The 144,179-nt window shown below is 42.6% G+C and overlaps 1 protein-coding gene across 4 annotated transcripts; it reads right to left on the bottom strand.

The window, feature by feature from the left end:
• Positions 1–26,115: 26,115 nt before the first annotated feature.
• ZNF644 (zinc finger protein 644) lies at positions 26,116–107,479 on the bottom strand. Of its 4 annotated transcripts, none has more exons than XM_054037290.1 (7): positions 107,445–107,479; positions 75,519–75,568; positions 42,030–45,073; positions 41,220–41,825; positions 38,583–38,705; positions 28,485–28,587; positions 26,116–27,876 (listed from the first exon to the last, which is right to left on the bottom strand). In XM_054037290.1, the coding sequence occupies exons 3-7, from the start codon at positions 45,040–45,042 to the stop codon at positions 27,684–27,686; spliced, it is 4,038 nt and encodes a 1,345-aa protein (XP_053893265.1). In that variant the 5' UTR covers positions 45,043–45,073; positions 75,519–75,568; positions 107,445–107,479; the 3' UTR covers positions 26,116–27,683. The 4 variants fall into 4 exon arrangements, with proteins under 4 accessions (XP_053893265.1, XP_053893266.1, XP_053893268.1 ...); XM_054037291.1 differs by lacking the exon at positions 107,445–107,479 and adding an exon at positions 106,873–107,118; XM_054037293.1 differs by lacking the exons at positions 75,519–75,568; positions 107,445–107,479 and adding an exon at positions 74,885–74,959 and having other exon boundaries at positions 42,030–42,585; positions 43,027–45,073.
• Between the last annotated feature and the right edge of the window lie 36,700 nt (positions 107,480–144,179).

Raw genomic sequence — 144,179 nt, 5'->3', positions numbered from 1 at the left:
GGCAGGCACGTGGGAAAGCAGCTTCCCGTGTTCAGTAGGACCCCAGCCCCACTCCCTTGCCGTGCCTCGCTGGTGCAGAGCTGGAGAACAGGGCACATCCCGCGGATCTCCCAAGTCTAAGCCAGGCGGCGGCGGTGCAGACACGGAGGCAGAGGCCTTCTCAGCCCAGTGTGGCTCACCGGAGGTGGAATTTAGCTTCTTAATGGACTTCAAATTACCAGCATCGCTAAACTCTCCCCTAATAGACTCGTAAAGATCCTCGCGCTACCTTTCCCCTTGCATCTGGAATTCGTAATCAAGAGCCCAATTTTGTCATTTGGAAATACTAATTATCTAATCACGCCACGCGACAGAACGCACTTGTCTGCCCAATTAGCTAGGACAATTATTAAAATTCGGAGGCCTAATTATGTCTCAATTTAATGCTGGCAAACTCGTGTATGGAGCAGTAATTAAAATCCGCTCTTTGCCTCTGCCTTTAGGGCAGTGGCTGATTAGGACCTGTCAGAGGCTGTACTGAACCAAACCAGTCAAGCGTATTGTGCAACATGACCCTGCATTGTTAAGTGTGTCAACATATTAACCTGAATTCCCTTCAGCCCCCATAATCACATTTGGTAAGAGGAAGAAAGGAGGCTACAACATGAAGCATTTTATTAAAAACACATACATTCTTTTTAATTAATGCTACAAGAGATCTGACGCGTTTTGAGCTACCAAGTGCTGCAAGTCATAAGACCGGTTCTTCTAATTACCAGTAAAGGAGGGTTTATTCTTTTCCCTTCCAAACGCCTCCCTTCTGGTCTCGTTTAAAGAAAATGATCGGTCTGGTGGATAGTGTATTTTTTTAAACCCAGCTAGTTGGCTCGCAGTGATAAAGTTGATTGCCAGTTTTTCTGTTTGATGAGGGGAACGCAAGTGACTCTGGGCTTCTGCGCGAATCAAACGGAGGGCTGGAGGCACAAAGAAAGAGGCCAGCGTTTAAGACTTGAAAGTAGTTAATGGAGGTTGGAAATTAAAAATCCTAATATTGGGTTAATTGCTAGCTACTGATTTTCGTTCTGCTTCCCAGTTCGGTGTCTGACCGGAATTCCGCCGGAACCCACCCCGAGACCGGCAAGAGCTGGGCTGAGCCCAGAGGCAGGCCAGGGACTCGCTCCGCTGGCGTGGCTGGGGTTACACTGCGGCCGCGCTCCGGCAGGGAATCCGCATTGACAGGTTGGGAGCGCGGCTGCGCTCCACGGCGCCAGTGGCGGGGGAAGGCCCTGCAATAGCGAGGCACCCTCTGATCCAGGAAGTTGTCCTTCATCTCCGGGCTATGTCTGTGCGCACAGGGCCCTGAACGTCCAAGGCCGCCCTGCTGAGGGAGCGGGGGCAGGGCCCAGCACTGCTTTGCCATGGCGTTTGCCCTACATCTGGGAACAGGCCTTCCTTCGACCCTCTCTGGACGGCAAGCCGAAGTGCAAAGCTGTGTTTCGACTTGTTCTAGTGGCTGTCAGCATGTTTGCCTCTTGTCAGCAGCAATTGACTGGTCAGGTTCACCCTTGCACAGCAATTGTCACAGCTCATTGACAGACCAGTGACCCAGCCGCACCCGATAATGGAAAACTATTGATTTTTGTGGGCTCCACGAATCTAAAGCGAACAAGCCCTGTAAACTCATCAATTGCCTTGGATCCTGGTAAAGAGACAAAGTTCCAAAGATCTGCTGCGCATCCTGACAATTCGCTTGTAAAAATCAGTGAATACAACAATGAAGTGGACCTTTATCAGCTTGTTTCCCAAATAAACAATGATCAACCAATCCCTCTTTAAACCCTAAGGCTGCACTAGTACATGCGCCTGTAGGCCAGCTGCAGTGGGGATTCCAGCTACCTTTTAACTGAAGAGATCTGTGTCTGTCTCTTCTGCTGTTAACACTTGCAAAGGAAAGGAAGAACAAGCATAAGGAGAATGATAATAAAAACCGCACCAACCCACTCTAGAACAGAGACCAAGTAATGCCAGGGGAATGAACAAAGACAGCACAGTATCACCTCTGTAGCCAATACTATCAACTTATAGTTGAAATCAAGCAGAAAGCTAGAATAACCAGACCCAGCTGTGCAGACCACATCTCCTAGCTATGGAGTCTGGTAAGGCAACGTGAAACTTTTACTACTAATTAGGAAATTGGTTCAAATGTGACCCCCTCAATTGCCACCAGCCAGGTAAGGCTTGGTTTTCAGAAGAGATGAGCACCCACAAGTCCACCTGAAGTCAATGGGCTATGTCTACACAGGGATAAAAGACCCTGACAAAGCCGCTGGCCAGAGTTTGCCTTGGGAGTGTTTTCTGACAATTAGGCCCTCGCTGTCCAGCTGCTCTTTAATGAATTCTTGCTCTCACTCCCTACTGGACAAATACAGACAATACAAAACCCAGGAGCAGAGCTGACAGAAGTGAACAGTCAGGAACAAATTGCGGGGGTCTGGCAAAATTGTGCTAGCACATAGAACATTGTGTGATTACATTATATCTTGCAGAGGTGGGGAAGTGGAAGACATAGACCTATGAAAAGTCTGGGGGGAGGCAACTGCACCCCCATCCCATAACAAATGGCATCTCTGCTTGTAGCCAGTCTCAGCAGAGAAGTCAAGGATTGACTGGGCATGGCAAATAAGCTCTTCTCTCATTTGTTCGGGGGTCCAGCCCTCTTCCAGGTGACAGGAGAGACACCAACAGGGAAGCTCACACTACTGTGGGACTGGAGCTTTGCTTTGACTGCTAGGTTCCATCCTGTAAGGCATTGACTAAATCAGTGGTCTCCAAACTTTTTTGATCGTGTACCCCATCAGTAAAAAAATTTTGAGCACACACCCCCTGCCGTGCTGCAAGGCCGGCTCTACCATTTTTGCTGCCCCAAGCAAAAAAAAAAAAAAAAGCTGCCCGAACTGCCAAAGCGGCGTTGCTTCGGCGGCCCTCCTCCTGCCGCGCACCCCACTGTGGAGACCACTGGACTAAATGACAGTTAAGGGTACTCAGCAGCTCGCAGAATTAAGCCATTAGGATCTGATCCTGCAAAACCGTACTCATGTGAGTGCTCCTCCCTCAGAGGCAGGGAATATGTCTCACTCCTGCAAGCACTTAAGAACAGGTGTAACTTTACTCATGTGAGTAGCCCTATTGAGTAAATTAAGTGCTTCCTTAAGGGAATAGTGTCATATATAGCTATTAATAACAAAGGATTTCATTCATCAGTATTGTCTATCTACATCTTTCCTAAGAAATCATTATTTGGGGAAAAACTGATAGTTGAACAATTATCTGGTTTAAGATTACCTTATTTTAAAATCACAGAAATTATAGCCTATTCCTTTATAAACATTGAGTAAATCATTCCTTTTATGAAGAAATATAGAGTAATGAATCACCTTTAGGTTCTTGTAGGCAATTGGCTGAACACGGATCTTGCATACACTTGCATAAATCAGGAGTAAGTTAGTGGAGTTACAACAGGGTAATAGATAGGGGAGATCGGAATCAGGCAGGTTCTGGCTGGGGGCTACCAAGTACATTTTTGCAGAAAGTGTTTAAAAGGCTCTTGAAAGGGCCATGGAGATAGCCAGAACTTTACTTGTTTCTGCTAAATGAAGCTTCCTTTAAAGAGAGAGAGAAGGAAACAAATATTTATCTTGCAGATGACATGATAAACTTAATTCAACACCTAATAACAGTTGAGACTTAAATAGCTTTGTAATCCTGGTAAAATGTTAAATTATCTTTGCAGGAAGAAAGTTTATTTTACATCTTAACCATTGACCAGCCCCTATCACCAAAACACAAATCCATTCTGCAATAATTTTTCACTCATCTACTGTAATTTTTCCTTGCTGGCCTCTCACTCTCCTGCCTTTTTTCCATCCATGTGAAGGCTGCTCCCAATATCACCTTTATCTCCCACCTTTGTGACAATGGGCCTAACCCAGCAATCTGCTAAGGACTGTCAGTCAAGCAGAGTAATTCAGCATCTTGCAGGAAGCACTCAGCCCCTCACAAGATAATGACTGTCTTGCCCCACTTTTGAATTCTTTCTTATCTTCTTTATATATTATTAAAACTTCTTCTCACCTTCAGGCAACTCCATAACACCGGTTCTGCCAACACCTGAGCCCTGACTTCCCCCTTCATCTCCATCCTCTCCCTACATTCCTCTCAACCCTCTCTCCTTAGTGTTCCCTTTTGGGCCTTATACTGTGAGGTTAGGTCTGCAGCACCTGAGAACTGCCAAGTGCTATCAACTCCCAATAAAGTCATTGAGAGTAGAGGGCATCCAGCCCCGCACATAAAGGTGCTCAGAGCCACACCTTTTGTCATAGTCTCTTACTATGAATTCTGTCATACTGGCCCCCTAATCTTGCAACACCTCCCAATTAAATATCCAATGCCTCTTCCTTCTCCTCACTTCTATTAAGCCAACCAGGGATCACATCTATTCACTGCTCTCTGTTTGACTGCAGTGTACCCACACAGGCCTTCAGATAGTAAGCTTGCGGGCCATGAATATTGCTCATTATTACTGTTGTCATATTTTCCCTGCTGTAATGTTTAATGTACAATTATGATGTCTCAAAAATATAATAGACATGTTGGAACACACATGGAAGCAGAAGAGAAAAATAAAAGCGGAGCAACTATCTAGGTTTGTTATCTAAAACTATGATGGCTCTGATGACATGTTGCCAACCACCAGATCTGAAAAAGAAATGAACTACAATTCTGAACATTTTAAAATACAGCAAACTAAAAGGAGCCCAGGCCATGATTCACCTTCACTTAAATGGTGCATTCATTATGGTCTTCAGTAGTTCTTTGTCCCCGGCTTTTGATCATCTCCTCCCTCAAAACACTTTTTCCTCATTCAAATGATTAAGTTTAATTTAGGCAGTAGTTTTACTGCCACGTGACAAATCCAGCAACAATGAAAGCAACTAACCACAGTAATTATAAGAAGGAAAACATTGTGTATTCTTGTGTCCCTTGTCTGTTCTTGTAGCATTTGACTTTTCCACGATGAAGCAAATCTTAACTCAAACGGTCATCTAGTCATCTTTTTTCTAGTCACCTCACACACACTTCGGAGATAGAGAGAGGGAATTTAAAACGGCTCAGTTCAGAAACTGGCTGTAGCTGTCCCTCTGCAAACACATGCTAAAATTAACCAGTAAAAGGTTTGCTTCAAATCACCAGAACTTCTAAAGGCAAATCTGACTTGCAACTAAATCCCTCTCTGCAAAAGTTTTCAGTAAGAAATCAGTCGCCTCCATCTTTTCCATAAGAAAGAAATTAATATAATACAGTCATTCATTTGGTTTTAAATGAGTTTAAATAGATACCATACAGAATCCAGTGTCTTGGGCAGTGGCTTGTTAAATCCAACATGACCTACACATTTAATAGACGTAGGTCCCCATCCTGCAACTTCTTCCACACAGGAAGACTCCTGTGCCCATGGAGAGCCCTACTGGAGTCAATGGGGATCCTTCCATTGGATGCAATTGCAGGACTGAGGCCTAATTTGGGCTGTGATTTTTGTAGGGATCTTACAAAGCCTAGAATTTTTCTTTGCAAGTGGCTACGAATGCTACAAACCCAAATCCCACCCTATCTTTATAAGCACATTTTGCTGTTAATCTCAGTTACTCCTCTGACTAGTTGTTGTCTATCTAAACTTCCCAGAACTTTTAGTAGAATTTCCTAATGCTTAATAATTACTTTATCTTTTCTATAACTTTTAACTATGATATGCTACAAAAGACTAATTTACTTCATGACCAATTTATGTTAGATTTGGGAATAACCTATTAATCTTAAATTATACAGTGTTAAATATTAAGATAATATGATCTAATTCTATACTTTCTTTTTCAGTGGAAGGTAAACATGGTTTTCATTCCTGAATAGTAGAAGATCCAGAGGAAGGCCAGCTCATGTAGTTTGGACTTCATAAATAGCTCTCTATGCCTATAAAAGCTCATAGATGTAAACACAGATTTAACAAAATCAGGTTTATTCAGGTTTCTGTGAATCCAAATGCACAGGTTTAGTTTACACAAAGGCACTGTGGTCAGAGAGGTTACGTGATTTATACACAGTCATCACAACTCAGTGGAACAGCAAGAACCAAACCTAGAGAGACCCAAACATCCCAACACTATGGCTTTTTTTGCGCTACTCAGGCTGTGCAAAGCCCCATAAAGCTGGCTAAATCAGCCCCTTCAAGATTCCTCTTGAGCAAGGAGAAAACCCACATGATGAACAATCATTGTAGCAGCTCTGTACCAACACCCTTCTCAGTCCCTGGCATAGGTAGCATCGCTGGTGTGCCCCTGTCCTTTGGTAATTTCCAATTGCACAGCCCTTTGGTGCTGTTGGGCTCTGGACATAATTTAAAATAGCCTTGAGGCTGGTTTAAGTTGCACCAGAGAACAAGCCTGGATGGGAAGGAAAGAGAAGGGTGTAAAACTGACTTATTTTCCCCACCCAGAAACGTTCTGAATGCAGCTCTGGCATGGCTCAGGATCAGGGTCTAGGAGTCTAACTTCAAAACATGCCACAATGAGTTAGTGTGATCCGACTGGCATCCTTCTTTGAAGTGAAGTATAAAATATAAAAGCTTTCATTGGTTAGTTCAAATCCCTGCTAAGAACTCTCCTATTTCTGACCCCATATGGAGCACTCTTAATTTAGTCTCACTGGGAGCACCAGATGCTCTAATTACATCATCCTTGTCTTTTAGAAGTTCTATTAGACAACAAATGGGAACATTTTAAATTTAACATTGACAAATATTTTTTAATCAGATCAGCAACATTTTTTATATCACAGCTCAAGAATCCTCTTCAGCGGGACTATTTTATGTTTTAACACTACCCAAGAGCGTTAGTGAGGCATTCTTAGGATGCACACGCTTGTATCTGTATTGAAAAGACTCAGGCACATAAGGCCATGAATATATCTTGCCCATCTGCTCCATAAATTTTTCTGTAAGGCTTATTCGTAGAACATGGTAAATGAGTTATACTTGGTCAGCTGTTGCTTTCCATTTTTGTTGCAGTCTCTTAATATGTTGCAGATAAAGCCCATTTCTGCACCAGCCTGTTTGATTTCATTTAAATCTAAATTAAATGGTTAGATGGGGCATCTGAATTACTGTTATCTGTATCATCTCTTAATTATTCATTCATTTTAGTAATATTAACAGCTGCATGGAAAGGACCCATGAAGCCTTTACATGTTATTTTCCTATAACATTATACAAAAGTGAAGTTTTCCCCCTAATCAGATGTCTCAAATATAGTATGGCAAACTTAAAAATCACAAGCAGTGTTGAATGATCATTGCATTCTTAGCCAGAGTTTTCATCACTTATTGAAGCTGCCCTTCTTTTGTCTTCATGATTGAAAGATGTTCCTTTTCTATTCCCTTCTACAGCCTCTGAAGGTATGTGAGCAACTTTTGAAAGTTAGTCTTAAATAAGGATTTGGAGTAAGTGCCATCAGGAATAGCAGACAACAGGGTGCATGGCTGTAGTGATATAAGCATACATCTTAGGTGTGTGCTGAAGTGTAAGACTGAATGCCATGGGCCTTCAGCATCTGAGAAGTGCAGTTTTCTCACAACCATTTCAAATCCTGGAATGTGTTTTTTTAGGTATGTAAAGGAATAAGTGGGGGGAAAAAAGTGCTAAGCCCTAGTTCCAAGAAGAGCGGCTGTTGTCCCATATCATGTGGGCTAAGAGCTTAGCTAGCCAACCTAATCTCTCTCTTGCTCCTGCCCATTTTATAGTGTTCATTATGCTAAGTTAGAACACCCTTCCTATTATAGCATGGTAAGGATAGAAGAGGATCCCCTAGTACTCTCTTCCCCCACTAATTCATTTGCACAGCAGACGCTCTAGCTCTTACTGTATTTCTCTCAGACTTTCTGCTAGAGATTTTTTTTGGTTAATTTAAATGATTAATTTACTCTGAGTATCTTGCTCTGACCATCACTTGTAACCAGCGCTCACCATTGTCATCAGGAAATTCATATGGTAAATCCTTTGCCTAACTGGGATCAGAAACATCTCTTTGTGCTAGGAGTAAGTGAAGGAAAACTCTTATGTTAAAAAATACTTGGCTTGTGCAAGCACTCTGAATTTTGGCTAGTATACAGGGGGAAGGATCATGTAAGTCTACTCTGTTGTCATGTTTTGGCATTTATCTTTCTGTTTAATTATTTCTGAAATGTTGATTTTCTATAACTCACTTGTTTTACTCTTCTTAAATTCTCCTTTCACTTCACTCCTGCAACAATGGTCAATCAGTGCGATCTTCCTTATTGAAAACAAGGCCGCCAGAATCTAGCTATTTCTTTAATAATTTTCAAAAAATATGTAGGGTTAAAGGGTCCAATTATTCACAGAATGGCTTTGTTTACAGCATTTTGCAACTACTAAAAATGGTATGACAAAATGACTAATGAAAAGAAGTCCAGATCCTGGGAGACTGGAGTTCAAGTCCCGGTTTTGCCACAGATATTCTACGTCAATGATTCTCAATCAGTATGTGTACCCCTAGGGGTATACAGAGGTCTTCCAGGGAGTACATCAACTCATCTAGATATTTGCCTAGTTTTACAACAGGCGGCAGAAAGAGCACTAGCAAAGTCAGTGTGAACTAAAATTTTAGACTGGTCTATATACTATACACTGAAATATAAGTACAATATTTATATTTCAATTGATTTATTTTATAATTATATGGTAAATATGAGAAAGTAAATCAATTTTTCAGTACTATTGTGCTGTGACACTTTTGTATTTTTATGTCTGATTTTGTAAGCAAGTTTTTAAGTGATGTGAAACTTGGGGGTACGCAAGACAAATCAGACTCCTGAAAGAGTTACTATAGTCTGGAAAGGTTGAGTCACTGTCCTATGTTACCTTGAATACGTCATTTAGTCTCTCTATGCCTTAGTTCCCCATCTGTAAAATGGGGATGTTTCCTTACCTCACAGGGGTGATGTGAGGATAAATACATTAAAGATTGTGAAGCATTCAGATACTACAGTAATGGGGCCAGATTAGGATCTTAGAAAGATACCAAGAAAAGAATGTGTCAACTACAGGCTTGATCCAGACAACTGTGCACACTCACTTTCTTGGAATTAAGCATTGGTAGTTGGGGTGAGATTTCTGAGAGAGGACATTGCTGTTTGGGACCATCTCTGTTCAAGGACCGGTGTATAGTATGTAAATAAACCCATTGTACACACACACACAAAATACCCAGACTCCCCATTTGAAAGGCATTCAGATGGATGGTGGGTGAGGTTAAGATTGAACATAACTAAAACACCTCTGCAATCCATTAATTAATTAATAGTTTGGGTAGTGGGGATGGTCAGAACCTGAGGAATTACCCTTAATTTGATTTTATTCAAGATGTGGAGTATAGGGAAATCTTGAGTTTATGAAGCTATTGATATCTTTTAAAAAACCTAGACTGGAAGTTACCTTTCTAAAAGAAATCAGTGCAGAAATAGAACATTTGATCTATGCACTCTTTCTGTATTTAAGCCCTATGAAGCCTGAATTCATAAACATACCTTTACCAACTTCCTCATAAAGGTGAAACCCTTTTATGCAATCTACATAATCTAGTAAATGTGATGTTCTCAATTATACCTGTAAACGAGTGCGTGCAATGAAAGGAAGTTTTAAAAAGCATGCATCCAAGATACTTTCTGACTTTTGTTTTTATTCTTTTTTTCTTGACGTACTCCCACATAATATAAAATTAGGGCCATATTCAAGCTTTTGTTATGAGAAGATGATGAGCCTATGTTTAAGCAAATTTGGTACATCCCCTTGGGTTATGTGTCATTCACCGAGCTGTGCTTACAGTCTGAGCCAGATGGCTGATGCAGAAGTCTTTTGGAAGAACACATCTTTACAGAGGATGATGTCGCACTGTACGTGGTGGCCAGGCTGTCACTGAATGCAACTCCGTCACGGTATTTAAATCACATTAAAGCTTTCTTTTATTTATGTACCCCCTTGTGATTTTGTCTGGCTACATTCTAATTGCTAGCCTCACTGCAGTGCACTGATGTGCCACAACTAGCTATCTCTTTTTATTCTAGGGAATATGACCTCCAGCTCCTGCATAGAGTGTTCACAATCCTGTTGAAAATACTGTGATGAAGTAACTCACTCTTTTCTTATTTTCCATTTGAGAGCTGCCTTGATATTTACTCTGCATTGTTTAGGTGCTGGAGATAGACCTGCTAAAGCTGGGGCAGGTTTCAGAAAGTACTATTTTATTACTTTGTTGTGTTTCAAATTTATTGATAGATAAAAATAATTCAGTAACTGAGGTTCTGTAGAGAGGTCAAGGAAGTCCGTTTCTATTGCTTTCAAAAACATAGAAATATGCATATTATGGTTTAAATGATCTATTCCCCCTCAGCAATGGAAAATATAATGTATTAACTAGAAGAATTGTTGAAAATAAGATGTGTTTCACTGACTTCTGATGACTGATATTATAAGAAAAGAAGTCCAGCAAAAGTTAAAGGTGATAAGTAGCATAGTGCTATTCCATCTATTACCCACTCGCCTGCAGTCTGGACAGGGAAGGGCTCACTGAAGTTTAAAAGGAAAGTGGAGAATGCAATGATCAGGAAAGCAAAGGATGTGAATCAGTAGTCCAGTCCTTCATACATCTCTGCCATTGCTCTTCAATCATAGCCTGGAACAACTCTTGCCATTCCAGTCTCGGCTCTCTCTCGAGTAATACGTCAACCATACTAAACTGTGTGTCAGTTCCATAATCTGTCCACCATTCCATAGCTGCCTATTCGAATGATAGCCAAACTCATTTGGACTGGTAACCAAAGCAAAACTCCAGTGTAGTGAAAGGTCAAGTGTGTACTTACTTTCTCCCGGGTTTCCCCCCTAAGAATCAAATTGTGGACAATGAGAATGAACCACAGCATGGGGCAATTTCAGTCTAGAAAGTGAAAAGTTCAGACCTACTTAGAGAAAAAGAGGAACACATGTAGATTTCAGCTACACAGTTGTATCTGCACCAAACCTAGACCTTTCATGAGAACCATCTCCATTAAAATCCACACAACTAATAGTTTCATAGTGGTGGCAAATTGAGATCTTTGTGAGATTGTAAGCAATACAAGGCATTGACTGTAAACAGACAGCACATGCCAGTGTTCCCAGGCAGCTGCCATATGGAACAGTTGAAGCTCTGAATACACCTGCTTTAATGTTCACTTAGTACACAAATTCACTTTGATTCTGGGGAGCTCAAACTATTCGATCTATGCATAGTAATAACAGTAACATCACTGGAGGTTTGTAAAATTAGGCCAAATTATTCAGATGTTGGGAGTCTGAAATGAGACACCTAAATAAGTTGCCTGATTTTCAGAGATGCTGAGCCCTCACAGGCCATTAACAGGTTTCTGAGAAATCAGAACACTTTTGAGGTGGCTAACATCAGACATCCAAGTTTGAAAATTTTGGTCCAAGAATTTGTGTAGAAGTAAAATAAGTTGTAGATAAACTTGTGAAATCTGAGACAGCAATGTAAGAAAACTTACTGCTTCAAATTGAAACAAGTAAAGAATCTGCCTGTTGTAGGCATAGCTGCTGTGGCAGTAGATACTCTGTACATTTATCTAGAGATATAAATACCCTTCCTTCACAATATGCTAACTACTTTACATTTCTAAGGCAACACAAAGTGCATTTCCTTCACATCTTATCTCACCATTCATAAACCAATCCAATGCCCAACACATGTTACAGCAAGTGTAGACTTCAAGCCAGTGCCCCCCCACACCCTTTATTAAATTATGTGCCAGCTGTTATGTACTGCAAAGAAATTATGTTAAACTGCAGGTTGCTGATTTTGTTTGCTGCTAGCAGTGGGGGGTTCGGGTACTTCTGGCATATTTCCAGATAAAATCTGAAATCACAGTTTAATTTTGTCTGGAGATTTTCATGACATCTATTGTATTCATTTTTAATAGGTATACGTGCCATGATTCAGGCACTTCAATATATTTGTACGCAACATATTTTCATTTAAATCTCCCTGTGAAGTTATCAGTACTACCTTGCTTAAAAAGCTAGCCAGCTGCTTGCTCACAAAAAATCATTCAAGTCAAATACTTCATTTCCCAGTTTTCCCCATTTTAAATTCAACTTGTCAGCAAAGCATTTTGCTGTTACATTAGGAAACCAGAAACATGGCACAGGGAAAAGAGAGTATTCCATTCATGTGGACTCAGCTCATTCTATGTAACATAATTCAGCAGAAAAGATATTTCAATCACAAAACCAAATAGAAACACAAGTGCATTTTGACCATCAAGATTTGGGAGGAATTGTTACAGCTCTGGCCTTACTATTCCTAGTTTCTCTCATCTGCTCAATAACATATTTAAACATTAGCAAAGACACCTAGGGTCTATTTATAAGGGAGACACCAACAAAAGACAGTTACCTTTTCCGTAACCAGTGTTCTTCGAGATGTGTTGCTCATGTCTATTCCACAATAGGTGTGCATGCTCGCCATGTGCACCAGTGCCAGAAGTTTTTCCCCTAGCGCAGGGGTTCTCAAACTGGGGGTTGGGACCCCTCGGGGGGTCACAAGGTTATTACATGGGGGGTTGTGAGCTGTCAACCTCCACCCCAAATCCTGCTTTGCCTCCAGCATTTATAATGGTGTTAAATATATAAAAAAGTATTTTTAATTTATAAGGGGGGGGGTCACACTCAAAGGCTTACTATGTGAAAGGAGTCACCAGTAAAAAAGTTTGAGAGCCACTGCCCTAGCAGTACCCGTAGGGGGGAGCGCCCCCCGCAACTCCTGGAGTGGCGCCTCCATGGCATGGTATAAGGGGAGCTACACGCTCCCCCCACCCTCAGTTCCTTCTTGCCAGACAACTCCGACAGAGGGGAAGGAGGGTGGGATATGGAATAGACATGAGGAACATCTCGAAAAACACCAGTTATGGAAAAGGTAACTCTTTTCTTCTTTGAGTGATTGCTCATGTGTATTCCACAGTAGGTGATTCCAAACTATATCTGCTGGAGGTGGGAAAGAGTTCACAAACTCTCAGGACGGAGAATGGCCCTGCCGAACCCGGTGTCTTCCCTGGTCTGAGAGACAATCGCATAATGCATAGTGAACGTATGAACTGAAGACCACGTGGCAGCCCTACAAATGTCCTGAATGGGGACATGGGCCAAAAAGGCAGCCGATGAGGCCTGCGCCCTAGTCGAGTGTGCCTTCACAATAGGTGGTGGAGGGATTCCCACCAGGTCATAACAGGTACGGATGCACAAGGTGATCTAGTTGGAAAGCTGCTGAGTGGAGATTGGCTGACCTTTCACACACTCGCCCAAGGCAATGAACAGTTGCGAGGACTTTCTGAATGGCTTAGTCCGCTCCAGGTAAAAAGCCAGAGCCCATCTTACATCCAGCTCCTCACTGGACACATGGGGCTTGGGGCAGAGGACCGTCAGAAAAATGTCCTGACCCATGCGATAGGTGGAGACCACCTTCGGGAGGAACAAAGGGTATGGGTGGAGCTGGACCTAATCTTTATGAAACACCGTGTACGGGGGCTCGGAGGTTAGGGCCCTGAGTTCCGAGACCTGCCTAGCTGACATGATCGCAACCAGGAAGGCCACCTTCCACGAGAGGTGTGACCAGATGCACATGGCTAGTGGCTCAAACGGGGGCCCCGTGAGACGGGTCAACACCAGGTTTAGGTCAACACCACTGAGGGACTGTGGGCCTAACATACGGGAAGAGACGATCCAACCCCTTAAGGAATCAGCCAGTCATAGCATGGGAGAATATCGTGTGGCCCTGCATCAGCAGATGGAAGGCCGATATGGCCGCCAGGTGCACCTTGACTGACAAGGGCGCCAGGCCCTGGGCTCTAAGGTGAAGGAGGTAGTCCAGAATGAACTGGATCGGGGCAGAAACACCCCGCTCGTCTGCCCATCTGGAAAACCGAGACCACTTTGCCAAGTAGGCTCAGTGTGTGGAGGGCCATCTGCTTTCTAAGAGGATGTGCTGAACCCCTTCTGAGCACGTCCTTTCCTCTCTACCTAACCATTGAGCAGCCATGCTGTGAGGTGGAGTGCCGCCGGGTTGGGGTGGAGGAGGTGGCCCTGGTCCTGGGGGAGCAGGTCTGGGCGGAACAGCAACGGCCGGGCGACCGCCAGGCCTGTGAGGGTCCTGTACTAATGCTGCCAGGGCCATGCCGGGGCAATCAGGACCCGGGCTTTGTCGGTCTTTATCTTTTCCAAGACCTTGCCAATCAGCAGGAATGGGGGAAAGGCATAGATAAACTGGCTTGACCAGGATAGGAGGAAGGCATCGGAGATAGTGCCCCATCCCAGCCCCCCCCCCCCCCCCGGAACAGAACTGGGTACAGCGACTGTCCTGCTGAGTCGCGAACAGGTCCACCTGGGGAGTTCCCCACACTTGGAAAAGTCTATGCACCACCTCTGGGTGGAGAGACCACTCGTGCTGAGAGGAGAAGTCCCTGCTCAAGCGATCTGCCCGTGTGTTCCGGGCGCCCAGCAGATGGAAGGCCTGTAGGCAGATGTCATGTGCTATACAGAAGTCCCACAGCCTGAGGGCTTTGCGGCAGAGGATTGGGCCCTGCCTTGCCTGTTGATGTAGAACATCGAGGCCATGTTGTCCGTGAAGACCCTGATCACCCAGCCCCCCCAGCTGCGAGCAGAAGGCCATGCATGCCAACTGTACCACCCTGAGCTCCTTGACGTTTATGTGGAGGGTCAGATCCTTGGGTCTGAACATTTCCCACGTGGGCCTCCCATCCCAGGTATGACGCGTCAGACACCAGTTCCAGTGACGGGGCCCTGCCCCTGAACGGGACCCCTTGGAGCATGTTTCTCGGGGAGGACCACCACCATAGGGAGGTGATCACTGGCTCGGGCACTGTGAGGACTTTGTCCATCCTGTCCCTGGCCTGGGAGAACTCTGAGGCCAACCAGAGCTGGAGGGGCCTCATTCTGAGTCTGGCGTGATGGACCACATACGTGCACACCGACATGTGACCCAAGAGCTGGAGGCACACTCTGGTTGTTGTCACCGGAAACCTTGTGACTGTTGATGAGTCTGTTCAGGGTCTTGAACCTGTCCAGTGGGAGGGAGGCTCTGGCTGATGAGGCATCCAGGACCACCCCGATAAACTCTATGGATTGTACCAGGACTAATGTGGACTTGGTGTTGTTTACCAACAGGCCCAAAGTGGTGCACGTGGACAGGAGCGCCACATGATCCTGCACCTGCGACCAGGAGCTGCCCTTGACCAACCAGTCATCCAGATAGGGGAAGATCTGGACCCCACGGTGCCTGAGGTAGGCCGCCACCACTGACATACATTTTGTGAATAGCCTGGGGATAGTGGACAGGCCAAACGGGAGGACTGTAAATTGGTAGAGTTCCTGCCCCACCGTGAAATGGAGGAAGCGTCTGTGCCCCTCGAATATATGAATGTGAAAGTACACGTCCTGCAGATCGAGGGTGGTGTACCAGTCCCCGGGATCCAGGAAGGGGATGATGGAGACCAGGGAGACCATGCGGAACTTGAGCTTCACCATGTACTGGTTCAGGCCTCACAGGTCCAAGATGGGCCTGAGCCCCCCTTTGGCCTTCGGGATAAGGAAATAGCGGGAGTAGTACCCCTTGCTTTTGAACTCCCCCGGTACCGCTTCCACCACTCCTAGGCCCAGGAGCCATCCCACCTCCTTCTCGAGCAGAGCCTCATGCGAGGGGTCCCCCAGGAGGTACAGGGCCAGGGGATGGTTAGGCGGGGAGGAAGTAAACTGGAGGGTGTAGCCCTGGGAGATCAGTCCGAGGTCAGCCGCGACCACTCTGGGAGGAAAGCACACAACCAATTGGAGAAGGGAAGCTTTATTGAGGGTGGATCCCTGATGAGAACTGGCAGGGCGCCCCTGGGCATCCCGTCAAAACCACCTTCTCCCCGCTTGCTTGCCCTTGGAGGACCCAGGCTGGGGAGCAGGCCGAGACTGCCTCTGTGGGCGCCTCTTATAGTTCCGCAACTTCTTATAAGTGGTCTCATATTTTGAATGGGTGGCCTGAGCGGGAGTCTGCTATGGCTTGAACTTAGGTTTAGCCAGAGCCAGAACATAGAGACCCAGAGTCTGGAGAGTCATGCAGGAGACTTTCAAGCCATGCATCTTTGTATCCATTTGTTCCGCAAACAGAGCTTTTGAGCGGTCCTGCAGGGAGGTCTTAGAGGAGGGGGCCAATAAGGCCAGGGTTTGCCACAGGGCATTTGAAATTTTCGTCACTATTTCGTGGAGAGGCAAGGCCACCCTGCCCGGTGCCAAGGAGGACAGTACATTAAACAGGGAGTCCGAGGGCTCCTCCATCTCCTTTGCTTGGAGGTGGAGGCTTGATGCTCCCTTTATAAAAGAGTTCTTGGTGGGCCCTAAAGTCCACCTGCGGGATGGAGGGGTTGTAATTGCCTCATCCGGGGAGGGTGCGGAGGCCGGTGCAGTACTTTGTATGTCCACTGGCACCAGAGGGTCCACCACCTGGTTGGTTTCTGGGCACGATGCCAAGGATGCATGTCCGACTGATTTCTTCCTTGGAGGTCTGGAGAGAGAGGCTGATGGTCCTTCTGAGGCTCCGGCCACCGAGCAAGCCCCCACTGGGGGCTGCATCACGGGCCTCAGTGCCCACTGGTACCATTGGGCTGGCCACGGGGCCCGGTGCCGCTGCATCTGCTGTGGCACTGGCAGAGCCGGCTGTTCAGCCTGGCTGGCCTGGCCCATTGATAGATGACTACGAAGGGAGGCCGGGCTGACATACGACCTGCTGCTGTCCTTGGACCGGGAGGAGCAGCAGCGCCGGGAGCAATGCCGACATGGAGGACTGGTACCATCGGTAACAGCTGCTCTGTGATCTGCTCTGTGATCGGCTCCGGCAGGCGGACCCACGGCAGTGATTGATGCCCGGGGCTGCAGAGGCGGTGCCGTGGCAGGATCCTGGAGCGGGACGACGAACGGGAACGACGTCAATGTTCATGCCATGACCAGCTGCGATAGCCCTGCCAAGTCGAGGACCTTTTACGTTGACTGCCTTGGTCCCGTCGGTGTTCGCTCCTAGAGGCAGAGTGGTGCTGAGAGTCTTGTTCAGACAGAACCCAACCAGACAGCCTGGTGGGCGTTGAGGGCAATCCACGTGGACTTTGCCCTGAACAGTCTCTGGATGGCGAATGGCGTCAGGAATGTTCCCTCAACTGAGACTGGTACTGAGCCGGGGGTGACTGCGGAGATCCCACCGGTGGCTTGCCTCTGGAGTGCGGGGTCGACATCGGCGATGTTCCTGGTACCGGCATGGACATAACATCCCGGGCTGCCTACAGGGCCTCTGGTGTGGAGGGCACCCGGACACACAGGGAGGCCTGCTCCGAATGGGCCGGGCTACTCTGCTCGACTTGAGTCAGAGGCCTAGCGGTTGGTGGGGATCGAGGACCGCCCAACATGGGTCTAGACTCTGTCCCGGGATTACTCCGGTGCCGCGGCGAAGAAGGCCTCTTCCTAGTCTTCTTGGAGTGCTCTGTGGATGGGGAGCTGTGCCAAGTAGTCAATGGTGCCGAAGGGTCGCCGCGCACCGACACTGCGGTGCCAACTCGGAGCAGTGCGCCGGAGCCGGGGTCAGCGCCGACTCCATCAGAATAGCCCGGAGCCTAATGTCCCTTTCTCTCTTGGTCCAAGGTTTAAACAACTTGTAAATCTTGCAGTGATCGCTGAGATGGGTTTCCCCTAAACAGTCTGCATGCGAATCACTCACTGGCATAAATCGTCTACAAGTGTCGCATGGCTTAAAACCCAGGGTACGGGGCATGCCCTGGCCAGGGCGTTCTAGCTAAACTAAACTAACTAACTACAGGTACCATACAAAACGAACAAGCAGTTTTGGGGATGAGCTACAGCAAAGCTGGAGCAGAGCAGTTCCGAAGCACCTTCACTGGCGGCAAGAAGGAACGGAGGTGGGGAGTGCAGACAGCGCCCCTTATACCGCACCATGGAGGCACCACTCCAGAGGTCGCTAGGGCGCTTCCCCACGGGTACTGCTAGGGGGAAAACTTCTGGCACCGGTGCACATGGCGAGCATGCACACCTACTGTGGAATACACATGAGCAAGCACTCAAAGAACTTTGGCTTTTAGCAACAAAGCACAGACCATGAGATAGTGAAAATAGGTACTTACTATTAAGTTACAGGTGTTCACAGTACATATATCCTGTCAGCCCTTTTCAATACAATTAGGAAGCAAACCTTTAGCTCTGAGGTGGCAGAGGCAAAACAAGACACAACAGGACAGGAAGAGACAAGCACCCCCACTAACCCCCCAGGCCTCTCTGGACCCAGAGCCATCCCATCGGGGCAGCCGTCCCGGGCCCCATGCTTTGTGGGTCCCCACACTTCAGGGGGATGTGGGGTCCAGGGCAGCCTGGGGGAGTAGCAGGGGGGCCTGGCGCTGGCAGCGAGGGACCTGGCCCCCAGCGTGCCCCTGCTCCGCCCCCTCCCTGCCCCCATTCCACCCCCTCCCCCAAGCCCCTTCCCCGTCTCTTTCTGGCTTCCAGTCCCTCCACCAAGCGACCCCGGGGCAGGGCAAAGAGGGGCAGGCTGGGGCCGGGTCGCTCGCTGCTGCTGGCACCAGACCCCCCTCTAGCTCCCTAGGCCACCCGGGACCCTACGTCCCACCGAAGCACAAGAAGCTGAAACATTGGTGCAGCCAGGCCCACGTTCCTAAATATTGGTGGAGCACGGGCATCATGGGCCCATATAACTTGGTGGAGCACGGGCATCATGGGCCCATATAACTATACCACCTTGCCTTTTGTAGAGAGGACTGCTTCCTACCATTTCAGTTGGAGAAAAAGACACAAAATGGCAGATGTGTAAGAGAGAGACCTTTAAGAAAGAAAACATACACCCAATAGGAAGAGGAGTTGGAAAGTTATCAGTAACAGGTTTGTGATTTAGGCTAAATACTGTGAAGAGCTCACATTCATTTGTTATGTGACTAATCATTCATGTCTGCAGATTGAACCATCATTTTAAAAAATTTACAGTAAAATTAATTCAGGTGGCAAAGTGGAACAATAGCTTTTCATCTATGGTAATTTGGATTCAAAGCCCGTATTTGTTCCTGGCACAAGCCTGTTTCCTTTATATATTTTAACTGGACAATCAGACAGGGGCCACATTAGTGATCCTTGCCCTGTAAAGGCACTTGGAGAAGATTTGAAGAGTCTGGGAAGTTCAGCAATCAGATTTCATGGAACATAACAAAATAAGCAGCAACTTTAGACTAACTTTATCTTCTGCTGTTTCTCTCTCAGAAGCTGGGGAAAACCTAACAAAAATTGTCTATGTCCAAATAAGGACATTAAGTTATTTTACATTCTGTAATTGGCTTTTTTAGAAAAGAGGTAGATGAAAGTCTTATTTCTAGTAAGCAGGGTTTCTACATGGTTGACATGCATTTCCTCATTCAGTTAAAATGTAGCTTAAGCTTGTTAACTCACACTCTCTTTGTCAGTCATATCTCTTACACTGAACAAGTGCAAGAAATCACGACTTCGGCATTTATTACTGCAGTGACTTAAGTTATTAAGTTGAATTTGAATGTTTCATAAAGACATACATGAACATGATTTGTATTTGTAGCTGTCTAAAGGATCCATCATCAATACTACCTTGTGTAGATAACCCAAACATCTGAAGAACAATCACACTGGCAATGAAATTCCAAAAAGCACAGATCATTACAATAATATACAAGTAAAAAGATCAGTATACAGCACTTTCCCTAAAAAGTCATTGGGCGGGGGGGAGGGGGAGAGGAGGAGAGAGGATGTTGCAGTTCTCTCCAATACAAAATGGTGCATTCAATAAGTAAAGACACAATTGTCAGTTAACTTTTGTTAAAAAGACCCAGTTTTGAGAGGTTAAAAACTTAGCTTTTTACTGGGATACATGATGCTTAAATACACAATGCTACACATGCTAGGGGATTGGTTCAAACATTTTTGGAAGTGTAAGGGAGGGGGTCCAGCATTTTGCTATCCCTTCAAGTCTCACTCACAACAAAGCTGTTCATATAGGGGCAATTCCAAGGTGGGTCAATCTCATAACTACCAGGAATACTTGTTTCTGTGACGTCGTATATATTAGGGAAATTTACCACGACCCTGTGTGTGGGTCTCCCTAGCACACCTGCACCCTTGCCTCCATACTAGCGCTCCCAGTGATGTGTATCCATACCAAACATCTTTTGAATTGGACACGTTTCCAGCCAGGTTAACCACTGTGTCAGTCTCCACTGCCACTGTGGACACAGTCTGCTGCTGTAACACCTCAAATGGTGCAAATCCCAGAGTATTTGGGTGGCCTGTCTGGTCTAGGTTCTGTTCTCCACTGACTAGAAGTCAAGTTGATCAGACACCACTTACCTGTACAAAGTTGCACACACATGGGCTGCAGATGCAAACTACTAAGACTGCAAGTATCTTCTGCTTCAAGCACTTGAATATTACCTGCATGTCATAGAGGAAGCCTTCTCGTAAATAGGCTGCCAGCTGGCAGGCCCTGGTCTCAAGTCTGGGGAGAGGTGGAAATGCAAGGTAAGCTAGGCAACATAATTAGAAATACTCTGTTTTATGGCCAGGTAGTGGCAGAGTTTAGGATAACCAAGACTAGCAACCAATGCCAGGGGATTAAGGGCCTTAAACTACAATATAACAAGGCCCAGAGAAAATAGCAGTTAGTGAAAAACATGCTCATTTTATGATGAACTAGATTGGCTCCTGGGCATTTGCTCCCCCAGTGAGTCTTAAGTGCTGTGAGTCCACAATGAATCACTTTGTGGTGTGGTTGTGAGGGCTCAGCACTGCCAGCAGGGAGGATCAGGAGGCTAAGGAGATGCACTGAGAGATACCTGATATACTGCTAGGATCACAGGATCTTTTTGAGGTGGACTCAGGATCCAAACGTGACTGGTGACCCAATGGGCAAGCCAGTTCTGTGATGGAGGATCTGGGACCCTTTACAGGAGATAGGTAGCTCCTTATGATAAAGGTACCAATGAGGGTGGATTTGGCAGGCTCAGTGGAAAAGTTCTCCAGATTCTTATGAATAGTGCCATTATTATTTGTGAAAGGATGGATATAGCCTCATACCAGGGCAGAAGTGTCCACACTCTCTCTCTGCTTCACTAGTCTCCATTCTCCACCTGTACCACTGTAGCACAAGTAACAGCTGGCTAGACCCTTCCTAGCTCCCCTAATTCAAGCCCCTCAGAATTTCCTAGGTCTTGTAATTCTCTTGGCCCCCATTTTAGCTGCATAGAGCATTGTTCCAGGTGGAAGCAGAAGGGCCTGCTTTGGCATATATGGCAGCTCACTGAACCAAGTCAGGTGGCTGAACTTGGAAAGAAGGACCAGTTGGGAAAAAAATTCAAGAAGTCACACAAACTGCAGTGTTTAAAGGCAAAACATAGGAACATTTTATTGCAAGAAGTTACATATTGGGCACTATGGCCAAAATGTTTCCATTACATTGACTCTGCTAGCCCACGTGCCAGGCAATGGCATTCACATCGCATGCTGAGCTTATACACCTGAAATCACATGAAATTAGTCTGACTTTCTATGAAACACTTTCCTAAGCAGATTCTTTCTAGCTGTTTAGGTAATACCTTTAAAACTGTATAAAGCACAATTCTGGAATGTAACCAATGTGCAAGTAACAATCCACTGACTAGTGGGGTACAAACTACAGTCTAGTAGAGAGTTCTGTTAACTATAGCCCTTATTTCATCCCAATCCCTAATTACTGTTTCCAAAAACCATTCATAAGAGCAAACACTTGCTATTCATCACCATTCTGCTCGGTGTATAGCTGAATTTTCTTCTATATATGTTTGCATACTCAGGAAAAGGCTTAATCTATGAACAAGCCTTGGAAGATAACACCATTAATGTCAAAATAGTTTGGTGGATTCCACACTGCTCACTCTTCTGAAGTTCTAAGTTTTGAAAATCCTGGAATTATGCATGTTTCAAGGCTCCAAAGGCTTCATGAACTTTTTATAAAGATCCAAGAAGGCCTGCACCACCACGGAGAAGCAGCCCTTCCAGTTAAGTGTATTCCTGAGCTTGTTTGGGAAGATGGTGGGACACAGAATGGATATATGGATTCTTCCATCAACAACTCACAAAACCCAACTGTTTAAATACCTTGATAAACTTAGGCACATTAGCAGCTTGATCACACACTCCTGCAATACACTAGGTTTTGTCTTGCACACTTTCACCAGAACAGCAACTACCATGGACTTCCTGATTCCAGACTGACTCTCTCCAGATGACTGGTAATGAATCTGGGGTGGCCAAATTCAACAGGATGATGACTACTCTTTTTCACAGAAGTCTAGCACTGCAGTATTGGGCCCTGGTTAGCATAAGAGTTCCGGAACAGTTTCTTTTTTCATCCCAAGGTTCTGTAGGTAGAGCTGGCCATCCCAAGTGACCAGAACAACTCTGTCACACAAGCTTGTAGTCGTGGTTCACCGGGTGCAATTCATCCAAGAGTTAAAACACACAGCTATGCATGTGTCAAGCAGCAGTAAGTGCCTGTGTGTTTGTGTCTCTAGCTCTCTGCAGGTATTGTCTGAACCATTTCACCACTCTGCAGCAGCTCACTCAGATGCCTCCTAATGGCTTGTCAAAAATTTGACTTTTCCCGTAATTCTCCTGTGCTTCCCAGGATATTCTAGAAGTCCTTCCACAATCTGCCAGAAGCAAACAGCTTGCGAGAGCTGTACCAGAAACTAGGATAGTTATTGGGAGGTCAGTGCAACTACATAGCTGTAGAAGAGCATAATATAAGGAGACAGAGCAAAACTGCAACGGTCTTTAGCCTGAAACATGGCTAGTGTGGACACACTGTACCACTGGTGCTTACATGAGTGCAATTCGAATGGTTCAGCTCCCTAGTGAAGACTCTGCCTAAAGCCTCCTAAGCACAGCAAACGTGCAAAGATTCAACATCCCTATGCTTAGAGGACTGGACTTATGAATTTTGTCATTTGGCAGGGTGGGTGGCTAACAAAAGACTGAAACATTTTGGAAAATGTGTGTGGCCTGATTTTCAGAGGTTTTGAGTACCTGTAACTCCCATGGAAGTCCATGAAATCTAAAAAGTGGCACCTCTGAAAAATCAGACCAATCATCCTTATTGCTTGACATCCATGCTAAAATGATCCACTGTAAAACTGTCTTGCACTTCACCAAACACCCTATGCACCACCCCTCCCTTTGCTTTTCCTGTCAGTTCTGTCCAACTTTTTGGAAAGCTGTAATCCCTCTTCTACGAAATTATATATTTTACCTAAGAAAGCTAATAAACGCTTTTAACTGAAAAAAAAAATCAGCCTTATCAGTTCAGGCTGAACATGGTCATTCGAATTGGCCACAAAGCAACATGTATAAACTAGTCAGAATGATTTATGTTAATTCAGTCGTCATCTCCATTCAGTTCCTAGTGGAAAAGTGTCTGCAACACAAAAACAATCCATCACAATTGGCACCCTTTCTGGTGATCTCATCGGAGAGACAAGGCATGGGAACTCAGCTGGTTACCAATAAATATATTAAAGTACAGTAACCAGTAATGGCTATAAACAAAAGAAAAGGCCAAACACTAGACCAAATTTTTCAAATTGGATGCTCAGCACGAAGTGTGAAAATCCGTATTTTGGAACCTACATAATGTGGGCTGAGATGTACTGAGCAACTTCTTGAGTCAATGGAAGCACTGAAGTCAGTGGGAGCTAAATGGGCTGTGAATGCTAAGCACTTCTGAAAATCAGACCACTTATTCAGATGCCTACATATGGAATTAGGTGCACAAGTTTGAAAATTTTAGACTTCTCTGTGAAATGAAAAAGGATGAGCGATTTAACTAAACCTGTTCTATCAGATTTTTCATTACCTCCATAGTACCGGAAATTGGGATTTATGGAATCTGACAGCAAATACTGATGGGGATCAAGACTCCCAGCAACAGTTACACTTGGAGAGTAGAGAAATCCTAACATCTTGGGTCAATAGGGTTATTTGAAAAAGACCTAAGGATAATTTAATAAGCCACTTTTATATAATTCATTTCAAATCCAATGTAGGTCCCAAGTGCAATGAATTTAACTATTCAAAGGGTGCTAAGATTTGCCTATATTAAAAAAATATATATATTGGTAGGAATCCAAGACAAGCACAGCAGGATGCCGCATTTTGAGACAGATCTGGATTAGCAGTGAGGGTATATCTGAAGAATTGTGCAGCTCTGCTTCACACTACGCAAAATTCTAGCCATTACAAACAGACCATTTTCTCAAAATTTAAGGGTCTGGATCCTGGAAGTTGCAGAGCTCCTCATTCAAGGATTATAGGACTAGACCCATATGCTTTTCAAACTTAACTTTAAAAGTGAAGATGTTACATAAAGTGATTCACTCAGTGGTATTACACACTGCCTGGTTTGAATGAACTAAATAAAATTCAAGTTATTTATCTTGTTGAAAACCTGGTTAGATTTTCTACTATTGCTAAATTGTGCATGGTACGGTTTTACTCTATCAGCATATTTAGCAATGTTAGATAATTATCAGTGTAGCTTCACCAAATTTTTCATAAGTTAACCAGCCACAGAATATGTTTAACATCTTTTTGTGAAAAGAATAAACAAATATTCTAATAAAACATTCTGAACTTTCAAGGCAATTTCATTGTTCTTATCTAATTTACATCCACTTCTTATGAATATTTTTTCTAATCCTCCACCTTCACCTTACAAAGCAAGTTTTCCACCACAAGAGCTCAAAATCCCACAGGTTGCTTGCAAACACCTACTTATTTTTCAGTATCCACAACTAAACCAGCTCCCATGCAGACAGAGAATAAGGCCCTGATCCCACATTGTCTAGTGTGTGGGTGTACTGCTGCACTCAAGCAAAGCCCAACTGATGTAGATGGAGCTTTGCATGGGCACAGCAGTCCACCTGTGCGCTACACAATGTAGGATCGGTTCCTAAATGATAACAGTCACTCAGTTTTACGATCAGATATAAAAAAAATCAAGATTAAATGCAGTTTTAGTAGATCAAACCAACCACATGTAAGGAAATGCTCAGGAGTATTGCTATGAGATTTTCCTCTCATCCTAAAAATATCAGGAGGCAGCACTCTTTTTAAATAACAAGAGAAGCCCTACAACATTATAGTAGGGTGTTTTTGTACTATACATCGACATATTTCAGTTATCCTATTTTTAAAATTTTTCCCACAGCCCAAAAACCCTTTGAATATTTTGAGGTATATTTTTGATTCAGATAGGTAACAATATAATAGACATGTTAAAGCTTCAAGTTATCCACATGGAGTTACACTAAGACAGTGGCTCTCAAACTTTTTTACTGGTGACTCCTTTCACATAGGAAGCCTCTGAGTGCGACACCCCCTTATAAATTAAAAACACTTTTTAATATATTTAACACCATTATAAATGCTGGAGGCAAAGCGGGATTTGGGGTTGAGGTTGACAGCTCGCAACCCCCTATGTAATAACCTTGTAACCCCCTAAGGGGTCCCGACCCCCAGTTTGAGAACCCCTGCACTAAGAATACATTACAATACCTCTCTAATGACATTAGCCTAGACATATAGAGAGCTACTTTTGCGAGATATTAGCAAGTCCTAGTATGGAGATTATTTCAACTTTATTAAAAAAAAACATCATCATCCTGACATTTACACCAATCAAATGTAATGCATCTGTGAACAGATCATATTATGTTGTGAGTAAATGTATTCTACTCTGGATCACTAATGAGGAGATTCTAATCTCAAGCAAGACAAATCAATTTCTCATGAACTGTTATTTCATAAATAACACAAATAAGAAATGCTTCACATTATAGACATTTAGATTTTGTTTAAACCTTTTTATTTAGAGATTTTTCTGGTAAGGAGATATACCATAGGAAAGCAATTTCACTGGCAGTGAGGTATGTATATACTCTACCAAAATACTCCTTGTTTTAACTGCTTTTAACTTTATTTACATATAAAGAAAATATCAATGCATATTCTTGATTTAACTACAGTTTTAGTTACCCTACATGAATAAAATGAAATGTTACTTGCATACAAAACTGATTTGTAGAGGAATCTGATTTACTGATTAAAAAATTAAATCACGTTTTGATGACAATTTAAATGAACAAACACAATTTATCATGACCAAGACACCTGCACCATATTGTCCATCCTCACAGCACATTTATTTCAGTAATTCCGTAAGTAGGTCCTTAGCATGAGCATAGTGTTACACTGTTTTCATACATAGAATCACATCCAAAACAAGTTCTAAAATTTAAATTGTAAACATTCTCTTCATATGTAGAAACATTTCAATGTGTTCAAATTTGTTAAAATGATCAAAAAAAATTAAACAGAATTATAAATGAAAAGTCTAGTCCTAAACCGTGTAGTGAGCAGTTCTCATTAGTACATTTCTACAGTGTTAAATAAAGTAGTAGAGAGGCAAACTGTTCTGTAAGCAAGTCAGACTTTAAGTAAAACATCATAAGGAAACAAACTTTAACAAAAAAAAATGCTTTGCAATAAAGAAAGTTAGATTTGAATCTACTATGATACAAAAATGTAAAGGGTAAATAACATCTTTGTTGACAAAGTAGGAGGTAGCATGGATGCACCACTTTATTGTCAGTGAGAAATGCAACTGAAGTAAAGAATACTTCCTTACCACAAATAATTTCCAGTACTATGTACATATTTCTCTTAGAAATATTTGTTTAAACAAGTTTCCCTCCACTTTTTAGTACAAAAAAGCCTCATATGATTTAAAAAAAACACTTACACACCTAGATAGAATAGTACTAATTGCCCTATTTGAATGAAACAGTCTCTTGAACTATGAAGTACATGATATTTAATGCCCTAAGTTGAGTAAGTTGTATTAGCGGTTCTTGGTATTATACAAAACACTACATACATACAAACAAAATATAATATCTTATTTTACTATGCAAGTGGGTTTTGTGTGTGTGTGTGTGTGTGTGTGTGTGTGTGTGTGTGTGTGTGTTTTTGTTTTTTGAATAAACAGAGCCTTGATTCTGGTAACACTGCAGAGGGCATGGTTTGTTTTTAATAAAATCTGTCGATAAGTACCCATGTGCAACAATTTAAAAATGGCTGCTTACATGTAACGATCTTGTATTGATAGTGAACACAGTAACTGACAAAAACATAGTAAACCTTAAAAACACATCTGCCACCCTATATAAAATATAAAGACTACTTACTGTAACTGTTAAGTACTCAATTTGTTTTGATGTTACTGTAATTCACTTTCCCTACTGCTCTGGCTTTAGGATTTATAAACATAATTTAGTGTAGCAATATTTTTAAAAAAATGACAAAGAATTTCAAATTTACATCCAATTCAAATTTAAAAGGTTTCCTTGTTCTATGATGCTGCTTCTGCCATCAGTAAAGAAAATGAAGTTTCAGTAATTGAAGCAGGCTTTTTAAGTAGCGATGTGACCTCAACCATGCCAGCCCCAGTCCGTGGAAGATTTGCATTGACGATGTGTCTCTGCAAGTGCTTTATCCAGTCTTCCTGAACAGACAATGGTCCTCGAAAGACCAGACCACAAAACCTGTGCAAATTTTAAAATCATTCCATCAAGAAGATATATTAGCATTAAACGAAGTACAGGTCAGCAGACATTGCTAAGGATTAAGAATTATACAGAAAGTAAACTTTTCTCCTAAAAGCTCATTTTAATATATTTTTTAGATGAAAACCCTAATGGTTTCATGGTTAATTCAACAATACTTGATAATTGTTTCAAATGACTACGAAGATATAAACACAAGATTGAAGTTTATACTACAAATTATACCTTCACATTTGTAATGCTATAGTTAATGGCCCATTTCCATTAATAGGCTTTTGTTTGTTTTGTGCAGGGGAAGAACACTGCCCAAATATGAAATATGGAAAACACATTTTCAGCCAGGAGAGGGGAAAAAATCTATTCCAAAATGTAAGACTGTTTCAGGTTCTTTTTTGTTTAGGTTACTGTAATATTAAACTTAGTTGTTTGTTTTGCTCAATATTGACTTTTTAAATCAAATGCAATTACAATATATACTTCTGAATATTCTTATGTAAAAGCAACAATATATAACCTCTTTTTAGAAACAAAAACAAAACCCAGATACTGTAATTTCAGTTAACCAATTATAAAAATCCTGCATATACCTGCATCGGAGTATGTAAACTTCATCAGCACTATGAGGTAATGGCAGCATTTTTTTCTTGCTTCCAGATCTTGATCTTGACTTTTTTTGCTTACAATCTAAGGCTAAGAAGGAAGGAGAACATTTTCCATATATAAAAGTGAACAATTAAAAGTTAGTCCTAAACCAAATAGAAATATTCGACAAACCTTCATTTATAACCATGCTGAAAAACTCATTTATTTTCTCTTACTGTGCCATGTTAAATTACAATCTAAATTCCAAAACTTTCAATTACCTTTCAAACTCTAAAGAATGATTCACAAAGAAGCAAAGATAGTCTTTTCCTATCTTTGTTTATCATAGTGTTTGTTCTCCTCTAAAAAACATCGGACCATCATTAAGCTAGATACATTTTAGTTCCAACAAGCACTAGTAACTGTTATTGTGGAATTACCCAATGACAGTTTGAAATTCCCTTTCATTCTTAAAACTTTTTCGGTCTTGGAAGATCTGTTGATAACTATAGTTCAAATTATGTCATAAAAATACAGTTACAGCTTCAAAATGTTGACGCATTCAAGCTAATTTGATTTAAATCCAAAACATGAATGAGAACTATCTGCAAGTAAGTCTTGTCTACATCTGCTACAACAGTGAGGAATGCACAATCATCTGCTCACATCATACAAGCGCCAAACAGAAGCAAAAGTTTTGGTCCTGTCCTGTCTCTGGGACTCTTAGCCGAAGCTTTCTTACCATTTGTCTATTCGATGGTTAAAAGGAATAAGAAGAAAACAGTGATTATGAACCTCTTGTAATAGGCTGACAGACTTTATGACAATGCAGAGAGATGCAGAGCCACTTGCTGAATCACTTCTTATCAGGTGTTTGAACTATGCATGAAGGTACAGCGCAATTACTGCTGAAGCAAACTAGCATGTGGATTTAGGATTAAGAGGGGTTGAGCCTTCTAGGGGCAGAGGAAATTGAAGTTTGCAACAGAGGCCTTGCAAGGAAAAACTCTACATCAGCCATGGTTGGGAAATAACTTTAAACTGTACTTTACATTGGGTAATGATTTACACTTACCATGAAGCTAAACTCGAGGGAGAGTCTGGAGGCATGTGGAAAACTTTACGTATTCCTAAACATGAACACGAAACACTGATGACATAGAACTATCAAAGTAACAATAATGGAAAGGGCATCAGCAGCACCAGGGAGGGTCACTCTAGACCAGAGGTTTTCAAACAATGAGGCACAGGCACCAGTTGCCTGCTTTTTGGCCAGCGGTTAAGTGCTCCCAGAGTAGACCCAGAGCTCTGTCCTGCCTGGAGGCAGGGCAGAAGGAGCCAGAGCTCTGTCCAGAGGACGGTGCTGGGACAGGGGCCACCCAGGGGTCTGTGGGGGAAGCAGCTTGCAGGGGCTCCCCTGCTCCAGCCCCCAACTTATCTCTGCCTACAGCAGCACAGGGATTCTCCTGATTCCCCATCTTTTCTCCAGTAACACAAGGCCTCCCATCCCTGCCATCTTCCCCCTGTGCTCTGCTCACCAGCTCAGCTGGGGCTCCTCCATCTCCTGGGGTTCTCCTCTTTGGCTGAAGCACCCCCGCAATATCCCAGGGGCTCCCTTCCACCCAGCCCAGCCACATACGTGGGGCTCCCCTCCACTCCTGTCTCAGCCCTGCCCTGCAATATCCCCTCCATTTGCTACTGAGCTGCTGTTCATCCCTGGGCTGCAGGGCTGGATGAACTGGGCTTAGCAGAAGGATTCTCTTTCCTCAGCTGCTGCAGCTGTTCATTTCCAGCTGGTGCCCCTATCATGGCAGCAGCCCTTATGCAAAGCCGCTCTTAGCTCTGCAGAAGCTATTGGCACTGCCTTCCTCTCCATCCCTGGTGCTGGAGCTTGGCTGCATGCGACAGGGAGAAGCCACCACGGGAGTCCCTGTGGCAGTGGGGAGCCATGAACCCTGTATGGTTCCTGCTCAGCGTGACACACCACCTCCCCTATGGCACCAGTACGGCTAGACAGTAACCAGCTGGTCCTGGCCAGCAGCAGCAGCCCAGCTCAGGACCCTGATGAACTTCCTGCTGTACCAGACCCAGGCGGAACTCAAAGTGCTAGTGAACCTCTGACTGCCATGCTCTGACCTGCCCCGCCCCCACCTGCCGGGCCATCTGCACTAAATGGGAGGCCCTGTTCCCTGCCTGTAAGCCCAGGACAGCTGGGGCGGTGTCACACAGTCAATGGTGTTATGATTTCCTAAAATGTTTGTGCAGTTTTATTTTAGTTGCTACAGTTTGTATTTTTTGGAACACAACTGTGAGATAGCATGAAAAATAATTTATGCAATAAAATTAGTACTTTTGATACTCATACCCTTATTTTAACTATATTGATCATACACTGCTACATTATTATTTGTATTCTTGCAAAATATAAGATTTTCAGTTTTGTGTTGTCACTGTAAACAATGGGGGGCTGGGAGGTGCAATTTTTTTCCTCTCTCTAAGCTTAGGGAAGCTCACTGTGACAAAGTTTGAGAATCCCTGTTTTACGCTGATGTTTCTCAGGTGCAGAAACATTAAGATGTAAAATCCTAATGTTTGCGTTCTCTGATATACCAGTCAAGAATCTGTCTACTCTAACACAAGGATAATGACACAAAGACAATTGCTCTCAACACTCAAAGCCTCCTCTGCTTACGCATTTATACCAATTAAGAGAAAAGAGAGAGCATCACACTGCACCTTTGCATTTTTTTTCTACCGTGGGTGAATATTCTGGGGAGCAGGGGATCCCTTTAGACGAACACTTGATCTAGAGGTTTTAATCCAGTGGGCCAAACTTATTTTTAGAGGCCTTGTCTTCATCCCTGATTCTGTCCATTAGAACAACTATTTAAAGATTTCTGTTCCTCTAATTCTTTCCAGATAGAATCTCAAGGCCATAGTGTTCAGAGGCTGCCACAGAAACTAACTCCTGACTGAGTACCAAAATGTTCCCTCTCCCTCTATCATCTTATTGTTGTGGAAAGAGAGTAAGGGACAGGAGATAAAGAGACAGCTGCCAACTTGCTGATCCCTTTTCTGGAAACAATATTATCTAGAAAAATGACTAAAAAGCCAATAGAAAACTCACTGACACTTCCGAGTCTTGAAGGTAGGAGAGAACTAAATTCAGACTCCAAATGAGTCCAAAACAGATAGGCTTATTTACACAAAGTTGAAGGAAGCCTTCTATTAGCAGATGAGGCCCAATGGTGTTCTCTTTGACAGCAGCGAGCAAAGGGATCTGTACACAAAAGGTGCTGACAGCAAGGACTTTGTCACGACCCTCTTGGAGAAAGTGAAGGATGTGATCAAGGGAACAGGAATTGGCCCTAATGCTTTATGGCAACATACAAAGAACATGTTCCATTTTCTATAATGGAGAGAAGACCATATCCTCCAAGCTTTAGGAAAGTATGAATTACACAGGAGTAGAAACCATTACATTGGCCTTTCCCACACCACTGGCACCTTATCTTTGGGGAGGATCATAGGACTGGAAGGGACCTTGTGGGTGATTAAGTACAGTCCTTGACTATTGCAGGCAACCCCATTATGTAATCCCATTCACAAATTTAAAACTAGTTGGGATGTTCATCCTCACTGCTCCACTAAGGAGTATTGAGATCCTCTAAGTACAATGTACTAATTTTAATCACTTTGTGTCCTCTCATAGGTATCAAAGATCCTTTTCAGCCTCATCTATATACACATAGGTTTTTATGTAACCCTCATAAATGCAGCATCTGAGCACCTTCCACAAGAGATATAATCACCTGCACAGAGATATAATCTCTCCTCCCAGTCAGGAGGAACTGGGCTTAATTCATTTTGTATTTTCCCCCCTTTTAAATCTAGTATTACTGATGGATATCTTGCTCAAAAAAGTGGGGTTTGCATTTTGCCTGGAAGATACTGAAATGTATGGCCATCCTTCTCTCTGAGAGAGGAGACAGGGTCCCGAATCCTGGATACCAGTGTGCCAGTGGAGAACTATTAGCATAAAAGGAGATCCATCTGGCCAGGTAGAAATGATTCTACAACAATGGCTTTGCCCCTGTGGATTTTGCAGAACACCCCAGAGAGGAAAATTGGAGGAAATAGAGACCACAGCTTCATTAGATTGCCAAGGCATTGATGTGAGATCCTTCTGAGGTCAGTTAGCAGTTACAAAATCAATGACATTAAAGAACGTGAAAAAGGTCTACAAAGCGGCAGCCCTATATGTGTAGCAGGCTCCAAAAACCAGACGGATGTCACTTTTGTGAGATAAATGCTTTGTGGCTCAGTGTCTCTTAGATTGGATTTCTGTGGATAGACAGACAGACTTCAAGGCTAGATTCCCCTCCTCCCCATCAAAAAATTGGACTCTTCTCACTCAGGCAATACTCCAGTGTTTCAGGGAGGCTATGCCATCACTTGTGCCCTAACCCTAGCTTTTCTAACAAAGGGTTCCTGAAGGCTAGCAATTCTAGGACATGGATGTGCAATCGTCTGAAAAATAAACCTCCCTGACCATCCCACACTTAATTGGGCCCTAACACAGGAAAATGGAGTCTGGCATAATGCACCAAGAGAGGTGGCTTTGCAATAGCGAGACAGGGATTTTACAGAGTGTAGAGGGAAGGAAGGAGAGAATGGGCAAGTAATTTTCTGCTGTGTCTAGTACACAGGCTCTAGACAGAAGAACTGTAAAACACAGGACTGAAGAACTCAGCGAAGACTTCCAGCCCCTCTCACATAGGGTAACAGGACTAAGGTTGGAACACAAGGATCAGTCCACATGAAGCAATAGTAACAATAGACTCAGAAGACAAATTTGCAAGCAATTCAAATGTTAAAACTGGCCATGAGTTGAAATAGCATCCCACACATCTGTCCCCATTTCTTGTGGTTTTTGACTTTCTGAGTACATTTCTTTACTTTTAAAGGCACAAACCAGCATGAATGTGCTTTCGGGTCACTGTAGGAGAGAAGGTAAGACCAAAACTTTTGGTAAAATTTGACTGATGCTTCTGATCAACATTCAGATGATTCATTCACCAAACAGACTGATATATGAGTAACTGCAAAACTGTCATCAAATTGCTAAAACTCAGGAGTAGTAAACTCACTTCAATTAAAGCCATGGGTGCACAAACACTTTTGATGCTCACATACTGTACTGATAGGATACTAAAACAAGCAGCACCAACTTAAGAATAACACAGTCTCACCCCTAGGTCACCTGTTCCAACCCAGCCCATGCTATGACCAAAACTGGTTATTTATCAACATCTGTCTGGTGGTTTCAATCCTAGTTCCTAGTGGACAGTTTCCACATGACAAAGTAAAACTCCCACAAACAGCAGGCTCACTAACACTCAGCAAAGAGATCAAGAAAACTGAACCCCAACCAGCCTCATGGAAATTCCTTAAGATTAGGATGAGGCACATTGTCAAAGTGTATGGAAGCTCCGACTGCCACTACCTATGCCCATGTTGTGGATCGAGAGTATCAGTCTCCACAGCTGTCAACTACCACCTTTCATGAGCACTATATTCAGTACAAAAGTCTCTCTGAAAGAAGGCTTTTCCCTTCAACCTTGACTACCCGCTGTCTGCTTAGTTGCTGCTTCTGAAAGCTGTGTGTGACTGTCTGGATTCACTGCTCATCAAAAGCTCTGATTCAGCATGGCAGAGTAGAGGAACAACCAATTTAAAATAGAAGATAACTGAAAATCTTTGGAAAGATCACTTGGAGGAGCTCAAGTTCTGTTGAGAACACACTATTTAAAAAAGCATACACACATTAGGTAAACAGACTGTATATACTCAATTCCACAGCACAGTGTCAGCATGGCAGGAAAGACCCCAGTCTCACGGAGGTGGCAGATTAAAACGTATGCCCAATATGAGTGGGCCGCAGCATGGATTATGTTGGAAATTGTAACTAGTAGTTCTTTGTTGCACATCTTTAGGTCCAATGAAATTCTCAAGCTGTGAAATAAGTGTGCAACTACACAACAACTTAAATTTGTGCTTTCTACTAATCCACAGTCCCCAAAACGGGAACACTCTTTACTTCAAGTGCTGAAGCAAGGTCTGTTCTTACTAGGACTTCATTATTTTTGCTACAGAACATTTACTAGTATACTAAACTCAGGCAACACTACAATTAAGTGATATATGTTATCATTTAATTGTATTTGTTTGCTTACTTACTAATTGGCCACATTCAAATCATTTGCGATGTCTCTCCCAGTCATTAGGGCAAATTTGTAGGGTTTAACTATACAACAAAATATTTTTATCTACAGTAATTTTTATGCCAAGGAACTTTATTGTGTATTCCTGAAGATATTAATACATTTTCTTAAGTACTGTTTGATCAATTATGGATGCAAGAGTGCAGAATAAAGACTTCCAGGCTACATTTCTTGCTCCTCCTCCTAGCTCCAAGGCCACTTCCCTTGTTATGTACCTCACTACGGCAGCACAGCAGGGAGCAGTAGCAGAGGAAAGCATACGTTATTTTCAGGGGAGCCAAAGGAAGGGTAGCACGGTAAAGACAAAAGAAAGGTGGAAATGCCAGGGTGCAAGAGAGATCAAAAAATCTCTTTGGGGACAAAGAGAAAGTTGGGAGGTCAAGGAGAGAGAAATGCGGGACTCTGGAATACAAGACCTTAACAGGGAAAAAACAAGTGGAGAAAGATGTATTTTGAAGATGGTGAAGAGGCCTGTCCTTAAAGTGACAGGGTGAAAGAGAAAACCTCTCAGCTGCTCTGCAAAAACACCAGACGTGGACAGCAGTCCACTAACCCTTTCACCAAAATAGGTAGGAGGAAGAAAACTAGCATCTGTTGGGCATGGGGGATTAAACCAATCGTGCAAACCTGTGTTGTACAGCCTGAAAACTTGCACTAAACTTCTGGAACCAGACTTCCAAAGTTAGATGTGGAATTTCACAAGCAAATTGGGTAACTGTGCACACAAATGCACCTAGGTCATTTATGCATATCATTACAGTGAACAGTGGACCCATATTGCATAAATGAAGTTTGCAATTACACACTAAACTTAGCATAGCCAATGGTCTAACAAATCTTGGCCTTGCTTGAAGTTTTCTTCCTTGAACTATTTTTCAAATATTGGCAGCTATATTTCATTTTTTCTTGTTAAATCATACCATGTGGCGGCATAATACTCCTGTATTTTCTCAGCATGCAAAATTTGGTTACATACCCTGTAAGTTACTGGTTGTGAAACAGCATGGAATCTACTAGAAAAGTGATGTTGTAATAGTTAATATTGAAAATACGCATAGTCAATGTAGTGGGAAAACCATTAATTGCCTAAAAGAAGGGTACTTAAGCTAATGCTGCCCTGGGAAAGCTTTCATTTCTGCTTCAATGACTTGCAAAGATGACTCTATTTCTTCTATTGAATAGCAAAGTATAAACAGTTCCCATAATAATTGCCACATCACATAAGAATGACAGCAATCATGTATGCATACAATTATGTAATTAGAGCAAGGACCTGGGACAAGTACTGAACTAATAAAGAATTTCTCTGACTAATATTTCTTTACAAAGATGTAAGGAAGCAAAAGAGTAAGTTCAGGGCTTTTTTTAAATAGGAAAAATTACTAGATACTCAATGCCTCTACACAGTTTAGAAGCTGAGGTCAATGAATTTCAGGGCTGAAGACCCCATATAATAATTTCTCTAAAACACAGTCATCTTCATCTAACAAGACAAGCAGAACTGGGATCTTCCCAATATAGGAGATGCTCAGTAATACCTGCACTCACACAGAGCCATCTCTTCTCACTTCTCAGAAAAATAGAGCACAGTGCTTGTAGTGTGGTATTATATCACTAAGACCTCATCCTACACAATGTATGACAGTGTAGTAGATTTACTGGTACACTATTAATTATCAAATAATTAAAACCACAATTTTCAAAGTACATTTTGTGATCCATTATCCTTGCTTTGTTTATTTGCTTGCCAATTGACAAAACTCACTAATGTGCAAAGGGTCTCCCAGTCACTAGTGAAAACTAGTAGCATTCTAGTATCAGTTACTGGGGATAAATGAATTCTAACATAATTTAATCTTCCTATACATCATTTTTGAGACACCCAACCCATGGATTTCCTCTAGCTGGATTAATGTATTTATCTCCTCTCTGTGACCAGATTCAAATTCTGCAGTTAAAAATTAAGTTTCTAGCTCTTCCAGATGAGAAGAAAAACTTCCAAATGGGCAAATATAAATGAAGAACTACTCATACAGAATTATCACTGTAAATTTGCAGACAGCCTGAAACTGCTCTAAAAAACATGAACTGCCCTCAATCTCAGAAGTGTGTTATATAATAAATAATAAGACTAATACCACCTACCTTTTATATAGCACTTTTCATAAGTAATCTCAAAGGACTTTATTAAGTTAGTATCATCTCTGTTTTATAGATTAGGAAACTGAGGCACAGAATGACCTGCTCAGTGTTACCAAATTTAGGTCCCCTGAGCTGCAGACCTGTGCTCTATACACTAGGTCACAGTGCCTCCACTGTTAACTTTTAAGTTTAATGAAAATATTTTAAAATAATTTCCAATAACTTACATATGCAATTGTGCACCTATCTTGCACAATCATCATCACTGTGTGAAAAATCTGAATAAAAGCACTAGCAAAGAGTCCAAAACCTCAAAAACAGCAGTGATGGTAACAAAGCCCTGTGCATCATCTTTTCCCCACTGAGCGACACTGCAAACAGTAACCTTAACAACAAAATTAATTACACCTCTACCTCGATATAGCACTGTCCTCGGGAGCCAAAAAATCTTACCGCGTTATACGTGAAACCACGTTATATTGAACTTGCTTTGATCCACTGGAGTGCGCAGCCCCCCCCCCCCCCCGCTGGAGCACTGCTTTATCGCATTATATCTGAATTCGTGTTATATCAGGTCGCGTTATATCGAGGTAGCAGTGTATTATGTAAGGGCCAGATTCTATCATGCAGTCTTTGTTCAAGCCTCCCATTGTTATCAGTGGGAGATCCATTGTGAATCAAGGGCAGCACACAACCCAACCTTCATAGACTCTGCCTACAGACTAGAATTAAAAACATATCTTGGCCCTCTTCATAGAAAGTTTGACATCCCGGCTTTACATATGACTTATACTTCATATAACTAGCAAGATCTATGGCTAAGAAAATGGAACACTACTTTTACCAAAGTTTACTTTTTCTTGTGCTTGTTTCTTCTTTATGGAGTGACAGACAGCTGCCTTCCCCAGTTACCTAGTATTTCTATTTCAGACTCTCCACCTCCCAATTTCCTTGATATCTTCCCCTGCTGCTGACTTCAGTGATACTTCATGTGGCCACAAGGGGTTGCCTGCAGAGAGCCAGCTTCAGAATCAGGCCCTCGGATATTATTCCAGATCACAACATAAAATGGTAAGGGACACCAACCTGAAATCTAGTTTATTTTAATACGAATGAGTTAAAAGTAGTGTCAGGACAGTACTACATTCACCTCATAGTACCACTACCAAATTATTTTCACTTTGTGAACCACCAACACGAACAGAGAAAACCGTGAAACTGACTATACACAAAGTGCTGTCAGATGCATAGACTGAAAAATTAGTTATTTTTCGCTCACCTATTTCAACTGTAGTACTCTTAAGGGCTATTTGTAATAGTAAGTAGGTAAAAAGTGTTTGGACAGGCATGATTTTTTAAAGCTGTCATATCCCTTTCATAAAAAACAAATAGCTATTTTGATTTTGGGGTGAAGAATGAAAGTTGCTCAGCTTGCAGCTTTGTTTACATACCTGAAATGCTGGACCAAAATGAGTGAGTAAGAATGAAAAACAAACATGAAAAATGGACAACAGCAACACCTATATGTTTACAAGTTGCTGAAGTTCAATCTCTTAACTCAACTTGTTTACCAGAGAAAGCGTCAAAATTCATTTGGATTAACATATAAGTTTGTGCAGTCTGATGAGGAAAATGCATCATACACAAACTTGCTTTTACATCTGTAACAAAACATACCTGTCCCAGTCAAAAGTCCAGCACTCTTCTTTCGTGCATAAGCGCGTAAGTGGTTGGACAGACTAACAGCACTTGTAAACGTCGTATTGCAATGCACACACGTTCTAAGCTTCACAGGCATACCTATCATTCAAAAGAAAACTATAATCCAGTTCTCTCTTCAAAAAATGAAATTCTCAAAGCGTTGTAAAAAGTTTTCTGTAATAAAGATGTTTAAAATATATTCACTGCATTGATGCAATCGTTTAGTATATTAGAAGGATCCAAATTAACCATTATTAGTTTTGCATGTAGCGTTTAGAGCCAAACCATGTTATTTTGAAAGAAAAGGGGGGGTAAACCTTGAACCCCCAAGCTTCTCTGGATTTAACACCTATTATCACTTTCCTGCAAATCTCCACAGTATGCAGATCATTTCCTAACCCCAAAATACAATCCTGTGATTTGAATAGCACAATTCTGTTGAGAAGTTTCAAAGCCTGCAACATTCCCAATAAAGAGAATTAAAAAGTCTAGTTGACGAAGTGGTAATTAAAGTGTTTTACCCACAAGACTGTAAAAGGCTCACTACTAAATTAGGCTGCTGATGAAGGCTGGGAGAAAAGGTGGTAAAACACACCACTGAACAGCTGTTAGACAAAACATTTTATTCAGTGCATTTTATGTTCATTACTTTGGATGCGCAATCAATAATGAAAGTTAATGATTTGAAGTTTTTTGCTAAAATCTTTGTGCTAAATAAATGAACAACAAACTAACATCTTATTTATCACAGGAAAGAAAACATAGTGAAACAATACTAAACTCCTCACTTACCAGACAAAGAAACCATTATAATTGGTTTCTTCTCAAATTTACTGTGATACCACATCAAAGTGCTTCCCTTCCCTTTGTCAAAAATACATTATCTTGGTCAATGATGTCAACTAATATTATAGAAAACTTAAAATATGTTAGTTTAAAAATGTCTAGAGCTATTATGTTGGAAAACTTCTGTTTGCAGGATAGAAAGAATCCTATAATCCAGCAGCCCACAGAAGAAAGACTGCTTTTCAAGCAAATTACAGAACGAGAATACCTGGTTGGTAGACAATTTTTTAAATTTAAATTGTATTAAAGATATTTGGAATAACTTAATTTTTTGCATGATAAGCAATTTATGGTTACAGAGATTTTCTTTTCTTTTTAACTCAACAGTCATAGTGAGTTAGTTGTCAAATTCTATTATCTTAGCCACAGCTAGCTTAAGGGCTTTGTTTATAACTATTAGTATTATGCAAGTATATATTCATTTTCACTTAATTTTTCAGTACAGTCAAATAGATACCATCTAACATTCAGAAGTAAATGTATTAAATTTGGCAAGCTATACTTCAGTATGTTTTTCTAAATATAGTGAAATCTGTCAAAGAGACAATTCCCTTATTAGGCAACTTCCTGTTTGAAGGGACCACCAAAAATACCCAAATATACTGAATATAATTCTGTTCCACCTTTGTTCGGCCAAATTAGAAAGTCACCTTTGTTAAGAAACTGATTTTTTGTCAGACAATTGTGTGGTCACTTAAGACAGATTTTACTGCACAGGCACGTTATTTTTTAAAAAGGCAAACATTCAGGTGAACAAGCATTGAGCACTGCCAGATATGCTATACTGCACTGAAATATTGCCAAGAGAACCACCAAAATAAAAAACTGTTAAGGGAATAAAATAAGAACCTATACTTCAGTATCTAGGATATTGCAGTACCAGAAAGCGGTGTCCAAACTAGGAGCAGAAACATACTAGCTATAATTTCTGTTTACACAAAGGTGTTATCAAAGGATACTAGTAGTTTCCCTAACCAATGGAAACAGATTTTACTGCAAGAGCTGCGTTAAGAACATCGTTCTAAAACGGGGCTGGAGACTATCTAGCAAGTAGTCAAAAATTACAGAATTGTTTTATTAGCACAGTTCTCAGGGAAAAAAAAATCATTGCCCGCAACAGTCAGGGATTGTGCGTTAGAACCCTGCTGGCAACCACTGTGTTCAAACAGAGCTGTAACTAGCACAGTTCTTCTCCCAGGGTAGACAGGGCTAAAAGGAGAACAGCAGTTTCCCACATCAGCCACAATTATACAACAAACATGCATTAATTTATGCTGAAGAAGCATGTTTGCCTAAAATGTTGAAATTATTCAATAGTTGTTCATAGTTTTGAAATATTATGCCTTTGTAACATTGAGAATAGTTCTGTCAGCTTGGGTAAATGCTGCTTCTGCACAAGTTAGATTACTCTCTGGGAGGTCTAAGGGTTGCACTCAGCTACTTCAACTATTTTTGTTGAGGAGCAGCATATTTTGCTATCAAAGGCTGTACTTTTGTCTAACCTTTTGCTTATTTTCTGGCTCCTTTTAAATCACACCCCAACCACATGCCGAAAAAGAACTATTTTTTGTGCAAGAAAATTCACTAATGTTGGGCAAGTTACACTAGAAGTTTATTGTACTCTCTTTCCCCACTCAGTACTTTGTAAAGGAAACAAGAGTTAAATGAACTGTGTTCTAGGAAAAATATTCTACACTGCAATACCTTTTCTAATAAATGAAAGAACTCTTTGGAAGCATAGTCAGACAGCTATAAACAGCCTCTTACCTGACTGCATAGTCAAGTCCATTCTTTGCGGCTGATACATCAATGGACTGTCTTCATTTAATGGAAGAACACATTTCTGAACAAACCTCTTCCTTGCAGTTTGATTATGGATCTTTTGAGGAGAGATATCAGGATTCCTTTCTTCTCCTAACCTTTTATTTTTCAGAAGTTCTATCAGTGTAAGTGACTGATTTTTTTTTTCATCATGTAGTACTGTTTTTGTTTCATCACATTCATTTAGGAAACTCAGACCTTCTTCCTCGGATGCAGACACTGAAATATCTTCAGTCTTTAGGCCATTACGGTATGCTTCAAGAGGTATAACATTTTGAGATAAAAAGTCATCATTTGAAGCAAGTTTCTGAGCGACAAATGGTCTGGGAATAATACGGCGACTGTTCAATGCCTTTAGGATTTTTTCATATTTTTCTTCATTTTGCATCATCTCATTTAGAACGCAGATTGGAGACTTGTGTGCATCCCACTTGGTTTTGCCAAGCCTTTTCAGGTGTCCTCGCACATGATTAGACAATCCAATTTTCGTATCAAACCAACCTCCACAGAGCTGGCATGTGTGTTCAGAAGAAGTTTCAGATTTCTCAATAGCTAAAAAGAAAAAATAATGATTTATCAATTTTTCCAAACATTTTTGAACAACTTAACTGTACTTAACACTATAAACTTTTAATCATGAGTACAAAAAAACACCTTTTTTAAAGGAAAGAAAACATAATACATCCTCTTTTATGATTAACAGACCATTATATCCTCCTCTACCCCCCACTGCACACCCAAATTAAAAAATCGTACCTTTTCTAACTCGTTTAACAGGGGTTCCTGTTCCAGTTCTTTTGAAATGCTGCATTTTGTCACTTGTCGCTATCTGCTCCGGTGAAACAACATGGCGGGCTTCATAGCTTAATCCAGCTCTGTGAAGATGCCCACGGACATGATTAGACAATCCAACTCCTGTTTCAAATGTTGCTGGACAGTATGGACAGGACTTCTTCTCAAGTGATAAATCAGTCCAATGGAAAACTGAGTTATGCTTTGGCAATGCTGTTCCTACGTTTTCTAAATTTTGAGGATCATGTAATTCATGCAGAAAGTTACTACTCTCTGCATCTTCATAATACTCAAAATAAAAACCATCATTCTGCTCATAATGAAGAGAGGATTTATCACCAGCTTCTTGATCCTCCATTTTACCTTTGAATAAAGGGAATAGGTTTACATGATCCTGATTAATATCACTGTAAGATTCATCCTCCATAGACTGTGCAGTGTAATCACATAGTTCAACATTATCCCATGAACTTTCATCCTCCGTTTCATAGCTGTCTTTTTTTTCAGCAGAGTTAAGTTTCTGTAAAACAACAACAGTCATTTTATGTAGAAAATCTGGATAGCAATCCAAATCATCTCCTGTAACAGAGCCTTCCCTCTTAGACTCTTTAACCACTCTTTTTACAGCTACACGCCTACGGTCTTTATAGCCTTCTGGGCTTTTGGAATCAAGATTATGAGAATCCATCATAAAACAATTATTATGGGGACTATTTGATGATGAAAATAAATGTAAAGAACTAACAGAGCTGGACTCTTCCTTTTTAAAATGTAAAGGATAAGGATCACTAGATTTTTTAATCATCCTGTAGTTTTCATATTTGTGCCTATATAAATAATTACTGCTTGTTTTGACACTAGCTTTTTGTTTTGCTGCTTGATGGAAATATTTAGGTTTTTGGTCAATGCTATTTTTAATCAAAATAGTCTTGTTTGTAGAGTTTTGATTGCACACACTTACAGCTGACTGTGAAACACTTTTCCGAGCCTTCTGTATCCTGCGGGGTCTCTTGTGAAGTTTCGCAAAGTTACTGGATTGTGAAGCTGAGCCAAACGATCTTTTTACATCTTGCTTTAGAACAGAATTCTTTGGAAATGTAGATGATTGTTTGATCAATTGTTTAGTTCTGCTACCAAAATCTAAAGGTTCTTCAATTATGCTACTTTTCCTTTTTTCTAATCTAAGATGGCTACCAAATGGATCAATGCACGATGTTGGATGCAAGTATTCCATGTGTTTTTTTAAAATGCTTCTGGCTGATGTAGTAAATGGACACATTTTGCACATATATGTGGTTGACTTTTTTGATGAGCCTATATATGGATCTTTCACTGAAGTCTTTTTCTGTGTTTTTCTCTGGGACATATCACTACTGATAATTGAACACTTCACTACTGCTCCATGAGCAATCCCTCTATGGCATTCCAGTTCATTTTCTGTCACAGCCATGAAATTGCATTCTTCACAACAGTAATATCTTTTATCCTTTTCATGGGTTTTAGCATGTTGCACAAACGTTTTGGGACAATTGGTACCAAATACACATTGTGGACACTGTAATCGTGCACTTCTACCCTCATCCTGAAGTTCTTTCAACTCCCGGATTTCTTCCATCAGTTTCTGCCTTCTTTCCTGGTGAATTATCATGTGCTTAAGAAGTGAATTACGATCTCGAAATGTCCGTCCACATTCCCTACATGCATAGGGCCTTGGAACATTGAGATGACGGAAGTGACTGTTCCCATCCAAATGATACATCATATGCCTATGCAGGTGTTTCTTCTCCCTAAAATTCACATTGCACTTTGTACAAGGATAAAATGATGGCTCATCAGTACTAAAAGTAGATGGTGATTCTGAATCATTCTGTTCACATTTGTTTTTTAAAGTACTAGAAAGAAAAGTGCTAGTGTGAACTGGAGAAGTATCTTCTGCACATTTGTTAGTAGGACTATAAATCAATTGTTGGATAGCATCAACAGCTTCTAACTCCTCATCTGTTGATTCAGGCTTCACTTTTGTTAATGCATATTTCTGTGGTTCTACTACTTCTAGATCCTCACTCTGCTCTAAATAGTCAACATTTAGTAATTTTGATTTACTGGGAATATAATCTGTATCATTAAAACAGTCCTCTGTATAACGTGTTATCTTGCTAACATCCATTTTTCTTTTTCTCTTTTTCTCTAGACCTACTTTACAGTGAACTGGAGACTTCTCTATTGTTTCTTCATTTGTCATAAGAAACTGTATAAACTCTTTTTGTGGATCCCAGTTTGTATCATTTCCTGATCTGAAACCACCTGTACCTGAGGAAATTCCTGTTAATGTATTGACACAATCATCGTCTACTAGTAAACTTTTGCTATCCTCACACACTTCTACTTGGCTTATTAAAGTGCTATCTGATTTCACACTATTTCCTATTGATTTCTGTGTATCACAACCAACTGAAGCAGAGGTAGGTAGATTTTTAATGGAATGAGTCAGGTTCTTAGCCTGTGCTACATCAGGTAACAAAAATAACACTTGGTGTTGACTTGATTTCTGTATTGTACTCTTTGCAGGCAGCTGGAGATCATGTACCGCTGGCAAAGTTGAGCAGGAATCTGTATGACCCACAGGTTGTCCAGTGGTTAATGAAACACTACCTTTATTCATAATGGAAGTTTTAGTTAAGGTGGAGTGTGAAACTGGTCCATTAACAGCAGTTCCTTTAGGCAAGATAAAGTTTTCGGTAGAAACAGTAGGAGCACCAGTATGTATAAATAGAGACTTCTGGCCTCCACTTAAGGCTTTTTCGGATCTGTCCCTTGACAGCTCTTCCGGCAGAGTCAATATATTGTTTTTCTGAAATGATGTTTCACTCTCTTGTGGTTTAGGAATGCCACTTTTTCCCTCGGAGATGAAATTGCTGTCATCTAGGAGTCCTTCTTTAGCACCAGTAATCTCAGTATTTATCTTTGAATCATCCATATTGCTGGTCTGTCTATTAAGCACATTTATACTAAAAAAAAAAAAAAATACGGTAGTTAGACATGCACAGAAATAGCTGATAAAAGCAGTTTTAAATTGATGTTATTTCTGCAGCAATGTACTGTATTATGATTGGCTGTTTAAAGCTGAAAAATCATTTTGACTGTGTTAAAACAATTCAGTCTTTTCATTTAGGAGATTCAGGGCAGACTGTTTTCTCTATTAACTTGAAAAATAAAGTGAATCCAATGCACCTCTTCCCCTAATTTGTGCAACGTTAAGGTTGCAAGATAAAGCATTAAAAACAAACTGAAAGTTCAAAAAGTTAAGTTTGAGATAACAATATTAACTTAGCCACATTACACAGCCTGTATACTTTATGATATACCTTAACATTAACATTTTGCAAGGAAAAGAAATAGTATTTCCTATGTATTTGCAATGGGCAGACAGTAACCTTAACTTGTGGAATTTCCAAAGTGCTTACAACCTGATCTTGCAGCCTTAACACCATTTCCTCCTTCTAATGTCCTACAGTTTGTATTTGTTTAACAGGGAAAATATGGTGGAAACTGGAAGTAATTGGCTTGTGCAGCTTAACACCAGCAGAACTTTTAAGTCCCCAAATCCTGCAAACACACATTCTTAACTTTACTATGGGGAGTAGTTCCAGTGGTTCCAGTGGAACTACTCACAGTAGTAAAGTGGTTGCAGAATCAGGGCCTAAATACCTTGTTCCAGATCTGTTGGGTTTGCTCACCTTACAAACTTCACTGGCTTTGCACTTGTCAATTTACAGAAATTTTCTATTATATTCAGTGTGTAGTTTTCAATGGTTAGATCTTAATTACCGTATATACTTGTTCATAAGCCAAATATTTTTGGTAAAAAAGTGACGCATCAAAGAGCGGGGATCGGCTTACAAACAGGTCTACACCAAAATTTGATGATTTTAAACTCTATGGAATCATTGAATATCTAACACGTTGTTTTATTTACCTGGAGCGTCTGCAGGCATGGAGCCCCTCAGCTCCCTGTGGCAGGCTCCATGTCTGCAGACGCTCCAGGTAAACAAAATGTCCCAACCCGCCAGCCTTACCCTGATGGGCCAGGAGCCAAAGTTTTCCAACCCCTGATATAGGGTCGGCTTATGAAAGGGTCATACAGTTTTTGCTATTTTTACCTATCCATTTTGGGGAGTCGGCTTATAAACGAACGGGCTAATGAACGAGTATATACGGTAAATCAAATCAACTTTATAACAAAGTAAAAGCAACAGTGCTTAATGAGGATACTAGTTTGATGTCTCCCTCTCCCCCAAATTGTCCGCCAGTCATCTCTTTATACAACATTTAATCTCCCGATTAAAAAATGAATTAGTACATGCAGGTAAAAAGGGCAGGAAAGTATTATTAACAAAAAATACTGAAAATACAATTTATAAGTACATTAATGGGGATTACAAAGCCAACGGAGAGTTCATTTTTAGCTGTTTACTATAAACGTTCTAATCTACACATTAGTGGTTACAGACATAAAACTACAGTTGGAAAAGAATAAAGGTTTCCAAGATCACTATGTTAGAATCATTTCAATGAACTTGCATCATCAGAAAAGTCAAAAGCTCCCTTTAACATCTGCAGAGTTAATCAAGAGAACTTGCTCTGTATCTGAAAGCATGACCCACTTCAAGGTATTTGCCACAACAGACCTGACACTTACTATGGAACAATTTATTAAATTGTTCTAGTGATCAAGGAACTCCACAGTACCAGAAAGAAGAAAACGAAAACCTAATTCTAGTCTATGATCATATATATAAACATGGCAAAGCACACTGAGTATATAGACAGACCTGGGTTATTTGAATCAGTTAATGAATTTAAATGTGTCTTGCAAAAAAGAGAAGTTGGGTGTCTTTCTTTCACTACTTCCTCATGCTACATAAAGTTCACCTGAAAGATTTTTCCCTCCTTCCTCCGCACCCTTCCTACTCAACTCCAAAAATATTTTTTCTTTTACTTGGTTTAACATTAGGATTTCCAACCCCATTTAGAATGGAACACTATGGCAACTGGAGAGCAAGTGTAATATGACATCTCAAGGGTACAAAAAGTGAAAGTTAAGCAACAGAAAGGGAGAGAGAATTTTAAAGGTGTATCAAACAGGGCACCCAAAACTTGAGGCAGCCCAAATCACTAAGCACTTTTGAAAATTTTGATCTTTGTTATCTGTTTGTTGTTAACACCTATTTAACTTCAATTACTAATTAACATTTTGAATAAAGAAAGCCTCTGTTAAAGTCTACACTCCTTCAATTAAAGCATCACAACAAACATCTCTGACTCCTCCCAATGGTCCTTCAACAAAACCAAGGAGGACCACACTAGACATCCCTTTTTCCTAAAATTAAAATTAAAAATAGAAATCAAGCAGTACGTTAAAGAAAGCACACTTTCATCTTATTAACAAATCAAAAAGTAGTAAAATGGACCCAAAGTGTCTTTTTAAAAAAAAAATCCTTTATAGTTCACTCTAAAGACAATCTCCTCCTTCTAACACAAAGCCAGCAAATGCCAGTCCTCATGGAAATGCAGCTGCTATACTATTTATATTGGAGCCAATTTACAGGGAAGGAAAAGCACAGATTTACCAAGCCACACTTAATTTTCTCCCTCTCCCCCCAACAACAATTTTTTACTATCTTATTTTCCTGGCGTAGTTATTCTGTACCACCTTATAAAAACTAAACTGGGCTAAAGAGTGTGAAGAAGAAATGATAATACAAGTACTGTTATATAATGAAAATAGCTTTCCATTACAAGCAATATATATCAAAAACTTTTCTTCATTGTATCAATACTCAGAACAATTCCATTAAAGTAATATAGTATTACTCATATCAGTGTGCAGTCACAAATACAGGAAGTATACATTAATGACAGATTCTTTAAACTAGATTTGTCTTACATTGTTTAAACGGATTTATGCCATATCCTTAAGTAAACCTAACTAGACAAAACATCAATTTTTAATCCTTCCATTTCTCCAATTTTCAAAATTCTATTAAATGTTGAGATTAGCAAATTTCCACAGTAATTAAAAGACTTATAATAAGATCATATTCAATGTTATCACCCTAAAATGGCGATAATGCAGCACCCAGCAGGAGTCTTTACATCACATACACAAGTTAAAAATGGGTAGCACAAACATGCACTAAAAAGCAGTAGTGCAAATGTCAGTTAAAAGAAAAGCAAACTAAGGATGCTCCACAGCTTCCCTGTCAAATTTCTCATAGAATAAGTATAAAATATTGAACTCTGAATCATATCAGGTTATTCAATCATTCTGAAATAGAGTTTAGAGATTTCATCTTTTTAAGTTATTTATTCTGAAAAGATTTGTATTTTTTTCATCTTATTATATTCACAGAGGTAGACAAACGTATGCTCAGTCAATTTGAGAGCCTATATTAGTTTTTCTCAACAGGAAGCAATGTTGCTAACGAAGTGGTAAATTCAGTGTTAATGAGTGGCTTCACTGTTACCACCTCTTGAAGTAAAACCTTCCATGTTCCACGTTCTACCCATCTGTTCTGGTGTTAGGGGTTCAGAGAAAGAACAGACGCTTCCCATTTAAAGCAACTTCATTGGTACCCCCTGAACAGCAGGGTGGCAAACTGAGAATATCATGTCTGCTTGGAGATTGCAATCCTCATTATCAAAATGGCTTCATGAAAACTTTCCACAAGTTCAGATGAAGACACAAAACCATACTGTTGCACACGTGAAATTGTAAATGCATAAAGACTTTAGTAATCCATAGAGAGTATTTAATTTTATTAAAATTATGGAACATGGAAATATTACAATCCAACCACCTCCAGCTAGAAATTTATTTTAATGGTATAATGAACAACAGTTTAATTATATCAGATATTTTTATTTTTCATAAATTACTTCAGGTGTTATGTTTATGAAGATTGACTATGAGTCAGAGAAGGCTCAATCAATACGACCGAAATTGATAAAAGTCTTTCCACAGACTTCAGCAGGCTTTGGATCAGGCCCCCAATGCATACTACTCCAACACTAAGATGTATCAGATCATTTTAAGCTAGTTGTAGCATTCTCCCACCTATGAACAAAGTGTTGGTGCCAATTAGCTGGCACCAAAGGATGAAGTAACTTTATGTTTGCAATGATTTTAAATGTCTTTTTGTGAGCGTATTGGGAGGCGGAGATTTGAGGCTGAAATTCAATACTTAAACCTATTGGATTGTACTTGAATACTACAACATACAATCGCGCACTCTGATATCCTGAAACGGATGCAATAAAACAATAGGCAGGACTAGATGGTTTTAATAGTGTTCTATCCTGAGCTTTGAATGTCCTTATTTTTAAGAGAATGTTTATGTTTGAACCTCAAGAATAGTGACCTACTGAAGCATAATCTGATCCAAGGCACTTTCAAAATTAGATGCATCAATAGAGCAATTAAGATTTAGCCAAGATTGTATATTATTCTTAACTTGCAGTCATAGCACACATCTTAAAAAACTTCATGCTATACACTGTACCATGAAAGCATATAACAATACAAACTGATCCAAATGCACAGTAGTAACTTTTAAATATTACTTACTGTAGTTGCACAGTACTAGCCACTTTAATGTGTCAGGATTTAAATCACCTATTTCTTTGTAAATGCTGAATGTATACAGTATACCCCCTCTCCCCCCATATTAAGCATTGTCTCTCTTTTTCTAAGATAGAGAGCTGAGCTAATTTCAATTTTTTTTTAAAAAAGGTACGACTTCTGGCTAAAATCTTGTATAACAAGTCATTTAGATTGCAGCAATGCCTAAAATATGCTATTATTTTACAAACACAGAATGACAGTCCCTGCCTTGAAGAGCTTACACAATATAAACTTACAATATCTGGCTAAGAAATATATAATATAATACAGTAGTGCTATCATCCAACTGTATATAAGTACCAGGCCAAATTCAGTTACATCAGTAGAAGTCTGGAATAACTCTGCTGCTACTAGCAATCTTATCCCAGATTTACACCAGCACAACTATTTATTGTACTGAGTTACTCAAGATTTGTACTAGTGTAGCCAAGAGTAGAATATGACCCATTGCTTAGCTAACCGAAACAGTTTGTCCCCCCTACTTTATTTATAAATGGACATTTAAAAAAATAAAACCACTAACTCTTCTTAAATATCTTGTATGCAATATTTAACATAAAACATCTCATTTTCGGAAAAATCCTAATGAGTTCTGCAGCAATAACTGCCTGTAGCTAGATATACTATAAGCCTTTTTTAAAAAAAAGTGCAAAGGTCAGATCTGTCTTCAAGATGACAGATCATCACTTAAATGCCTCAAGCTAATCTTATTGTCTCAGAAATCTCAAACATCAGTATTTTTGCAAACTATCAGCACTTGCTATAACACCCTTACTACACTACATCTTGAGGTTACTACAGAAGAAATGAGGTGATAATTGCATATTAACATAATTATTCTGTAATCCCTCTGAGCAAGCTTCCTAGGTCACTCAGTAATTCAGATTAGACGCAACCTTCTTGTCATCAAATCTATGCTGTCCACTTTCTGTTCATTAATAATTCTTTTTGATAGAAAATGTACTTAATTCCATTCTTTTATGTACATTATTAATTGTATTTATTACAAGTAGGTTAATATTTCTTGAGTACTTATTTCATAATGACAACCTTTGCCATGTAATACTGTCACACACCAAATTATAATATTGCTCTCATTCAAGGCTAGTTCACTACAGAGCTAAATATATTATACTGTTGCCTGCTAGCACCGTTATAGTTAGAGGCTTGTCGATTTCTGTTATAACCCCTCTATTTTACAGGCATTTGCAGCATACTCAAAAAAACACTGGAGCTGAAAGTCAGAACAACAAGATTTAACCAAATTTGTAAAGAACATAAAATACTTTCCCACAGCTAATATAAATTTTCATGCAAAAGCTACAAGTACAAATGTAAATGAGCTAAAACCATGGATCTTAAAGTGACATTAATATTAGACATTTTTAATAAGGCCATAGGGTTTGTTTGTTATTTTCTGAAACCCTGATTGAAAGGGACACTGGAAAGTAGGTGGCCCCAAAAATTGAGCCAATTTAAAGGGAATCTAATTTTATTCATCCTGTTTATATAATATCAAAGGGAGAAAACAAGCCTTTCAGAATAGTTTTAACCCTATATAAACCCAGCACACTGTTTTTTTAACAGACACATGCACAATCTTTTCACAGGAAATATGGATCCAACATTTAGCAACAGGAAAGGCATTTAAAATTCTGCACCAAGTTTTCACTTGTGCCTCTTTTGTCACCCAAGAGTGAAGCCTTGAAGAGAGAAGACTGCTGCCTAATATTTATATCAACTATTTTGGATGTACTTACTAAAATGCATAATTTTACATACAGAAGCTTTCATAGAGTAATGGTCTCTAACACACACAATCCCTATATGACTGGGAGACAAGATGGTAGAGCCAAAGCACAGCTTTTCAAGAAATGAAGGGCAGAAACAGAAAATTTAGTCTGCTGGCTCTTTGGTTCTGGGATCAGACAGGATCGCAGTCAGGCTAGTGGATTGGTCCAGTAGCCATGCTGAAGAGGGGCCATTTGCAGCCAGAAAGCATAAGCCTGAAGACTATCAGTGAAGACAGAAAAGTAAAGATAATGGGTGAGAAAAGAGAAAGAATGACCAAGAGACGAGGAGACACTGTTCTAGTCTGAATGCTATTTTTGCCTAAAGAAAAAAGCATACAGGACAACTGGGGAGAAGGGAAGAGTCACAGCAGGCAAGAACTCATTATTCAGAAAATTATATTAAAAAGATAGATAGGAAAAACGAAAAAAATACATGAGAGAAGAGAAGAAGAAAAGATGCACAATTTTTGGGTTGATTTTTTGGGTTTTATATTTTCTCTCTCTCTGGCCAATATACCATCTCGATCAAAGTAAAATCTGAGATGACAGGGAAAAAGAATGTTAACCTTATGCGAACAGGAGTCATTACTTCATATTGTTATAGCAGAGCATGTAAGAACTCATATTATTGGGGGGGGGGAGGGTTGTTTCAATGAAGCTAATTGCCACATCATGTTCAAGCACTGGTTTGGAACAAGACTGAAAGTTTAAGACCTTTTAAAAAATGAAAGGGCACAGAAAGAAACAGAGATGATGAGAAATTGGTATTAACTTGCCAACAGTCAGCCTGGAGGGAGACAGCCTGCTCCACCAGTCACCAACAATGCTAGCAGAAGCCAGCCAGTCACCCAGCAAAACACCCAAATGGTGTAAAGCAAGAACAAAAATCACTTGACTTTAAGTGAATTTTTTGGATGCTAGCAATTCTGGGTATTCATATTGTTGGATATATAATTGACTTGTGCTTTTGGAGGAACAATTCTGGTTCTCTGCCTTTTAGAGCAATTCTGACCGCTTCCTGAGAGAAATTTACTGTTCCTTATGTAAGGCTTCACTGTGCTTTCCCCCCTTTTCTGCTTGTACTTGCAAAGCAGATTGTTGAGAGTGTGCTCCCATACTCATGGCATAGCACTATGGATCATACCATCTCCACTGTTTGTGGGCTTGCCTTGTTTAGAAACCCACAATTTACAGAATTCCAGTAAATGCAGAGGTGACTTTGTTTAGCACATGATCTGACCTTCTTCTCCCTTGGCTACTCATGTTGAATTTAATTAAACACACACAGAGCATTCTACAACATTTACTAAAAGAATAATGGAGGAAGGCTCCTTTAAGCCCTTAACGAAAAGCTCTCTTTTTAAAAGGAAAGAAAAAATGGAGTGCCAATGGTTCTTCCTGATATTTACATGGATCGACTGTTTAGAGTATACTTACTAAAATGCATCATCTGTAGGGTGACCAGATAGCAACTGTGAAAAAAATGGGTCAGGGGGTGAGGAATAATAGGTGCCTACATAAGAAAAAAGTCCCAAAAAACGGGACTATCCCTATAAAAATGGGACATTTGGTCACCCTAATCATCTGACACACAGATGTGTTCCTAAAGATCATTCAGGCCTTCTCTAGGTGTTTTTCATTTGTTTTTACAAATTCACATGTGTAGAGTTTTGAAACAAGTATGATTACTGGTTTGGAAACAATTCCAACCTAACTACCACTATAATGAAGTGCTAAAATTAAGTTTTCCAGGTAGTCTGGTGTGGCACTACTCAAGTCAGAGAGCAGAATCCAAATCCTTGTATCTGGCTCCATGAGTCAGCAAGGGTTGAAAGTGCTCAAGAAGCAACATAGTTGCAGAAAGAAGGAAAATGGATAATTTTTCAAGTCATTCAACTGGGACAATAGATCTGTTAACACCGAGTGACTCTGAAATCTTGTAGTATAGTGGTTGTAACTTGGGTCCTTAAGCCATATTCTGGCTTGCTGGAGGCAAAGTGTCCGCCGAGAGAAGGCTGTAGTGACGCAAAGTGTTCACACTATTCCTTATGTTGAAGATATGCTGGGGGTGATCACAACCCACAAAGTGGGTAGTACAGTCATTGCAGGGGTTTTGGCCTGGCAGCCAGGAAATGTGTCAATTCAGTACACTACCAGGACTGCCTCAATTAGCAGAGCATGTGAGATTAGACACCAAGCACAAAATAAAACTGGCCCTGGTCAAACCATGACCAAAATTCAAACTGCTCCTGATCACTGGACTCCTCCCAAGGTCCAAGGTGGAAATAATGTTTATCCTGACTAGGTGTTAATCCTCGCTGAAGTTCAGTGGGCCTTGCTAGTGTGGAGAAGTGCAATTTACACCTCCATCCAACAATCAGAATATATCCAGCCCACTTTTGGATGTGTGATCTCCGATTCAGATAAGCATACCAAATGCATTTACTTGAATATGTACTCTTTCGTACCTGGTGACATACAAACTATCACATTACATTTAAGTACAGCAGAGTCTTCAGAGTAATTAAAGTTAAAGATGACCAATCAGGCAAATTACTTTACACCATAGTTGACTGCACGATGATACAAATTTCTACCCAAACTATTTCTAGAGTATGTTACCTTCGCATCTAATTCTGCAACAAAAGCATCACATCTTAATGTATTAAGTTAATAGAAAATGATAATCTCAAAGCATTTTTCAGATAGACAATGCCTTAAGACAACACTCTTGTTTTAAAATATCATCCCATCTTACAGAAAAGGAAACAGATTTTGCCTTGGCCAAAGAAGAGGATTGGGGAAGGAGAGGAGACTGCAATTAGCTGTGATTTGGTAACCAAAATCCTTTGAACAAGACAAAAGGCATTAAAAGTCAGACAGTTTAAGAAACAGAAAAAATGATAGAGTGCAAACCCCCAAAGTTTCTGAACTGGTAAAATACACCATATCCTCAGGCTCAGAACTTTCAGGAATGGCAAAATGGCTTTTTACTAACCAATCAAACAACAAAAGAAATTCACCTTTCATTGAGGATATACATGTACAAATAAAAAGACCATGAATTTTTCTCTGTGCATCATTTTAAAATTAAAATATTTAAATAAGATAAACTAGTAATGAAAATGAAATCCCAATTTCAAAAGCAGCACATCTATGCATATGGCAAAAATGTACTGTTAAAATACTGTTTCATGTATTATTATTTGTATTACCATAGCATGTAGGAGCAGTAGTCATGGATCAGGAACCCATTGGGCTATTAAAAGAATCGTATGATTTCATTCTTAACGGTAAGACTTTTATAGTGAATTTAGTTAGTACCTATGAAAGATGCCTGATTGACAACACTGTAATCTGAATTCCTATTTTACTACAGCTTGGCTGGCAACAGCACAAGCTTCCCCAAGCCCCCAGAGTGTTCAGTTCTGTTCTATGAGGGACCATCAGGTCTCCACATGTATTCAGTGCTTGATGACTCTACTGAGATTGCCAACGAGTGTATCAATTGCAGCGGAACTTCACTAAAGCTACGGCTGCACTAGAGAGTTTACAGCAGCATAGCTATACCGATACAGCTGTGCTGCTGTAAGTTCTCCAATGTAGCCACTCTAAGCCGATGGGAGAGAGCTCCCGTCAGCTTAACTACTCCAGCCCCTGTGAGCGGTGGTAGCTATGTCGGCAGGAGAAGCTCTCCAGCCAACATAGCGTTGTCCATACGGCGCTTATGTCGGTGTAACTTATGTCGCTCAGGGGGGTGATTTATTCACACCCCTGAGTGACATAAATTATGCTGACATAAGCTACAGTGTAGACCGGGGTCAGCAACCATTCAGAAGTGGTGTGCCGAGTCTTCATTTATTTACTCTAATTTAAGGTTTCGCATGCCAGTAATACATTTTAACGTTTTTAGAAGGTCTCTTTCTATAAGTCTATAATATATAACTAAACTAATGTTGTATGTGAAATAAATAAGGTTTTTAAAATGTTTAAGAAGCTTCATTTAAAATTAAGTTAAAATGCAGAGCCCTCTGGCACGGTGGCCAGGACCCAGGCAGTGTGAGTGCCACTGAAAATCAGCTCGCGTGCCGCCTTAGGCACGTGTGCCATAGGTTGCCTACCCCTGGTGTAGACATAGCCTAATTCTCACTAAGGACTGGGAGACCATATTTGAATCATTGAATTTTCTAAGCAGCATACAGCAGTCAATGCAAGAGGAATGAGTGTTTCTATAAACGGCAAGATAGATGTCTGGAAATACCATTTTTGAAAGCATTTTTAATTAAAACATATAAAAAGTGGTTTCTTTACAAAACTTGGAGTATTTTGTCCTACAAAAAAAAAAATTGACTTTTGGTCCTTATTCATACATAAGTAGTAAGAGACAGTGTTGTAAACTCATGATTATACCACAAGTCTCAGTATTTGGTGATTTTCTTAAAGGCCCAGTAGTTGGACTGCATGAAAATCTTGATATTTGAATGCTTAGGATTGGTAATACTGAAGAACATATCCCCATCCTGTTGGGACCATAAACTGGTAACCAAATTAGCTGTAACACAGAAAACTACTTCTAAAAGCCTGAAAAGAGAAAAATCTAGCTGTTAAGTACAGCTAAAGCAGCTTTTTCACAATAAGTACAATTGCTTTACATTTTCTCCAGGAAACTCTCAACAAAGTCAGAGCCTTTAAAGTTTTACTGTAAAAAGAATGAATTCTTTTCAACTTACGCATGTATTATGTATGCCCCATTAAGAAAATCAAATTATTTGTAAAGGTAAGAGAGCCTCAAGCTAATCAACACTATGGATTCAGTTTAGAGTAGTGAAACTCCAGAAACAGGAAATTTGCTTGTCTGCACTGAAACTTGTTTAGTATGCACCTTTGTCACATGACTATCTTTAAAATGAATATATTTTTGCAGTGGCAAATAACCAGCAGTTTCCTCTAGCTGTGATTCAACACTCATTAAAGCTGTTAAGTTTTTGCTTATTACATACTCAGTTTTAGAGTTTCATTTACTATTGCAGAGACATCCGTTTAGTATAAATTTCAATAATTTAAAAGCCACATTAATAGATTACAGAATACGAAGCCCATATGTTATACAAAGCTTCCATTCGTCAGATAATTTTTTTTTTTTTTAAATTACCGAGAGCTGGATTTTTGTGTGGTATTTGTCAGCAACTGATCACCACCACCAGCAAAAGAAATTAAGAACTCAAGTTCTCTCAAGAAAGCAATATACCCCAAACAAGTATAATAGTGTTCAAGACCATACAGACTATCTAAGGTCAGAGAGGTTATGTACGTTTGGGGGAGAACTGGTAGAGAGGGGATACACATATTTTAGTTTGATTTTTTTGGTCCTAAAATAAAGTGCTATTTTCCAGGACACAGTCTATCCCAGCCATTCTTCCAGCTGCTCTGTGTCAGTGCTCTCTCCCTAATGTCTCTTCACTTAAAACCATGTCCACACTACCTCTTACGTTGGCAAAATTTGTGTTGCTCAGGGGTATGAAAAAAACCACCCTCCTGGGCAACATAAGTTTCACCAGCATAAGTGGTAATGTTCACAGTGCTATGCCCGCAGGAGAGTTTCTCCTGCAGACATAGCTACCGCTGCTCGTTGAGGTCTCTCCTGTTGGCAGAGAGTGGCTACATGAGTGATCTTTGTAAGCTCGCTATTGTAGACCTGTTGGCCAACCTGGTACTCTGTTCTGGTCCATGTGCTCTTGTCAGATGTCAGGCCAAGCACAATAGAAAGCCTCAGTGGAAATCTCAGTCACCAAGAAAAGTTAAGTACCTATCCTAATCTTTCTTACTCTGCATCTTCTATTATATCATTGACTTACTACCTCATTTGACACTACACTGGAATCCTATCCACTGTAGACTTCTACCATCTCATAATTCTGATTCTTCCAGGTCTTATACTTAAAAAATGAGAGCATGCTACAGTGCAGAACCAAACAATATGGATATCAAAGTGTCAGGGTGACTGACTCATGTATCTCCTGCTTCAGTCCTCTCTAGGGTGACCAGATGCCCCAATTTTATAGGGATAGTCCTGATTTTGGAGTCTTTTTCTTATATTGGCTCCTATTACCCCTCCCACCCCCATCCCGATTTTCACACTTGCTGTCTGGTCACCATAGTCCTCTCATTCTGTTTTTGGTTTTGTTTGGGTTTTTTTTTAAATTCCTTAATCTAAAAATAACATATTTGGGTTGAGAGATGCAAAGCCCAGGATATTTTTTCTAAAGTTAGAAAAAAAAAGACCTCATTATTATGGAGTAACACTAATTCAGGTGAAAACAAGCTTTTTAAAGCATTTTCCTGTGTATTTCATTGCCACTGAATATGCTGCAGAACTCACTAGTTGACAAATTATGCTTCAAAATCTAAGTTTTCATCTAAAAGGAGTTTTGTTCCTAGCCTTCATGATAGCACAGGTAGCCTTTCAAAAGTGAAATGAATATAAATTATGTAGTGTTGTTGCCTTCCTCAGTTTGCAGGCAGTCTGAAGCAATGTCTTTAAGATAGATAAAACCTGCCCCCCATTCAGCATTATGGGATATTATATTATAATCATAGAAGTGTAGGGCTGGAAGGGACCTCAAGGAGCCATCAAGTCCAGCCTCCTGTGTTGTGGCAGGGACAAGTAAACCTAGACCATCCCTGAAATGCTTCTCTCACCTGTTCTTAAAAACCTCCAATGATTAAACCTCCTCACTTGATTTCAGAATCAAAGGTCAATATTTTTTAACGGTCACTGCTGATCATTTCAGTAGAAACATCCAGTTAATATGTTTATCCCAGCAACTCAAATGACCCTGAGTGCTAAAAGCCCCAAATCTTCTCTATCCAGCTGCCAAAATGTCTAGTTTCCCAATGATCCCTGATGAGATTACATGGAAACTCATGAATTTTCTTGTGTAGAGGATGTGTCATCCCACAGACAAATGAAGTGCTAATCATCAAATGGTTATCAGAGAAGCTGAAGGTTTTGAGAGCTATATTCTAATACTAAAATACCAAGACAGTAGAATTTCGCCCAATTAATCCTGTATTGAGCCCAATAACTTGTGGTTGAATTAGAGCATAAATCCTAGAATGTCTTATTCAGTTTTTATTTAAATATTCCAAGGGATTGAGACTTTATCACAACCCTCAAACTGCTGGTTAATAATCCTTATTTCAAATGTATATCTTCTTTCCGGTTGGAAGTTGTCTGACTTCAACTTCGTGCCACTGGATCTTGTTATGTCTGTCTGCTAGAGCTCTCTCATATCAGAAATCTTCCCTCTTTTGATGTACTTAGCATGATCAAGTTGTCTCAAATATTTCTTCAATACCATACATAGACCAAGCTTCTTAAGTCTCCCATTGTAAGGTTTTCCAGACCATGAATCATTCTGGTCAATTTTGACTTCCATCCTTCATAACTCTTCTTTATTTGTACACTTGATTTCGCCTCCAAACCTTTCTCTTATGTTCCCCTCTGCCTAGATTAATTCCTTTCCTTCATGCTAATTTCAGATGCCTAAGCATCCTCTTTCTTTAAAAATCTAAAACCTTGATACCATATCGTCTAGGTTTTCCTTTCCTCATTATCACCTGGCTCCTTTCATTCAGACTTCAAATATTTTTTATTTCACTTATGTCTAGAGTAACCTGCAGACAGATCAGTATTTTGGCTACAAGTGACTTTTTATCATTAAAATTTCATTTTAATAAGTATTTGCATTTCAAACAAAAATGTTTGGTGTAGACTTTTTTTTTTTTGTGCTTTCCATTCTTCCCTTCCAGTAAAATTCTCAGCCTTTTCTTTCTTCCCTTTTTTTTTCCAAATTAAAACTCCGCATTTTATCAGTCCCTAGAAAAATTCTAGGTTTTAACATACATATGTAAATATACAAGGGCCTCATTCTGATCTCCATTATAACTCTACTTCAACGGATGTGCCCTGCAGGCTCAGATTTCATCTACAACTTTCACCCATTCTCAAATCTGGAAATATGCAAATTAAGGAATTTTACCCAAAAAATGTCCACTGATGCTACCACCAGATGCAGCCGCAGTTAAGTCTCCTGAGCAGGTTAAACCCCTTTACTGAACACAATATTATAGGTGCATTTAGAAGATAATTATTTTACACAATGTCACTATGAACATCATCACGCCTAATATACTGCCCACCATCCCCTCTAGGTCTCTTTCACCATTAGTGTTTTCCAGGAGTCTCTCATTAAATTGCTCAGTTTGGGATTACTCCTCTGCCACTGTATTAATTTGCATTTTTCCAACTTGCAACTTGGTATTTTCTATTAATAATTCTAATATTCAAGGTATTTATTATTTCTCAATTTCATGCAATTTAAGATCTGTAAATTTCACTACTGTGAATTATACCCTCCTCTAGGTCAGGACAGCTTACCTGGACTCCCTTCTTGATTTATCATGCTTCAAAGGAGCCTAAGGGAGTTAGGCACCCAACCTATATCAGCTTCTGAGGTGATGCAAGAAAAGAATGCACTTTCTTCTGGCAGACTTATTTGTTTTTGGTTTTGGTTTGTTTATGGTTTTTTGGTGGGGCACACACAGCAATAGACAATTCTAGTTCCTGTTACAAGAGATGAGACTTGTCCCAACAGGAGGCACTTTTATAAGAGCGCCTGCTCGGGGTATTTCCTCCATCCCCTGCAGCCTGGCCCTGCAAACACATCGTCTTCATGAAACAAGCAATTCTGAAAGCAGTTTTCCCTCCAAGCCAAAAAGTGCTGCAATCACAAAGGTTTGAGAGGACATCATTAGGAAAAGAACAGGTGAAAAAGTAGTCTTTGTCCCACTGTCTGGAGCCATCATCTCCAAAATATTAAATAAGTTATGCTATTTCAATTGAAGTTAGTGAATGAAAACTAAAAGAAATACTCTAGACGAACAAGTGATCACAAGACTAAAGATTCGTTAGGTGGTTAGCTGTTAAACAGAGGAAAACACATTATCCATTTAGGGAAATGTCATCATGTTAGTAGCAAAATTACAGTAGGTTAGAATTCCTTTAAGTACATCGTCCCCAATAAAAGTAAAATACTAAGGTAATTAATAGGTTATTACACAATGAAGGGCACACCAGTTCTTTAGCTTTACAGTTAAATATTGCCCAAAGTTAACACTTAAAAAAACCCCAAAAAATCACATCCCTTTAATTATACATTTTAAACATTCTAACTAACTTCTCCATAAAACGGTCTTTGGGACAGAACAATTAAAAGCTTTTCTTTACGTTAAATAAAAGCCTCTTGCATTTCTGAACACATTGCCATTCTTTCCTATTTTAAAACAAAATTAATACAATTCCCGTATCCTCTAATCTGTAATTTTTAAGAGAATTAAGGCCATTTTCCTTTTGAAGCCAAGTACTGCCACCAAGTGGTGATCAAATTCTTTAACCAACAATTTGACGGAGTACACAAAAACCCAGAGATACGAAAACACTTATTTTTTCAAAACGAGCACACAAAAATTATTAAAATCATGCAAGTTGCTCAGGACAAAATGGATTTGAACATTTGTTTCATGTTCCAAAACGGAACTTTTCTTTCAGTCTGAATAACTAAAGCTTTTTTCTAATACTAACGTAATCATTTACATATACTATTGTTTACTGTAGCCTTTAATCATTACTCCCATAGCTATGAACAAAAATAATTTAAAATCTTATATTTATACTGAAAGTTACTATTGTATGATAGAGCGGTTATATCTTGCAGAGTTACAGTAAATTTAATTTTAGTAGTTTGTTAAATTTTGATTTCTGTAAGAATTTAGATGTTAAGCTCTGGGGACAGACAGTGTCCTCCTCTGATCTGCGCAGAGCAACAAGTATATTGTCAAAGTTTAATGTCTATATCTTTCACTGGAATTAATGAAAGTCGAACAACTTTGAGAGGGGGAAATTGCCTTTTTTTTAATTATTATTTCTTACATTCCCTTACACACTTTCAAGAACACACTTTTCAAAGGACAATCCAGGCAGGGCTGGCTTATATGTAAGGCTAGCACTAACCCAACCATTACTGAAACTTTTTAAAAATAGTCTTGTATTTGTATATTATCCTCTTCTGCAACCTATACATCAAAGAAGAGTTTTATGGCTCTTTTCAGTAGATATTATTTCATGACTTCTCTTCAAGCTGTCTGATCATGCTGCTGCAACAACAGGCAGTCATATATAAGGCTTATTTTCACAGTAGTTACAGATTTTTATGGGTAGTGTGAAATTGAGTTCTCACAGTGGAAAATATTAATATTCAAAATTCCTAACAGCTTTTTGTTTACTGCAAAGTTGATTGAATAGAATCTAAGTTATTTAATATTTATATTGTTATAGTGCCTAAAGGTCACAACCAGGTTGGTCAGGAAATGTAAGAAATCAACTCAATTTGATTCTTGCCAAGAACATTTCCCAGATTTGTCAAACTTTGCAGTCATCTTGTGCATTAGTCCAAAAGTACAAGTTCTAAAAGATTTTCATATAATGCACAGAAAGATGATAAAATCAGGAGCACAAAGACAGAGAATTTGCATGTCAACAGCATGCTGCCACAGAATGAACTTAAAGTACGGCTTCCCTACAGCCAACTTAAGAAATTTTTAATTCAATCTTACTGAAGTTTGTCATGGTTTTATAACAACTTACACATCTTCTGATTTTTGGAATTTTTCAAAGTGAAGTTCCATCAAGCTAAAAAGTGAAAATTCTTTCTTCAATGAATACTGAAACATACCTAGCTACTTGTGATACTTTCTTTGGTTGATAGTGACCATTGCGATCACGAAAATTCATGACTAAATTTTGCCATTTTGCTCTTTGAAAGCAGATTTTTTCAAACTGAAAAAAATACAGCCCTAGTCATATGTTCTATTAAATATTTTATAGGTAACTGGTTAAAAATACAATGAAGTAAAATTGATGATCAGAGGAAGCCATCCACCCTGCCTCATCAAGATCCATCTTCCCTAAATTAGGAATTCCTCAATGGGGGGTGGGAACAATCAGCACTTTTATTTTCTTCTCTGGCCCCTAGCACACTACCAGCATGCTATCCTTTCCAATCTCATGATGTGCCTTTCAATAGGGAACCTTTTAAGGGCAAACCCTCCCTCCTCTATCCCACTCTACAGTACTGGACAATGACTGACATTTAGGGAAGTTCTTTGCATCTGTCCTGGGGCCAGCTTCTTATGTTCCTAGCTCAATAGCTGTGCTCTTCAATGATCACGTGTATTTTTAATTTATAAACAAATGCCAAGTCTAGGCAAGGCCAAGAAAGTAAAGATTGGGAGCTAAGAATTTGGCAGTTGGGGGGAGGGAGGAGAGGAGGGAGCGAGGGAGGGCTCCCTTTCAGTATTATCCAACATACTGAATGATTAGGAAAGGAACCAAATTTATTTTGGAAAAAAAATTGAGAACTATCAGATGTCCCATGTGCAAATTATAGTAAAAGAGGAACACCAGGTTGTAAAAGAGGAATAGGATACAAGACAAAGGGGATAGTGATACATAAGAGCACCCAATCTGTCTCTTCATTGCCCAATAGGGATTTGGACTATATTTAGTCTAAGGTAAAATAATTGCATAAATCAGTTTGCTTGAAAAAATATTTTAAGCTTACTAGACCAGATACTTCAGTTCTCACACACACACACAATCTAGTTGGAATCTTCCAGAGGAAATAAAAACACATGTAATTACTTTAAAGTTTTTTTTGTATTGCTCAAGTAAAAGAAAAGTTGGAAATTTGGAATTCTACAACTTCAAATTACAACAATCAAAACTTTAGGATACATGAACGCACAGAACACTAATTGTTCACCAAGTCCATCCTCTGCTTTATAGTAAATATATCTTGCTATTTAACAAGTATACCAAGCTAAGTATTTTGATGTCATTACTGTACACTGTATTAGGTAAGCCAAATCTGAGACACAGATCTAGGAAAGAATGGTTACTAATCTTCAGTAGCAGTGGTTCTTAAAGATGTATTGTCCACATTAATTTCACCTCTGGTGCGCATGCACCATGCACACAAGAGCCAATTCTTTTTGGCTAGCAGTATCTGCTGGAGTCACACCTTTGTTATGGATGTCCTCGCACTCTCCCTTCACCTCCCTCCAGGGCATAAAGGACAGAGCTGGCCCAGCTATTTCTCATTTCCTATGACGATACAGAATTCTGTAGCTATGAGACATGAAAGAAGCAGGGAAGGAGGGCAGGTGGTGGAGCTCTATGTAGAAACAGGGACTCAACAACAGGCTGTGAGCCACAGCCTGGCCCTTTACAACCAACAGGGACTGTAATTGGGGAGCTCTGTCTATAGCAAGGGATCCTTCCCAGACAGTAGAGACCCATGCCAGCCCAGGAACGTATCTTCAGATCTTGTGTGTTTGGTTTTGGGATTTTTGCAGTCTTGTTCATCTGCCACTCAACCATAGCCCGCACCACACCCCTCTTCTGCATGCTAGCACCCATCCTCATCCTCTCGCCTCTTCCCTTTCCCTCCCACCGGCTGCATCTTCCTTTCCTGGTAACCTTCACCCCTCTACAATTCTTCCTACTCTTTTCCTCTCCATCCCAACCTGCCCCCTCCTCCTGCCAGCACAAATCTAGGTCCCACATCCAATTTGTCCTCCTCATCTTTGATGATATTTGCCACAACCCTGACCTTCCCTCCACCCCCACCCTCACCATCACCTCCACCCTTCTTGTACTACCATTCCTAACCTCACACCCATCCCCCTCCTCCCCTTTTCTTGAAGTCATTTCTAAAAAGATCAGTCATTCAGGACCTCTTCCTAGCTCACTCTCTCCAGCTCCTGGCTCTCACAGAAATCTGGATCTGTCTGACCCTGCTTCTGCAGTCACCCTCTTATGGAGCCCCCCCCCCTTCTCTCACGCTCTCTCAGACCATGGTGAGGGTGTTGAGATTCTCCTCTTCTGATCCTGCTGCCATTTTCAACAACCCTCCTCCTCCCTTACCAATCTCTTCTCTCTTTTGAATAAACCTGTATCCAACTCCTCTCCTCTCCCCCTCCAGGTTGCTGTCAGCTGCCATCCATTCAACTCCTCCCCATCAACCTTCCCCTCCTGGCTCTCTCGCTTCCTCTCTTCTCAGTCGCCCACGCTCATCCGCAGCAACTTCAACTTTTGTGTTGATAACACATCCTACCCCTGAGCTGCTCATTTCCTTATCCTCACCTCTTCATTTGACCTGAAGCCCTGATTCAGTTCTCCCACTCACCAAAAGGGCCATTCTCTTGACATGTCTCCAGGCAATGGCCTCTCTGTTGTTGAATTCCCTCTCCCTGACCATCACCTGCTCTCTTTCAGCACATCCAACAGCCCCCATGTCCTATCACCCTGCTTTTCCGTGACTTCTCTCCTCCCGCCACACCTTTCTGAATAACTGCATACACAAACACAAATTCAATTCTCTCTATGATGAGGTCTCACAGATCTACCGCTCCAGACCTGTCTCCTTCTGCCAATCTAAAATCTTTGCCCATCTCTTTAGCATCGCTTCATGGCAGTCTAGCTTTCAACTCAAGCTCAACAGAGCTCTTAATCTTTCCCCCCAAAACCCTCCCCTCCCACCTCTTTTCTCCCTCACTGGACTTTTTTAATAGTCAGCCCACTAATATATAGGTGAAATACAAGTGTGAAATTGATTTCAGACCCGTAAAGTGGAAAAGGAAAGACAGTTACCTTTCCTGTAACTGGTGTTCTTCTTCGAGTGCTTGCTCATGTCCATACCATATTAGATGACTCCCAAGCAGTACCCCTGGAGGTGGGTAGGAGTTCATGGACATGTCAATTGCAACACAGCTCTGCCGAACCCAGCATTGTCCCTGGCCTGCTGAGTGATGACATAATGAGCGGTAAATGTGTCAACAGAGGACCACGTTGTGGCTCTACAGGTGTTCTGGATAGGGATGTATGCCAGGAAGGCTACCGAAGATGCCTGTGCTCTCGTCAAGTGGGCTCTGACAATTGGCAGCGGCGGAACCCCGCCAGGATGTAACAAGTCCTTATGCACGAGGTAATTCAATTGGAAATCCTCTGCAAGGACACCAGGTGACCGTTCATCCTCTCTGCTGTAGTGATGAAGAGTTGAGTCAATTTCGGAAAGGTTTGGTATGTTCTAAATAGAAAGCCAAGGCCCTCCGGATGTCCAGGACATGAAGACGCCTTTCATCACTGATCTTGTGCGGTTTGGGACAGAACACCGGGAGGAAGATGTCCTGGTTCATATGGAAGGTGGAGACCACCACTGACAGGAAGGCTGGGTGGGGCCACAACTGAACCTTATCTTTGTAGAAGACCGTGTACGGAGATTCTGAGCTCAAGGTTTTAATTTCAGAGACCCGTCTCGCTGACGTAACTACCACCAGGAACATGACCTTCCACGACAGGTGGGAAAGGGAGCAGGAACCCAGCAGCTCAAAGGGCGGGCTAGTGAGCCTAGAGAGGACCAAGATCCCACTGTGGGACAGGGGCCCATACCTGTGGGAAGAGTCTCTCAAGCCCCCTCAGGAATCTGATCATCATGTCATGGGAAAACACCATCTGTCCTTGGATTGGCGGGTGAAAAGCGGAGATGGCTGCGAGCTGCACTCTAATGGAAGAGTGTGCTAGGCCCTGGTTCCTCAAATGGAGCAGGTACTCCAGGACAGCCTGTATGGAAGAACGCGAGAGAGAGATGCCGCGCTCAGATGCCCAGCGGGAAAACCTCGTCCACTTGGCCAGGTAAATCAGTCTGGCTGAGGGCTTCCTACTCCCCAGGAGACCTGTTGGACTCCTTCCGAACAGGTCTGTTCCTCTGGGTTCAACCATGCAGCATCCACGCTGAGAGGTGGAGGGACTCGAGGGTGGGGTGTAGGAGCCGGCCATGGTCCTGTAACAACAGGTCTGGACGGTTGGGCAGGGCCCAGGGAGGGGCCGCTGACAGACTCATGAGCGTGCCGAACCAATGTTGGCGAGGCTATACTGGGGCGATCACGACAGCCTGCACTTTGTCTCTCTAGATCATAGGTGGGCAAACTACGGCCTGCAGGCCACATCCAGCCCGCGGGACCGTCCTGCCTGGCCCCTGAGCTCCCGTCCGGGGAGGCTAGCCCCCGGCCCCTCCCCCACTGCCTCCGCCTCCCCCGCAGAGATGCGCTGCCACACGGGCAGCACTCTGGGCAGCAGAACTGCGCACTCCTGCTAAGCAGAGTGGCAGCGTGTCTGGCTCCGGCCGGTGTGGCAGCCAGACATGCTGCTCTGCATGCTCTGCTCGGGGTGATAAGTGGGTCGGGGTGTTGTATAAGGGGCGGGGAGTCCGGGGGGCAGTCAGGGGACGGGGAGCAGGGGGTGGTTGAATGGGGCTAGGTTTGGCGGGGGGGGGGCAGGCAGGGGATGGGGAACGGGGGAGAGGCGGGGGGTTGGAAAGGCATGGGGTCCCAGGGGGCCTGTCAGGAGGCAGGGATGTGGATGGGGTTGGGGCAGTCAGGGGACTGGGAGCAGGGGGGTTGGACAGAGGGTGGGGTTCCAGGGGGTGTTTAGGGGTGGGGGGTCCCAGGTGGGGGCAGTTAGGGGACAAGGAGCAGGGGGGGTTGGATGGATAGAGGATTCTGAAGGGGGAAGTCAGGGGGCAGGAAGTGGGAGGGGGCAGATAGGGGGTGGGAGCCAGGCTGTTTAGAGAGGCACAGCCTTCCCTACCCAGCCCTCCATCTAGTTTTGCAACCCCAATGTGGTTCCCAGGCCAAAAAGTTTGCCCACCCCAACTCTAGATCTTTGCCAGGGCCCTGCTGATGAGCGGAATCGGAGGGAACGCGTACATCAGGCTCCCTGACCACAATAGGAGGAAGGCATCGGAGAGGGAGCCCTTGCTCAGAGCTTGCCGAGATCAAAACCGGTGGCATTTTCTGTTCTGTCTGATAGCGAACAGGTCCACTGGGGAGTTCCCCACCTTTGGAAGATCATACAGGCTGCCTCTGGATGGAGCAACCACTTGTGGTGAGAGGAGAAGTCCCTGCTGAACTGGTCCACCAGTGTATTCCTGACACCGGGATGGTGACAAGCTTCCAGGTGGATCTCGTGGCTGATGCAGAAGTCCCATAGGCGGACCGCCTCCTGACAGAGAGCTGACGAGCGCGCTCCCCCTTGCCTGTTGATGTAGAACATTGAGGCTGTGCTGTTCATCAGGACTCATACCACCTTGCCCGACAGGTGGGGCAGGAAGACTCTGCAGGCCAGCTGGACTGCTCGGAGCTCTTTGACATTTATGTGCAACTTCGTCTCCTCGGGGGACCACATCTCCTGTGTCTGGAGGTCACCAAGATGCGCACCCCAGCCGAGGTCCGAGGCGTCCGACACCAACTCGATGGAATGAGGGGGGTTGTCAAACTGAACCTCTTCCAGGTCTGTTCTGAAGTCGGTCCACCATCGCAGCGAGGTAAGTAACACCTAGGGAATGGTAACTATCTTTTCCAGAGGGTCTCTGGACTGGGAATAGACCATCCCCAGCCATGGTTGCAGGGGCCACAGAGCCTGGCATGGCAGACCACATAAGTGCACGTTGCCAGGTGGTGCAGCAGGCGCAGAGAGACCCTGGCTGTAGTCAGAGGAAACGTGGAGACTTCCACAATGAGGTTTGTCAACGTCTGGAACCTTTCCAGTGGCCCTGCCGCAGGTTGAGTCGAGGACCGCCCCAATGAACTCTATCCTCTGCACTGGCACTAACATCGAATTTTTGTCGTTTACCAGTAGGCCCAGAAAGCGACACGTGTCCTGAAGTGCCGTAACATCCCTTTGGACTTGAGACCTGGAGCTGTCCTTGATGAGCCAGTCGTCGAGGTACGGGTAAATCTGAACACCACGGCGCCTGAGGTAAGCTGCTACCACCAACATGCACTTGGTAAACACTCTCGGTGCTGTCACCAGGCCAAACAGGAGGACCGCAAACTGGTAGGGGTGGAGCCCTACTGTAAACCAGAGGAAGCGTCTGTGTCCTTGAAAGATCACTATGTGAAAGTATGCGTCCTTCAAGTCGAGGGCGGCATACCAGTCTCCCGGATCCAGGGAGGGGATAATAGAAGCCAGAGAGACCATGCGGAACTTTAGCTTCTTTAGGTACTTGTTGAGGTCACCCAGGTCCAGGAATAGAACCCCTTGGTTCCTGTACTCGAGAGGAACTTCTTCCACCGCACCCAGCTTGTAGTAATCCCTTTACTTCCTGTGTGAAGAGACTCTCGTGAGAGGGGTCCCTGAAGAGGGACAAGAAAGACGGGTGGGGAAGGGGGGTAGAAAGGAACTGGAGAATATAACCCTGCTGCACTGTGCTCAGGACCCATTGGTCCGAGGTTACAGCAATCCAGGCAGGGAGGAAGAGGGAAAGGCAGTTGGAGAACACAGGGAAAGATGGATCCGGGAAGTAGTCTGGTAGATCGCTCTCGGGTGCACGACCATTTGGCTGGGCAGAGGCAGGTGGCTCGGGCAGCGCTTGTAGCCTGTAGCTTGTTTATAGGGCTGGTCCTGCTGAGACTGACTCTCTGGCCCTGCGGCTGCTTCGGTTTGAACCACTTACACGCCGGGGCTGGGACGCAGAGACCCAGGGTTTTAGGGTGGTGAGGGAGTCCCTGAGGCTTGCCATCTGTTTGCTCCACAAATAGGGCCCGGCCATCGAAGGGTAGGTCCTGCATTGACTGCTGAGCCTCGGTGGACAACCCAGAGAGGAGCAGCCAAGAGGTTTGCTGCATGGAGATAGCAGAAGCCAGGATGCGGGCAGCAGCGTCCGCAGTGTCTGATGCCGCCTGCAGGGCCGCCCTGGCCGTGCCCTCATCGAGGATCGCTTGGAAGCCTTGGGGAGCAACCCTTCGAATTTGGCCATGGCTTGCCAGATATTGAAGTCATATAAGCCAAGGAGGACTTGGTGGTTGGCCACTCTCACCTGAAGGCTGGAAGACTAATAAACCTTTCGCCCAAAAAGATCCAGCCTCCTCGAGTCTTTATTTTTGGGGTTGTCCCTGCCTCTCCTTGTGGTTAACTGCCTCGACCACCAGGGAATTGCGGGCTGGGTGGGAGTATAAGTTTTTATGCCCTTTAGTTGGCATGCAGTATTTGCGTTCGGCCCTTTTAGAGATAGGGATCAGTGAAGAGAGGGTCTGCCACAGGGCATTAGTGATCTTAGAAACCTCTTCATGAAGGGGTAGAGCCACCCTGGCAGGAGCCGAGGACCAGAGGACGTCAAACAGAGAGAGTCCGAGAGCTCTTCCAGTTCCTCTGCCTGAAGCTCAATGTTAGAAGCGACCCTCTTCAAAAGTTCCTGGTGCGCCTTGGCGTCATCCTGAGGAACTGGATGAGGGAGACCCATGATAGCCTCATCTGGCGATGACGAGGACGATGCCAGTGCCACGGGAACCTCCATGTCCATTGGTGGTCCAGCAGCTTCCTCCCCTGGTTCCTCCTGGGCCTGCGGGGTCCTACCCCCTGAAGTCTCCAGCACCAAAGGGGGACAGGATACCGAGGCCGCTGACCTCGCCGAGGTTCCCGACACAAAGATACAACCTTTTCTGTCCATCCAAACAGCTAGAACTCTTGTTCAGGCTCTTGTAATCTCCATCACTACATATTTTCTGACGCCTTGAAAAATACAATCTTGCCCTGCTTAGATCAATTCAGAATGCTACTACAAAGATCATTCTCTAACCCCATCACTTTGAATATGTCACCCCCCCCTTTGAATCCTTCCACTGGTTCCCCCTTTTATATCGTATCAAACATAGGCTGCTTGTCTTCACTTTCTAGGCCCTTTACCGCTCACCCTTACACAGCCTATTATCTTATTCATTATCACATCATCAACCCCCGCCTCTGATGCTACCCTCCACAGCCCACTTATTGCATTTTCAAACAAGCACCTTTGCGTTTTCTCCCATGCTGCTCCATCACACTTTGAAAGAGTTCTCCGTAAACATCCAGAAAATGACCTCATTATCTTCCTCCAAATCCCTCCTTTTGCCACAAGGCCTATAAAATACTTGACAATGGTTGGGCCACCAGTATGCTGAAATCACTGGCTATCACGCTGACCAATATTGTCTCATTGTTTCCTTGTACTCCCCTGTCTGTCTATATCTATCTTGTCTTATGCTTGAATAGTAACCGCTTTGGGGCAGGGACTATTTGTTCAGTGTTTGTACAGCACCTAGAACAATGGAGTCCTGGTCCATGACTGGGACTCCTAAATACAATGGTAATACAAATTAAAAATAATCTCACAGAACCGCAGTTACTGAAGGCAAGCAACCGTTCTTTCATCTTCGGGTGACTGTCCACCTGGATTCCATTTCTGGTAGTTAAAGCAGTGATCTCATAGTTACAGTTGGGTGCTAGACATCCTACTTCAAAAAGAACTGTAACATAGCTCTACCAACATGGGAATCGGATCCTGAAGCCTCAGCTAAGGAGTAGTGCTGGTAAAAGTGTGGACTGATCCCCATACAGCCACCTTACACATTTCTGAAATAGGGATGCGGCTTGGAGAAGTCACAGAAGCTGTGTGAGCCCAGATGGAATGGGTTCTAATCTGCATGGGTGGATTTAATTTAGCTATCTTGTAACAGGATTTAATTCAGTTGGATGCTCATATAGACAACCTTTGATTGGATATGGCCTAACATGTAACCTTATCTGCAGAGGCTACAAACAAATCTGGGAGTGCTCTTGAATGGTTTTTTCCTGTTCAGGGAGTACGACAGAGTCCCAGGGTATGTGGGTTGGCTTTCCCCTAGTTAGAGTGGAGCTTGAGGAAGAAAACCAGGAAGTGAAACAACTGATTTAGATGATGTCTAAGAGTCTCTTTGTCTTTATGGAACACCTATAAATTATAATTAACTAGCCTAACAAATAATTACACAGTATGTATAGTAAGAGGACGCTGCAGGGGTTCCTCTTACCGCAACGGGCAGTAAGACAGAATCAAGGGATGGCTGCACCTGCTCTGCCTTTTATGCGATTAGGTGGGTGGACACAAGGACATCCAGGGTGCAGGCACAGACCCAACAGACACTGCTGGCCAAAAAGACTATAGTATCCTACACATTGGATGTACATGCATCAGAAGTGGAATCCATGTGGACAATCATTCAAAGAGCTACTGCTTAATTCTGCTTTTGACTAGCTACGTAGCCTTGGGCACAGCCTCCCTACATATGAAATAACAGACATATTTACCTCACAGGGTGTTGTGAGAATACTTTGTGGAGTGTTTTGATGATGTTGGGAGTCATAGGTACTATGTGCAATATAGGTCACCATGCTACAGAAAAGGTATTGTTGCCTTGGAGAGGGAGCACAATAGAGAAAATGAAGCTGATATCAGCTGTCAAGAATATAAGTCTGAAGAAAAATTAAAGCGTTTGGACTTATTTTTAATAAAATAAACATCTGGAGGTGATCCAGTAGGTTTTCAAATATATGAAACTGAGTAGTAAAGTTGAGAAGGAACATTTTTCACAATGGTATACAGATCAAAGCCTTAGAGACAATCTATAATAGTTTGGATACTAGGAAAAGAAGGCTCCAAAATCCCTATTTCAGATTTAAAAAAAGCACATACACAGAGAAATATTAAGTACCTAAGTGATTCTAATACAGAAAAGAGGGGGATTTGAGAAGTATTGTGAAAAAAGTAGAGTGAAATTAAAATAAGCCAAACAAAGCAGACAAGAATCTGGGCCAGATGTTTTTTGCCAGCTGCTAAAATTTCTTATGTAATTTCCTAATGTATGTCATCCCTTCTCCCCGGACCATGTGAGGTGTCCCACAATCACAGCTGATTAATGCAGTTAAGCGTGTTCAAATAAAATTCTGATATTATTCAACCATATAGCTTTCTGAAGCCAAATGATATCATCACTCAGATCACCTTGGAAAAAAGAAAAAAAAAAAGGGCACTGGAATCTAGATGCCTTCCTTCTCTAAGATTACAGGCCTGCAGGAAGCTTTCATCCAGAAAGCATAACTTTGTATAGTGCAGGTGAATGTCAGAGCTCACTACTTCAGACTTTTCAACAAATTTGCTAGGAGTCAGAGAGGATTCTGAGTACTTTTATTTATTTATTTATTGTGCTCTCTGCCCTGGCAATATCGCTGCACCAGTCTATCCAAAAAGAAAAGAAAAATCTCCCGCCACATTTAAGCTATTAATACACTGTATCTATATCTACCCTGTAAATTAGGGAAAAAGCAGTTAATCATTATCAGGCATGAAAATTACAGGTAACAAGGGGCCCAAAAGACTTAAATACACATTATACATGGCCCAACAAACATCGTCTCCCCATTCATGGTTCTTCTATTATAAACTCAATCTGGGGGGTAAAGATTAAAATCGTTGTGGCCATAGTTTTGCAGAGTTCCAGTTATTCCACTTTTTAAAGTCCAGCTTGAAATTGTCATCAGTTCCAGTGTTAAACATATACATGCCACTAAGGTATTGGAAACATTCTTCTTTAGCTAAATATCAACATGATACAATAACCTGTCTGTTTATACTGTTTCCTCCAAACAACAGAAGATCACAATATTCAGCCCAGAGTTACCTACTCCAGTACATAAACCTACACCAGTAGAAAAATTGACATTTCAAACTCCCAGGAAGTCTTCTCCTACAATCAGTGCTGTTAGGTCCATACCTGTGGCTCTTTCAGAATCCTAGGACAAAAGAGGTGAAGACACAAAGCAGCTCAAGCCTATTTTAAAATGTACATTTCAATTTATTTTTAAAGCAATTTTAACTCATTTTAGGTCTGCATATTAATCACAGATCAGAGAAACAAAGCAAGTTTAATATGTGTAAACCCATCCCATCCAAAATAGCAAGCTACCCATTATTTGGTTCAAAGATTACATGTTAGTTGAACAGCGAGCAGAAAATGGGATGTAGAGCCTAAATAGTCAGATAAGTGAGGAAGTTTCTGTACATACAATGCCATCATGACCACGTTTCAAGCACAGAAAGTTCCTTGAGAAATGGGTCCTTAACTAAAGCTGCCATGCTTTAGTAGGCCAAGTACACCTCTACCTTGATATAACGCTGTCCTCGGGAGCCAAAAAATCTTACCATGTTATAGGTGAAACTGCATTATATTGAACTTGCTTTGATCCACCGGAGGGCGCAGTCCCGCCCCCCCGGAGCACTGCTTTACCGCGTTATATCTGAATTCGTGTTATATCGGGTCACGTTATATCAAGGTAGCGGTGTAGTAATGCAGAGAGCTTAAAATTATAGAGGCTCAAATTTAATTTCATTACCACAGAGAACATTTTCTATAATCTTGACTTTATAAATCTGTGTTTGTAACAAATTGATCTCTATAGACTGTAGGTATATTTAGGTCTAAAATGGAGTGATGTCCCTAATAATGAGGGACAGTTGAGTTCATGGCTAATTTTTGGTAATGGAACCTAGCTATTATTGACCAGTGACCCATGTTTCTTAAGTCACCGATATATTCAGATATCTTTTGAACAGCATAGATATCTACAAACGTTATTCTTGATACAACCCAAACTTTTTTGTACTCTGTCTTCTGTGGTGTTATCTACACCTGTCTCCCCGTCTTTAAGCTCTCTGTCTCCCCAATTCCTCTCATGCCACGTCAAATTTGTTCAAAATCATGCAGCACACTCGGCTCTTGTTTGGCCCAGGATTTATCTTTAGTTAAAAAAAAAAAAAAAAATCAACCTGTTTGCATGCTTTATTTTATCATGGGATTTTCCACTTGCTGCATAGTCAGAAAGGGTTTGCTTTGAAGCGGCATTTCATTCCAGCATGTTTCAGAATACAAATGGCCCTGGTCATGCCCTAGAAAAAAAGCTTCTCTAACACAAGTCTTGGCCAAACTCCTAATACTCAACCCCGCTGCCTTAGAGACTCACCTGTTTGGTCCCTTAATTCCCCCCCAGCACCCTAGCAAGAAGGTGAGGACACCTTTGACTGCAAATTCCTATACACCTAAAAATGTAAAAAGGAATGCCAACTGATAATCAAAAGAGGTTTTAAAAAGATCTGACTGTGAATCATTTGTTCTTCAAAGTTAATTTGCTTAACAAACTTTAATGGGGGAATAGAAGAGAAGGAGAAACAGAATGTCAAGCAATAAAGAGAGGCCTAGAATCCAGCTTTAGATAGAATTTCCTTGATCTGAAAATATTTATTGTGAATTGTTCCTTTTTGGCAATGCTGCAGTGAAAAAAAAAATCTCCTCGAGAACATATATTTTGCAGTTACCTGAGAATGCCCATGTAATACTCTGAAGAATATCAATGCTTTATAGTAAAGTCTTTACTAGCTTGTCAGTCAGTCTCATGCCATCTGATACAGTTCCTGAGGACAGGAAAACCAAAGAATATAGGTAAACCTGATGTCCTCTGGTATTTCATTTTGTAAAACGTTAGGAAATCTGAGTGGCCACCAGAACATTTATGTACCAGTTAAGAGAGCTATGAACTGAATTAAATCTGAAATACAAATCTAAACAATACTTCTGTAGCACAGCAAACTACATTGTCAGCTTTTCATAAGCATGTGGACAATTTGCGGATAGAAATTCACATGAATGAAGTCTTCACTGTTTTTGGTTCTCCATGGCTAGCACAAGTGCAGGTTACTTTCTCGGCTATGGATCATTTGACAGATTTGTCATCATAATGTTAAATACACAGTCAACACAAAACAGCACAAGAATTTCATTTTTTTGATCTCAGAAGAGGAAAAATAAGCTATTACAAACAGGTAAACATTCACCTTAACTTATTAATTTATTCCAATTTCCGTAAACTAGTGTTTCTGGCTATTTATAAGTAGGTATTAACAGATAAAAGATTTGCTACATACCCTTTTTATAAGCTGATTTTCTACTTACCTTTGTCTGTTTTATTTGTATCAAGCTGCGAGGTCTGATTTAAAACAAACCTGCAAAATAATAAATTAAAAAAATGAAAATCTTAGAGCCATCATCCTGCTTAGGATCCTGTAAGCATTTGATGACATATCAGCAGAGCATCAAGTGAGGAGTTTATACACATGGAAGTATTTTCATCTTACCCCAAGTTGTAAGGATCAAAATCCAGAAAGTCACTTTCCCTCTCACATGCACAGATATCAAAATGACTGGATAACTATTATAATTAAAAAGGTGAGGAGAGACCCTGAATATCTACAGACCTGACACTTGATACAGTAACAAAAATGTACACAAGATATTTCTTGGGTAAACTGTGTGAGCAGAGCAGGAAAATCACATAAAAAGTCAGGGAAAACCCCTTGCCAACATCTTCAATGTCTGCTAAGCTATTTCCCTGGACTGCACCAAGCAGCTAACTGAAAGAATAAGTTCAGTACCTGGATGTAAATGGGATGAAATGCAACATGGGTTTACCAAAGGTAGATCATGCCAAACTAACTTGATATCTTTCTTTGAAAAGACCTGATTTTTTAAACAGAAATGCAGTAGATCTAATCTATCTGGACTTCAGTAAAGCTTTTGATACAGTCCCACATGGGATATAATTAGTTAAATTGGAGCAGATGAGGATTAGTACAAGAATTGTAAAAGACAAATTGTGCCTAAAGGAGAACTATTGGGCTGAAGGGTGGTTACTAGTGGAGTTCCTCAAGGGCCAGTTTTGGGACTGATCTTATTTAACAGTTTTATTAATGAGGTTATTACAAATAGTGGGAGCCTGTTAATGAAATCTGCTGATGACACAAAGTTGGGAGGCACTGACAATACAGGAGGATCAGAATATTGTACAAGAACAATTTGGATGACCCAGAATATCGGTGGGATTGTATAACAGAGTTGCCTATGATGGTGGGGGACCAGACTCAGTGGTCAAGGGAGTTCCAGTCCTGAGTCTTATATCCCTAAATCTCATGTTTAGAGCTTTAGCCAGTTACTTGCAAGGTCAGAAAAGAATCTGTCCCATGCAAATTAATCCTAGGCGGGTTGTTCCCCCCCCTTCCTTTAAAACATCAGAGATGGTCACATCTGGAGATGGGACAACAGACAGGATGAGCTTGTGCTCTGAGACGGAAAAGAGAATTCTCTTTCAGATGCTCAGTCAAACTGATTGCCATATTCGGGATCAGAAAGAAATTTTTCATAAGGTCATATTGGCAGGGATCTTGGAGGATTTTTCACTTTCCTCTGCAGCATGGTCAGCTGGGTACTTGCTACGATCACCTCGGCATATCTCAACAAATCAATTCCGTCATTGCCGGGGCTTTAGACTCTCCTGTTCTCTGCCTGTGGCACACAGTATTTTAGTCTATAATACTTTATTCTAATCCAGGTTATTGTGCTCAATATAGGCATAACTGGGTGGGGTTTAGTAATATACAGGAGGTAAAACTAGATGATCTGGTGGTCTCTTCTGGGACTCTATGACTCAGACTCTATTAGAGAAGACAAGGAAGCAAGTGGGGAAAGTGAGAACAATTTTTCTAAACCACTTCAAAAGAATCACCAACCTTTTTGAGACCAAGTGCTGAAGGACATCAGAGCTGGGCCAAACTAAGGCCTTGTCTTCACTAGGAAAAGTGTGTTTTTAAGGTGTTGGCTAACACCCCTTAGCGTTTTATTCTTGACCAGCTAACCCGTTAAAATCCTAGTATAGACCAGGCAAATTGTAGTCTTAACATGTTTTAGCTAACACATTAAAAATACATCTTCCCCCAAGTGTAGACATGGCTTCAAAGGGCTTTGGCTTGGCTGTTTTAGGTAAAGTGCTTTAGATAAGTCACCTCTCTTCCCTGTTCATCCCCTCCAACCAGACTTCAGTCCCAAACTACCAAGTATAATTTTATGAACCCCTGTGATTTGAAACTGGGTCACATCCCCTTTAATCCCATTTTGGACTACACAGATGAAACAATTCTAACAAAAGAGATGTAGATAGGGATACCATACATCCGGGTTTTCCTGGACATTTCCTCTTTTTTGATCCTCCGCCCTCCGTCTGGACAGATTTTTCAAATAAGAGGAAATGTCCGGGACTTTTGCAGAGCAGACATTGCAGCTCAGAAAGAGCTGGCTCCACATCTGGATTGGTCCCTGCACTGCAGCTGCCTGCTCCCGCTCCCACCCACCCAAGCCCTGGCTCCCAGCCCTGGAAAGGGGAAGAGGCAAGGAAGCACTGATGGACAACTGGAACTGTGTCCCAGGCCTGCACCAGTCGCCCTGCCTCTGTGACTGGGAGCGCCACTGCCCCCCACATCGAGAGTGAGGCTGCAAGTACCCCTCCCAGTACACATCCCCTCTTGCATCCCCAATGTCCCCCCAAATACTCCCTCCCAGTACCCATACCCTCCCACACCCCAAATACCCCCTCCAGTACACACACCTCTCCAGCACCCCCCAAATGCCCCTCCCAATACACACACCCTTCCCATACCTCCCAAATACCACCTCCCAGTAGACACCCCTCCAACTGTACCCTCTCCTCCAGCTCCCCCTTCCCCCTCCCTCTCTGGTAGTGTCCTCTTTTTGGGAACCTGAAAGATCGTAACTCTAGATGTAGAGTAAATCAAGACAGTAATGAACACAAAACATTCCATCCCTTCAAATCCTATGGCCACTAAGACAACTGAGTTTAAAGGTGACAAGCAATATTGTTAAAAATTGAACTTATAAATTTTGCTTCTTTTATGCTATATGGAGAAAGTCCAGAAGGCTGTTCTCTCCCTTTTCCCCTGCTTTATATTCTACCTTTGAAATGCTGATGGCTTCGCTAGTGGGCCTCTGAGAAAACTAAAGGACATATGTGTGAGCTTTCACATCTTGACTGGAGAGCAAAGGTGTGGAATATTTACCGAAGACTTACCCAAAATTATAAAGTAAGTCACTGAAATTAAATAAAAACACAAAGCCAGAGTTTTAAGGATATGTCTTTACAGCACAGTTAACTGTGGTTCTTCCTTGGGTGTTGCCCTTAACCTCCCTCCCAGCCACACAACTCTCTCACCTGAATTTAGTGATGCTTTAAGCCCAGGCTAGCTGGCCTGACTGGTGAGGATATAAGCTACAGCTCAGGTGCTCCTTTCACTCAGGCTGGTAGCCCAGCCACTTTGCAGTGAGAACACAGGCTAAATCTCTCAATTGCTGAGAGTCCTCTAATGTCTTCCCCCAGTTCCCCCGGTATGCCCAGAAGGACAGAAAAGTTCTCCCACAATTCACTGGGAAAAGATTCAAAAAGACAGGTTCCATTTACTGTAGCACAAAAAAACATAGGATGTGCCATTGGACTACACAATAGCGCTATTGTGGCCTGTGTAAAGGCTACGATGAATCTGCATTGATTAAATTGAAGCCTGCAATGCTCCTGTCAACACTTTATATTTTTTCTGAGGGAATCTATCTTCATTTCTGTTTATTCCATTAGGAAGGAGCCCTTTCCCAAATAAATTCTTGTCATTTGCTAAGGAATCTACTGCTGCATCTGCCTTGGATATTTGCAACTGCTGATCTTAGATATATACTACAAACTTTTTCTGAATTATATTGATCAGGGATGTGATGAGGTGTGATTTTGATTGAGACAGCTGAGCTGGCAAAAACTCTGAGCATAGAGACAGCTATACTAGCAAAACTGCACTTTTGCCGGTATAACTCATTTCACTTGGAAGGAGGGAGTGGCCCAGAATAAGCAATAATAGGAAAAGCAGTTTTATCAGTATAAACTACATCCACACTATCTGTTAGGTATGACATTTACACTTAGTAGGATGCTCCCACTCCAAAATTATAATTTGAGAAATGCAAGTTAAAAAACTTTTTATCAGAAAGAAAAGATTTCACCATGTTCACGTTCTGGCTTCCTCTTATTGTAGGCCTGAAGTATTAGAGTCTTACCATCGTCTTAAAGAAATCTAAAGACCTTAAGAACTAAGGTCAGAAGGATTGGGGGAAAGAACAGAGTGTGTACACGCTAGGAAAGTGCTAGCTAAATCCCAGCTTCCCCACCTAGGGAAGTATGAAGTATATAACCGTCTCATGAGGCACTCCTCTTCACACTTACGTAATTCTCTTTGAAAGGGATTGAAAAAAGTAGCATTTATCTTAAACCAGTCATTTCTGAGTCAGTTACTATAGCTAACTCAGCTGTTGCACTGAGTATGTGTACTCATCAGATTGCAATCACCCACATAGGCAATCAGCAAGGCTAACTAGCTCTATATGAAGTACACAGCTTCCTGCTCCTTTTAAATGCTTGCGTAGGGAGGGACACTGGATGATCTTTAAGGCTCCAGTTATGAGTCTGAAATTACTTTATCCACATCCGATTCCTAAGAGTAAAACTAGCACCCAGGGTGGAGCAATTTAGATCACTGGTTTACATCATGATTTGAACACATGATTTTTTAAAAACTGATTTAAATCAGGTTGAGGCTTTGTAAAACTAACGTGATAACTTAAGCTACTGAAATGTAAAATTTATAAAGAGCTAAATTAAAAATGCTTTTTTTAGGGCTGTCAAGTGATTAAAAAAATTTCTCGCGATTAAGCACACTGTTAAACAATAATATAATATTATTTATTTAAATATTTTTGGATGTTTTCTACATTTTCAAATATATTGATTTCAATTACAAAACAGAATACAAAGCGTACAGTGTTCACTTATTTTTATTTTCGATTACAAGTATTTGCACTGTAAAAAAACAAAAGAAATTGTATTTTTCAATTCACCTCATATAAGTACTGTAATGTAATCTCTTTATCATGAAAGCTGAACTTACAAATATAGACTTATGTACAAAAAAACTGCATTCAAAAATAAAACAAAGTTCACTCAGTCCTACTTCTTGTTCAGCCAATAGATAAAACAAACAAGTTGTTTACATTTGCAGGAGATAATGCTGCCCGCTTCTTGTTTACAATGTCACCTGAAAGTGAGAACAGGCGTTCTCATGGCACTGTTGTAGCTGGCATCACAAGATATTTACGTGCCAGATGAACTGAAAATTTATATGTACCTTCATGCTTCAACCACCATTCCAGGGGACATGCATCCATGCCAATGATGGGTTCTACTCGATAACAATCCAAAGCAGTGTGGACCGATGCATGTTCATTTTCATTATCTGAGTCAGATACCACCAGCAGAAGGTTGATTTTCTTTTTTAGTGGTTCAGGTTCTGTAGTTTCGGCATGAGAGTGTTGCTCTTTTAAGACTTCTGAGAGCATGCGCCACACCTCGTCCCTCTCAGATTTTGGAAGGCACTGCAGATTCTTAAACCTTGGGTTGAGTGCCGTAGCTATCTTTAGAAATTCTCACATTGGTACCTTCTTTGCGTCTTGTCAAATCTACAGTGAAAAAGTGTTCTTAAAACAAACAACACGTGCTGGGTCATCATCCGAGACTGCTATAACATGAAATATATGGCAGAATGTGGGCAGAACAGAACAGGAGATAAACAATTCTCCCCCAGGGAGTTCAGTCACAAATTTCATTAAAGCGTTTTTGGAAGCATGACCTCGGAAATGGTGGCTGAACCATGAAGGGGCATACGAATGTTTAGCGTATCTGGCATGTAAATACCTTGCCATGCCAGATACAAAAGTGCCACGCAAATGCCTGCTCTCACTTTCAGGTGACACTGTAAATAAGAAAAGGGCAGCATTATCTCCTGTAAATGTAGGACTGAATGGACCTGTAGGCTCTAAAGCAGGGGTCGGCAACCTTTCAGAAATGGTGTGCCGAGTCTTCATTTATTCACTCTAATTTAAGGTTTCGTGTGCCAGTAATACATTTTAACATTTTTAGAAGGTCTCTTTCTATAAGTCTATAATATATAACTAAACTATTGTTGTATGTAAAGTAAATAAGGTTTTTAAAATGTTTAAGAAGCTTCATTTAAAATTAAATTAAAATGCAGAGCCCCCCGGACCGGTGGCCAGGACCCAGGCAGTGTGAGTGCCACTGAAAATCAGCTCGCGTGCTGCCTTCAGCGCACGTGCCATAGGTTGCCTACCCCTGCTCTAAAGTTTTCCATTGTTTTGTTTTTGAGTGCAGTTATGTAACAAACAAACAAAATCTACATTTCTAAGTTGCACTTTCATGACAAAGAGTTTGCACTACTGTACTTCTATGAAGTGAACTGAAAAATACTATTTCTTTTGTTTATCATTTTTACAGTGCAAATATTTGTAATCAAAAATAATACACACTTTGATTTCAATTACAACACAGAATACAATATATATGAAAATGTAGAAAAACATCCAAAATATTTAATAAATTTCAATTGGTATTCTATTGTTTAACAGTGCGATTAAAACTGCGATTAATCACAATACATTTTTTTAATCCTGATTAATTTTTTTGAGTTAATCACATGAGTTAACTGCGATTATATCGACAGCCCTAGATTTTTATTTAAATGCCAGGAGTAAGCTATCTTATTTAAATTTTACAAAACCGCTAGAGGCAAAACAAAATATTGAAAATTAAAACACTGATCCTGAAAGCACTAAAGGGGGTGTGTAACTTTATGAATTAACCCATTGACTTCAATTGGACTACTTGAGCTTAAAGTTAAGCATGTGCACAAAAGTGTTTGCCGTATAAGGAGCTAAAACTTTATTTCTCCTAGAGGCTTTTGGCCTCTACATTTGCTCAAGAAACCTTCCCTTACACTAAGGAGAAGAAAAACAGACTTAGACCAGGTCTACACTATAATCTTACACTGGTATAACAATGTCACTCAGGCTACGTCTACATTACCCTCCTGAATCGGCAGATAGAAATCAATCTCTCGGGGATCGAATTATCGCGTCTCGTCGGGACGCGACAATTGATCCCCGAATCGACACTTGTACTCCACCAGCGGAGGTAGGCGTAAGCGCTGTCGATGGGGGAGCCGCGGAGGTCGATTTGCCGCCGTCCTCACAGCAGGGTCAGTCAGCTCCGATACGCCAAATTCAGCTACGCTATTCACGTAGCTGAATTTGCGTATCTTAAATTGACCCCCTCCACCCCACCTGTAGTGAGGACGTAGCCTCAGAGTGTGAAAAATGAGTGAGTGATAGTTATCCAGATCTATCCCCCTGTGTAGAGAGCACAATGGCAGCTATGTCAATGGGAGAAGCCCTCCCATCAGATAGGTGTAGATCTGCCCTTAGCTTCCTGAATCTGCTGCTAGATTTTGCCAGTCATATGAGCTTTTGAGTCTAGAAGAAAACTAATCTCAGAGAAGTTGCATTTATTCCTTTGTCCAATCACCCATTTCGAAGAACCTATAATACACATATACACATGCAGAGCTCCCCAAAACCATGGTGAGGCTTGCAATCTCTCGATTTTCTGGTCTTAGAGAAAGTTTTTATTTACTGACAGTCCTAATCATAGATGGTGAAGCAGTTCAAAAAGATGCCTGACAAGAAGAGGAAACAAAATAAAACTGATAGTAACCAGACAAATCGATTACAAGTCCCCACATGCCAAAAAAGATAACAAACAAAGCAGTGAAGAATTGTGTCACTCAGTGAGAGGGGAAAAAAGTAATTAAAGGAGCTAAAATGAGGAGTGAATGAAAAGATACAGAACAAAAACATGTGCTTCATCAATTAAGATACTTTGAGGTATGGATATTTATTCCAAACTTATACAATGCTAGTAAAATGACTAAAAGAGCCCTGCCTCATGTCAGAAAGAAATAAATCCCCAGTAGACTGTAGACTCTTGGATGGACACAAAGAATTTACTATTAAAAATATAAATGGTTATTTTTTCCCCCCCGCATTCCTAAACAAACAAAAATATTCAATTTTAAGACATTTCTGTTAGAGAGAGTGGGGGAGGAAAGAGAAGAGAATTCAAATACTATTCTTTTAAAAAACTGTTTGGGCAGTATTCAGTCAAAGCAATGAACAAGTAGATGACTGAACTGTATGTGTACATATGAAAATGGCAAAGTTTTGAAAACATTTTATTGCCTCAAACGCTTAACAGATTACATATGTGTATTTGTTACTTGAAAGTTTACTTACTCTGCAAAAGGAAAATTGCAATGATTGGTGGTAATACTCCACAGACTTAACACACTACTTATTAAATAAAAATGTGTTTGCCACCTCTCGCTATGTCAGCGTCTGGTGTCTCTTACAATAAGAACTACCATGTAGTAGGATTGCGTCAAAGATACAAGAAGCAATGCAATTCAATTCTTTACATCTACCTTCACTCCTGCCATCTTAAGTTACAATTTAGAGATATCACACTGATACTCCATTGTACATCTTTCAGCACCACCTTCCACCTTAGTTATCTTGATCAAGTAAACTAGCTGTCTCAATTTCCTTCATCTATATATCTCAAAGCTAACAGCTTCTCTTGAACAAGGAAAGCTAACTCAAACATAATGCAAGTCTCTCTCCCCATTTCACTCCGATCCACAAGTTGCTTCCACTATACATAAGCTTGGCATCATCCTTCACCCTAAACTTCTTTTAGGTCTATATGTCAGCAAAATCTCTCCAACACATTCACAGTATATGATACTGGCGATATGTCACCTGCCGAAATTTTCTCTCCTGTTTGAATTATAGAAAATTCCTTTTTCTATAGTATCACCAAGTCAAAGCTCTATAATCTCCAGTATGCACAAACTACAGCTGTCCACCATCTCACATTTACAAAGCTGCATGAACATACAAACTCAACACAGAGGAAGACTTGGGCTATAGAGATCCTATTTTATTTCTTGGACTTTGTCCCATAGCAAGAGCTATTATTAGGGTACCCTAAGTGTTTCCATTCCAAACCACCATTTTCAGTTGCTCGTGTCTTCAAACTCCTTATAGGCTAGGGTTACCATCCGTCCGGCTTTCCCCGGACATGTCCGGCTTTTTTAGCTTTAAATGGCCGTCCGGGGGGGATTTCTAATAAGGTAGAAATGTCCGGGATTTCCCCCTTCCCCTCATGCAGAGTGCAGCACGGCTGATTGGACGGCTGGGCCTGATTGAAAGCCGCTCGCAGCCACTGGGGCCTCTAGCAGCCAGAGTCCCTCCCCTTCCCCCTCCTCCCCCGCAGAGCAGCGCCTTATTTGTTTGGCTGCACGTGGAGCTCGCAGCTCTCCCTCGGCCTGGTGGGGGGGGGGGCAGGCAAGGGACAGGGCATGGGGGGGGGTTAGATTGGTCGGTGGTTCGGGGGGGGGCTGTGAGGAGAAGGGGGTGTAGAGAACAGTTGGGGCAGGCAAGGGACAGGGAACAGAGGGGTTAGATTGGTCGGGGGTTTTGGGGGGACTGTCAGGAGAAGGGGGTGTAGAGAGCGGTTGGGGCAGGTAAGGGACAGGGAACGGGGGGGTTAGATTGGTCGGGGGTTCTTGGGGAGCTGTGAGGAGAAGGGGGTGTAGAGAGCAGTTGGGGCAGGTAAGGGACAGGGAACGGGGGGGTTAGATTGGTCGAGGGTTCTGGGGGGGCTGTCAGGAGAAGGGGGTGTAGAGAGCGGTTGAGGCAGGTAAGGGACAGGGAAGAGGGGGTAGATTGGTTGGGGGTTCTGGGAGGGCTGTCAGGAGAAGGGGGTGTAGAGAGCGGTTGGGGCAGGTAAGGGACAGGGAAGAGGGGGTAGATTGGTTGGGGGTTCTGGGAGGGCTGTCAGGAGAAGGGGGTGTAGAGAGCGGTTGGGGCAGGTAAGGGACAGGGAACGGGGGGGGTAGATTGGTTGGGGGTTCTGGGGGGGGCTGTCAGGAGAAGGGGGTGTAGAGAACGGTTGTGGGCAGGCAGGAGACAGGGAACGGGGGGGTTAGATTGGTTGAGGGTTCTGGGGGGGCTGTCGGGAGAAGGGGGTGTAGAGAGCGATTGGGGCAGTCAGGGGACAGGGAGCAGGGAGACTTAGATAGCGGGTGGGGTCCTGGGGTAGGGTGGCGGGGGAAGGGGGATTCTGAGGGGGGCGGGAAGTGGGAGGGGGCGGGGCTGGGGCAGGGCTAGGGCGGCACCCCGTGTCCCCTTTTTTGATTGTTGAAATATGGTAACCCTATTATAGGCTGAGAAGTTTTAGGCTTGACCTCTGCCCCATGGTGAATATTTCTGAAGGTTTTAGCAGGAATAGTTCAGCCATTTTTGAGGAAGAGACATTTTTCCCATTACAAAAAAATAACATTGCAAGAACTTCTCTTAGATATTTAAAATCTGAAAATAAAACTTTCTTAATTAAGAAGTGCTTGAATGTTTGTGAAACAGTGCATGAGAAAAAGAATACTATCCAAGAGACAGGCTGGTACCTACAAACTGCTGCCCTTGTGGCTTCCACTCCCCTCACTTTTGTTCTGCTTCCTGGTTTATATAACTGAGCTGCTAGGGCAGGGAAGAGACTTGTTGATTATCCCCAGGCTGCAGGTAGTAGGCTACAGACAGCCACTTAAAGGGACAGTAGCTTTTTCTCATGCACTCTTTCCCAGTGTTCCAGTGAAGAAGTTTTTGTTTGAAAAATTGCATTTCATGCTTTGTTTTTTAAAAACAAAAGTGCATAAGTCAAGCTTATATATTCAAGCTTAACTTTTCCATTTCCTGACTTGCAGGCTTCACAGTTCAACTTTAAAAATATAAACTACCCCCACCAGAAAAGGGAAAATGCATTTTACTTATAATTGTCTGAGATCTTAAAACAGTTATTTCTTCATCAGGAACAATACTTTCACCAGGTGCTTACCCTATACATTTCAATCCATTCTGTCCCAACTATGCAATAAGATACAGTCAGGTATCATCTTTCATGTTTCAGTTGCAGGATCTGGCTAAAAAAAAAATCCACTAGACATTTTTAGATTATTTTAATATCAACAATGAAGGCTGTGTTAGACTAAAACCCACTGAAGGCTCATTCTTTGAAAAGTGGGATTATATTCTAGGTACCAAATACATTCTGGAAGGATACTGAATTTTTTTCAATATTACTGAAGAGAAAAGACTTTTCTTTTGGGATGTTGTTTTCATCTGTCATTTTACAATGTGGAACTAGAAATAAATGCTTTTCTACAAAGAATGAATGATTGATTTACTAAAATTATATTTAGAACAAATATTATTAAAAGATTCTAAGAATTCAAACTCTGAAAGAGCAATCCACTTACAGAAATGTGATTATAAAATAAAATTCTACTGACAAAAAAATCAAAGTTTATAAATAACTATATGGGAACATACATTCCCATTAAGCATCTCTTTTCCTGAAAGGCAGGCCTTACAAAACATTTGAAATTATATATGAAAACAGTACATTAGGAGTCAAGCCATGTTGTTGCTGTAGCAGCAATGATTTCTAGTGGCCATTTTCTTTTCAGTTCTAATACTGTGCCAATTCCAACACTTCTTGCTGCAATCTCTGTTTAAACCCAAAGGTGGCAATTGCTTTAATACATGGTCTCTCTAGCTACGTATACTCAGATCTCTTCTTCTACATTACCTTCTTAAACCTAATGTACATTCTTAATATTATTTCCTAATCACATATTGCATATCTGTATTTCATATGTAAAAATTATTTGGGTCAATAAAAGTCTAACTTACTACATTTTGTGGACTAATTTGCATCATACCAGTCAAAATTGCAAGAGAATTAGAGCAGTATGATGGTTATCTTAAATCTGTGGCCTACAAAAATAGAGTAAAAAAAAAAAGCCTATTGAAAATGTGAACTAGACAGAGCTGAAATTTCAAGTCAAAGGCATTGCTACACCATAAACAGAATTGAGTACTACTATAATGTAAACTGTATTATCTTTCCACCTATTTAGGTCCTTATATAACTGCACTACTGTTCCCCGAACATCAGAGTACCTGAAAGACAGCAAAGGCAGGGAAAAGAAAGCTACTAAGGATGTTTAATTAAATGTTTATTGCACTTGTTTCTATTAGGAAAGATTTTTAGCCACCAATTTATATATGTGCATCATAGCACCACTATAGTAAGAAGTGATTATTAGATAAAATACATCCACACCAATCCAAAGTACTGCCCATAGAACTGGGCATAGTAGATTGCAAACGACAGAGATTGAAGCTATTGCAGTTTAGTAATCCATTATATATGTACACTACTACAAAGGACACAATAGACAGAGGCTGGAGAAGAAATAGGAAGGCTTAAGTAACCATTCACTTAAGAGAACATAATGGCATCTTCAGCAAGGTAAATGTGTTTTAATTATAAAAATGCATGTAATCTTTGTCTCTCATTTTACCTTTTAAGGAAAATTTGTAAATAAGGGGCAGGAAATTAAAAACTGCAACTACAGCCATGTCTATACATGTACACACTGCAGCGGTACAGCTGTACCAGTACAACTGTGCCACTGCAGCATATCTGGTGAAGACGCTCTATGTTGACAGGAGAGAGCTCTCCCATCGGCATAAAAAAACCCATCTCCGCTAGCAGTATAAGCTGTCAATGGGAGAAGCTCACATAAGCGCTTATACTGATGTAATGTATGTCGTCGCTCATGGATGTGGAATATTCACACCCCTGACAACATTAAGTTTTGCCAACATAGGCTGTAGTGTAGACATAGCCTAAGACTCCATATCTAACTCATGCAGACTTGACTTCTCAATATGGTGATTTAGAAAGACGAAGTCTATTGTCAGTTTCTCACCATCTTGTCTTTTAAGGATTTTTAAAGTGTATTAGCTGTGCATGTGAAAATGTTGGTTTAAAAATTAATTTATTTTAAAATTCTACAAATTTTACAAATTGAATAGAAAAATGTGTCCTAACAAATTTAAATACAAGAAAGATTACTCTAATTCACACCTTCAGTCAATTTAGATTAACTTTCCTGAGTGTCCCCCTCTAGACAAGACTTCAATTTTCACTCATTTCCTTTACAGAAATTACTCCTGCAAAAACCAGTACAAATTTAGTTTTACTACATCTACAAAGTAGTTACAAAGCTTGTTACTGTAAATAATGTTCTAGAATTCCAAAAGATAATGCGTAATTTCAAGAATCAACTATTAGATAATTCTTGACTGAGAAAAGTATATTATTACAACTGTTTTGTCCAAATATAGAGAGCAAAGATCTCTAGGATTCAATCACTGTCTATCAACAGTTTTAAAGATAGCCTGCAAAAAGAATTTTTTTTAATTGGACTTGTATAAATTCTGCTTCTTTATAAATTATATCTAGTCTTCCCTAGTTTTACATGAGGAGATGGTCAGAATATGTTGAGAGTTCTATCATCTTAACTGAAAGGGTGCAAGTGTTAAATGTTTAAACAGACATCTTTTATCCAAAAGGTTAGTCACTGAGGTGAAACAGGTGTTGAGTTATTAAACAAGTCAAAATCCCTTCCTCTCCTCTCAGCTGCTCAACTTTCACCACTGTTTCTTGAAATATTATTTCACAAGTCCCCCAGGTGTGTCAGTTTCTAAACCTGAGGTTAATATTGAATAAAAATACATTCATGACTTCTTTATATATCACAAAGTTGTAAAAAAGGTACGAGCCCATTTCTTCCCCTTTTGCAGGTCACTTTTGAAATAAAGATGTTAGTTCCCAGCAAAGGTTTAAAAAAAAAAAAAAAAAAAGTTGCAGAACACTAAATCAAAAGGATCAGCTTCACTGTTATAGCTTATTTCCATATGGGAAAGGGAATAAGTTATCCCAATATAAGGCATCTTTGTATCAGTATAACTGCATCCACACTCGGGGTTGTTACTGGTATAAAATTAAACCCTAACCAAAATAATTATACTTGTACAAAATCTGCACATAAACTAGTACAATAGCATCTGAACAAGATTTGTACTAGTTTAACTACTGTATATTGGTTTAAAAAACAATTTTTGTTAAACCAGTGCAACTTTCCCATGTAAACAAGAACTACATGATTATATTGTCTCAAAGTCTAAAAAGAAATGTCAAATAAAGACAAGAACTCAGATTCAAGCTTCTGATCTAGTCATTAACAAGGAATAACAAACAGGATGAAGTATTATAGAATTTAGACATGCAAGAGACCATAGAGTCACAGAGAAGTGATGGTCATAAAATCCTGGATCCTTTTGTTCTCCATTAACTTGCATCAAGATAAACTAAAGATATATTTAAAACTTTCCGACTACTACTTTTCTATATAAGTCATTGCTGTACTCACTATGTGGGATTGTAAATAGATTATCCATGAGACAACTGTTCTATTAAAATGTGGACCTTCTGTAAACATTTGGGAACCCTTACACTGCACAACTTGTAAAGCAGCAAGGGCCACATTACTCCAAAGAAAACAGCTGAGGGCTGAAACCCCCCCGAGCGTCGCCAACGCCCCCCCCAGCACCACCCAGCCCCCCCGAAACACAACACACACACCCCAGTGCCACCCGCCCCATGGAAACAACCCCCCAGCGCCGCTGAAACACATCCCCCCCACAGCGCGCCACGTGCCCCACGGAAACAAACCCTCCTTCCTCAGCGCCGCCCCACTGAAACAGCAGTATTGAACCTCGGTAATATGTTAAAGCAGGCCCCTAAGGTAGTATAATTAAGGTAAAAGAAAAATGTCTTTTTGCTAGAAGTAGAATAAGATCTTCCCCCCACTTTGTAATCAATTGCCCTGTGAATGAATGAGGTGTGAATGAGGAAGGCAGGCACCTCCAGACAGCTGCAACCCTTGGAGAGGACAGGGCCGGCTCTAGGATTTTTGCCGCCCCAAGCAAAAAATTTTTTGGCCGCCTCCCCTTTCTTTTTCATGCCCTTCTGCCCCCGGCCCCACCCCAACTCCACCCCTTCCCCAAATACCCAGCACCACCTCCTACCCCGGCATGCCGCATTTCTCCCCCCCCCCATTGCTTCCTGCGAGTCCCCTGTGACCTCCCACCCTAGATCACCTCCGCTCTGCCTGCTCCCCTGGGTGTGCCGCCGCTCTGCTTCTCCCCCCTCCCTCTCAGGCGAGGGAGGAGGGAGAAGCAGAGCAGCAGCGTGTTGAGGGGAGCAGGCAGAGCAGAGGTGAGCTAGGGTGGGGTGGGGCGCAGGAAGTAATGGGGGGGGGGTAGAGGAACCACTCTCCGCTCCAGCTCACCTCCGCTCCACCACCACCGCCTCCCCTGAGCGCCCACCACTCAGCTTCTCCACCCTCCCAGCCTTGCTGCACGAAATAGCGGTTTCACACGTGGCAAGCCTGGGAGGGAGGGGGGAGAAGCGAAGCGGCAGCAGCACGCTCAGGGGAGCAGGCGGAGGCAGAGCAGAGGCGAGCTGGGGCAGCGAGGGCACTTTTTCCCCATGCAACGGAGTCGGCACCTATGATGGCCGGCGCCAGAATGCCGCCCCTAGAAATGTGCCGCCCCAAGCACCTGCTTGTTTTGCTGGTGCCGGCCCTGGGAGAGGGGATGGGAGCCAGACCAGATCAGTAGAACAGGTCAGCCACCGACTCACCCCTCGCCTCCTCAGCTCCCCTCACCCGGCTCGCCTACTCACCCCCCGCCACAGCCTGCTCTCTTGCCTCCTCGGCGCCCCACCCCTCCAACTCGCAGGTTCACCTGCCCCCCTGCCACTGCCTGCCTACTCGCCTCCTCAGCCCTCCACCCACCCAGCTCGCCTACTCATTCCCCGCCACTGCCCGCCCGCTCGCCTACTCAGCCCCCCTCCCTAACCTGCCGCTTGCCTACTCACCCCCCCCCCCCCCCGCGGGCCGCACAATGAGCCCATCTGCTCAACCCCCGTGGGCCGCACAGTGAGCCCACGTGGGCCACATGCGGCCCCCGGGCCGCATGTTGTGCAGGCCTGCACTAGATCATTTTGTCCATCTCCTTGTAAATACAGGATTGTGTTATTGTGCAGGCCTGCACTAGATCATTTTGTCCATCTCCTTTGAAATACAGGATTGTGTTATATAATACATTTTCTAGTGTTTTGTCCAAAATAGTTTTAGAAGTGCTGAAGAAAGGAAGCTTCTAACACTTCCTTTGGAAATTTATTCAATTGCCTATACATTTCACCATCAGGTAGATTTTCTCATTTTCTTAATTTCCTCCTAATTCATAGTTATATTGCACACAATTACATAATAGTGAAAGGTTTCAGAGTAGCAGCCGTGTTAGTCTGTATCCGCAAAAAGAACAGGAGTACTTGTGGCACCTTAGAGACTAACAAATTTATTAGAGCATAAGCTTTCGTGGACTACAGCCCACTTCTTCGGATGCATCCGAAGAAGTGGGCTGTAGTCCACGAAAGCATCCGAAGAAGGGGGCTGTAGTCCACGAAAGCTTATGCTCTAATAAATTTGTTAGTCTCTAAGGTGCCACAAGTACTCCTGTTCTTTTTGCGGATACAGATTAACACGGCTGCTACTCTGAAACCTGTCATTATGCAAGGCACTGCATTTAGCCGTATGGAGTGGAAATCCATCAACTTCATGAAAAAACTCGCACAGATACAGATAGACATCTTCCTTTCCAAATGCAAGCAGATAATAGTGAAAGTTTCTCACTCCTGCAGTGAGCTTCACAGAGGCAGATCCCTCTGCCCAGACAGAGTCTCTTTGACTTCAGTGGTGCTCCCCATAGGGCAGAGGTCTTTCTGGGGAGAGTTCATTGGAAGATCGCAGCCTAAATAATTCTCCTCCCTCTTTAGTGTTTACACCTTTCAAGTATTTGTAGGCACTGTACCCGTCACATCCCCTTTCGCTAAGTCATCACTTAAACAAGCAATACATATTTAGCTCTTTTAATTTTTATTCAAATTAATCCCGCCAGTCACATGATAATAGATGAACAACAAATTAACTCTCTCAACCTTGCCAATATTATGTTTAGTTCTGGATGTCAAATTAACATAATATTCCAGGTATGATTGTGCGAGTTTCACAGAGTAACTTACCTCTCTGCTCCATGATTCCCTTTCATATGCAGCTAAAAATTGCACTGGCTTTTTCTTTGCTGCCAGCTCATGCTGTCCAACTTGCTTTCCATTACCATAGGTCTCTTTCAGAATTTCTGCTTCCCAGGTTTCTCCCCACTATCAAGTATTGGTTTCTGATAATTTTTCCTTCCCCGTGTATATAGCTTGCATTTTTTCCAAGTTACAGATATTTATATATTAGCTAGGTTTTGGTGAGGAAATTGATATCCCTCTTCCAATTTATACATGATAATATCCCATGATGTGAAATTTACACAGGATGTTTCAAAGAAAAACATCATTGAGATAGGATAGACAAGAGACAAACTTCCACATATTTCTGGCTAAGGTATATTACCAGAAGGCAATGGGGGGGGGGGGGGGGAGAGAAGAGTAAGTGGATAAGCAAAGAGAAACTTGTCACCTATTGGATTAAGGGAGATAGCAACACACACCAAAAGAACTCTGCTAGAAGAATGTTTCAAATTTGCTTTAGCTAAGATTGACAAAAATCCAGAACAGATGGGGAAAATCATACATTTTGCACTTTATTTTAGCTGTTCCCAGAATAAACCAATTAACTTCAGAATACAGACCCCAATGCCAGGTTTTTAACTGGAGGGAAAGTGATTCCAGATGAAGAATTATTTAGGTAGAAAATATTCCACTGTCTGGTGGAGAGTACCTTGGCCTACCAGTATATAGCTTATGTAACCTGTGCCAAATGGCCCAGAACCAAGAATCCTCTTGAAACAAACCAAAATGAGCACTCAGATTAAGAGAATGGGCAACACTCACTTTGTCAGTGAGGCTTTTGACCACTGAGGTTTAAAAATTGACTAAAAAAGCCCTAAGTTTGACTGTTAGTTTGTTAGTGGTATAGCACTACAAGTTAGGATTTTCAAGGATAAACATAACACTCCATATTAGTTTCTGGGTAGGGCCCAGAAGTATCATACAGAATGCTCAGAGAATGCTTCAGCAAATTAATTCTTCCTATTTAAACACTTCAGGGATGTAAAGACTCCAAAAAAAAATTCTAAGAGTATCTGGAATGTATCTTAAAGCGGGTTACTTTGTCAATCTGAAACCAGAAACAGGTCTGAATACTTTTACATTTCCCATTTATTTAACTTCAAACCTTCTGCAGAGCCAATGAGATCCTGCAGTTGCTATCTATAAGTTTGGTGAAGGAAGAATACAGAAAAGCTTAAGGAATGTTTAGAGACTTGATAAGTCTAGCTTCTTCACTAAATTCATAAAACCAACTGAAACCAAATCTCCTTGAATAAGTCAAAAAAGTGACATTGGGAGGACAGGCCAGCTTCTTTCAATCTTTTTCTGATTTAGATTATTATAAACAAAGGTACAGCCAGGGAATTAGTATGCCACCTGAAAATTTCTTGAAGATTGACAATATTTAGAAAAGAAGCCGACATCAAAGTGTCTTTTTCAACTCTATTAGTTAGTACTGCTCCCAGGTGTGCATCTTTAAGTTTACCACCAGGCTTTGTATCTGTGTCAGAGGATAAAGGACAAGACTCTAGAGAGAAAAAGAAGAGAGGTAAGTATCTTTGTATTAGTAGTGCTGTCCCCAGATGACATTCAAGTGAAGCTAAATTTGAGCAAAGAATGTCACTGACAAATGCTTGTGCTTCAGAGCACCACTTTGAATTCTCAATACCCTCCCAATTAAACTGTTCCTTAACATCAAGCATTTTTCTTCAGTAGATTCCTTGGATGACACAATCTACTTTAAGACTAAGAATTAAGGCTAATGAAGCTGCATGAATTGAAAGACACGAAGATATGAGCATATGTTGTTTCAGTTTAATTTGCTGGTTCCTTGAATTTGTTGTAAGAAGAAACTCTGAAAATCTGACCTGGAACAATACTAAAAAACAAATAGGAAGAAGGAAAGACCTGCAACATAAACAAAAGTTTGCTCAAATTTTCAAACACAGTCTGGTCTGCGGCAACAAGGAAATTTTTTTGAAACAGCTCCTCTCAAAGCTATTTTTCCCCCTCCTAGATTAGCCTACAACCTCGTTCCATCACCGTCATTTTGAAAAAGCTCAACTTGAGGTGCCCACAACACTGACAGACTACTTTTAAAATTCTTCCAGGTCTATCTGCACTGGGTAAAACCAAGTTAATGTACAACGTATAAATAATGTTCCACTAGGTCAACTTTCCAACAGTTTGGCCATCCAACGTTAAAAAACATCTTAGAGCCCAGAACTATTTTTAAAACAAGGTTTTAACAGCTGAACTTACCAACTAAACCACATCAAAACCAATTTATCTGAAACAGTGTTTAAACAGTTTATCAATTCTTCAGTTGAGCTATACAGTGTCTTAATACTTCCTCACACATCAATCCTTCTAATCTCTTGGTCAACTTTGTTGCACTTGTCCAAATTCTCTCTAGTTTCTTTCTACTATGAAAGAAATGAACACATTAGACTATACCTAGAATAATCATTTCAGTTTTTATGGAGATATACCTATCTCATAGAACTGGAAGGGACCCCAAAAGGTCATCGAGTCCAGCCCCCGGCCTTCACTAGGCAGGACCAAGTACTGATTTTTGCCCCAGATCCCTAAGTGGCCCCCTCAAGGATTGAACTCACAACCCTGGGTTTAGCAGGCCAATGCTCAAACTGCTGAGCTATCCCTCCCTATATTCAAGAGTTAAGACAAATTAACTAACAATGTGAAGTTAATACGCATAAATTAAAGCATATTAGTTCACTGTGGCTTAATCTCAAGGAAGATTCATTGGTAACTTCCAATGCTACTTCCCCCAGGACCCGCAAACATTTAAAACCTCCTGATTCTAGGGCAGAGCTAAGGCAGCACACACGTGGAATCAGCCTTCTCAATCTCCCCAACATCAGTTAGATCTAAAAAGAATCAACACTATGCAGCCACTTTCCTTCTTGGAGGATCAGGTTGAGATAATAACCTCTTTTGACTTGTAGGTTATTAGTCCATTAGGGGCCAATTAAATTTGATCACTGCCAACAAAGAAAGCACGCTGCAGGGCCCCACGCTGCAGGGCCCCTCCTGACTGCAGAGGGCTGAATAAGGTTCCCTCCAGGCCCATTACTCAAGCTCCAGAGACTGACCATGCAGGATTTGGACTGCAAACCTCTTCTTGATACTATACCCAGATGACAGATCTAACAAAAATAAATAAACCAAAGATTTGGGCTTTAAGCAGAAATCACTAGGTGAAATTTGGTAACCTATGTTATACAGGAAGCCAGATTATATGATTGTAATGGTCCCTTCTGGCCTTAAAATCTATGAATGTACTGAAGTACCTGTATGGTATTTTTGTAAATATTGTGACACTTTAATTCTACTAGAGCTCAGATGGTGTCTTCCAAGTTCTGTTTCCATTACTGATTCTGTTCCTCGTGCAGATCTGGGCGTGCATGTTGATGCACATTGCTACGGGTGCAATGGTGGAAAGTAGTGATAACCTTCCATACAACTATAGCTGAGTGGCTGTGCTAAGAAAGGCAAATTTTTATTTTATAGCTGAACACTATTTCTTTCACTGCATTTTCTTCCTAGGATTCACATGTTGGCACTTGTCCAGGATATAGTCCAGAAGGAATGGTTCTCTCTAGCCCAGCAAGTTTCTCCAAGTTGCCTGTGCCATCTCTGTAGCAGTGGAACCCACAGCGAATTTACCAATCGAAGGAAAACCAACAGGTAAATATTACCTCCTAGAAAGTTTAAATGTAAGGCCCTTATGTAGGGGGGTGGCTAACTTCACTTAGGTTGGTTGACATCCAAATTACAATAAATATTACTTCTTTTCTCCTGCTGGGATCTGGCTCATAGGAACTACTGCTAAGGCAGTTCCCTGAGAAATCTGCCAATCCTACCCCCCAGTATTTACACTGCTTTAGTGTCCAATACATCCTAGGCTTTGTACAGACATATAGGAAGACAATCCTGTCCCAAAGCATTTACAATCTAACAAATTTAAAAAAAAAAAAAAAAAAAAGACAGACAGACAAAAGTTGTCAAAAGGATACTACACAGTCAAAACTGTCAGAATGCTGATTGGCACGGTCTTATTTGATTATATACAGAAAAACATGGAACTATCACCAACTGTCTTGCTACTTTGACACTGTTAGTTCTTATGTTTAATTTTTAAATATACAAAATATCCCCAACTGCTGTTATATCTATTTGTATGGAATATGGTCTAGATGAAGCTCTGTAAAGCGGGTGCATAACTCGCTGAAAGATTGTATTGAGTAGTTTTCACTGTCAAACTGGGAGGGTATATCAAGTGGGGTTTCTTAAGGGTTCTTCTGTCTTAGATCTGGTACCAATTCAATATTTTCATTAATGACGTGGATGATGGAATGGAGAGTATGATTATAAAATTTTCAGATGACACTTAGCTGGAAGGGGTTGCAAGCACTCTGGAAGATGGGATTAGAATTTAGAATCTTGATAAATTGGAGAATTGTTCTGAAATTATAGTAACAGAGGGGTAGCCGTGTTAGCTCTGAAATTATAGTAATAAAGACAAGTGAAAAGTATTGCACTTACAAAGGAAAATTCCAATGCACAAATATAAAATGTTAAGTAAACTGGCTGGGAAGCAGTACTGCAGAAAAGGATCCAGGTTATAGTGGATCACAAGTTGAATGACTCAACACTGAGATGCTGTGACAAAAAAGGCAAATTTATTCTGGAATGTATTAACAGGAATGCCAGATGTAAGACATGGGAAATAATTGTTCTGCTCTGGTCAGCGCTGGTGATGCCTCAGCTGCAGTACTGTGTCTTATTTTTGGGCACCACACTTTAGGAAGGATGTGAACAACTTGGAGAGTCCAGAGGAGAGCAACAAAACTGGTAAGAGGTTTAGAAAAAATGACTATGAAGAAACGTTGAAAGACTGGGCATTTTTAGAGAACACTCAAGAAGGAACATAACAGTCTTTCAAATACATAAACAGTTATTATAAAGAGGACAGTGATCAACTCTTCTCTAGGTCCACCAAGGTTAGGACAAGAAGTAATTGGCTTAGTTTGCAGCAAGAAGATTCAGATTAGATATCAACAAGTTTTTCCTAACTATAAGAATAGTTAAGAACTACAAGAAGTTATCTAGGGAGGTTGTGGAATCCCTGTCATTTGAGGTTTCTAAGAACAGGTTAGATGAACACCTTTCAGGGATGGTCTAAGTATACTTAATTCTGCCTCAGTGTAGGGGAGTGGTCTAGAGATGACCTCATCGGGTTCCTTCAGGCCCTATATTCCTATGATTCTCCATCTTCAACCCATCCATTCTTTATAACTAACCTGGGTAATTCACCAATGCCTTCTTTCTTTTTTCTGCTTCAGGAAAGTTGTCACAGTACAATATCAATCTCTTGCCGACTGCTCTTTATAAAAATGCAGTCTATCTGGTTATTTGTTTTTCATTTCACAGAAGACAGGACAAAGTTTTCAAAACAAGTTTAGAATTTGTCAGCTTCAGTGCAATGTTCTTATAAAGTGTACTAAATCTGTCCTATTGGGTTCCTCAATTTTTCAAAGCTCTAACCAAGTACAGCAAAGATCAACTTAGTGCCTTGATTGAGGCCAACCTAATTAAACAAGAGTAAGGGAACCAGGAGTTGCTAAATGCAGGAGGACAAAGTACACACACAAATGTGGGATAGAACTGAGAAGAAATAAACTGCAATAACCATTGCTGCCATACACAGATTCAGTGCACCAGGGTGCAGTGCATAAGCACAGAGGGGGACATGATCCCTCCCCCCCGTTTCTTTTTTTTTTGCTTTTGCACTCAGACCAGTACTGGCAATGTTTATACAATACTAGAAGCATTTTTGTGTGAGGACACAAACCTGGTCTACATTAGGAAAATTTTCTAAAAATTTCCCACTATGCCCAGAACTGGTCTTAGTAACATTAGGACAAAGTTTCATTGATATGGCGGTATAAAGAGGTCCAGCCGTAGGAACCGTGTCTATACAAGGGTTCCACTCATGCCAGTGGTAACATTGGACATACAATTTTTGGTAAAATTCCCCTAAAAGTATACAAAGCATAAAAACAGTGAATTCTAACAAGTGAGGCACTGTCCTGAAAAGTTTGAATAAGGTTAACTACATGCAACTGGTAAGTAGAAAGCTTTTGCTAGTGAACATGAGTCAAGCCATCTCTCTTGCAGCTTTAAGATTTCACTTTAAGAAGTTTCTAACCCTTAAGGTTTGCAAAGAAACTTTCAAATATGAAATGAATGTTCACCAATTCATTTTTGAGTCTGCACAGAACTCCAAATCTGCTGTCCATTGCCACAAAGTACAATTAACAAGACTGGTCAGTGACCATTTCCTTCCAACAGCTACAGCAGACAGAACTTAAAATTTAACAGACACCCTCTATTCAGAAGCGAACACAAAAGATGGAGCCCCAAAGAGGGTCAGCCCAGCCTTCATGCTACCTCAAGTTGTTGGGTAGGAACGCAGTGTGCTTTGGACAGCTCCTAGATAAAAATCTCAGCATCCTCCTTTCCCAGGAGCTGGACAACAAAAAGTAGCTAAACTTTTCACCAGACAACATAAGGATCATCTTTTCAGTTTACCACAAAATTAATCATTTTAATGTTATACAGTTTGGCTTTGTTAAGGAATACCTAATTTTTCTTCCATTTTTAACATATAGAAGTTTAATAATCCACATGTACAGGACATTACTTAAGAAACACCAACACATCCAATGAAAGCTACAGAATTTACACCTCGTTTTGCCCTGTGTTCAGTGAGCCATAGGTCTGTAAAGTGAGGTATTACCATGTAGACTTGCCAATTACTGATCCACAAAATGAGTGCCCCTACAGAAAAACTGGGATAATCCTGTCTTCTGTCATCAATGACTGTAAAACAGCTGAAGAGCAGCAATTCTAACTCCTCCTCCCACAAGGCTTTCTGATTAATATCTTATTTGTTTGATTTCTTTTGCATTTGGAAGTCCCATAACATTATCCAATCGTGGCTTCATATAAATGAACTAAATAGTGGTAACTGAAATTATTTATAAAAATAACAGTACTTGTGGCACCTTAGAGACTAACAAATTTATTTGAGCATAACCTTTTGTGGGCTACAGCCCACTTCATCAGATGCATGTAGTGGAAAATGCAGTAGGAAGATATATTTATACACAGAGAACATGAAACAATGGGTGTTACCATACACACTATAAGGAGAGTGATCAGTTAAGGTGAGCTTTTATCAGCAGGAGAGGAAAAAGAACTGTTTGTAGTGGTAATGAAAATGGCCCATTTCCAGCAACTGACAAGGAGATATGAGGAACTGTAGGGGGGGTGGGGGAATAAACATGGGGAAATAGTTTTACTTTGTGTAATGGCCCATTCACCTACTACAGGACAGGCCCAACAAAGAAAACAACAGAACGCCATTAGCCATCACCTTCAGCCCCCAACTAAAACCTCTCCAGCGCATCATCAAGGATCTACAACCTATCTGAAGGATGATCCATCACTTTCACAGATCTTGGGAGACAGACCAGTCCTTGCTTACAGACAGCCCCCCCAAACCTGAAGCAAATACTCACCAGCAACCACACACCACACAACAAAAACACTAACCCAGGAACCTATCCTTGCAACAAAGCCCATTGCCAACTCTGTCCACATATCTATTCAGGGGATACAATCATAGGACCTAATCACATCAGCCACACTATCAGAGGCTCATTCACCTGCACATCTACCAATGTGATATATGCCATCATGTGCCAGCAATGCCCCTCTGCCATGTACATTGGCCAAATCGGACAGTTTCTACGTAAAAGAATAAATGGAGGACACAAATCAGACATCAAGAATTATAACATTCAAAAACCAGTTGGAGAACACTTCAATCTCCCTGGCCACTCGATTACAGATCTAAAAGTGGCAATATTACAACAAAAAAACTTCAAAAACAGACTAACGAGAGACTGCTGAATTGGAATTAATTGGCAAATTGGACACCATTAAATTAGGCTTGAATAAAGACTGGGAGTGTATGGGCCATTACACAAAGTAAAACTATTTCCCCATGTTTATTTCCCCCCCCCTACAGTTCTTCATATCTCCTTGTCAATTGCTGGAAATGGGTCATTTTCATTACCACTACAAACAGTTCTTTTTCTCTCCTGCTGATAAAAGCTCACCTTAACTGATCACTCTCCTTATAGTGTGTATGGTAACACCCATTGTTTCATGTTCTCTGTGTATATATATATCTTCCTACTGCATTTTCCACTACATGCATCCGATGAAGTGGGCTGTAGCCCACGAAAGCTTATGCTCAAATAAATTTGTTAGTCTCTAAGGTGCCAAAAGTACTGCTGTTATTTTTGCAGATATAGACTAACACGGCTGCTACTCTGAAACCTGTCATTATAAAAATAAGTGTCCCTCAAAATAATTTGACAATATATATTTGTTTATAAAGTCAATTTGCATCATTTTACTTCCCTTATTAAAACTGAGTAAGGGAAATTGCAAATTTGAACGGCAAGACTACATTTAAAGAATTGCAATTCCATTTTTAAAAAATTTAAACATTTACGTCATAGACATGTCACTAGTTAGTTATTTTAGGCACCCTTGGAAGTAGTCACCCATACACTGACACTATACTAGAAGTTCTAGCAATCATAGAACTGGAAGGGATCTAGTCCAGTCCCCTGCACTCATGGCAGGACTAGGTATTATCTAGGCCACCCCTGACAGGTGTTTGCCTAACCTGCTCTTAAAAATCTCCAATGATGGAGATTCCATAAGCAATTTATTCCAGTGCTTAACCACCCTGACAGTTAGGAAGTTTTTCCTAATGTCCAACCTAAACCTCCCTTGCTGCAATTTAAGCCCATTGCTTCTTGTCCTATCCTCAGAGGTTATGACAAACAATTTTTCTCCCTCCTTCTTGTGACAACATTTTATATACTTGAAAACTGTTATGTCCCTTCTCAATCTCCTCTTTTCCAGACTAAACAAACCCAATTTTTTTCAATCTTCCTTCATAGATCATGTTTTCTAGACCTTTAATCCTTTTTGTTGCTCTTCTTTGGACTTTCTCCAATTTATCCACATCTTTCCTGAAATGTGGCGCCCAGAACTGGATACAATACTCTAGTTGAGGCCTAATCAGCGCGGAGTAGAGTGGAAGAATTACTTCTTGTGTCCTGCTTATAACACACCTGCTAGTACATCCCAGAATGATGTTCTCTTTTTTTTTTTTTTTTTTTTTTTTTTTTGCAACAGTGTTACACTGTTGACTCATATTTAGCTTGTGATCCACGATGATCCCCAGATCCCATTCCACGGTACTCCTTCCAAGGGAATCATTTCCCATTTTGTATGTGTGCAACTGCTTGTTCCTTCCTAAGTGGAGTACTTTGCATTTGTCCTTATTGAATTTCATCTTATTTACTTCAGACCATTTCTCCAGTTTGTCCAGATCATTTTGAATTATAATCCTATCCTTCAAAGCACTGACAACCCCTCCCAGCTTGGTATCATCTGCAAACTTCTCTATGCCATTATCTAAATCACTGATGAAGATACTGAACAGAACCGGACCCAGATCCCTGCAGGACCCCACTCATTATGCCCTTCCAGCATGACTGTGAACCACTAATAACTACTCTCTGGGAACAGTTTTCCAACCAATCTGAACTTCATACTGATTTAATCCTAATATTAACATTGCCTTGTCCTCCTATGAATTTCAAGAAATGCTGAAAGACTAAACATTGTATCATCATTCATCTGGTCAATTACACATGAGTAACTGCTAAAACTGCTCAAAATCAAAAAGTATAAATAATTCTTAGAATTCTAATTCTAATTATTTACAGATGGAGCTGGTGAATTTAGTCATTTCTACAGTACTAACTCCCATTCCATAAATATTAGCATCATGCTTATGCTAGTTTGAAAGGGAGTTTTAAATATTATCCAGTTCACTAGAAACATTAAATAAACTAGTTAACATTGGGGGTAGATGAAAACAAAAATGCATACTCACTGTTAAGCCAGTTTCTTCCCCCTTGAACCTAAGTAGCAATAATAAACTGTGCTTATTCATCACAATAGCTACTGTATACTGCTAAACAGGCAAAGCGCACACAACTACTCATTTAACTACTACACTTCAAATAATACAAATCAAGGAATCAAAATATAAGTGGATTTCTCTTATTCAAAGACCAACTATTTAAATTTGAGTATTGTCCAATTCTGAGCAAAACACAACTCATACCCAGATCTAGGATGACTGTTACAAACGGAGTAACAAGGAACATTACTCTTTCTAAAGAATACATACTCATGTCAACGATCTGGAAATCTTATATTAAAGTCTATCCAAAGTCACTGATCAGTGCCTTTTCTTGGCAGGCAGCAGGAGCACATTTACCATGAAACAAACCATGCAGTGGCACAGGGCCCCCAGTAATGGGGGGGCCCCCAAAATGCAGGACAAATATCTGACAACCAGCCCGAGTCCCAGGCAGGCTGCCTGCATGCTGTGGCCGGTGGCCCCATGCCACTCCCAGAAGCAGCCGGCTGCTGGCACAACTCTGCGTGCCCTTGCTCGGGAGGAGGGAGGCAGCTCCACGCTGCCCCCTCCCCGGGCAGTGCACGGTGATCCACTGCCCCCTCCCCCCAAGGGGCGTGCAGAGAAGTGCTAGCAGCACGGCTAAGGACAGGCTCTCTGTCCGCTCCGCCTCCCTCCCTCCCTCCACGCCATTTTGCTCCCGGAAGTAGCCGGAATGTCCCTGTGGCCCCGGGGGGGGTGGTGGTGGTGTCTCTCTCCACACACAGCTCCCATTGTCCAGGAACTGTGGCCAACGGGAGCTGTGGGGGTGGCGCCTGTGGGCAGCACCACACAGAGACCCCCTTGCCTCCCCCGCCTAGGAGCTGCTGCCAGAGGGGTGTGTGTGTGCTGGTCACTTTGGGGTCCATGCCACCCTAGGTAAGCGCTGCCCCCCTCCCACACCCTAAACCCCTGCCCCAGCCCTGAGCCTGCACCCAGCACCCAAACTCCCTCCCAGAGCCCACACTCCTTCCCCCTCTTCCCATACCCCAAACCACTGCCCCAGCCCAGAACCCACCCCCAGCACCCAAACTTCCTCCCAGAGCCTGCCCCCTGCATCCCCTCCTGCACCTCAAACCCCACCCCAATCAAGGTACCTCACTTTATTTTAATTTACTTCCCATTACTTATAATATAGGAGGAGGAAGAAAAAAAGAATGAAAAAAAAGGGGGGGGGGACACAAGAATGTTCCTTTTCTTGGCTGGGTCCCAAGGGGGAGCTCCCGAAAATGAAGCTGTGCATAGGGCCCCACTAATTTTAAATTTCAGAGTAGCAGCCATGTTAGTCTGTATCCGCAAAAAGAACAGGAGTACTTGTGGCACCTTAGAGACTAACAAATTTATTAGAGCATAAGCTTTCGTGGACTACAGCCCACTTCTTCGGATGCATCTGAAGAAGTGGGCTGTAGTCCATGAAAACTAATTTTAAGTCCGCTACTGGCAGGCAGCTGTCATCTCAGAACCTAACTGAATCCTGCACCGAAAGTATTGCTGTATCTATGGTCTAATTCATGGAATTTTAAAGAAGTGAAGGAAACTATACTTAATATGGCAGTGCACAGCAAAGACAGGATGCATATTTCTATGGCCTCTGAATAATACAAGTGTGAAAGTACTGATGTAAGTAGTACACACACAAATGGAACAGCAAACATTCAGAAGTTTTGAATTTTAAGGGGAACAGCATGTTCGGGCAAAGAAGCGCATGAAAAAGGATGCTTTTTCTCTCTCCGCATCCCACCTTATTTTATTTTTTTTTAAATGGGGAAAAGGCACTCCTCCAAGGATACTTCCCCCCCACAATTTTAAACTCAAACAGCTTTTCAAGTCTATAAGTAAACCTGTCAGTGCTCAAAATTAAAAACCTACAGGTCAGTAACTGTATAATTAATACTGTCCATCACTTAGCATTTTTTCCAAAGTGTGTGTTTTCTAGGGGTGATTTTGAGGAACTTGAAGCAAAAATGCATGTGCATTAGTACGTTCAGTTTATACATACAGCTATACGCACAAATCTTCTTGATGATAAAATGCAGTCATCCCTTAAATTCAAGAAATATCCATAAATAAATTCAGAATGCAGTTATTTCAAAATGGAAAATATTACTACCATTGTTCATTATACTGTTTATTCAACTGCTGACGCTAGCACTCTGACACATGTTCCAGTCAAGTGTTACATTGCTAGAGAAGACATGTAGGATGCTCAAAGTCCTCATCATCTTCTCTTCTGACTACCCAGGTCAGCTAAATGGAAACAGCAGAGACAGATTTCAAGATAACACTGCAAGAAAACATTTCTAACTCAAAAACTTTATAAGTACTTTGTATGGTTTTGTAGCTAGCATCTAGCACTACAGAATCTAAAGATTTATAGATATTGCATATTCTGGAGAAAATTCAGAAAGTAGGAGGGGGAAGGTGTTGCACTGAAATCAGAGGAAAAGCACTGAAACACAGAGTTTTTATATTAAAATGTATGAAAGTCATACAAGGAGTATACAGACACAGTATTCTGGCTTTCCTTTAGTTATTTCCATTACACAAAAAAAAATTTAGTGAGATTAGTGACCAATTTATTTTTGCATCCCTTCTCTCATACATGTTTATTTGAGAAACAGAATGTCACTTTTTGACGCAAGAAACAAACATCCAGTTTTAAAAGCTTTACTGGGATGGCTGTGGAAGTAATACATAAATTAATATTCTGAAGCTGACTGCAAATTCTGGTTATAATTCATGAATATTTCTATACCACATCACTTTGCTATCTTATTGACAGGTTTGCAACAACAGCTCTGATTATAAGTCAGTGTAATAGGATTGTCACACTGCACTGCTCCTCCATGCACTCTGCTTAAACTCTTCTCCAGTAAGGGAATTGCTGCATTCTCTCTGCATCTAAGTGATCCATTAGCAGCTTTTCAAGATTTATTTTCTCTGTCTAATCACTCCACTCCTGCAGTCTTCAAAATCAGCTGCATCATGTAATCCTGGTAGTGAAGAATTTTATGCAGAAGGGTTAAATTAAATTGTGGAAGTCTTGAAGCATCTTACTCATCTTAGTGTAGTAAGATTCTTCTGTTTAAAATTATTTCACATCTTGAACCAAACAAGTAATTTAGAACCTACTTTTAATGGAAAAAATATTATGAAGAATTCCTGATATAAAGCTACATACAGCTATAATCCCATCATGGAGTTTGAGAAACACAACTGTCTATCAGGGATGGTCTAGACAGTATTTGGTCCTGCCATGCGGGCAGGGGACTGGACTCGATGACCTCTCGAGGTCCCTTCCAGTCCTATAATCTATGAACTATTCAAGAGTTGCTCTCGTGGTTTAGGTCCTCATTAAGCTACTCAAGATAAAATGGTTGCCTTGGTTGGGTGCATATGGTTTCTAATATGCTTCTAACTACTAAATTCCATGACACAGCCTTCATAATTAAATTAACTGCTAGAAAATCAGAATATCACTTTTCAATATTGCAAGTGAGATTTTGCTTAAAGTGTTATTTTTGTGCAACGCCAATGGGAACCTATTTGGGCACATTTTTATTAATGGCATGTCTTATCAGCTTACAGCCCACAGAGCCACAATGCATGCCTTTTCAACAGGCCTAAAATACATATAAGGCATTGAAAGAAGGAAAACTTATTTTGGGATTTTGAACAAGTGGCACAATGGCAAAGGGGCTTCAACTTCAAAAAGAATCTGAGCCCACAGATACAATTTTAACACCTGAACTACTAACTTTTTCTTAGCTATTGTAAGTCATCTGCATATTGTGAAGCATGTGCCCAGAAGACAGTGATGATGCCACCATATTCATAGCACAGGCGTCTCAGACTCCACAATAGGCCACAGACTTGCCAGCTTCAGTAACAATGACATACGTTTTGCTGACCTCCCGGCGTCATGCAAACGGGACAAATGTTGGAACAGACTTAGCACCACACCCAGGTGGGGACGCCACATTCTGCCACCGTGTGTGGCAAGCCCCACTACACTGCTGTGCCTAGAGGTGGCACCATAGTTGGCAGAACCCACCACGCTCATTTCCACACCCAGGGACATCGGGCCTGCCAGACATCACCGGGGTGACCCCGGCTGCCCTGCAGCTTCTGCATCCTCCTATCCCAGTCTCCCTCTGGGCGCCCCAGCGGGCAGCAGCACAGCCGGCGGGGGCCCTGGCACCGCTGTATCGGGGCTTTACCTCTCCTCCCCGCGCCCCAGCTTCCTCTCGGCTCTGCCGCCCGGCCGGCAATCCCGCGCCCCTGAGGCGACGCCGGGCTCCCCCAGCTCCTCAGCGCCTGGCAATGGCGGCGGCCCCGCTCCCCCTCCCAGCTCCTCGCTCACTGGCTGTGCTGCTTCATGTGACCGAACAAAACCCTCCTCAGCGCAGCCCTTTGTGTCCGGCCGGGCCAGGGCAGCGGGGAAGCCGCCGCTTGCCCGCGCGGGGCTCCGGGGAAGCCCGCTGAGCCCGGCCGCAGCGCCGCCTCCCCCGCTTCGCCTCCCCTCCCCACCACCTACCCTGCGAGGGCGGCCGGGGCCGAGTCCCTTTGCCGCACCAGCTCGGCGACGGCGGCGGCCATGTTCCCTGATGCGGCAGGATGGAGGGGACGCCCCCGAGCCGCTAGGGCAGCCGGCTCGCCCCCCCTCGGGTGTCCCCCCCCTGCCCGCGACCGCGCGTTCCGCCCTTTTCCCGCGCGCCGCCTCCCGCAGAGAACCACCTTCCCGTCCCCCACTGTCAGCGCCGGAAAAAAAAATCCATAACGGGAAACTCACGGGCTCGCCAGGGTGTGCGTCACACCGCGGTTACGTCCCGCGCTCAGCGTCATGACGTCACCGCGCAACTTCCCCCCACAGCAACACACACTGCTCTCTCCCCTCCTTCGGTGAAAAAACGCGCATGCGTTTAACTTTCCCGCTTCAGCACATCGTAGAGCCCCAGCCTCCCCGAGGCAGCAAGCGAAAGGCGCCCCTGTTTGCGTGAGGTGTCAGTGGAACGCACACACGTGTCCCTACTCGAAGTGGGTGGTTGTGCGCAACATGTGCCTATAGGTGCTGGAACTAGGGGTGCTGCACTCAGGGCCCCTAGGCACTGTACACGCACCTCATAAGAGACAGTCCCTCTTCTATGGGTACCCGCATGGCCCCACAGTATGCCAACATTTTTATGGCTGACTTAGAACAACGCTTCCTCAGCTCTCGTCCCCTAGTGCCCCTCCTCTACTTGAGCTACATTGATGACATCTTCATCATATGGACCCACGGAAAGGAGGCCCTTGAAGAATTCCACCTGGACTTCAACAATTTCCACCCCACCATCAACCTCAGCCTGGACCAGTCCACACAAGAGATCCACTTCCTGGACACTACAGTACAAATAAGTGATGGTCACATAAACACCACCCTATACCGGAAACCTACTGACCGCTATACGTACCTACATGCCTCCAGCTTCCATCCAAGACACATCATACGATCCATTGTCTACAGCCAAGCCCTAAGATACAACCGAATTTGCTCCAACCCCTCAGACAGAGACAAACACCTACAAGATCTTTATCAAGCATTCGTAAAACTACAATACCCACCTGGGGAAGTGAGGAAACAGATTGACAGAGCAAGACGGGTACCCAGAAATCACCTACTACAGGACAGGCCCAACAAGGACAATAACAGAACACCACTGGCCATCACATACAGCCCCCAGCTAAAACCTCTCCAGCGCATTATCCACGACCTACAACCTATCCTGGAAAATGATCCCTCACTCTCACAGACCTTGGGAGGTAGGCCAGTCCTTGCTTACAGACAACCCCCCAACCTGAAGCAAATACTCACCAGCAACTACACACCACACCACAGAAACACCAACCCAGGAACCTATCCCTGTAGCAAACCTCATTGCCTACTCTGTCCCCATATCTACTCTGGCAACAGCATCAGAGGACCCAACCACATCAGCCACACCATCAGGGGCTCATTCACCTGCACATCCACTAATGTCATATATGCCATCATGTGCCAGCAATGCCCCTCTGCCATGTACATTGGCCAAACCGGACAGTCCCTCCGCAAAAGAATAAATGGACACAAATCGGACATCAGGAATGGTAACATACACAAGCCAGTAAGTGAACACTTCAATCTCCCTGGTCATTCTATCACAGATTTAAAAGTCACTGTCATTGAACAAAAAAACTTCAGAAACAGACTTCAAAGAGAAACAGCAGAACTAAAATTCATTTGCAAATTCAACACCATTAATCTGGGCTTGAATAGGGATTGGGAGTGGCTGGCTCACTACAGAAGCAGCTTTTCCTCTCCTGGAATTGACACCTCCTCATCTATTATTGGGAGTGGACTACATCCACCCTGATTGAATTGGCCTTGTCAACACTGGTTCGCCACTTGTGAAGTAACTCCCTGCTCTCCATGTGTCTGTATATAATGCCTGCATCTGTAGCTTTCACTCTATGCATCCGAAGAAGTGAGGTTTTTACTCACGAAAGCTCATGCCCAAATAAATCTGTTAGTCTTTAAGGTGCCATCAGACTCTTTGTTGTTTTTGTAGATACAGACTAACACGGCTACCCCCTGATACTAGTCCCTCTTCTGGAGGTCCCAGTCCTACTGACTCTGAGGGGGCAGAGCTCTGTGTCTATGTAGATCCTCCCTGAAGTCAAAATGCAGAACCAGTTGCAGGATTGGGGCCTAAACGGACAAGGGGTGTGTGTGTGTGTGGCGCGGGGGGGGGTGTTAGTAGCTACACTTCACTGGTAGGGAACCAAGGCACATCGCTCAAGACTTTGTAGGTTGTCCTGCATGTCAACTGACTCTGGATATCTCACCTGTCACACAGCCAGGTCAGCCAATGAACCACAAGGCAGAGCAAGATCTTGCCCTGGGGAAAGTGCCCTGAGCTGGGAGCTAGGAGAATGAGTTGTGGTCTCTCCTGTAACAGCTGCTGTTTATATTTCTCTGCACGTCAGAACAGCTGTTGTGGAGTAAGACCTCGTACCTTACCCTAAAAGGCAGCTCCGTGTCATTCCACACCGAAGTGAACTGAGTGGTTGCACCAGAGCCCAGCTAGGAACAGAATCTGAGATTCTAACAGGGCAGCCCCAAGTCTTACCACTGTGTTACGTGGCCTTTCAGCTCTACGGAGTCAGCTCCCCTGTCTGTAACCACTGAGCCTCTCTCTGCTCCCAGAGCCAGGATAGAACCCAGGCATCCTGATCAGGACTCTGGAACTTGGGGTGCGGTAGCACCCCCCGGCTTAGAATGCATGGCTTCCATCACATGCAGGTTTTCGATAGCTGTCAGCATCCCCACTATAAAAATAGTTGCAGTCCTCTAGTAGAACCCTCCGCCACAGCTCCCTTTAGTGGCTGGTCCACATAGAGGATCAATTACTCCTTTAGCTCAAGTAGTAGACATCTACTGAAGGTCCAGGTTCAAGGCCAGCCGATACTCCATGTGGGGTGACAGAAATTTATTTGTTTCCTTAAAAAAAAAAAAACAGGTGTCCTTAATTCACCCAAGGAAGAAGCATCCTTAGCAACAGAGTTTATAGTTTAAAAACACTGTAATCCATCATTGATGGCGTGACAAACAGCAAATCTCGCCAGCATGCGTCACATGTTCAGTCGCTTGCATCATGCACTGGCAATGGTCGAAGGTTGAAGAGGCACCCGCAGGGCCGAATTAATCTTTTGTAAGCCCTGTGATTCCTGCCCTGCTCCGCTCCAAGGGAAGAGGCCCACCCACTGCTCACACAGATAGGAGCAGTCAGAGAGGAGCACCCACCACCAAAACCAAAAGCCAGTGCCTGTGGTGCTGCTGCTGCAGTATCCCTGGCTTGCAGTGGATTCCATTAGATACAGGGTTTACAGTTTGCTTCAATGACTTTCAGAACCTCCCCCCGCCCCCTTCCCCCAAAAAAACATTGTTCCAAAACCCCTGCGTGTTCCCCCTGCCCTATTAAAATAAAGCTGCCCTAGCCCTACACACAGCAAGAGAGAAGCATGGGCCAGGTCTGGAGAGTTGCAGCCCATAGGATAGGACTTGTGGCAGAGTTCACCCTAGGCATAGTTTGACTTCTATATTTGGGGGAAGGGGAGGAACTCCAGCCAGACTAAGGGGGCTGTATGTGTGTGTGTGGGGGGGGGGGGGGGGAAGGTGTTTAAATTCCACAATACCTCAGGCTTGCGGTGGGGGAGGGGGTAATCCCACAGTAGAGTGACCAACTTTGGTTGGACAAATTCCTGGAGGTTTCATCACATGGCATTATCTTTAATTAAAGATTAGTCTTTAATTCCTGGAGGGTTGGCAACTCTACCCCACAGCCTGGGCAGCCCTTTCAAGAGTACTTCCTATATAGGGCTAGCGTCCCTTGGGAGCCGGAGTTACCTTCACTCCATCATCCCATGGCATCCTCTCACTTATACAAGTGAAAACTATTTATATCAGCCATATAGGTTGAGACAATGAGGTCGGAACGAGAGTTACCCACATGGCAGTTTGTTTACTGCTTGAATGATTTTTTGTGTCCTTCATTTTGGCTCTTTCTAGGGTGATCGAATGTCCCGCTTTGGCCAGGATAGAATAATAGAATATCGGGTTGGAAGGGACCTCAGGAGGTCATCTAGTCCAACCCACTGCTCAAAGCAGAACCAACCCCCAACTAAATCATCCCAGCCAGGGCTTTGTCAAGCCGGGCCTTAAAAACCTCTAAGGAAGGAGATTCCACCTCCTCCCTTGGTAACCCATTACAGTGCTTCACCACCCTCCTAGTGAAAAAGTTTTTCCTAATACCCAACCTAAACCTCCCGCCACTGCAACTTGAGACCATTACTCCTTGTTCTGTCATCTGCTACCACTGAGAACAATCTAGATCCATCCTCTTTGGAACCCCCTTTTAGGTAGTTGAAAGCAGCTATCAAATCCCGCCCCATTCTTCTCTTCTGCAGACTAAATAATCCCAGTTCCCTCAGCCTCTCCTCATAAGTCATGTGCTCCAGCCCCCTAATCATTTTTGTTGCCCTCTGCTGGACTCTTTCCAATTTTTCCACATCCTTCTTGTAGAGTGGGGCCCAAAACTGGACACAGTACTCCAGATGAGGCCTCACCAATACCGAATAGAGGGGAATGATCATGTCCCTCAATCTGCTGGCAATGCTCCTACTTATACAGTCCAAAATACCATTAGCCTTCTTGGCAACAAGGGCACACTGTTGACTCATATCCAGCTTCTCGTCCACCGTAACCCCTAGGTCCTTTTCTGCAGAACTGCTGCTTAGCCCCTCGGTCCCTAGTCTGTAACAGTGCATGGGATTCTTCCGTCCTAAGTGCAGGACTCTGCACTTGTCCTTGTTGAACCCCATCAGATTACTTTTGGCCCAATCGTCTAATTTGTCTAGGTCCCTCTGTAGCCTATCCCTACCCTCCAGCGTATCTACCACTTCTCCCAGTTTAGTGTCATCTGCAAACTTGCTGAGGGTGCAGTCCATGCCATCCTCCAGATCATTAATGAAGATATTGAACAAAACCAGCCCCAGGTCCGACCCTTGGGGCACTCCGCTTGATACCAGCTGCCAACTAGACATGGAGCCATTGATCACTACCTGTTGAGCCCGATGATCTAGCCAGCTTTCTATCCACCTTATAGTCCATTCATCCAGCCCATACTTCTTTAACTTACTGGCAAGAATACTGTGGCAGACCATATCAAAAGCTTTGTTAAAGTCAAGAGAGAGCCAATTATCTCCTCATAGAAGGCAATTAGGTTAGTCAGGCATGACTTGCCCTTGGTGAATCCATGCTGACTGTTCCTGATCACTTTCCTCTCCTCAAAGTGCTTCAAAATTGATTCCTTGAGGACCTGCTCCATCATTCTTTCAGGGACTGAGGTGAGGCTGACTGGCCTGTAGTTCCCCCAATCCTCTTTCTCATGGGCAGCAAGTTATATACCCATGTGGTGCTTGGGCACCAGTAATATTCAGAGCCCAGGGACCCAGCTCTAGCAATATTTGGGGCCCGGTCTCCCGCCCGGCCCCACCTGCCACCCCCCCCCCGTGCCTCCCCTGAGTGTCCCCCGGTCCCCCTTGCTGCCCCGGGCCCCGGAGGGAGCAGAGCATCCCTGCCTCTTCCGTCTTCCTTTGCCTCCCTGCAGCAACTGCTGCCACAGGGTCCTAGTGCCCCCCATCTCGACTGCCAGGGCAGACTGACTGTGAGCCTGCCCTTCCCCCTCAAACCCTTCCCTTTTCCGGCAGGACCCTCCAGCAGCACAGGGGACCCCCCCCCGCCCACAGTCACTGCTCCTGCCCCATGTTGGGCAAGGGGCAGCCCCATCCCTCACCCCCAGTGAAGCTACAGTCAGGGGCAACAGCAGGGGAGGAGACACACGCAGCACCTCCCCCCCCCGGCACCCACCACAGATGAGGCAAGGGAGATTCCTGGACCTGAGAGGGGCCCTAGGAGCACATGCAGTGACAGTGGTGGGGGTGAGTGTGCTGCTGGGGGGGCAGGAAAGGGGGGCTCATCCCCCAGAGCTTGCTACTGCCAGCAGGGAAAGGGCTGGGGGGAGCCCCGGAGCAGCCTGCCTGCACCCCAAACTCATCCCCAGCCCTGCCCCACCCAAGAGCCCACACCCCCAGCCAGAGCCCTCATCCCCCCGCACCCTAACAGTCTGCCCCAACCCTGAACCCCCTCCTGAATCATGAGCCCCTCATCCCCAGCCCCACCCCATAGCCCTCACCCCACACCCTACCCCTCTGCCATAGCCCTGAGCCACCTCCCACACCCCAAACCTCTCATCCCCAGCCCCACCCCAAATCCAGCCCCCCCCTACACCCCCTCCATCCCCCAAACTCCCTCCTAGAGCCTGCACCCCCTCCCTCCACACCCCCTCCCATCCCCAAACTCCCTCCCAGAGCCTGCACCCTGCATCCCAGACCTCCTCCCCCACCCAAACTCCCTCTCAGAGCCTTGGGCAGGTGGGGGGTGGAGTTTTGGGAGGGCGGAGTTTGGGCGAGGGCAGGTTCTGGGCACCACCAAAATTTCTACAAACCTGCCACCCATGCTCCTTCTTTCCTTTTTTAAAGATGGGCACTACATTAGCCTTTTTCCAGTCTTCCGGGACCTCCCCTGATCGCCATGAGTTTTCAAAGATAATGGCCAATGGCTGTGCAATCACATCAGCCAACTCCTTTAGCACCCTTGCATGCAGTGCGTCTGGCCCCATGGACTTGTGCTCGTCCAGCTTTTCTAAATAGTCCTGAACCACTTCTTTCTCCACAGAGGGCTGGTCACCTCCTCCCCATACTGTGCTGCTCTGTGCACTAGTCTGGGAGCTGACCTTGTTCATGAAGACAGAGGCAAAAAAAAGCATTGAGTACAGTAGCTTTTTCCACATCCTCTCTCACTAGATTGCCTCCCTCATTCAGTAAGGGGCCCACACTTTCCCTGACCACCTTCTTGTTGCTAACATACCTGTAGAAACCCTTTTTGTTACTCTTAACATCCCTTGCTAGCTGCAACTCCAATTGTGATTTGGCCTTCCTGATTTCACTCCTGCATGCCTGAGCAATATTTTTATACTCCTCCCTGGTCATTTGTCCAAGCTTCCACTTCTTGTAAGCTTCTTTTTTGTGTTTAAGATCAGCAAGGATTTCACTGTTAAGCCAACGTGGTCACCTGCCATATTTGCTTAGGGCTACCATCCGTCCAGGTTTCCCCGGACATGTCCGGCTTTTTTAGCTTTAAATGGCCGTCCGGGGGGGATTTCTAATAAGGTAGAAATGTCCGGGATTTCCCCCTTCCCTTCATGCAGAGTGCAGCGCAGCTGATTGGACGGCTGTGCCTGATTGAAAGCCGCTCGCAGCCACTGGGGCCTCTAGCAGCCAGAGTCCCGCCCCCTCTCCCTCCTCCCCCGCAGAGCAGCGCCTTATTTGTTTGGCTGCATGTGGAGCTCGCAGCTCTCCCTCGGCCTGGTGGGGGGGGCAGGCAAGGGACAGGGAACGGGGGGTTAGATTGATCAGGGGTTCTGGGGGGGCTGTCGGGAAAAGGGGGTGTAGAGAGCAGTTGGGGCAGGTAAGGGACAGGGAACGGGGGGTTAGATTGATCGGGGTTCTGGGGGGGCTGTCAGGAGAAGGGGGTGTAGAGAGCGGTTGGGGCAGGTAAGGGACTGGGAACGGGGGGGTTAGATTGGTCAGGGGTTCTGGGGGGGCTGTCAGGAGAAGGGGGTGTAGAGAGCGGTTGGGGCAGGTAAGGGACAGGGAACGGGGGGGTTAGATTGATCAGGGTTCTGGGGGGGCTGTCAGGAGAAGGGGGTGTAGAGAGCGGTTGGGGCAGGTAAGGGACTGGGAACGGGGAGGTTAGATTGGTCGGGGGTTCTGGGGGTCTGTGAGGAGAAGTGGGTGTAGAGAGCAGTTGGGGCAGTCAGGGGGCAGGGAGACTTAGATAGGGGGTAGTGGGGACAGGTAGGGGGTAGGGGGATTCTGAGGGGGGCGGGAAGTGGGAGGGGGCGGGGCTAGGGTGGCACCCCGTGTCCTCTTTTTTGATTGTTGAAATATGGTAACCCTATATTTGCTATTCTTTCTACACATCGGGATGGTTTGTTCCTGCAACCTCAATAAGGATTCTTTAAAATACAGCCAGCTCTCCTGGACTCCTTTCCCCCTCATGTTATTCTCCCAGAGGATCCTGCCCATCAGTTCCCTGAGGGAGTCAAAGTCTGCTTTTCTGAAGTCCAGGGTCTGTATTCTGCTGCTCTCCTTTCTTCCTTTTGTCAGGATCCTGAACTCGACCATCTCATGGTCACTGCCTCCCAGGTTCCCATCCACTTTTACTTCCCCTATTAATTCCCCTACTAATTCCTCCCTGTTTGTGAGCAGCAGGTCAAGAATAACTCTGCCCCTAGCTGATTCCTCCAGCACTTGCACCAGGAAATTGTCCCCTATACTTTCCAAAAATTTCCTGGATTGTCTGTGCACTGCTGTATTGCTCTCCCAGCAGATATTGGGGTGATTGAAGTCCCCCATGAGAACCAGGGCCTGTGATCTAGTAACTTCTGTTAGTTGCCTGAAGAAAGCCTCGTCCACCTCATCCCCCTGGTCTGGTGGTCTATAGCAGACTACTACCACAACATCACCCTTGTTGCTCACACTTCTAAACTTAATCCAGAGACTCACAGGTTTTTCTGCAGTTTCATACTGGAGCTCTGAGCAGTCATACTGCTCTCTTACATACAGTGCAACTCCCCCGCCTTTTCTGCCCTGCCTGTCCTTCCTGAACAGTTTATATCCATCCATGACAGTACTCCAGTCATGTGAGTTATACCAGCAAGTCTCTGTTACTCCAATCACATCATAATTCCTTGACTATGTCAGGACTTCCAGTTCTCCCTGCTTGTTTCCCAGGCTTCTTGCATTTGTGTATAGACACTTAAGATAACTCGCTGATTGTTCTGCTTTCTCAGTATGAGGCAGGAGTTCCCCCCTCTGCTCGTGCTTCCTCCTGGTATCCCACTTCCCCACTTACCTCAGGGCTTTGGTCTCCTTCCCCCAGTGAACCTAGTTTAAAGCCCTCCTCACTAGGTTAGCCAGCCTGCTTGCAAAGATGCTCTTCCCTCTCTTCATTAGGTGGAGCCCATCTCTGCCTAGCAATCCTTCTTCTTGGAACACCATCCTATGGTCAAAGAATCCAAAGCCTTCTCTCCAACACCACAACGAATGTGTAGCCAGTCGTTGACTTCCACGATTCAACGGTCTCTACCTGGGTCTTTTCCTTCCACAGGGAGGATGGACGAGAACACCACTTGCGCCTCAAACTCCTTTATCCTTCTTCCCAGAGCCACATGGTCTGCAGTGGTCTGCTCAAGGTCATTCTTGGCAGTATTCCTGGTGCGCACGTGGAGAAGCAGGAACGGGTTTAGTAAGTTCTGTCCCGGCCATCCTGACTTTTATTGGCAAAAGTGGGCATTTGTCCTATTTACTCTTGCCAACTTCATCGTTTGGCAAGAGCAAACGGGACAGATGCCCACTTTTGTCAAAAAAGTGGGGTGCGGCGGAACGTGTGGGGAGCAAGCAGAGGGGGGAGAGTTCCAGCACGCAGGGGGCAATCAGGGTCCAAGCAACCAGTGACAGGCTCATGGGGTGGGGCAGGTCTGGCAAGAGGCCAACCCCTCGGGGGGGGGCAGGGGAGGAAGAGGGCACTCAGGCCAGCCCTGCACTGTGTCTCATTTTCCTTTTGGGAAGTATGGTCCCCCAGCTCTTTGTCAGAGCTGCCAAGTTTTGTACAGCTCCATGGGCAGTGGTATTGGAACAATTTGTATCGTGGGGTTGCTGAAAGCCATTGAGCAAAACTGTAAACTCTGTATATGATGATAACCACTTTAAGCCAGGGGGTGTTGCTGCACCCCCAGCACCCCTAGTTCCAGCACGCCTGTCCATGGATGACAATGTAGACAAATTATTGAATGAGCTAAGTTGCATATAAGTAAACTCCAGCTTCAGCAAATACTGTGTTTACTTACAGAGCCGGCTCTAGGCACCAGCAAAACAAGCCGGTGCTTGGGGTGGCACATTTTTAGGGGCGGCATGACCGGCGCCAGAATGCTGCCCCTAAAAATGTGCCCCGACCGCCTAGCTCACCTCCGCTGCTGCCACCGCTCGCATGCCGCTGCTCGCCCTCCCTCCCAGGCTCTCAAACCTAGGAAGGAGGGGGAGATCCCGAGCGGCCGTGGCGCGCGAAACAGCTGATTCGCGCGCCGCTGCTCCCCCTCCCTCCCAGGATCTCAAACCTGGGAGGGAGGGGGAGATCCCGAGTGGCCGCGGTGCGCGAAACAGCCGATTTGCGCGCCGCTGCTCACCCTCCCTCCTAGGCTTGAGAGCCTGGGAGGGAGTGGGAGACTCCGAGTGGCCGCGGCGCGCGAAACAGCTGATTCGCGCGCCACTTCTCCCTCTCCCTCCTAGGCTTGAGAGCCTGGGGGGAGGAGGCAGGGCTGGGGATTTGAGGAAGGGGCGGAGTTGAGGCGGGGCTTGGGGGTGGGGTAAGAAAAAAACAGGGGGGCAGCCAAAATTGATTTTGCTTGGGGCGGCAAAAATCCTAGAGCCGTCCCTGTTTACTTAGTGCTTGTGTAGCCCCAGTGAATTAAGCTCTGTGTTCATTTACAGGGTGGCAGCAGGTAAGCATAGCTCTGCCAGCCTGCCTCAGCCCAGCTCTGCGCAGAACTTCCTCTAAAAGGAGGACAGACAGTTCAGTCTCCGTAGCTCACCAAGCTCCTGACCTGCTAGGGGGAGGGGGATTTGTGAAATAGGCACTGGAACTGAGACTCAAACTCATTTCATATGGGGACAACTTTTAATCTCTACTGAGTTAGGCTGAATTCAAACTGGAGGTCTGCAGTCGCCTAATGCATCCAGCCCCCTGCTAAGTTCTGGCAGTTCTGGATACTTAAATAAAACAGCTCTTCCACTAGCTGCACACACAAGTAAGAAACATATCACACACACTACCCTCCATCTTCTTCAAATAATTCCTATAATGTGTGTTCCACCCTGTTGTTAGAGGTTCGGCCAGTTCGACGCTCCAGGCCAATGGGGGCGGCGGGAAGTGGTGGCCAGCACATTGGCCTGGAGTGGCGAACCGCAGCCAGTGGGAGCTGCGATCGGACAAACCTGCGGATGCGGCAGCTAAACAAACCAGCCCGGCCCACCAAGGGCTTTCCCTGAACAAGAAGCGGACCAGCTTTGAGAACCACTGAGTTAGACAAGCATATAGTTGGAACTAGTTCATCAAAAGGCAATCTAGTAAATGATTGAGATGTGGGCCTGTCATATTAGAAATCTGGGTTCTCATGCCTAGAGGTGCTTACAGTGACAGTCCTATATCTCAGCAGAATGAGCAAATGATAATTGTCTTCATGAAGGTTGGGGAGGTGAGGCCTTGTTTAAGAAGGGTTAATAAATACACAGAAATATTAAGAACTGTTAATAAAAGAGCTAGGAATAGAGTGCATGGACTCTTGGCATGTAGTTCAATGCACCTTCCTGTAGGCTACAGGAAGTTGTCTGAGCGAGTTTCTCATAAAAAATACATGAGATATGTGACACTTGGCGGGGTCTGGTAGTTGTTGCAGATTTCATCCAACATTTTGGCCTTCACTGGTGGAGAGCTACAGGCAGATTTGGGGATTGCTGCCCCCACAAACATTGAGGGAGACATTTAGCACTGTGGCTGGAGAGTTCCTCTCTTACCCTCAGGTCAACGGCCTTTTCTAAAACAAAACAGTCCATAGGAAACTGTTTTTCCAAACAGATTCTATTAGCAGTGTAGGGTCACCCTTCCCACACATGCAACATCAGGCTACTCTCTTCTTTGGCATCGAGTTCTATCCCAAAAGGCTCTATCCCACACAGTTATATCAGATAGGAAAAGTGTGTTTGGAAGTAAAGGGTCATAAAGCATGACTCCTGGAAACATGTTTTAAGCCATGCAGAATGGTTTTCCAAAATCTTAAAAAAGGTGCAGAGAAAGGCTATTAGCTGGATGAGCTGAGGAATGGAAAACATACCTTATGAAAGGAGACTCAAAGAGTTTGGCTTGTTTAGCCTAACCAAAAGAAGGCTGAGGGGAGATAGGATTGCTCTCAATGAATACATCAGAGGGATTAATACCAGGGAGGGAGAAGAGTTATTTAATTAAGTACCAATGTGGACACAAGAACAAATGGATATAAACTAGCCAGCAATAAATTTAGGCTTGAAATTAGATGAAGGTTTCTAATGATCAGAAGAGCGAAGTTCTGTAACAGCCTTCCAACAGGGGGTGGGAGAGAGAACCTAACAGGCTTTAAGACTGAGTTTGATAAGTTTATGGAGGGGGTGGTATGATGAGACTGCCTACAACAGCATGTAGGTTATCTGCGATCGCTAGCAGCAAATATCACCAATGACTGGTGATGGGACAGTAGATGAGGAGGGTTCCCAGTTACTACAGAGATTTTTTTCCCAAGTGTCTGACTGGTGGGTCTTGCCCACATGCTCAGGGTCTAACTGATTGCCATTTTTGGAATGAGGAAGGAATTTCCCCCCGGATCAGATTGGCAGAGACCATGGGGTTTTTTCACCTTCCTCTGCAGTATGGGGTACGGGTCACTTGCAGGTTTAAACTAGCATAAATGGTAGATTCTCTGTAACTTGAAGTCTTTAAACCATGATTTGAGGACTTCAATATCTTAGCCAGAGGTTAAGGGTCTATTACAGGAGTGTGTGGGTGAGGTTCTGTGGCCTGCAATGTGCAGGCGGGTCAGAGTAGATGATCATGATGGTCCCGTCTAACCTTAAAGTCTATGAGTCTAAAACATATTAAACTCATTCATAGTGGCAGAAAAATGTGATTAACAAACTAATTTTAAATTTTAATACATTCATTTTTGTAGATGAAACCACTGAGGGAAAGTTGGAACAGGTCTAAGCTGAAGCATTTTGAATGAAAGAAGATTGCAATTGTATCCCTCTAAAACACACACACACACACAATATGACAAGAGGGAGAAACTTTATAATTATATTTTTTTACATTTATACAGCACCTTTCATTCCCATAGGATCTGAAACACTTCATTAACTATATGCAAACAGCTTCCCCCCTGTAATGCAGCTGTTTACTGCATCATTCTTTGAAAGTCTAGTTTGTAGTTAATACATTTCTTTCAATAACAAAATACTCTGCTGCTTCTGTATACATGCACATAGAGAAAAAGACAGATTAAAACTATAGTTTGTCAGATAGACAACAATTTAAGTGGATGTGACTTTCAAAATAGTGATGTATTCTTATAAAATGGACAACGTGTACAAATCTCCTCTACTTCCCCTCCCCATTCATTCCTTAGAGCTTATCCTTATCACAAGCTTGGTACATTAACTAACTTCTCCTGCCATACAATTTTCAAAACTGATCCTACCCCCATTTTGGATTAATACTTTGATGGTGAAAGCATAAATATGTATGCAGTGTCATTGTAGCCATGATGCTCCCAGGATAGCAGAGACACAATGGGGGGAAGAGGTGAGGTAAGATCTTTTATTGGGTCAACTTCTGTTGGTGAGAGAGACAAGCTTTTGCGCTCTGTGTAAGCTTGAAAACTTCTCACCAACAGCAGTTAGCTCAATAAAAGATATTGCCTAATCCACCTGGTCTCTCTAAAGCATAAGAGCACATTCATCCAAGGCAGCTAAGAGGCACTGCAACTGTAGTGTGAAAGATGCCAGTGTCATTGGTTGCGGTTTGCCATAGAAATTTTCTTTGCAAATTTCAATGCAGGAGGGTCAGATGCATTTCTATGTTCTTATCTGTCTCTATATAGATAAATTACTAATTTTACCGGTTCCAATGCATTCAACAACTTCATGCAATGACCATTCCCCCCCCTCCCCCTCCGCCACCTCCCCAACAGGAAATAAGAGGTTTCTACAGACAGACATTATGCAAGAACTTTAATTTTAGTTAACTGGGAGATTTCTATTTCACTTAAGAAACGTAAAATTTAAAGAAAAAAAAAAGTGTCCTTTTCTGAGATTTTTTTTGAGCCATAGGTCCCTCTGCTGTTGCCCTGTCTCCCTAATAAGTACCTTTTAAAGAAGAGTGTCAAACATTTCAAGCAGACAATGCTATTGTCTTTTTTGGGGAAGCAAACAAAAAGTTCTATTTTAACTTCAGTTTAGTCCCCATTTTCACAATTGGTCACTTATATTTAGTTGCCTGTGATAGGCATCTTTTGTCTTTATCAATTACACTTTTGCATGTCAGAGATGTAATGGTGCAGGTGTAAGGTACAGTAGAAAATTATAGAGAAGATCAGATCAAATTCAAAGCTATGACTTCCAATACTTGAAATCCCAGGGATTCTCAGGTTAATCGTAAAATAAAGTGCTTCCCAGTAGCAGGATTTCTAAATATTATTTGCTTGCCATTGCAAGTTGCCTTTAAAATGGATGGTCTGACAAGGTATGTTGAAAAATAAAAGATTCCTAATATTAAACAATAAAGATAATTGCCATTTTAATTTGCTGCTTCTAGGATTTTGTCGAGTGCTAGGACAGTCTGACAATATTTCCTCCACATTGAATCCTTTCCCACTGTGACACTACACTAGTACATTGACAAAACACTATTTTGTAGCAAACGTTAAATGTGCAACTGGAGCTCCTATAATTCTGTGATGTTTTTGACCTCTTCAGTGGGGACTATCATTATCTGCCACTGAGTGCAGAGGAATGGCTTCTGGACTTCCTGGAAGATCTCTTCTAGCCCACATTTTTCTGCTTCACACATCACAGTGGTATTTTACTATTTTAAGTCATTCAAGTAATATATTTATTTTACCACAACATTTATTATTTTCTTCACAACTATTAGTTTCTAAGACTAGGAAGAACTTTAGACACTTGCTGATCCTCAACAGTTAAGCCACCATCTCTTTATTTCTTCACCTCCTTCTGAAAGGTTAGCCATACCTTGAGCTACAGGCAGACATTTAGGAACATTAATCCTAAATAATTAAAGGTGTGGATTAGTTAAACTGCATTAAACCCCTGTGTAGACACTCATTCAGAATTAAAGTGGCCTTAATTCAGTTTAGCTTAATTTGCTTTCCTGAGTATCCCCAACTAGACAAGCCCTGAGAGACTTAAGCTCAAGCATGGGGAAAGGATGACTGATCTTTCAGAAGGAGCAAGAAGGTTACGATATAGAGAAGAATTGGTGACTCAACAACTTGCTCTCAACAGCAGGCTGTTATACTTATCTCTTTTCCTATAAGAGTTCACGGAGCATAGGAAAAAAAGAGATGCTATACTTAATTGACTTTCTTTAAAACAGTATGTTGCCTTGGATAAATGCCATACTTGCATCACACAGGAAGTATTAATGGGAAAATATGCTATGAGCAACAAAACTAGTCTGTTGATGAATGATAATTTCGTGGAAAAGGAGAAAAGCGGTGGTATAAAGTGAAAAGAAAAAGGACCACAGTAGATGAGAGAAAGGAAACAAATATTTCTGTTCCAGGTACAAATGATTGAAAACAAAACACTGAAAAGAAAGACAACTTTGGGTCAGATCTCAGCAGGTATAAATTTCTGTAGCTCCAGTGAAATCAAGTTGAAGAACTGATGCATTGTACATTACTGCACTCAAACATGAAGAGTGGCTACTGTAGGAAAGAAGTTGGTGCTCACCAGAACAACTGAGTGGTTATGGTGCTGGACACTTCTGGTCGGCCTTCACTAGTTAATTGCTGTAAGAAAGAAGTTGCACTTCCTTGATTCAGGGCTGCCCACTTAGGGTTGCACAGCAGCAGCCCTAGTTTAGGGCAGTAGAGGGCTGGGCATAGAGAAGCTCAGCTCTGCCACACCCCACTGCCACAGAGTCCCGAACATTCCCCTCCTTTCTTTTTGCCTGGGGTGGTAGCAGCTGGCATGGGAAGCGAAGAGCCACTTCTGTCAGTTATATACACAAGTAAAGATTTTCCTGCACAGGGAGAAATCTCAACTGGCCTTTTCAAAGTAGCTGTAGCAGACCAGAGAGTTGGCCTGAGGTCTTCTTAATGACATTTCCTTCATAGACTTATCTTCAAAGGGATGTACCATGTGTTTTATCATCATCTTTCAAAATGAACAGAACCTCTTAGATGGCATCTTTACTTCCAGTTTATTAGTTTCCATGTAGTACATAAGCAAGAAAGAATTCAAACTTCCTTTTTCTCCCCATTAGCTCCTGCTGTTCTGCCCTCTCATTCATATACTTGTATTTTGGGATGGCTGTTATTAAATCAGTTGGACATGTGTCCTATTATTCTGATGTCTATTTTTTGCAGCATGCAAACTACAATTATATCTAAATACAAAGCAATGAAAACAAAATATATTTTATTAGTATTAATAGTAAAGTACTGAGGTGCTTGTTTTGTCTTCTGGTAAGATCACAGCAACAGAAAATCTGTTTGATATGCCACTATCTTCTGTTTTGTTTCTTAATTGTAAGGAGTTTGTTTTTGATCAAGACAATTAATTATGAATATAGCTGAATTTTTTAACAGAGATAAAGCTTAGAAAAGCTACAAAAGCTTTTAGAATATACAGTATTGTGTATATATCTACAATGTATGAAAAGCAACACCTTTGTAATGGAAACTTGAAAAGAAAAGAAAAAGTTACTTAAAAGAAAAATCATAATTTTAAAAAGATTTGAGTATAGCATATATCATATGCATGTGCAATAATCAGCATAAAATATAGTGGGTTAATATACATAATTTCAATGTATTGGTCATTATAAAAATCTATGAAGAGAAACAGGTCCAAGACATTGGAATGTAATGTCTCCTTTTGTGGAATGAAAGCACTGACAGAGTAGAGATCCTCAAAAACACCAAAAAAGAGATTGAGAAATCAAAACATGTAGTCATTAAATGGAAATGGTATTACCTGAGGATTTTCTTTCTGGGACTAACCTCTGTTCCAGCCCACACTATTTGGTTTGTTTGTACAGGACTCCTGGGCTTGGCCATACCCTTACACCCACCTGCTAGAAGAGTCTCTCCAATGCTGTAACCAAAGCTGAATTAAAACATTTCTTTTAGAAATTAAAACATTTTTAGTAGAGCAATCTAAAGTTCTATCTATTTGGAAAGTAGCAAGCAGCAGCAACAGCAAGAAAGAGCAGTAGAGATGGAGAAATAAGACAGGTACAAGAGAAGAAATGTTTCCCTTTCTGTTGGAATCGTAAGCAATAGATAATTTTAGAGACACATGCTTGGAGCACGTTCATGCTGAAGGAATTTTTAGCAAAGGACTGCAGGTTGAGTCTGTGATATTTGACAAAGATAGGGATGAAATACCAAGTAGAAGCCTCATAGGAGTTCTGCAATGGTGCTGATCAGGGAACACGATCCTTTAGAAAATTCCCACAGGAGTAGAGAAAGTTGGAAAGCATTGTGGGACCATGGAGGAAAAAGGGGTAGACTGACTCATTTTACCACATAATTTAACATTTAAAAGCTGTGAAGTAAAGATAGGAATGCAGTAACCAGCAGCAGGGGTGAAACATCCACTGAAGAAAAAAGAAAAAGTCAGACACATTCATAAATATGCAGCATGTTTTTCTGAGTCCTTTCCTTCTGAAGATGAAGCCCACCTTTCCCCCTCCCCACTCTAACATTTGCTGATGACCTCCCCCACCACCATCTATGCTGATAAATCCTCTATATTCATATTATGCCATTCCACAATGAGAAGTTCTTTTTTCAGTAAGTTATAATGGTATCATACTTGGCTTCTCTCTGGCTCATCCCAGATTTCCAGACAAACAGCCTAACTATGCTTTCTGAGGATTGTAGGGTTTTGGTGTTATCAATGGGTTGCTATCACCTCACATAGAAAGTGTGTCTTGTGTTTCGGATTTAAAGGCAAGTTTTATGCTACATTGCTACACTTTTCAGCATGTCACGTATGGGAGCATAAAAGTCTTGATTAAAAGCTTGTTGAAATCATTGTAAAGACTCCTATTGACTTTAATGAGCTTTTGATCAAGCTCAAAGAGGAAATTTTAGCTCTATTTTTTTCTGGTAATTGAAATCTACATACTTAAAATAGCTTTAAAATAATGACTTCAATATACTGAATGCATGTGAATATCTACTGAACTTCCATTAGACAAAAAGTCTGAAAGATCTGAAAGAGTTCTTGTGTTACTTTACTTTGTTCTTAATTTTGTCCTATCTGAGCAGTCAAGAAGGGACTGGTTTCCAGAAGTACGCTGTGACGTTGCACTTTATATGATTTTATAAATATATGCTAATGAGTGAATATAATGTAACTGGAATATGCTTTATGCAAAAGGTCTCTTGTAAGGTATCATTACAAAGGTTATAATCTACTGAGTGTGGTCATCCTACTTGTATAAATGTATCAATTTTGTATCTGAAACTAGAAATATAAAATATAACTCTGAGAGCCTATTGTCATTATGCAAAGTGTGGGCCATTAATGGTTGCTTGGAATCTTAATGGCTCCCATCAACCAGGACAATTGACTGTGGGTGACTCTGTTTGCAGGCAAGCCTTCCTGTGAGTCAGGCTGGGAGGAATAAAGGCTTGGGGTCTGGTTTTACAGTGACATGTAATCATGTCACCTGAACTAAAATCCATCTTTAACCTAGTGCTTTTCCATTGAGAAGTGGGGGGTGGGAACCCAGAGGGACAAAGAATTCCCACCTTACGCAAAAGATATATAAATGTGTGAAACAGAACAAAGGGGAGAGCCATCATGAGGAATCCCCTTGCTACCACCTGAGCTGGAACAAGAGCTGTACCAGGGGAAACAATTGTGCCCAGGCCTGGCAGCTGTCCAGTCTGAGGAAAAAACTTACTGAGGCATTTCTAAGGCCTTGGCTACAATTGCAGCTGTACAGCGCTGTGAGGTAAACCTGTCTTTGTACAGCTGAGGAGGGAAAGTGCTGCAGTCTGTCCACACTGACAGCTGACAGCGCAGTGGCGTGGTCACACTTGCAACATTTGCAGCTGTGCTGGGAGCGGTGCATTATGGGCAGCTATCCCAGCATTCATGTGGCTGCAACGTGCTTTTCAAAACGGGGGTGGGGTGGGGGTGGAGTGTGAGAGGGAGTGTGGGGAGAGAGAGTGCTTTTTGGAGCATGTCAGCTCTCTATTTTGCAAGTTCCGAACTCCCAGCCCCCTGCTCATTCATTCACTCACTCAAAGCAAACAGCAAACTGTTTGCTTTTTCTCTGTGGTACAAGCTTTGAAACCGGCACTTCCGCATTCCTGCAGCTGGTCACAACAATGGAGAGGATTGGCCACTTGACAAGGTGATCAGTACAGCGCTGCACGTTGATTCCTGGTACACTCTCACAAGGGAGAGTCGTAGCCACTCCGCTGTATCTCTTATGCTTCTCGAGGAGGTGGAGTACCTGCAGCGGTGTACCTAGGGAGATACAGTGCTGCAAGTGCCCTGCTAGTGTGGACGGGGAGTGAGTTACAGCGCTGGGGGAGGCTTTACAGCTCTGTAACTTGCAAGTGTAGCCAAGGCCTAAGGGTGAGATTATCTGTATTCAGTTTGATTAGACATAGATTTGCGTGTTTTATTTTATTTTGCTTGGTGACTTACTTTGTTCTGTCTGTTACACTTCTGTTAGCTGCTTTCAGGTGAGCCTACAGCTGTTAGGGGACGTGATTCAGACCTGGATCTGGGTTTGCAGCAGGCTAGCGAGTCTGGCTCAAACCAGGCAGGGCACTGAAGTCCTAAGCTGATAGGGCAGAAAAGCAGGGGCAGAAGTAGTCTTGGCACATCAGGTGGCAGCTCCCAAGGAGGGTTCTGTGATCCGACCCATCACATATGCCATATAATTGGTGGGAGAGAAGTGAGGGGACATGGACACAGGATAATCTTTCAAAGTCTACTTTTATTTACAAAATGTAGATAGTTCATTGAATAAAGATGGATAAAGAGCAAAGCTAGCTCCACTTTCATAACTCTAGGCAGGGCTGGCCCACAACATTTTGGCACCTGAGGTGGGGAGCTCAAATGATGTTTCCATACCCCCTCGCTTGGGCCAACACTTTGAAAGGTATCAATTCTGCCTTCTTCCTGTTCTACTCCTCTCATGGTACTGCTCTGCTACCTGCCCCAATAAAGGAGAACTAACAACTTAAAATGCCTTGTTCAAAAATTTTAAGTAACACTTAACTTTCAAACGCCTGAACAGCAAATGTAACTTTTTCTTGTCTGTATAGTAAACACTGGCATTTTTATCTGTTTGAATAATTAAAGTGGTGCTTTCCATGCCTTCTTGGTTGCAAAGATTTGAACTACTTCCTGACGGTCCACAGTCTGGGCCAGCTCATGCTCTATTGAGATGGTTGCAAGGCCGACCAGCCTCTTCTGTGTCATTGTGGAGCGTAGATGTGTTTTTATTAACTTCAGCTTGGAGAAGCTGCGTTCTCCACTGGCAACTGTTACAGGAAGTGTTAGAAGTATGCGCAGAGCAACAAAAGCATTTGGGAAAAGGGTGGTCATCTTATTTGTGCATATATATTCCAGAACAGCCTTTGAAGTTGATCCTGCTGAAATGTATCTTGAAAGGGCTTTCGGTTCATCACCTAAATCACTCGCATCAATAGCGTGCATGTCATCATGTGCCAACACTGTCTCTCTAGTGCCCTGCATTGCTGGTGTAGATCTTCTTCAGGTATAGTGAGGAGTTTTGGAATATCATACAACATCCCAAATATACTGCTGTGTTCCTTGAGCTGCATGAAACGTTCTTCAACTGACTGTATTGCACAATCTAGCACCTGGTTAAAGAATTCAACTTTCAATTGTTGTTTGGGGTCTCTTATGGCATTATCCCGTGCCCTGTAATCAAAATATCATCTTCTTCGGTGACTCTTGTATTCTTGAATGGGTGGGAAAATAGCTTCAGTATGAAGTTCCTCTGCCAACTTCTGTGCACTCTTCAGAACGTTTTGAAATCCCTCATTTGACCGGTAAGACTGTAGGTATGACTTTGCTTTGTCCAGTTGTTCCATTGCTTCAGATATATCAAGGTCAACACCTTGGAGTCTCTTGCTTACAACATTTATTTCAAACAGTATGTCATGCCACAACACTAAGCCACACAGAAATTTGAAGTTATGTATGTTTCTGGTGATTCCATTTCCTTCTGCTACTGTTCTCCCACGAACAGTTCCTGTCATAGCATTATCCTCCATAATGGTAACTATGGCATCATCTATCTCCCCAATTTGGTGTTTGATAGGCTTTATTGCCTCCACTTGACTTTCCCATTACGTGGCACTCAGTGGTTTCAGTGTCAGAAAGGATGTTCCCAGATGTTGCTTCGAAATCTGCCATCGATGAATTGATGCAGAGAAAAATACATAGATGTTTTGAATTATATTAAAAAATTCAGCAGCCTCACTAGAAGCTGATGCTGCATCACTGACCACCAAGTTCAATGAATGAGAACTGCATTGGACAAAAAAAGCTCGAGGGTTTAACTCTCGGATCCATGTCTGCACTCCTCTGTTCTTTCCTCTCGTGTTGGCACCATTATCGTAGCCCTGACCTCTCATGTCAGCTATCGCAAGTCCCGTATCTTCTAGCTTTTTAAGAAGCACATTTGTCATACCAGCTCCTGTAGTATCATCAATGTCAATAAATTCTAGAAAATGCTCTCTAACAGTCACCATTGCAGGGACATTTTCACTAGGTTCTGTTGCTGTTACAAAAAAAACCATTAAAGTCATTTGTTCCGGATGGCTGATGTCAGGTGTGCAGTCCAGAATAACAGAGTAATATCTTGCTGACTTCAGATCTGCCACAATTTTCTGTTTAACTTTTGTTGCCAGTAACTGTATGATCTCATTTTGAATGTTTTTTCCAAGATAGTGGTATGTATGCATTTCTTGGGTGGTGACTCTTCTTAGATGCTCCTGGAGTACAGCATCAAACTCAGCCATCAGCTCCACAATTTTAAGGAAGATTCCATTGTTTGGCACATACAGCTGATCTGAAGTGCCACGCAGTGCTAGGTTTTGGGTAGCAAGCATTCTCACAATGGCAATGAGCCTTTTCAGAACATTTTGCCAGTAAAGAGACTCTGATGCAATCTTCTCTTGATGCTGATCATCTATGGTGACCTTTAACCTTAGTCTCATCTCAAGATCTTTCCACCTATGGAATGCTCTCTGGTGATTTGCTGCCTTCTCATGGCATGCCAGATTTTTAGCCAGATTTTTCCAGTCCTTTGTTCCTGTAGAACCCAACATGGCTGGAACATTAGACTGGAAGAGTTTGCAACAAAAACAGTATGCAGCATTCTGGGTTTTTGAGTACATAAGCCATGGTCTCTCCACTTTGTCACCATTGGGGATTTCACGCCAGTAATGTGTTGGATGGAAACTTCTATTTTCATTGTCTTTGGGGAACATGAAATTTTTCACTTGCTGTGGCCCATGCAATACAAGGAAGTCCCTCAGGCTCAAGTGGGTCCACAGTCCTGGATCATCTAGACTTAAGGAACTAAACTCAGCAGCAGCTGTTTCTTGTGCCTCCACCACACTCTTCTCTGATCTACACTTTTCTTCAGGAATGTGCATGGTTACATCCATTTGAGATGGAGATATGGATTCTGCAGTAGCTGCCAGGTCACCTGCACTCTGACTAACTGGAAGATCAGGCATCTCCTCACCACTCACATCCTCACTGGGGCCGGAAGGCTCAGCGTGAACATTTGTGTCTATGTATCTCAGGAAAGTTCCTTCCTGCTTAGATAGAAAAGCTTCCTTTGCTTTCTTTCTTTTTCTGAATGCTGCCCCAGAGGGGCATTTTCTTCTTTCACTCATGACTGCTGTTCTGTGCCAGCTATAGTGGCTCTCAACACTCAATTGAAGGGGACAAATAAGCAGGCTGGTAGCAAGGCCTGAGTGAGGGAAAATATCAGCGTCTTAAGGGTCTAACTGGCTCCTACTACTTCAGTTGACTGCCTGTTCTCCTCAAGTGGGTTCAGGGAAGCAGCAGGAAACAGAAAACTCCCTAGAAGCTGGTGTTAATCAGTCCAGGCTCCTGGGGATGCTAGAGAGGTACATAAGAGGCTCCTCCTCCTCTCTCTCCCTGCAGCTCCTGCTGCTTTCTATTATTCCCTCTCACCTTTTCTCCTGCCTGCCTGTTATGTCTCTTGTGCCCTACTTCCTCCAGCACAGCACTCGACTATCTCTGTGCATCTAGAGCAGAGAGAATACATATGCGCCAGCAGCAGATCTAATTTTCTACACTCTGGGTCCTAGTAGCGCCCCCCCAGACAGTCTGGCATCTGAGGCAGCCGCCTCAGTTCGCCTCATGGTAAGGCCAGCCCTGACTCTAGCAAAAAAACAGCTACGTTTGAACTTCAGCCAGTTCTCAAGGCTATTATGATGCAAATCCTGTCTAACTCCACCCCAAAAAACACATTAAATTCCCTTTATAAGAACTTGTGTTTGGCTTGTCATTCAAAAATACTCTGGGCTCTGAGTCACAGTGTCTGTATTTCTTCTTTAAAAACAACTATTTTTTATTTATCACATTCAAAAAGGGCTCCTGCTTTTGAAACAATATGGAAGTCAATGAGTTAATTGTCTAATATTTCACTTAAGTAGCAAGTCATTAAACCCAATTGATGTAAGATTGGGGGTACTTTGAATATGTCCTGTTTCATGCATTTTGTTATATTCTTGTATTTATCACTCAATCAAATAAAACGTGGGTCTTATATAGTACATATCTATAGATCTTTATAAAAGGCAAGTTGGGATAAAGGTAGATGGTGAAACTGGGGCAGAGAGCAGTGAAATAAGGTCACCCAGTGTCAGAGACTAGAACCCACCCAGGTCCCCCAAAGCTCAGGCTAGTACCCTGTTCATTAGGCCATGCTACCTCTGACCAAGGTTGTTACAATAATATGTGTTGAAGAAAACAGCACAGTTTGATAATGAATTCCTGAAGAAATAAACTTCCAACTCTTATCCAAGGCTTTACATAATATTATTCTATTACTGGATTTCTGGTTGCTTCTTTAAAATAATGACTTACTGAACATAAAGTTTATTTACCCACTTTCGTCATTAACTTCTGATCTAGAGTAGGTCTCATACCAAGCACCAAAGTCAGTACATACTTAGAGTTCAATTCACTCCCAGTTATCCACCAGCAGGAACAAAAGCTACAGGTCCTTGGTGGTAGAAAGCCAGTCTGGCAATATATTGAAGCAGCACACAGCATTAGCAACTCTTGTGCCATAGAGAGTTCCAGAACCAGCCAGTGCAGCAAAATGAGCAGTTCTGGCCAAAGACAGGGTGTGGCTAAGAGATGAGCCAGTGTGGTTCACTTAAGATTTATCAGTACCTGTCTGATGGGTGCACAAAATTGAAGGAGAAAAGCGTTGTTACAACCAATATGAAATCTATAACACATTTACTTATTGTTAACATTAAATTAGACAATGAACTAGATTTAGTCCACTTTATAGCATGAGAAAGCCTACATAAGGAACATCATTAGTATTAACTTCCACGTTAGACGTGCCGGTAGCTGACAAAACAAGTGTAATTACTTTGCAGAAGTTTCAAGGTGATAAATTATAGAAAATACTATTAATAAAGTGTGTATTGATCAATCAGGGCTATATCATGCCCACCTCCACTATGAACAGAGGAGGAGATAAAAACTCTGCAGCTCCAGCTGAGAAGACACACTGCCTTTGCTGCAGAGTTTTCTCCATTATTGACCCCAGAGAAGCTTCTCCATGGTGGTCTGTGAGGTATGGGATCTGCTGTTCTAGATGGGGCAGGGCTGGGAGAGATGGTGACCCTTCAATGCCATTAGACCTCTGTCCTAAACTCCATGGGACTTTAGCAGGTAAGTTACTGCTGACTCACCTACAAGCTGTGGGACTCCCCTGAAGCAAAGTTCTGGGGCAGCAGCTAGTGGTAGAATCCTTGAGCTGAGGGTAGCTGGGAGCCAATGCCGATGCACCAGGCCTCCAAGCAGATAGCCCTGGCCTCTCCAGATCTCAAGCAATCCTCAGGTTGGGTGGCTGAATGGCCTGCTGCTTCCATTAGGCCCAAGGAACAAGCCTCACTTCAGTGGCTCCCAGCTAACATGTGAATGAATTTCCATAAGAAAAACTTGTGAGTTTCCTGTTAACTGGTTGGGAATAGTCCATGTAGATTTTGGCCCTGGAGAAAAAGCAGTAAAATCAAAAGTACTATGCAGTGTTTCCAACAACGTTTTTAACTCAATCAGAACAGAGACCCATGTGGGTAAATCAGTGCAACCCAATGTGTGGACACTCAAAATCAGTGTAAGAATACCTTATCTCAATCTACTATAAATCAAGCTGAATTGATACAAGATACTCATACCAATTTAAGAGTGATTTAATTACATCAATTTTTGCACTGATTTAGTCAATGTTATAATTTGTGTGTAGAGAAGGCCTGAGTATCAAGAGTGATTCAAAGTCTATTGAAGTCAATGGGTGTCTTCCAGCTGATTTCACTGAGCTGTTGATCAGGTTCTAGAAGCTAAAAGAATAAAATTATGCATACTGAGAATGACACCTGGAAATTGCCTAGCACAATGGGGATTATTGCATTAAAAATAAATAAATAAATAAATGGTACCAGTAAACTGCTGCTGTTTAACATATACTGTAGTTAGTTAGTTATTATTTCAGTTTTTATGACAATATTCTTGTGATAAATATTTCTACAAGTTTTGAAATCAGAAATAGGCTGGGAAAGTCTGCAAACTCTACACATTACCATGAATCCAAGACTTGTCAAAACAGAACCAGCAATAATAAAAAACAAAAATTCAGACAGCGTCACTCTCATTAAACACCTAATGATGCCACAGGCATAATAGTGGGAAAATACTCAGGAGAATCATGAGGATTTTTTTAAAAAACTGCCCCTGAGAACACTTGCCAAGCTGTTTGTACATTCTGCCGCAGGCATTTTCTTGAAAACAATGGACACACGAGTGGAGGGAGTCAATGGCTATTAGATGTTGATGAGGGAGAGACCAAGCAGAAGCATTGATGCTAGAGATTAAGGGCTGTACTCTGCTTTTGGTTATGTCTCAACATTCATAATATTTAAATGAATGTTACACAAGGCATCTTTCCTATCTAGGCTGTTGAGTGGCCATAGTCTCTTTTCTGGTTTAGTTTGTTACAAGACATATGCCAAGTCATGAAAGTGCTAGTGTATGAAAGGGGATTTTTTTAAATCGGAAAAACTCCAGGTGGGGAGAGAGGAAGGCAGCAGGTAAACTGATTCAGTGGAGTAATATATAATCGTTCCCAAAGTACATTAGGAGCTTAAATTAAAGGTGAGCTGAAATGCTTTTTAAAATAAATACACAAGGCTATTTAAGATCCTGAACCATTCTGTTCATGCTCTTCTGAGGTACTGAGTGCCTCCAGAATGGTGCTGAGCAGTTAACTCCCAGGGGCTGTAAGGGGATTTCAGAATGCTGAGCATCTTGCAGGACTGGGCTTTAGCAGATTTTTTTAAACACCAAATCTTTTTTTTCAGTTCTATGACTATTGTTTCCAGCTGAAGGGCTTGTTCTTGCAAGTTGCTGATCAATCTCAACTGTCAGGGTAGCCTGAGCACCTTCTTGGATCAAGCTAATATCTATCTGCCAAAACCTGACCGAAAGGTCCTGTATTTCAGCTGGGTGCTCTCAGTATTAATAAATACATAATAAAATACTGCACAGCTCTTTTCTTCAGTAACTCTCAAAGCTCTTTACAAAGGAGGTCACTTGACAGTGAAAACATAGGTCTACATTTGAGTCGTAGCAAGCAAAAAGCCTTTCAGCTCATCTTTAAAAATGTACTTAGTTGTAATTCTTTCAGCTAGAAATGTTCTCTGGGAATTAGTCATAAATCTTAAACAGTTTATTAAAAAGTATTTCAGGTCAACTTTAATGAAATAAATAGATACAGGAAACTATATGGACTATCCTGCATGGGGCATAGTCCTTTCTGAAAGATCTTTTGTTCCCTCATTCTTCCTTGAGGTTAATGGGAACCTAGTGAGCTCAGTGTGTCTCAGGATCAGACCCGTTATTAGCACACTACTTGTCACTGCATCGTATTGTATATTGCAGCCTTGAAAAAATCTAAATCACTCATTGGCCCAAGGCAAGATTTCCAACATAGACACCTAATTTTCAGTCATCATGGTAAAGAAGAGGTGAGTAAGTGTTGTGCTTGGGCTGCTAAATTTTCATGACAGTTCTGCAAGGCTGGAATACTGGGAATTTTTGTCTACAAATATAGTCTGTTAATGACTTGCATCTCAAGCAGATGTTTTAATTTATTGTTTTTAAAGCATTTCACAAAAATTAATATTCATTAGTTTTTTCATAGTGCAGCAGAAAGATCTTTGATGTTACTAGTCACATAACGGAACAATGTGAAAAATTGAAACATTTCTCATTTAGGCTTGAGTGAGAAGGGAATGAAAGAAAAACAAAGTTTGCAGTAGTAATGATTAACAGAAATGGGACTACTTGCTTAAATTCAAGGCAGTTTCTTAGGGCTCTCATCCGCCCTGAAACAAGTAACATGCATGGTCACATCCAAGATCTTTTAAATATCTTAGGCCCTGATTCAGCAAGATTCTTAGCACCTGTCTAACTTCAAGCATGCAAGTTATCCCATGGACGTAGTTGTATAATCTTGAAGAAAAAAAAAAAAAGGCAGTATAGCAAAGAGAAGATTACTCACCTTGTGCAGTAACTGAGGTTCTTTGAGATGGTTGTCCCTGTGGGTGCTCCACTTTAGGTGTCTTGGCACCCCGGCGCTTCTAATTGGAGATTTGTAGTAGCAGTGCCCCGGATGCCCACACATGTGTGGCAGCCATCTCGCACCACTCTGAGGGGTCACCCCGTGCATGCAACCAACCATCCCCCACTTCCTTCCATACGCCACAAGATCAACGTGAAACTCTGAAGTAGAGGGGAGGATGCGGGATAGTGGAGCACCCACAGGGACAACCATCTTGAAGAACCTCAGTTACCGTACAAGGTGAGTAACTTTCTCTTCTTCGTCTTCTTCTTCTTTGAGGAGGTCCCTGTGGGTGCTCCACTTTAGGTGACTGTAGACTAGTGCTCCTCCGTGGAGGGGAGGGGCTTTGGTGTTGATTTATGTACGGTGGAGAGCACCGAGAGTCCAAAATGAGCATCTGCAGCTGACTGCTGTTCTAGGGCACAGTGTTTAGTGAAAGTATGGGGTGATGCCCAGGTAGCTGCTTTAAAAATATTAGTGATGGGTACATCTTTGAGAAAGGCTATCGATGTGGACATAGCTCTAGTGGAGTGTATGCGGAGTCCGGAAGGAGCTTGCAGATTGTATTTTTGGTAATATAATTCAATACAGTTAGAGATCCATTTAGAAAGTCTCTGTTTTTAAATGGTTTGACCTTGTGACCATTCTGTTGTGGATATGAACAGTCTGGATGATTTTCTGAATGTTTTTGTTTTCTCTATATAGAACACAAGTGCTCTGCAGATGTCCAGCGTCTGAAGGGACGCCTCCCTGAGGTCAGCGTGTGGCTTGGGGAAGAATACAGGTGAGTTAATGGGTTGGCTGAGATGGAAGGCAGAGGCGACCTTGGGTATGAATGTAGGATGTGGTTGTAGGACTACTTTGTCCTTGAGGAATGTGGTATAAGATGGGTGTGACATTAGAGCACCCAACTCCCCCACCCTTCTCACTGATGTGATCGCTACTAGAAAGGCAACCTTCATGGATAAGTGCAGTAAAGAGAAACTCACTAGTGCTTCAAAGGGTTTGCCCATGAGGGCATGGAGAACAAGGTTGAGGTCCCACATAGGGGTCTGGTCCCTTACTGTGGGATAAGCGTTCTCTATACCCTTGAGGAAGTGCTTAGTCAGCGGATGGGTGAAGACAATGAGTCCATCCACCTTAGCGTGAAAGGTGGTGATGGCTGGCTGATAAGTGCTTTCTGAGTGAACTAGTGGAAAGGACCAATTTTTTGAGTGTTAATATGTTATCGAGGATAGTGGGTAGTGAGGCTGATTGTGGAGTAATGTGCTTGTCCCGGCCCCAGATGGAGACTCATTTCCACTTGTGCACGTATGTTTTTCATGTGGACAGTTGTCAGCTGTTCATTAGAATGTCCTGTACTTCCTTGAAACAGCATGTTTCAAGCTCTGTCATCCATGGATTAGCCAAGCCTTGAGATGGAGTATTGGAATGTTGGGGTGGTGGAGGCGTCCTGTGTCAGCAGATGGGACACAAGGGGAAGGGTTTGTGATGGTCTCACAGTCATTTGGTCCAGGTATGGGAACCATTTTTGTCTGGGCCATGTTGGTGCAATTAGGATGACTCTGGATTTGTCTTTTCTGATCTTGAAGGACACTGCTCAATAGGGAGATTGTGGGGAAGGAATACAGAAGCAGGGCTTCCCACTTGATAAGGAAGGTGTCTTCCAGAGAGTTGTGCCCCAGTCCCGCTTGGGAGCAGTATTGCGGGCATTTGGCATTGTGGGTCGTTGCAAAAAAGTCTATTGAGGGAAATCCCCATTGTTTGAATATTGTTTGCAGTATTCCTGGGTCCAGCTCCCACTTGTGCATTTGTGAAAAGTTCCTGCTTAGGTCATCTGCTGTGGCATTCTGGCTTCCAGGTAGGTAGGATGCCACGATGTCTATGTTGTTGGAGATGCACCATTGCCAGAGGTGAACTGCTTCTGTGCAGAGCAGGTAAGATCAGGCCCCTCCTTGGTAGTTTGTATAAAACATAGTCACCAAGTTGTCTGTGAGAATCTGGACAGTTTTGTTGCGGATACGGGGGAGAAAGTGGTGGCAGGCATTTCGGACTGCTCGTAGCTCCAGTAGATTTATGTGGAGATTGGACTCCACTAGGGACCAGTAGCCCTGGATGGTGTTTTTGGACAAGTGCCAAAGTGCCCCACATCCCACCAGAGAGGCGTCCGTGGTGACAGTTATCAATGGGGGTTCCCATTGGAAGGGGACCCCGGAGCAAACGTTTGTTTGTTTTGTCCACCATGTAAGTGAGTCTTTCATTGTGCTGGGCATTGTAAGACATCTGTTGATCGAGTGTCTGTGAGAACTATAGACAGTGCATAGCCAGGTTTGTAGACATCTCATATGAAGCCCTGGCATGTTTCATGACAAACGTCATAGCTGACATGTGCCCTAGAAATTGCAGAAACATTCTGGCGGATGTTTTTGGGCTATGTCTTACTGCTGTAATTAGGTTTGTTAAGGTGAGAAAGCATTGTTGGGGTAGCCGTGCTGATACCGTGATACAGTCGAGATGTGCTCCTGTAAAATAATTTGTAACCCTAGGTTTGTAAACAGGGTGATAGTGGTGTGAGTGGCGTCAACCACCTCCTGGTATGCTGGTGCTTTTAACAGGCAGTCGTCTATGTAGGGAAACTTTATCGCACCCTGCCTGTAAAGATGTGCTGCTGCAAGTGCAAGAATTTTGGAAAATACCCTTCGAGCCATGGGTAGGCTGAAGCGGAGCACCCTGTACTGGTAACGGAGGTTCCCAAGAGTGAATTGGAGGATGGTGGGTGGATGGTGACATGAAAGTAAGCATCCTGTAGGTCAAGTGCCAAGAGCCAATCTCCTTTCTCCAATGCAGGAATTACGGTTGCTAGGGTTACCATCATGAAGCGCTGTGTTCTCACAAACTTGTTTAGTTTCACAAGACCAGAATGGGCTTCCATCCGCCTATTTTCTTCTGAGTGAGGAAGTAATGTGAGTAAAACCCCCTGCCCCTGTGCTGAGCTGGTACGGGTTCCACCGCTCCTAATTGCAGGAGATGGTTTATTTACTGCTGCAACAGGTACTCGTGAGATGGGTCCCTGAAGAGGGATGGGGGAAAGGAGGGTGGGTAGGTGGAATAGAGACAAAGGGAATGGAATAGCCCTTCTGTATAATTTTCAGAATCCACTTGTCTGAGGTGATGGCTCTCTAGACTGGGTAGAAAGGTGTAAGGCGGTCCCCAAATGGACTGGAATTTAAAAGTGACTCTGGAATTGGAGAATGTGGGGCTCTTGTGTCCTCGACCAACACTTCAAACATTTTCCTGGAAGTGGATGGTTGAGACACAGACGACTGCTCTTGTGTTTGTTGGTGTCTTGTATCTTGATGCTTGCGGCGTTGGTCAAAATGTCTTTGAGGCTGGGTGTATGGGGCAATCTGGAATTGTTGGTTACACAATCTGCCCTGTTTCTTTTTGTTCACAGGGACATATATTCCCAGTGTCTTTAATGTCGCACAGGAGTCATATCCATGCTCCCTGCGAACAATTTTTGGCCTTCAAAAGGTACGTCTACAGTCACCTGAATTTCCCTGGGGAAACTGGAGAGATGGAGCCAGGAAGCTCTCCGCATGATGACAGATGTGGAGATTGATCAGGCCGCCGTGTCAGCAGAATCTAGAAAAGCCTGCAGGGCCATTCTAGCAATGAAGAAACCCTCTGTTATATTGGCTTTATATTGTTCTTTTTTATCTACTGGAAGGTGTTCAATAAAAGTTAACATCTGCGAAAAAACTGTGTGTGTACTTGGCTAGTAAGGCAGAATAGTTGGCTATCTGAAATTGGAGGGTAGCCGATGAATAGGACTCAGGATCGGAGGCAAGTCTGAGGGATTTCTCCATCATCAAAAGTTTTAGCTGGAGATCCCTATCCTTCCTTGTCCTCAATGTCAGTTTCTTGCAGTGGGGACACTTTTGGGTAATATGCATCTTCCCCAGACAACGGACACACTGCACGTGGCCATCTCTGACTGGTATTGAAAGTCTGCAGGTCAGGCAGCATTTGAAACCTGGAGAGCCAGGCATGTCGGAGAGGCTGTGTTGAATAAAAAATGGGAATAGTCCTGTTCTAATGTCTCTTTAGTTGTTAGGCGATTGCCTGCCTGAGGCAGGGAAAAAGGGAGAAAAAGTTGTTGTTGCTTTTTTTAAAAGGTAAAGAAAAATGAAAGGAGAAATTAATAAAAGAAGGATAATAACTGAGAAAGGGCTGAAATAAGAGGAATAACTAGAGTTGTTAAGGGCGCTGCTGTTGTTCCGACCAAAGCCAAAGGAGGTAGAGAAGGAACTGGGGGACGGTTGGCTGTGCACAAGGGGTAACCGCTCAGAGCGGTGTGAGACGGCTGCCGTGTGCACGCGGCCAACTGGGGCACTCCTACTACAAATCTCTGTTTAGACGCGCAGGGGCACCAAGACACCTAAAGTGGAGCACCCGCAGGGACACTCCTCAAAGAAGAAATGGCTATTTTGTAGCCAGGGGGTGGGGGGAGGAAATCAGAGTTGTTCCCACAGAGAGTAAAACACTAATCAAGTTCATAAGATAGAGCTATCTAAATAATGAATGGCAGCCCATAGAAGGAAGGCTGGAGTCCAACCTCTAGGATCCTGCAAGGTGGGAGGTTCCCATTTCCTGAGCTCCAGCCCAGCCCAGCCATCTACATAGCAATTAAAGAGCCCCTTAGCCAGAGCTCTACAAACCAGAGTCAGCTGGCATGGGACAGCCACGGGTATCTAATTGCAGCGAAAACATACCCATTCTGCCCTCCTATGTGGGATAGCACTAGCATGACTGAGCACAGAACATGGCCTGCAGAATCTTAGTGTTCATTGTGCACAAGAAGGAAAAAGCTCAATGTGACTTTCAGATCTCAGGTTGAGTTTGCAGCCCATTAGAAAACAACATTTTGCTTCCCAACATAGACAATCTGATGTGAAGCCATTGGGACACAAACATGGAAACTCGTAATGCCATTTTAACAGAGTTGTTTTTCAGAAGAGAACATGAGAACTAAAATGCAAGTGATCTTGTTTGACTTTAATTGCATTTTAGATTCAACACTACAATCTTAAGAAACTCTGCAAACTTCAGGTCATTTTTTAATGATTAAAAAGCATCATCTATTCTCAATGAACCAAATCAAGCCCTGGTGTAACTCCATTGAAGTCTGCTGTTAACTTCAGTGGAGTTGTGCCAGGGATGGATTTGACCCAGTATCTTAAATCACAGACTGTAGATGCAGAATTAATAATGTAGTTAACATTGCTATATGTAACACTCCCAAAGACACAAAGATGTGCATTTCATATTAATATTTTATATGAACTTTGTGTGTACATGAAAAATGAGTAAATGGAGGGACACAAGGGTGTGTGTATCATGTGTGAAAATTGCAACTGAATTCTAGTTAAAAAGACAAAGGAATAAAACCAGTGACAGAGGTGATGTGCAAGAGTGGCTCTGGAGAGCCTAATGGGGTTTGTCAAAATTAGGTATTATACATATAAAACCCAACTGGCAGACTTTCAAACCCCATGCACAAACAGCACACGACCTGCAACTGAGATACTCAACCCTCCAGGTGTTTCTAGCTTTATATACTTAATGGTAATTCAGGGTATGTTCTGGTCAGCATCTGTTGTGATTGCCATATAGTTGCTTTGGTGTATTTATTGATGTGCTGAACAGTAGTGTTTGGAAGAGAGAGTGCCCCCAATATACTCTTAAGGTTGTCTATGCTTGAAATGCTACAGCAGCACAGCTGCAGTTGTGTCGCTGTAGCACGTCAGTGTAGATACTACCAACACTAGCAGGAGGGTTCTCCCATCAGCATAGGTAATCTTCCTCCCCAAGAGGCAGCAGCTAAGTCGACAGAAGAGTTCTTCCATCAACCTAGCACTGTTACACCAGGGGTTAGGTCATCTTAACTGCAACGCTCAGGGGTGTGGATTTTTCACAGCCCTGAGCAATGCAACTTGGTTGACTTAACTTTTTAGTGTAGATCAGGCCTTAGTCTGAAAGAAATACAAGTTGTTTGGCCACCCTATAAGTAAAAGCTCAGACCTTGTAGCAGGCTTCACTTAGAGGTCAGCAGGCCTACTGGACAGGCCATGGCTCAACAGTCCCCCAAATCCCATGATGGCCTTGTCAGGCAGTCCACAGGCATGGCAGCCTAGCTGCAGTCTGTCATTCCCCAGTGCTCCCTGAATTCTCCCACCAGACAAGGGGGAGGGGGGAAGGAAAGATAGGGGAATCTACGGCCCCTCTCTCTCCATTAGGTAGCAAACCAGCACTGAAGGGGGAAGAGGCAAGGAGTATCTCATTCAGTACTTCCTGATACACCAAACCAGCCTTTCCTGGACGACTTTCTACCTCCCTGCTCTCTTCCGTTTGGGGAATGGTCACAACACTTCCCCCCTCCCTTCCCCCCCACAAAGAGTTCCCAGTCAATCTCAGCAGTTCAGCTAGTCAAGTAGGTACACCCCAGATCACAACAAGGTCCAGTTATTCTCCCTTGACAGGGAAAAGGATGAGGCCTCTGACCGCCTCCTGGGGTCTAACCCACAGTCCAGACCCTTTCAGAAGCTGCAAACTGTTTTTGTCCTTTCAGACGCCAGACAAGCATTCTCCCCAGCCCCAGTCCCCTTTTAAGCAGATCCTCCATTTGGAGCATTGTCTACAGCTGCTATGAGGGAGGGAGTCCTTTTGGCCCAGTTCTGCTCCTTCACTCCTTTAGCCTTTGTGTGAAGTCGATAAACCCCATCACAGACCTATGAAAGCACTTATAATATACACTTAGCTGGGGCACATTCCTGCATTTGGGAGGACTTCCACATGCAGAGCAGCTACAAGACTTGTCCTATATGCTTATGAACATCATCCAAGCCAGTTTTGATAGCTCGTAAGAAAAGTTAAAGTAAGAAATAACCTGAGCACTGATCATTGGTGTAGTTCAGTTGCCAGTGTCCACACTGTCTCTCATTTTACAATACATTTTTTTGACCAAAAAAACCTCTCTCTGTAATAAAAATGCATTTTATATGAGAGCTAGTTCTCTTTCTATCTATAAATCTCTCTTCAAAACAGAGTGAGAGGGGAAAAAACAATTGAAATTACCTCTAAAATTATATTAAATATCTTTTCTCTATATAAAAAATAATTACTTTAATGTCAGATCTCAGCCTCTTCCAAGGCTAGAAGTGAGTGCTGTATATTCCATTAGAAAACTGGGAATCTCCACCTTCCAGTGGTATAAGGCTTCTCTTTTCCTCTTCCTCTCTCCCTTCTTCCTTTCTCTTCTCTGCTTTGTAGCTTATATGCTTTATAGGCCCAAGCCACCATATTTTCTTGTGATAGGTCCACAGAAAATATAAGGCCTAATACTATTATAGCCAAAGGTCTCGAGTTCTGCCCCAGCTAATGACCGTGTACTGCTGTGTGATCACAGAATCGTAAAAAGCTTTTTGGTTTGTGGGAGGACACCCCACGCTGCTCTCAGGTAACTATCTCTGGACAGCTCAGGAGGTAGCATAGGCAGTCAGTGAAACATGGGAAGGAAAGATGGCATTGTGGTTGGACATCAAGGGATTCTGTATTGCACGTCTAGGAAGGGCAGTACAGAATTAATAGCACAAGCTGTGGGGGACCATGACAGCTTGAAACCATCTTTGCATCTTCCTGGTCCTGGGCTGCTTCAGGTGCCCCCACCACAACTTAGACAGCCCTAAGGGCCATCTATGTTACAGCAGCTCCCAGGGCCACCCTAATGGCTGGAATTGCCCAGAGTCTCTGCAGAGCTACATGCTGTGGCCCCATGCTGAAATTCCCCTCCTGTTCTCAAATTCAGCCCTACCATCATCCCCCTATGCCAGAGCTTGCAAGTGGGAGGAATGAAGGGGGTCCAGGGAAGACAATCTTATGGCTGTCTTCCAACAGTGACTGTACTGGGGGAGTCCTCCCTGGGCCAGATGTGGGGCTTTTGGGACCCCTTCATATTGCTCCAGCCCTTTCACTCAGCGTAAAGGGTCCAGAGCAGGAGTGAGATTCTCACCTACGAGATCAGAGGCCTGCTTCTCCTTAGTCCTGCACCTTATGTAGTCATTTACACAAGCACAAATGGGGTGTAAAACTCCACCAAATCAGAATGGTAGTGTTTTGCACACACTTTGCATTCATTTTGCACTGGTGTATATGACTGCACAAGAGTCAGAGCAATGGAGAATTAAGTCCCCTGTTTCTTCCACTGACTTCCCATGTGACCTTGGTCAAGCCACCTAAATGATCTCTGCTTCAGTTATCCCTCCAGTATTATCCTCAGTTTATAGATCTTCACATGGGTACTCTGAGGCTTAGGGTATGTCTACATTACAGTGGCACAGCCGCAGTGCTGCTGTAGCACAACTGTCCAGATGCTTTCTACATCAACGGAAGGGGATTTCCCATCCATTTAATTAATCCCTTCTCTGAGAGGCAGTAGACAGATCAAAAGAAGAGTTCTTCCATCAACCTAGCTGCGTCTATACTGGGGGTTAGGTTGAACTAACTCTGTCACACAAGGCGAGAAATTTTTCACAGCCCTAAGCACTGTAGCTAGGTCATTCTAATATTTAGGTGTAGACCAGGCCTTACTATCAGATTTTTAAAGGTATTTTGATGCCTAAAAATGCAATTAGGTACCTAGTGTGATTTTCAAAAGCATCTAGACACTCAGACCGCGATCCTCAAAGGTATTTAACGACATAACTCCCATTGATTTCAATTGAGTTAGGTGCTTGGGTGTCTATCTGCATGTTTAAGCACCTAATACCAGGAAGCAGGGCCTGCAATGGAGCCTGTAGTAGGCTGCCTGATTGGCAATGCTGCTGCATAGGATACACCACCTGGTCGGTTGGAAGAGTCAGCAGACCAGCTCTTAAGCCCAGCAGCAGTTCAGTGACTGCTCATAGTGTTTGCCCTACTCCAGACAACCTGATCCTGATTCTTAGCTGTGATTCCTGATTTTGCCTCTGACTCTTGGCTTTGGCATCTGGTCTCTGACTCCAGTTCTGAGCTTTGGCTCTGATTCCTGAC

Source organism: Malaclemys terrapin, chromosome 8, assembly GCF_027887155.1.
Source record: "Malaclemys terrapin pileata isolate rMalTer1 chromosome 8, rMalTer1.hap1, whole genome shotgun sequence".
Lineage (NCBI taxonomy): Eukaryota > Metazoa > Chordata > Testudines > Emydidae > Malaclemys > Malaclemys terrapin.
This window is presented reverse-complemented; position numbering and strand designations above follow the sequence as displayed.

Excerpts from the sequence above, each read along its gene's own strand:
- ZNF644 (XM_054037290.1), bottom strand. The coding sequence starts at position 45,042 with ATGGATGATTCAAAGATAAATACTGAGATTACTGGTGCTAAAGAAGGA. Across the intron at positions 41,826-42,029 it reads TGTTAAACGAGTTAGAAAAG|CTATTGAGAAATCTGAAACT; the intron begins GTACGATTTTTT and ends TTTTCTTTTTAG. Across the intron at positions 38,706-41,219 it reads GGACTTGACTATGCAGTCAG|GTATGCCTGTGAAGCTTAGA; the intron begins GTAAGAGGCTGT and ends TTTGAATGATAG.